The sequence below is a fragment of the Sarcophilus harrisii genome, chromosome 5 (genome assembly GCF_902635505.1).
Source record: "Sarcophilus harrisii chromosome 5, mSarHar1.11, whole genome shotgun sequence".
Classification (NCBI taxonomy): Eukaryota; Metazoa; Chordata; class Mammalia; order Dasyuromorphia; family Dasyuridae; genus Sarcophilus; species Sarcophilus harrisii.
Genome location: NC_045430.1, coordinates 103,514,431 through 103,658,609, shown reverse-complemented (window position 1 = coordinate 103,658,609; position 144,179 = coordinate 103,514,431). Strand labels below are relative to the sequence as shown.

At 36.5% G+C, this 144,179-nt stretch overlaps 1 protein-coding gene across 1 annotated transcript; it reads left to right on the top strand.

Annotated features, from left to right (window-relative positions):
- The first annotated feature begins 34,792 nt into the window (after positions 1-34,792).
- DUSP16 (dual specificity phosphatase 16) lies at positions 34,793-137,248 on the top strand. The gene is made up of 7 exons (XM_003771273.4): positions 34,793-35,683; positions 87,078-87,678; positions 89,020-89,158; positions 114,444-114,607; positions 122,549-122,708; positions 130,736-130,859; positions 133,526-137,248. Exons 2-7 carry the CDS (start codon positions 87,451-87,453, stop codon positions 134,691-134,693), a joined length of 1,983 nt encoding a protein of 660 aa, XP_003771321.1. The 5' UTR covers positions 34,793-35,683; positions 87,078-87,450; the 3' UTR covers positions 134,694-137,248.
- Positions 137,249-144,179: the final 6,931 nt, after the last annotated feature.

Below are 144,179 nucleotides of genomic sequence, written 5' to 3'. Positions count from 1 at the left end.
TTCAGTTTTTGTTGTTGTTTGCTTGCTTTTTGTTTTCTTTCCCATTTTTTTTTTATTTTTGATCTGCTTTCTCTTGTGTAGCATGTTAATTGTAAAAATATGTTTATAAGAATTGGACATATTTAACTTATACTGGATTGCTTGCTATTTAAAGGAGAAGAATGGGGGAAGGGAAGGAGAAGAATTTGGAACACAAGGTTTTGCAAAAGTGAATATTTAGAATTATCTTTGCATCTATTTTGAAAATAAAAAACTATTGTTAAAACATTTTGAATTATTTAAATAGAACAAAAGAAAATTTAAAGTGAAGCACAAATAAATACATTGTAAATATAGTTTGGAAAGTCACATAAAGAATTTATCACATACTTTTTTAGAAAAAGAGGTATGAAATTGAATTTCATGGATACAATCCTCTGTCATTAATTCTAAGATAAAATGTCCACTTCCCTTAAAGTTTCCCATCATTTCTACTTCAGAAACAAATTCCTTTTTGACAAAAATCAGAAACAGAATAGCAGCTCACTTCATTGCTCCCTCTAGCATTTGAAAAATGAAATTATCCTTAATTCAATCCAAGTATGCTTTCAGTTGTTCATTATCATCATCTGATCTGAGAAGGAGTGTTATCTTTTCTTTGATCTATTTTCACAACTCATCTAATTTTTCTTTCTGCCCAGGTGGACTGTAGTATACATTGGTGGCAATATTTCTTTCTTCTTTCTGCCTTAACTTAAGATCAATTTTCTTGTCATTTCATTTTGAACTTAAATGTAAAAAATAATATTTCCACAAACACAACAGAACACATGTTAAAAAAAATTCATCTATGGGATGGTAAAACTTCATTTCGTACTTCTTGCTTTAAAAAAAGTACATAATACCCAAAAGAATTATCAAACTGTTCATATCCTTTGATCCAGCAGTGCCACTACCGGGTCTGTATCCCAAGGAAATCATAAAAGAAGACCCATATATGCAAAAAATTTTGTAACAGCTCTTTTTGTGGTGACAAAGAATTGGAAAATGAGTGAATGCCCATCAGTTGGGGAGTTCCTGAATAAGTTATAGTATGTGAAAGTGATGGCATATTATTGTTCTATAAAACAAGCTTATTTTAGAAAGGCCTGTTAAGATTTGCTCAAACTGATGCTACAACTGATGCACTGTACACACTAATAGTAAGTCTGTGAAGTGATCAATTATAAAAGACTTGGCTTTCCTCAGCAGTTCAGTGACCTAAGACAATCCCAATAAACTTTGAATGGAAAACACCATTTACAGAGAGAACTATGGACACTAAATGTAAATAAATAAATGCTATGTTTACTTTTTTTTTCTTTTTCTTCTGCTTTCTTTTTCTCTTATGGTTTTTTCCTTTTATTCTGATTTTCCTCTCTCAATATGATTCATAAAGAAATGTGTTTTTTTAAAAATGTATGTATATATATATATATATATATACATATATATATATAACCAGAAAAAATAAAATTTTAAAAAGAAACCAAAATGTACATAATAAATGCTATGTGTTATTTTCAAAACTGAACTGCATATCTTTGCTTCCTTCTGAATTTTCCTGTTCTCATCTCTATATTTTTATTTTTTTTTTTTGAGGCAATCTGGGGTTAAGTGACTTGCCCAGGGTCACACAGCCAGGAAGTGTTAAGTGTGTGAAGCCACATTTGAACTTGGGTCCTCCTGACTTCAGGGCTGGTGATCTATCCACTGCATCACCTCACTGCCTCTTCATCTCTACATTTTAAAATGTTTCAATGGCTGTTTTTGTTTTGGCATCACTATCATTAAACTCTACTCCTCTTCCCCCAATTAAAAATCAAGAGGAAAAAAATATTATTTTTATTTTTATTTTTTAATAATTATAACTTTTTATTGACAGAACCCATGCCTGGGTAATTTTTTACAACATTATCCCTTGCACTCACTTCTGTTCCAACTTTTCCCCTCCCTCCCTCCACCCCCTTCCCCAGATGGCAAGCAGTCCTATACATGTTAAATATGTCACAGTATTTCCTAGATACAATTTATGTGTGCAGAACCAAACAGTTCTGTTATTGTACAGAAAGAGTTGGATTCAGAAGGTAAAAATAACCCGGGAAGAAAAACAAAAATGCAAACAGTTTACATTCATTTCCCAGTGTTCTTTCTTTGGGTGTAGCTGCTTCTGTCCATCATTGATCAATTGAAACTGAGTTAGATCTTCTCTTTGTCGAAGAAATCCACTTCCATCAGAATACATCCTCATACAGTATCGTTGTTGAAGTGTATAATGATCTCCTGGTTCTGCTCATTTCACTTAGCATCAGTTCATGTAAGTCTCTCCAAACCTCTCTGTATTCATCCTGTTGGTCATTTCTTATAGAACAATAATAGTCTATAATATTCATATACCACAATTTACCCAACCATTCTCCAATTGATGGGCATCCATTCATTTTCCAGTAAAAAATATTCTTTAAACACATAAACACACGCACAAAAAATGAATCCACATAATGGTCATGTCCAGAAATGTATATCCCTTTCTAGACTGTGTATTTATTACTCTCTGTCAAGTGGTGCTGATATATTTTTTTTCATCATAGGCCTTCTGGAAACATATGATTAATCACTGCTTTGATCAGAATTCTTAAGTCTTTCAAAGTTTGTTTTTTTTTTTTTTTTTTGTTTAACAGTGTTGCTGTTCTTGCACAATTTGGTTTCCTGGTTTTGCTTACTTCACTCTACATCAGTTCATATTTTCCAAGTTGAAATTATTCAGGTCTGGAATGATTTCTTTTGTCATTTCTTTTTTTATATAGCTTTTTATTTACAAGATATATGGATGGGTAATTTTTCAGCAATGACAATTGCAAAACATTTTGTTCCTGTTTTCCCCCTCCTTTCCCCCACCACCTCCCCCAGATGGCAAGTTGACTAATAATACAAATACATGTTAAATATGTTAAAGTATATGTTAAATACAATATATGTATACATGTCTATACAGTTATTTTGCTGTACAAAAAGAATCGGATTTTGAAATAGTGTACAATTAACCTGTGAAGGAAATAAAAAATGCAGGCAGACAAAAATAGAGGGATTGGGAATTCTATGTAGTGGTTCACACTCATTTCTCAGAGTTCTTTTGCTGGGTGTATGTAGCTGGTTCAATTCATTACTGCTCTATTGGAACTGATTTGGTTCATTTTATTGTTGAAGAGAGCCATATCCATCAGAATTGATCATCATATGGTATTATTGTTGAAGTATATAATGAACTCCTGGTCCTGCTCATTTCACTCAGCATCCATTCATGTAGGTCTCTCCAGGCCGTTCTGAAATCATCTTGATGGACATTTCTTACAGAACAATAATATTCCATAACATTCATATACCACAATTTATTCTGCCATTCTCTGCTTGATAGGCATGCACTCAGTTTCCAGTTTTTTGGCACTACAAAGAGGGCTTCCACAAACATTTTTTGCACATGTGAATCCCTTTCCCTCCTTTAAGATCTGTTTGAGATATAAGCCCATTAGTAACACTGCTAGATCAAAAGGTACACAGTTTGATAACTTTTTGAGCATAGTTCCAAATCGCTCCCCAGAATGGCTGGATATATTCACAATTCCACCAACAATGTATCAGTGTTCCTGTTTTCCCACATTCCGCATTATCTTTCCCTGTCATTCTAGCCAATCTGACAGGTGTATAGTGGTATCTCAGAGTTGTCTTAATTTATATTTCTCTACAGACAATTCTCAAATGAAGAAATTGAAACTATTTCTAGTCATATGAAAAGATGCTCCAAGTCATTATTAATCAGAGAAATGCAAATTAAGACAACTCTAAGATACTACTACACACCTGTCAGATTGGCTAAGATGACAGGAAAAAATAATGATGATTGTTGGAGGGGATGTGGGAAAACTGGGACATTGATTCATTGTTGGTGGAGTTGTGAACGAATCCAACCATTTTGGAGAGTAGTTTGGAACTATGCTCAAAAAGTTATCAAACTGTGCATACCCTTTGATCCAGCAGTGTTACTACTGGGATTATATCCCAAAGAGATTATAAAGAAGGGAAAGGGACCTGTATGTGCACGAATGTTTGTGGCAGCCCTTTTTGTAGTGGCTAGAAACTGGAAACTGAATGGATGTCCATCAGTTGGAGAATGGCTGAAGAAATTGTGGTATATGAATATTATGGAATATTATTGTTCTGTAAGAAATGACCAACAGGATGATTTCAGAAAGGCCTGGAGAGACTTACACGAACTGATGCTGAGTGAAATGAGCAGGACCAGGAGATCATTATATACTTCAACAACAATACTATATGATGACCAGTTCTGATGGACCTGGCCATCCTCAGCAACGAGATCAACCAAATCATTTCCAATGGAGCAGTAATGAAGTGAACCAGCTATGCCCAGAGAAAGAACTCTGGGTGATGACTAAAAACCATTACATTGAATTCCCAATCCCTATATTTATGCCCACCTGCATTTTTGATTTCCTTCACAAGCTAATTGTACAATATTTCAGAGTCTGATTCTTTTTGTACAGCAAAATAATGGTTTGGTCATGTATACTTATTGTGTATCTAATTTATATTTTAATGTATTTAACATCTACTGGTCATCCTGCCATCTGGGGGAGGGGGTGGGGAGGTAAGAGGTGAAAAATTGGAACAAGAGGTTTGGCAATTGTTAATGCTGTAAAATTACCCATGCATATAACCTGTAAATAAAAGGCTATTAAAAAATTTATATTTCTCTGATTAATAATGACTTGGAGCATCTTTTCATATGGCTAGAAATTGTTTCAATTTCTTCATCTGAGAATTGTTTGTTCATATCCTTTGACCATTTATCAGTTGGAGAATGGCTTGATTTCTTATAAATTAGAGTCAATTCTCTATCTATTTTGGAAATGAGGCCTTTATCAAAAGCTTTGACTGTAAAAATGTTTTCCTAGTTTATTGCTTCCCTTCTAATCTTGTCTGCATTAGTTTTGTTTGTACAAAACCTTTTCAATTTGATATAAACAAAATTTTCTATTTTGTAGTCAATAGTGATCTCTAGTTCTTCTTTGGTCATAAATTCCTTCCTCTTCCACAGGTCTGAGAGGTAAACTATCCTATGTTCTTCTAATTTATTCATAATCTCATTCTTTATGCCTAGGTCATGAATCCATTTTGACCTTATCTTGGTGTTTGGTGTAAAGTGTGGATCAATGCCTAGTTTCTGTCATACTAGTTTCCAATTTTCCCAGCAGTTTTTGTCAAATAGTGAATTCTTATCCCAAAATCTGGGGTTTTTAGGTTTGTCAAACACTAGTTTATTAAAGTTATTGATTATTTTGCCTTTTGAACCTAACCTATTCCACTGATCAACTAGTCTATTTCTTAGCCAATACCAAATGGTTTTGGTAACTGCTGCTTTATAATATAATTTTAGATCTGGTATAGCTAGGCCACCTTCATTTTTTTTTTTTTTTCATTAGTTCCCTTGAAATTCTTGACCTTTTGTTTTTCCATATGAACTTTGTTGTTATTTTTTCTAGGTCATTAAAATAGTTTTTTGGGAGTCTGACTGGTATAGCACTAAATAAATAGAAATCTCTTTCTCCACTTTTGGGCCAAAGCTAGCATTTCTAATACAATATTGAATAGTAATGGTGATAGTGGGTAACCTTGTTTCACTCCTGATCTTACTGGGAATGGTTCCAGTTTATCCCCATTACATATGATGCCTACTGATGGTTTTAGATGCTACTGATTAATTTAAGGAAAAGTCCATTTATTCCTATATTCTCAAGTGTTTTTAATAGGAATGGATGTTGGATTTTATCAAATGCTTTTTCTGCATCTATTGAGATGATCATATGGTTTTTGTTAGTTTGGTTATTGATATGGTCAATTATACTAATAGTTTTCCTAATATTGAACCAGTCCTGCCTTCTTGGTATAAATCGTACTTGGTCATGGTGTATTATCCTTGGGATGATTTTCTGTAGTCTTTTTGCTAATATTTTACTTAAGATTTTAGCATCAATATTTAGCATCAATTTAGCATCAATAGCAATCCCTACTCCATTAGGGAGATTGTTCTATAATTTTCCTTTTCTGTTTTTAACCTATCTGGTTTAGGTATCAGTACCATGTCTGTGTCATAAAAGGAATTTGGTAGGACTCCTTCATTCCCTATTTTTTCAAATAGTTTGTAAAGCATTGGGGTTAATTGTTCTTTAAATATTTGGTAGAATTCACATATAAATCCATCTGGTCCTGGGGATTTTTTCTTAGGGAGCTGTTTAATAGCTTGTTCTATTTCTTTTTCTCAAATGGGACTATTTAAGCACTTTATTTCCTTCTCTGTTAATCTGGGAAGCCTATATTTTTGGAGGTAATCATCCATTTCATATAGGTTATCAAATTTATTGGCATAAAGTTGGGCAAAGTAATTCCTTATTATTTCTCTAATTTCCTCTTCATTGGTGAAAAGTTCTCCCTTTTCATTTTTAAGACTACTAATTTGATTTTCCTCTCTCCTTTTTCTAATCAGATTTACCAAAGGCTTACCTATTTTATTGGTTTTTTCATAAAACCAACTCTTAGTTTTATTAGTTCAATAGTTTTTTTTTTACTTTCAATATTATTAATTTCTCCTTTTAATTTTAGAATTTCAAATTTAGTATTTGATTGGGGGTTTTTAATTTGGTCTTTTTCTAGTTTAAGTTGCAAGCCCAATTCATTGATCTTCTCTTTCTCTATTTTATTCAAGTAAGCCTCTAAAGATATAAAATTTCCCCTTATTACTGCTTTGGCTGCATCCCACAAATTTTGGTATGATGTCTCATCATCGTCATTTTCTTGGGTGAAATTATCAATTGTGTCTATAATTTGCTGTTTCACCAAATCATTCTTTAAGATGAGATTATTTAATTTCCAATTACTTTTTGGTCTATTTACCCCCTACCTTTTTGTTGAATGTAGTTTTTATTGCATCATGATCTGAAAAGAATGCATTTATTTCTGCCTTCCTACATTTAATTTCAAGGCCTTTATGTCCTAGCATGTGGTCAATTTTTGTATAGATTTCATGAACTGCTGAGAAGAAAGTATACTCCTTTCTACCTACATTTAGTTTTCTCAAAAGATCTATCATACCTAATTTTTCTAATATTCTATTTACCTCTTTAATTTCTTTCTTATTAGTTTTGTGGTTTGATTTATCTAATTCTGAGAGTGCAAGGTTGAGATCTCCCACTATTACTCTTTTAACTTCTCCTTTAGAAAGTTAGATGCTATATCACTTGGTGCATATATGTTTAGTGTTGATATTTTTTCATTGTCTATGCTTCCCTTTAACAAGATATAGTTTCTTTCCTTATATCTTTTAATTAGATCAATTTTTGCTTTTGCTTGATCTGAGATAAGGATGCCTTTTGTCTTTTCTTATGGGGCAATATTAATTCGTTTCCCAATTGTCTAAGATTTCTTGACTTGAACTGCTTCTTTTTGGATCTGGCAGTGTTATGATTCTTACAAGATACTAAGTCACTGGAATTGATAGGCACTCCAGGAGATTCATAAGTCAGGATTCACTCTGGGAGATTCACAAGTCAGAATTCGGTCCAGGAGATTCACAAGTCAAAAAAAACAAACCCACTAGAGGAGGAGCCCACTCTCGGAGGCAAGACAGATTCATTCCATTCTTCTACCTTTGTGCTGGCTGGAGGCTGAAGCTGGCAGAGCTAAAGGACTAGCAACAAGAGCTCTTGGAACCAAAGAGAGAGATAGGCCCCTAAGAAAGCTAACCAGGTTATTTTGGAAGAGACAATAAAGGACTGGACTTTAATCCCTGGCTGCATTTGAGGTGATTGTTACACTGAACTGAAAGGAAGGCTACTTCCAGAAGCTCCCCAAAAAACCTGCTCCCAGAGAACATTATAATTTTAGAGAAGAGAACATTACATGGCAGTACGTTTTTTTCTGACATGAGAACTCTAAATTTTGGCTATAAAATTACTGAGACTTTTCCTTTTAGAGTTCCCTTCAGGTAGTGATTGGTAGATTCTTTCTACAAGTTGCTCTTTGGTAATAATGGAAGTGGGCAGATTTGTTCCAGGGTTTTATTTTGATCAGAATTTTAAGAAAATTGAATGATTCTTCTATAATCTTGTCTTGAGCCTATGAGATAGATTTATAAAATATGACCTGATTTCATAGTCATTTTGCACTTAGATGGATAATTATGAACTATCCAATGCTTATGTCCTTAGAAAACACAACTCCCTAACAATGGGATAGAGGTAGAATCCAACCATTCTGGAGAGCAATTTGAAACTATGCCCAAAGGGCTTTGATCCAGCAGTATCACCACTGAGTCTGTAACCCAAAAAGATCATAAAAGAAAGAAAAAGATCTACATGTGCAAAAATGTTTGCAGCAGCTCTTTTTGTGGTGGCAAAGGATTGGAAAATGAATGAATAACCATCAATTGGGGAATGGCTAAACAAGTTATGTATATGAAAGTAATAGAATATTATTGTTCTATAAGAATTGATGAACAGACCCATTTTAGAAAAGCCTGGAAAGACTTACATGAACTGATGCTGAATGCAGGGAGCAGAACCAGAAGAACGCTATATGTGGTAACAACAAGAGAGTGTAATGATTAGCAATGACAAAATTAGCTCTTCTCAGCAATATAGTGATCCAAAACAATTCTAATAGAATTAGAATGGAAAATACCATCCACATTCAGAGAAATAATTGTGAAGACTAAATGTATATCAAAGAATACTATTTTCACTTTTTGTTGTTGTTTTTTTCTTGCAATTTGTCCCTTTTGTTTTGATTCTTCTTTCACAATATGACTAATATAGAAATATGTTTAAGATGATTGTATAATCTCTATTAGATTGCTTGCTGTCTTGGGGAGGGGGAAGAAGAAAAGAAGGGGGAAAATTGAAACTCAAAATCTTACAAAAATGAATCTTGAAAACTATTTTTACATGTAATTGGAAAAAATAAAACTACTAAGTGAAAAAAAAGAAAGATCCCTCTTCTCCTGCATGACTATTATTGCTCCCTCGTACCAGAAACAAAGGGACACCCAGTAATATAAGGATAGGATCACCACAAGCGTTCGTGAAAAATAAAATTAAATCTAGCAAATGAATTCTGTGACATAAAAATTTAAGATAACCCAGAAGGAAGTAAAACTAGAGCAAAGCTAGCCAATTCCTCTCTATGGGTTTATTTCTTTCTGACTTCCTGTTCTTGGGAAAGCACCCTCTGATCAGTCACACAATATATTTCCTAGCTAGTCTGTTTAGATAGAAATCATCTCTAATGTTATTTCTAAATAAAAAGCAAGTTGTAGATTATAGATCTGCAATTTCATATATACTTTCTCCAATCTCTCGGCTGATCACCAACTGCCTTTCAGATTTGTTGAACTAGATGTCCAGTAAACATTTTAAACTCAATATGTTCAAAGCAAAATTCATTCTCTTTTCAGCTAAATCTTGATTCCCATCATCACCCCAACCTTCCCTGTTTTTGTAGAGGACAACACCATCCACCCAATCCCATAGGCTCACAATTTAACTGTCATCCTTAACTTCTCCCTATCTCAGCTCCCACATCCAATTTATTGCCAAGACTAGTTGCCATTGCAACATCTCTGGAATATGTCCCCTTAGTGCAGATACTTTTCACCTCAAACCAGGGCTATAGCAACAATCTCAAGTCTTTCCTCATTCTAATCCATTCTCTCTTCATCCACTAAGTTATTTTCCTAAAGTATAGGTCTGATCATAGCACTCCACCCCTATACCACACACATACACACACACACACACACACACACACACACACACACACACATTTGATAAACTCCAGTGTCTCTTTCTTGGTTCTAGATCAAATATAAAATCTTCCATCCGGCATTCAAAGCCCTTCATAACCTAGTCTCCTCTTAGATTTTCAGCCTTTTTTATGCCTTATTCTAGGCCAGTGACACTGACCTTATGACTGTCCCATGGACAAAACATTCCATCTCCTGACTTCAGGCGTTTTCTCTGACTGTCCCTTTTACCCAGAATACTCTCCTTCCTCATCTCTATCTACCAGCTTCTCTGGTCTCCTTCAAATCCCAACTAAAAATCTTATCCTCTACAAGAGTATTTCTTGATACCGCTTAATTCTAGTATTTTCCTTTCTCATCTATTTTCTATTTAGTTGAATAGAACTTGTTTGTGCATATTTATCTGCTTGTCTCTCTCACTTGATTGTTAGTTCCATGGGAGGAGGGATTGATTTTTGCTTCCTTTAGTATTCCCAGTGCTTAGTATGCCAATAACTGGCACATTGTAGTGTTGTGCCACAGTTCTCTTTTATTGTCCTGACTCAGTTTCTCCAACTGTCCTGACTTGGTTTCCCTAAATTGTCCTACCTCAGTTTCCCTGAATTGTTCTGCCTCAGTTCCTAATTGGTCTGGTCAATCCTGCAAAACCACCCCTCCCTCCTAAATCATGATGATCCAGATAAGGATAAAGACCTTCTATCTTAGACATCATCAGAATGTCCAGTGCTTCTCCCCATTCTGTAATCCCAATTTATCAGAATGCCTCCCCCCCACCCTGTCAGAACCGGATTGTTAGTCCCTTCCTGCTCTCAGCACTCTGACTCCACCCCTGCCTCAGTCTACCCCTGTATCTGAGCTACTTGTATATATATATATATGTCATTGAGAACTCACATTGTTTGCTGGATTCTTGGAGATGATAGTCTCATTCAGCCCTGACCAAACCATGGATCCATTTGGTCCCAGTAAATTTCTCCCTTTCAAATAAAATCTCTAATCTCTATCTTGCCTCAGTTTCTCCAGCATTACAGTAGAAACCTAATAAATATTTATTGACTATTTTTATGATCTGTTGTGTTTATGGAGATGCATGTTTTATTTAGTATTTGTTAAATTAAGAATAAAAACAAAATTTTAAAGTCTGAAAATAGAGAAAAAGAGAGGAGAGAGAGAGAGAGAGAGAGAGAGAGAGAGAGAAGAAAAAGAGAGAGTCAGAGAGACAGAGACAGAGACAAAGATGAAAAGAGAGAGAGACAGAGAGACAGAAATAGTGAGTCAGAGATAATGAAACAAAGAGAGACAGAGAGAATCAGAGAGAGAGAATGCTTTTCCAGAAATATTTGTGCCAATGTCCTAGGTAGTTAACTGTATGGGATAAACTGAGTGAAGACTTCTGGGAATATGGTCTTGGGACTTTACAATAACAAATTGAGCTATAGCTAAAAAGCTGCAGGTGTTCAATTGTCTTAGATAAACATTTCCTTCCTGTTTCCCCACACCTCTTAATTAACCTATAAGTATTTTTTTTTTAAAGGCAATGATGGCTTTGGGAATTCAGGTAATAGAATTCTCTCATCCTAGAATATCTGCTTGTATAGCAATTCTCTGGGGAAATTTGAATTAAGAGTTTGTTATTTACTAATATTCTTTTGTTTCTGGGATAAACTTCTGGGTTTAGAGAGTAAGCCTGGGACTCCCCCAGACAATGGGAGAAAAGGTTGGGGGGGGGGCAGAGGGGTGTTTGAGGATTTCTGGTCTATTTAATCTTGTGTTTTGCAGTTTGTGCTTTGCACTTCTCTACTGACATCTTGTCTGTTAGAAGTTGCCCTTTCTCTCAAGATTCTGAATGGGACTGTTTGTTCTTTTTTTTTTTTTTTTTTTGAGTTTTTTACCTCAATTACATATTTTTTTTTTTATTTTTTTTATTTAATAGCCTTTAATTTACAGGATATATACATGGGTAACTTTACAGCATTAACAATTGCCAAACCTCTTGTTCCAATTTTTCACCTCTTACCCCCCCCCCCCCCCTCCCCTAAATGGCAGGATGACCAGTAGATGTTAAATATATTAAAATATAACTTAGATACACAATAAGTATACATGACCAAAACATTATTTTGCTGTACAAAAAGAATCAGACTCTGAATTATTGTACAATTAGCTTGTGAAGGAAATCAAAAATGCAGGTGTGCATAAATATAGGGATTGGGAATTCAATGTAATGGTTTTTAGTCATCTCCCAGAGTTCTTTTTCTGGGCATAGCTAGTTCAGTTCATTACTGCTCCATTAGAAATGATTTGGTTGATCTCGTTGCTGAGGATGGCCTGATCCATCAGAACTGGTCATCATCTAGTATTGTTGTTGAAGTATATAATGATCTCCTGGTCCTGCTCATTTCACTTAGCATCAGTTCGTGTAAGTCTCTCCAGGCCTTTCTGAAATCATCCTGTTGGTCATTTCTTACAGAACAGTAATATTCCATAATTTTCATATACCACAATTTATTCAGCCATTCTCCAACTGATGGACATCCTGAATGGGACTGTTTGGATGAAGTATTTCTCAGTATTATATAGTGTCCTCATCCCTTTTAGACCTTAGGAAGCAAGGATTGCTGACTCCTTTGGAGTTTGCAGTTCTAAGAGAGTGGGTGTTTCCTGAGTCTTGAAAGAAGCAGAGTAGGAAGAACCTTACCAGATGCTTCAGATGACTGAGACTGCAGTCTGGAAGCTAAAAATACCAGGCTTAAAGGACCTGTGGAAGAGGTCTAAAATTGACTTTGCAATTAGGAATGTTTTGATGGGAGGGGAGATTAATTGTGCTGAGAGGAATTTTTAATATTTATTTTGTACCTCTTATTTATATTTCTAGAAAAGTGTATAGGGACTCCTTCACTGGAGGAAGTTAAATTAACATTTTTTAAGGATGAAGAAATTATTAATGTTAATTCTGCTAGGGTTCATTAATGTGAAATTAGGATATTCTCTCTTCTGTGTGGTTGTATTGAGTCATTTTAAAGCTTTGAATTTAAATTTAAAGAATCTGAGAACAGTGGTCAATGTCTTTGTGCCTTTGAACATGGTTTGATATAAATTGGTTATTGAGCATCTTAAAGCAAAATGATTTGTGTAATATTGAATTTAAAACCCATCTACTTAGATATGAAGATAAGCTGTGAACTTTCTAAGATGAATCTCTTACTATTATCAGTGTAAGATTATAGTAATGTTTATTTAGGATATGTTTTCCTTGGAAGATAAATTTACCTGAAGCTTTAATTAATGAGATTCCTATTTGACCTAAAATCTCTTGGGACCGTAGCTGATATTATTTGGAGTTTTGAATTCAGGTACGATTGTCTGATGGATCATCAAGCCAGTAATCCACAATCTGAAAGGAATATGCCACAAGCTACTCAGAGGAATGTGATCCTGAATTGTTACAGGTGAAGATTAGTATCTGGGCAAGAGTTGGGAGGACAATATTGGTCTCTGCTTAAGGTGAGATCCTTCTGATTCAGTTTCCCATTAGAGTTCCTTTGAATAAGAACCCACTTGATTATTCCTGAGTCCACCCATAAAGTGGAATTGTTATTGCATGCAATTAGCTAAGGAGGCTTTATCCTGTCTTGTACATACTTAGGCTGGGGCCTGAAGGATCAGGTTTTGATCATAATCATGTCCCTGCTTTTACCTCTTATAGGAAATTATTACAATCAGGACAAATGTTCTGTAGAAGCTATGAGCACAATTCAAGTATATAAGATCTTGCAGTTTGTTTTTTTTTACTCATTTTCTTTCCTTTTTAATCTGATTGTTCTTGTACAATAAGAGAATTATATAAATATGTTTACACATTTTGGATTTAACATATATTTTAACATGTTTAACATATATTGGATTATTTGCCATCTAGGGGAGTGGGGTGAGGGGAAGGAGAGGAAAATCTGAAACACAAGGCTATGCAAGGGTTAATTTTGAAACATTATCTGTGCTTATGTTTTGAAAATAAAAAGCTTTTAAAAAAATATGTGATCATTATATCCTAAATAGGTGACTATTTGGCCTAGTAATCTATCGTTGCTAAATACATATATCTGTCTGTTTTAGCATTTTTGTTGTTGCTGATTTTATTGATAGGCATTTTTGTTTGTGAAAGGATATCTGCTCCAATTACTAGGGACACAAATGTTAGGGTGATAGATGGCCCAGATGGGAGTTGGGGGTACAGAACCCCAATTTGCAGGCTGAATAGACTCATTGGACTCCAGGCCATAGTTGAAATAATTATTAACCAGACAACAAAGGCACTGGATTTGTTAGCAAATCCGACCACTCAGACTAGAGAAACAGTACTGTAGCATAGATTAGTATTAGATTATTTGTTGGCAGAAGAAGGTAGAGTTTGTAGGAAATTAAATTTTTGCTGTGTGAAAACTGATAACAGTGAAGGAAATTGTCAAAGACATCAGAAAATTGGCCTATATCCCATTCTAGACCTGGTCCTCACTGATGTGATCTATGGTGTGAGGTTTATCACTAAATGATGGTAGACACCAAAAATCGGGGCTCGATCATGTGAAGAATTCAAATGACCATTTTTTGGGGCAAAAGATAGATTTATTTTGGGGAATAGGTTATAGGCAAAATGAAGGAATAGTAAATATGAAATAGAGTTGGGAGAGCATATGAAAGACAAGTTCCTCAGTGGAACTGTTATTTCCCAGTAGAAAGGGAGCACCCTATGAGGTTGAACATGCCCTTTGCTGGCAGGCTAAATCCTGAAAGGGACTTAATACCATAAAAGAGTTAGCTATAAGGAAGAGAAGTAGGGTTGGGAATCATAGTGGAGTTAGGGGATCTACCCATGGCATGGGGGAAGGAAAAAAAAACATCACAAGGCAGAATGCTGTTGTGGGCTGACCCAGCAGCCATGGGATGGCCCACAAAGTAGGTTTTTATAAGGAAAATTTAACCTCAGGGACATGACAGGAATTTCCACAGAGGAAAGACTGAACAACCTGGAAGGGAAAGTCCAGTTAGACTTGGACCTTTAGAGAGTGGTTCCAAGGAATCAAAATGAAAACAGATTCTTTGGTTCCTAATGAGGATGGACTCAGAGGGATTGGAGACAGAACAAAATGGTTGGGGAAATGTATCAAAAAATGTTGTTAAGAAGTCTTCAAAGGTTGATAAAAGACCCTCTCATGGGAATATGGCCTTGAGTTTTTGCAATAATAAGTTGAGCTACTGCTAAAAAGCTGGACATGTTTAATTGTATTGAATGAACATTCCTCTCTTGTTTCACACACACATACACCTCTTAATTACCATGTAAGTACTTCTTTTAAAGGTGATGATGGCTTTGGGAATTCAGGTTACAGAAATCTTTCATCCAAGAATAACTGCTTGTATAGCAGTTCTCTAAGAAAATGTGAATTGAGTTTATTATTTACTAATATTCTTTTGTTTCTGGAATAGGCTTCTGTATTTAGAGAGTAAGCCTGTATTCCCCCCAGAAAATGGGAGAAAAGGTCAGGGACTCCCCTGGAGGTTTCTGGTTTATTTAATCTTGTGTTTTGCAGTTTGTACTTTGTGCTTTGTGCACTCCTCAGCAGACACCTTGTCTATGAGGAATTGCCCTTTCTCTTGAGATCCTAACAAATCCCTTTTTGCTTTTTCTTGCTTCAAGTGTCTCTGATTGTTTTTGTGGTCACTAATGTCTCACACATTAACAGAATTCTGTATCGCTGCTATCAGATCCAGAAATATGTGACTTGATGCCTCTTGGCAGGGAAGGCTTTTGTCTTCAACAAAGAGCCACCATCAATACTTTTTTCTTCTTAAGACTAGATGATTTCTCACCTGAAAGGCACTTTGTTGTTCCAGTTACTGCTTCCTCCTCAGAGGGTCCTGCTCCCTCTTTTTAAGAGTCCTTTCATATCTATTACTGAGTTCCAATTGATCAGGGCTACCCTACAACTTCCTAACACAGGTTAGCACTGGTTTCGATCATTTTCTATTTTGTTTTTTTCCTTGAAAGCTGACTCTTTGAGTTTATTTTTTTTCTCTAAAGTAGCACTTTATTTTTCCCCAAAATGTGTGTAATGCCTGGAGAAACTGAGGCAAGATAAAGATTAGAGAGTATTCAATATTTTATTTGAAAGGGAGAGATTTACTGGGACCAAACAGATCCATGGTTTGGTCCCAGGGCTGAATGAAACTATCTTCTCCAAGAATCCAGCAAACAATGTGAGTTCTTCATGACATACATAAACGCGGTTCAGACATAGGGGGTAGACTGAGGCAGGGGCAGAGTCAGGGTGCTGAGAGTGGGAGCACAGAACTAACAATCCAGTTTTGAGAGGGTGGGGGGAGCCATCAGAGATAGGGATGACCTAATGGGGGGAGACATCTTGATAAGATGTATCTGACATTCCAATAGCTTGGGATGGGGAGAGGCATTCTGATATTCTAAAATATAAGATCTTTTATCCTTATCAAATATTCTAATGATTAAGAGGGAGGGGTGGTTTGCAGGACTGAGCAGAATAATTAGAAACTGAGAGCTGGACAATTTAGGGAGACTGAGTCAGGATAATTAGGGAAACTGAGTCAGGATAATAGAAGAGAGCTGTGGCACAACAGTTGAGAATATAGAACATTCCCTTTTTTACATTCTCTTCTCAAAGAAAGACCAGAAGTTATTCTGAGCATAGGCACAAATGCTCATTATCGGTAGTTGACTCTTGGAAGAATATGTTAAGCAGAAAAGGTGTGCTATTTTCAAAGACCATGAGACAGGTGTCCTATTATTACCTCAACTTGACATATTTGAAACTAAATCCCTCTTCAAATCACCTTTCCTTCTTAATCTACCCACCTCTCCTTTCTCCCTCAAAAGTGACCTTACTTTCCCATTCATGAAGACTTCCTTAAAACATTTCTGTCTCTCCACAATCTTTGAATCCAATAGTCCATGTAGGTTGTAAATTTTTTCCGAAGGGTCATACACTTGACCTTTTCTTGCCATTTTTGCTGTCATCCCGCATTTAGGCCCTTATCACTTTATTTTATGTTACGGCAACTGCACAACTAACTCAACAAAAAAAACCCTCCAAATTAATATTCTTTCTATTTTTGCAGTGGGGGGGGGATGTAAAGATGTGAATATAGAAAGTAAGGGACAGATAAAAAAGGAAAAGATCTGTTAATGTGTTAACAACTTTTTCCCTCTCAAGAATTTCACAGTTTCTTAAAGTCTTTCTTCAAAATTCTTTTAAATTTATTTGCCTGCCATCTCTATGCTATTCCTCCTCTTCTTAGGCCAATCATCTCCATTTTATCCCCAGTAGAAATCTAAACTGTCAAATTTTTGTCTAACCTTAGAAGGATGCAATCCTACACCTCCTTTCCCAGACATCTCTATATCCTTTCATACCATTTAGTACCTCTTTTATCTATTGCCTTTCTGCATATGAATGTAAGCTCCTTGAGGCCAGGAATGTATATTTATATATGTAACCCTACCCCTTAGAACAGGTCCTGCCACAGAGTAAGCCCATGATAAATTCTTGTGTGTGTTGCTCTCTCTCTGCCTCTGTCTCTGCCTCTCTTTCTCTGCCTCTCTCTCTCTCTCTGTCTCTTTGTCTGTCTGTCTGTCTCTCTCTCTCTGTCCCTGTGTCTCTGTCTTTGTCTGTCTGTCTGTCTGTATCTCTTTCTCTTTTTTCCCCCTTCTCCTCCCCCTCTCTCTCCACTCCCTTCCAGCTCCCCCATTTCCCTTACAATACTTGTTGAATATCCTTCTTTCAGAAGTACTCTAGCGAAGGCTGTTTTCTGCCTTCAGGGCTAGCAAGTTTATCTTTTTAAAAGCCATAAAAGACAAGGTAAATCGTCAGCAAGCCATTATAACAAGCTGTCCTTCCAATTGTCCGGGAAATTTTTTTGTGTATTTTTTTACATCTTGTACATCCTTTATATTTCATAAAAGGATAATAGGACATGGAGATTTCACTTAACACATTAACACCTTCTCAAAAAATCCTCCAGTGGTTCACAACTGCTTATAGAATAAAATGCAAATGTCTTAGTCCTCTATAATCTGACATCAAACATTTGTAATCTTATCTTCCTGAGCTCTTACATAAGAACCCTCTGCTTTTGTTAAACTGGTTTACTCACTATCTTCTTAATGTACTATGTTCATTTTTTACATTTTTTACTCATTTTGATTCCATCTCTTCTATTTATATCCTTTCCTCTCCTTTTCTTTCTCTCCGTCTTTCTGTCCCCATCTCTGGCTCTGTCCCTCTCTGTTTCTCTACTTCAATATGTCTCTATATACTGATTCCTTTCCTCTTGCATTATAAAAATGCCCAATCTCCTCCATATTTTTTTAAAAAAAAATCCTCATTTGATCATATGATCCCTTAAAGCTATCATCAAATAATCTTCATTCCTTTCAGAGCCAAACTCCTAGGAAAAGTTGTCTACTATAATCCCTTCTTTCACCCTCACTCACTTCTCAGCCCCTTGCAGTGAACCTTTCAACTAAAGCCACTGTCTTAAAAATTACTAATGATGTCTTTACTATCAAATCCAATGTCCTTTACTCAAAACTTATCCTTTTGGACCTCACTGAAATATCTCCTACTACTGTTTATCCTCTCTTCCTATATATTCTCTCTTCTCTGGGTTTTCAAATGAGGTATTATTTATTGTTTAGCACAATATCTAACACATCTATTTGCCTATATAGCAAGAATAGAACTATATAAATGCTTCTTCCCTTCTCTTCCTATTTTCATGATTCAGTTTTCTTTTCATTTTCTTCCTATCTATCTGACTGTTCCTTTTCAGTCTCTTTTTGCTGGATCATCACCCATGTCTGATCCATAGAACCCATAAGTGGGTTCTATCCTGTCTTGGACCCTCTTTTCTTTATCTTTTTGGTCATCAGCTCATCAATCCCCATGGATTCAATTAGTATCTCTCCTCAGATGACTTGCAAACTGCTGTATCCAACAATATCTCCCCTAATTTGTAGTCCTGCATCATCAATTGCCTATTGGACATTCCAGCCTAGATGTCTCAAAGATATACTTCATGTTACGACTATCACTACTCCAGTTCAAACTTGCATTACCTTTGACCTATGCTATAAAAACTTCCTGAGTCTCCCTCTCTTGTGTTTCCTCTTTCCATAGAGTTTTCACGTAGTCATCCAAGTGATATTTCTAAAGCACAGACCTGATAATGAAACTCCCCTGCTCAGTTATCTCTGGTAGTTATCTATTACCTCTAGAATCAAATAAAACTCCTCTATTTGTCATTTTAAAGCCCTTTACAAACTGGACCTAGTCAAACTTTCCATGTATATTTTATATATCATTTCTCTTGAGACATTATAACATACAATCTAGCCAACCCAGCTTTTTTTTTTTCCCATTCCACACATGCCATTCCATCTCCCATTGTCTTTTTGTAGTCTGTCCCCTAGGATTCATGCCCTTTCCACAATCTCTCAAAATCCTTATTTTCCTTTAAAGCTGTGTTGATGATAAATCCTAAATGAGAACTTTCCTGTCCTCCCCAACTATTAGTTTGTCAGGGAAAATTTGACCAATATGATAAATTGCTTTCATCCCCAATTAATTTGTTGAGATTTCAAGGTACACTTTTTTTTTTTCAAATTTATTTTATTAAATGAATAAACAAAAATTAAAACAGAAAAGCAATACAAAACAAAAGAGAATATTATTATGTGCCCATAAGAACATCAGGGAGGATTCAAAATATATGATAACAAAGACCAATTTAAGAAAAAATATATATGTATGTATGTATGTATATATATATACATATGTGTGTGTCTTGGTAGAAGAAATCATATTCATGATTGTCTGTCTTTCCTTGTAAATTATTCTTTTGTTCTCTGATGTGTACCTTATTTACTTAATTTTTACTTACTTTCACCCCCCTCCCCACTATCCCCAAGCAGGCTATAGTTAAGAAAGGATATATTTACTGATACATATGTAGATACACACACACATACACATACACATAGACATACACTTATCTCCCTTTTCATCCCTCCACCACCCCTAAGCAAGCTACAGTTAAGAAGGTACATTTTCTTCACGATGACTTTATGTTAGAAAGGGGAATCTTCCGTGGAGTCAGACATGAGCCCTTTCTCATTCAGAGAGCATACAATGAAATCTTTTGAATGGTCCCCAGATGATTGAACCTGAAAGAGGAATGAACTCCTTTCCAAGGCACTCCACACTAGTTCCTCACTCCATGGTCCGGCTCCATCCTTGTCTCCGTCATTTTCCCTTGGTTTTCAGAACAGATTTCTCCTTCCCTACCAGCTGCAATGGAGATGGTAAGCTTGCCTATACTTACCCAGGTGAATTTGATACTGGAATCCTTAGAGCTCGTTAGCTAACCATTTCCTTTTTGGAAGTAGCAGCACCAGCAGGGGCAGCTTCCAGAGGCCTGAGTCCATAGTAAGCCCTTGGTAAGAAGGATGAACAGCTGGTCAGAAGGAGGTTTCTTTACTAGCACTGAGACAGAACTTAGAGTGGAGTGGGGAATCTCTCTCACAGTTCCAAAGCAGGGAGGTTTGTGGTCACTCACAGATCAGGGAAGTAGTAAAGACACTTCTTGGATCCTGCCTCCTTGGAAGAACTGAAAACTTACAGGTCCCTTAGAAGGATCAACTTAGAAGAAAACAGCTGCACAAAACCCCTGAAGCTTGGAACATTGGACTCTCTACCTTGGAAACAGAGTCCTACTTTAACAAAGAGTTTAAAACCTAGTTAATAGATTGAGGAAATAAGTAAACAATACACATTCTGACCATAGAAAGATCAAAACACACACTCAAAAAAAGATAACAAAGTCAAAAATCTGACATTCGAAACCTCTAAGAGAAATAAGAATTGGTCTCAGGCCATGGAAGAGCTCAAAGGGATTTTGAAAATCAAATAAGAGTAGTAAAGGAAAAATTGAGAAGAGAAATGAGTGATGCAAAAGGAAGGACAAAAACAAAATGAGGATAAGAACGCCTTAAAAGTAAAACTGATCAAATGCAAAAAGAGGAACAAAAACTCATGGAGGAAAATAATTCCTTAAAATTAGATTTGAACAAATGGAAGTTGTGATGTTATAAAAATCAAGAAACAACAATAACAAAAAAACAAAAGAATGAAAAAATAGAAAATAATGTGAAATATCCCACTGGAAAAACAACTCACCTGAAAAGTAGATCCAGAGAGATAATTTAAAAGTCATTGGTCTAGCAGGATAATTTCAGAAAGACCTGAAGAGACTTACATGAACTGATGCTGAGTGAAAAGAGCAGGATCAGAAGATCATTATATACTTCAACAACAATTCTATATGATGATCAAGCCTGATGGAAGTGGCTCTCTTCAACAATGAGATGAGTCAGTTCCAATAGAGCAGTAATGAATTGAACCAGCTACACCCAGTGAAAGAACTCTGGGAAATGACTATGAACCATTACATAGAATTCCCAATCCCTCTATTTTTGTCTGCCTGCATTTTTGATTTCCTTCACAGGTTAATTGTACACTATTTCAAAGTCCAATGCTTTTTGTACAGCAAAATAACTGTATGGACATGTATACATATATTGTATTTAATTTATACTCTAACATATTTAACATGTATTGATCAACCTGCCATCTGGCGGAAGGGGTCGGGGGAAAGAGGGGAAAAATTGGAACAAAAGATTTGGCAACTGTCAATGCTGAAAAATTACCCATGCATATAACTTGTAAATAAAAAGCTACAATAAAAAAAATGTCACTAGTCTACCTGAAAACCATGATCAAAAAAAGAACCTAGACATCATCTTTAAAGAAATTATCAAGGAAAACTGTTCTGACCTTCTGGAGCCAGAGAGTAAAATAGAAATTGAAAGAATCCACCAATTACCTTCTGAAAGAAATTTTAAGATAACAATTCCCAGGAATATTATAGCCAAATTCCAGAACTCCCAAGTCAAGGAGAAAATATTGCAAGCATTGAAAAAGAAACAAAGTACAATAGAGTCACAGTCAGTATAATACAAGATTTAGCAGCTTCTAAGTTAAGGGACTGAAGGTCTTGAAATATGATAATATTGAAAGCAAAGAGGCTAGGTATACAGCCAAGAATCATCCAAACAGAAAAACTAAATTATAATCTTTCGGGGGAAAAGTGGGTTTTCAGTGAAATAGAGGACTTTCAAACATTTGTGATAAAAATACCAGAGCTGAATAAAAAGTTTCACATTCAAAGACATGTCTCAGAAGCATAACAGGGTAATCAAGAAAGAAAAATCATAATGGACTCAATAAGGTTAATCTGTTATATTTCTACATGGGAAAATAATACTTGTAATTCATACGAATTTCTCAATGTTAGGGCAGTAAGGAGTATATATAGAAAGGGACACAGGTATGAATTGAATATGAAGGGATAATATCTTTAAAAAAATAAAATTAAAGGGTGAGGAGAGGAAAGGAAAATAGGAAAGGGAAGGATGGAATGGCATAAATTATCTGCCATTAAAAAGGCAAGAATAAACTTTGAAAGTGGAAGGGAAGAGGGAGGAACAGGAGAATGGTATGAACTTTACTGTCACAAGAATTGGCTCAAAGAGGAAATAACATACACATTCAATATGGGTATAGAAATCTATCTTACCTTGCAAAAAAGTAGAAGGAAAAGGGAATATGAGAAGGCAGGAGGGGGATAGAAAGGAGGGCAGATTGGTCAGAAGCAAAATACTTTTGAGAAGGGATAGGGTGAAAGGAAAGAGAATAAATGGAGGGGATACAGTTAGCAATAGTAATTGTGAAAAGAATTTTGAAGCAAATTTCTATGATGAAAGCTTCATTTCTCAAATGTATGGGGAACTGAGTTAAATTTATAAAAAAATAAGAATTACTTCTCAATTGATAAATGAATAAAAGACATAAACAGTTTTCAGATGAACTGGTCAAGCTATTTATAGCTATATGGGGAAAAAAATCACTCCAACTCACTATTGATTGGAGAAATATAAATTAAAACAATTCTGAAGTACTACCTCAAACTTATTAGATTGGCTAATAGGCCAGAAAAGGAAAATGGCAAATGTTAGAAGAATGTGGGAAAAATGAGACATTAATGCATTGTTGGTAGAATTGTGAACTGATTCAATCATTCCATGCAACAATTTGAAGCTATTCCCAAAGGACTATAAAAACATGCTTACCCTTTGACCTAACAATACCACTACTAGTTATGTATCCTAAAAGATTAAAAACAAAGAAAAAGGACTTATATCTACAAAAATAGTTACACCAGCTCTGTTCTTAGGGTAAAGAATAAGAAATTGAGGGGATGCCCATCAGTTGGGAATGGTTGACTACATGGTGATAAATGATTGTGATAGAATGAATACTAGTTGTCCTATAAGAAATAATGAGCAGACTACTGGGCTTATATGCCAAAGAAATACTAAAGAAGGGAAAGGAACCTGTATGTGCCAAAATGTTTGTGGCAACCCTGTTTGTAGTGGCTAGAAACTGGAAAATGAATGGATGCCCATTAATTGGAGAAGGCTGAGTAAATTGTGGTATATGAATGTTATGGAATGTTATTGTTGTGTAAGAAATGACCAGCAGGATGAATACAGAGAGGTTTGGAGAGACTTACATGAACTGATGCTGAGGGAAATGAGCAGAACCAGGAGATCATTATATACTTCAACAGCGATACTGTATGAGGGTGTATTCTGATGGAAGTGGATTTCTTCGACAAAGAGAAGATCTAATTCAGTTCCAATTGAAAAACAATGGACAGAAGCAGCTACACCCAGAGAAGGAACACTGGGAAATGAGTGTAAACTGCTTGCATTTTTGTTTTTCTTCCCGGGTTATTTTTACCTTCTGAATCCAATTCTTCTTGTGCAACAAGAGAACTACACACATATATTGTATCTAGGATATACTATAACATATTTAACATGTATAGGACTGCTTGCCATCTAGGGAAGGGGGTGGAGGAAGGGAAGGGGAAAATTGGAACAGAAGTGAGTGCAAGGGATAATGTAAAATATTACTCATGCATATGTACTGTCAATAAAAAGTTATAATTATTAAAAAAAAAAGAAATAATGAGCAGGTCGATTTTAGAAAGATATGGAAAGATGGGAATGAATTAATGAAGAAGGAAATGAGCAGAACCAAGAAAATGTTGTATACAGTAACAACAATATTGTTCAAAGAAAATTCTGAGTACTAAAAATATTTGTCAACTATAAAGGACCTATGAAAGAAGATGTTCTCTACCTTTAGAGAAAGAACTGATAAAAAGAAGCATGCAAAGTATAGTTTTATTTATGTGTGTGTATGCATGTGCAAATGTACAGCTGGGGAAATGATGGCCTTCTCTAGTGTTGGGGGTGAGGGAGGAATAATTCAGAATTTAAAATATATCCCCAAAATAAATAAAATTTAATTAAAAAATTAATTGATGCTGGAATTGCCTTCTACCTTTTCTGTACCTACTAAAATTCTATCCTTTCCTTTAAGATTCAGCTCCTGTTCCACTTCTCTTCTAGCAACCTTTACAGATTCATCCCAGCAAAGTGAAGTGAGCAAAACCATGAGAACATTGTGTACAGTAACAACCATAAATGAATCAGCTATGAATGACTTAGCTTTTCTGGTCAGTACAATGATCTAAGACATCTGAAGGACTTATAGTAAAAAGCATTATCCATTTGTAGAGAAAGAGAACTGAAGGAGTCTGAGTGCAAACTGATGCTTTTTTCTGTTTTCTTTATTTTCCTTACCTTTTTTTTGCAAAATTATTAATATGAAAAAATGTTTTGTATGATTTAACATATATATTTGAGATCACACATTTTGCTTTCTCAATGGTTGGGGGGAGCTAAAAAGAGAATTTGGAATTCAAAATTTTTTAAAATTAAAGGAGAAAAAGACTATAGGTATATGTGTCTAGAAAGTTCAGGACCTAATCATAGAAAAGAGACTGATAATAAAGTGTTAAACCAACTGTAAAATTGTGGCCACAATAAGTAATCCCTTTATGAAGTGCAAATAACGTCCCCTGAATGAATCAGAAGAGAGAAAGTACAAATAATGATGCACCGCATCCCTAATGACTCTTAAATGACACAATCCAGTTAGTTTGTGGCCAGGCTTCATGTAGAACTCAATTCTTGAGGCACTAAGTAAGGTGCCCAGAAAATATATGCAGCTAGAGAAGGAGAATCTAAGGGAAAGTTATGTGGAGCTAAGGGAGTAAAAAGAGTGGACAGATGTGGCCATCACAAAGCAAACCAAGACTCTGGAACTGTCTAGTGAAAAGATGCTGGGACAGATGCCTTGTTTAAATCTCCTTTGGAATCAATCCCTTATTGCCTTTTCCCCCTTGAGCTCCCTTATAGAAACTTGGAATCTTTTCTTCTGGGCACTGGAGAGTCTATTTGCCTTTCTTTGTTTTGAATGTTTACTTTGTCTTTATAAGCAATGTTAATCACAGGCCTTTGCCAGACAAAGTGTTCTTATTGGAAATAAGAAGGCAAGGAGCCTTCTCAAAGAGAAGGGAGGATTAGATCTAACACTTAATGTATTTTGCTGGGTTACTGTCTCTGAATAGGGACTAAAAAAGAATTATATCTTTATATACAACAATGTCTTTAATACAATGAGCAATGAGAAATTTATATTCAGAAATCCATCTAGGTGTTAAGTCAATAGTAAGTTAAAGAGAACAAATAGGAATGTTTGAACAACCTTTCATACCTCTCCATATCATCACTGCTATTAGAACATAGATTTGAGCTAAAAAGGACTTCATAAATCATTTTATACAGTATCCTCATTTTTGCAAAGAAACCCAAAAAGGTAAGATGACCTACTCAAGTTACTTGACATCTCCAAGGTTTAGTTTCTTCATATAGGAAATGAAGATAGGACTAAGAAGAATGAAAATAGAAGAAAAAGTACCGAAAAGACCAAAATATTCATAATAGCATTAAGTGAAGTACATGTTGAGCAATTGGGGAATCAATCAACCAACAAAGTTATTAAGCAGGAACTGCAAGGAACAAGTTATACAAAAGGAGACAAAAAGCAGTGCCAGACCTAAAGGAGTTTACAATCTAATGGGAGAGACCACATGGAAATAAATATAAACAAAGGAAGCAATATACAGTAGAAATAGGAAATAATAAACAGAGGGAGATCCTAGAATTGAGAGGAGTTGAGGAAGACTTCCTGTAGAAGTAAGATTTTAACTGGGAGTTAAAAGGAGGTAAGTACTTGGAGAAGAAGAGGAGAGAAGAATAAAAAGAATTCAGAGAAGTATGAGAAGACTTATATGGACTAATGCTGAGGGAAAGAGTGAGAAATAAGAAAAAAATACATACACACTTACTATAATAATGTAAATAGTAAGAATGGTGACAAAAAACAAACTAAATAATGTATGAGCCAGATTTATCCTGGATGTACATCCCTTCATCCTCAACAGAGCAGGAGGACCATGGTTGTAGCACATTGCAAATACTGCCAAGAAGGAGTCAATATGTTGGTAAAATTTGCTTCATTGTTATAAGAGGAGTATGGCTTGAGGAGTAGGAAAGAATATGTAGTTCAGGTTTATTCTCCTAATCCCAGTTCAAACTAGTATATAGGGTCCTCGAAGGACAGCTGCTACTTGACCCCTCAAAACTGAGGGAAATTAATGTATTATATTTATTACCAGTATTTCTACAGGAACCTATCCATTTCTTGAGACCCTAATCTTTGAAGATTAAATAGGTTTTCTGGAGGACATAACAGAATAAGAGAATTACTCCCAACCCCAAGGCATCTGTTGAATATTTTGATTACCCAGTAAACAGAACATGGTTTGAGTTAAGGCCCTCTCCAGGGAATGTCCCCATACTGAAAATCCCAAAAAGGAAGCAATAAGGAGGAACTGAGAATTTAGCCTATCTCTTTATTAAAATGTCCACCAATCAGGTTTCCCAGGGGAGGTCCAGATTATGTACTGTCAGGCCAATAGAAGGAAGATGCACCTAGGTTTAAAAAATGTTGGCCCTCGCATAAAGTCTTTTGGCTCAAATTATTACAAGGCTGCTGCAGGCAGTTGCCAATAAAAGATATCTCAATGGGAGTATTGCCTCAGTCTGCCTTTATTAAATTTTAGCCTCTACAAAATTTAGGTGTTAGCCCTGAAGGGTTAGGGAGCATCTTTCTAAAGTCCTCATCAGTGTGTTCCCCCCCCCAAAAAAAAATTATCAATTTATATCAAATAATTAGATTTTTTTAACTTTTAGAACCAGATTCTACTGATAGAGGCAGCTAGGTGGTTCAGTACAGAGAGAATTATTTGGGCCTGGAGTCAGTAGGACCTCTGTCCAAATGTGGCTTTAGACACTTACTAGCTGTGTGATCCTGGGCAAGTCATTTAACCCTGTTTGCCTTAATCCTCTGGGGAAGGAAATAGCCAGCCAACTCCGGCCTCTTTGCCAAGAAAACCTTAGGGAGAATGTTGGTCTACTATGGTACACAAGGTCATGAAAAGTTGGACATAGCTGAATGACTAAATGCATTTTATTTGGATGGTGTAGTTGGTAGAAGACAATTTCCCAAAGTCTGTGACAACCAAAATACTCCTACAAATTCAGAATTCAGAAGAAAGTAGGCTCAAACTCATCACTCCCAGAAGTCCTTAATTAAGGAATTAATTCCTTAATTATTAATTAATCTTCAAGATGTCCTCTTAAGGTCCTTTGCAGTTCTTCTGATGGTCCCCTTGTAGAGTCTTGAATTTGTATTTTCTCATTTCATTCAGTTTGTCTTTGTTTCTTGATACCACTGTCACCTGCTGCTGTCCTAGTGTCATTGGTAGGATGCTGTTGAAAAAAGTCCAAAATTCATGAAGTGATCCTCAGGCCAAAGGGGGAGGACTGGGAAGGAAACAGATTGAGATCTAGGCAGAATCCAAGTCTGGGATTCTTCTTCTTCCCCCCAAGGGGAAAGTGACAAGTCTCAGTGACTTGGCTGGAAGACCACCCCAAGTGGGTGGAAGTGGGTGGGCTTTCCACCTAAGCTACCATATGCTCTAAGTCCTTAGCTCTAAAACTAGATCAATATTATATCTATAACTCATAAGGTGTGGCCAAATTTTCTCAACCATTCTGATCATACTTCCTGTGAAATTTCACTCCAGTTTATGCAATAGCTTTTAAATTGATCTGTACTTGGTTTAAAGAGAACAACTGAATGATTCATGGCGCTATCTAGGCCTTGTTCATAGCTAGTTCATACTTCAAACAGTTATTGATTCAACTGAGATATATTATCACCAAATAAAGATCTCAGTATGATTCAGTCCCCCATTCTCACAAATATATTTAAAATAAAAGTAATATAAAAACGAAAAGCATTCACGATTTTTAAATGAAAAAAAAAATGCACGTTTGATCTAATAGGATGCCAAGTTGTCTTCCTATGCTAAATTCTATCATGTTTTGCCTTCCTAAATAGATTATATCCTCTATGATGTCCTTGTACTTCTTTCTATGTATTCCTTGGTAGCTAGTACAGTATTTTGCTTATAATGGGCATCCGACATAATTAATTTGATTTAAGTGGATAATATTTGCTCAATATCCAGATGGCATTTAATCCAGATTCCTTATTGAGATTGTTAGTAATGTTTTAAAATTTTTACTTCATAATGGATTGAGATAATTGTGAAATTTAGGGATAAAATGGGCGATAGTTCTTTATCTTTGTCATTCCTTTTAAAAATCAATTTTACATAAATTTTTTTAAAAAATCAAACATATTTAAAGGTTCATTTGGAATGTTCTATCTACCAGTTTAAACAGAATTTTACAATAGGCTCAATTATTGTTACAGGACTGTCACTAGAGGGAAATGTTTACATTTATAAACATGAATGTTGTTATTGAATGTTACCATTGTTCATACTGAAAGTCACTGCAATTTTAAACTGGGGCATAGTTGAAACCCATGTTTACTTTTAAAAAAATGGAAGAACTAGTCCTTTTAAAACCATTGCCCTCTAAAGACAAACATTAATTATTTATAAATACCCCTTCAATCAGAAGTAGGACATCACTGTGTTCATTCCAACTTTGGGGTTTTACAAAAAGCCGGATTCCTTTCCTCTTAGTGATTTACAACTTTTTTGGTAGCTGTAGTACTACTAAACTGTCAATTAGTTTCTCAATTCTCATTTGCTTCTTTTTTACTGCTTTGGCATATTTGCTTTTTGAACAGAATTAAATTAAATTTTGCATTGTGACTTTTTTGAGAATTTCAGTTCTTGAGACCACTGGAAATACTCTGGGATATTTCAAAACTAGGATTGGAAAGGGATGTGTATTTTAAAATTAAGTTGGTATCAATTTTTTTTTAAGATTTTGTTTATCATTTTTGTTTTGTTTTGCTTTATTTTTAACTATAAAAACGGATTCAGTGACTTGTCTCCATCTACACTACCATTAGAGAGAACTGGTTCCCTAGAAATATTGATGTGTGATAAAGAGGATTGTATAAGATGAAATGAACAATTCTGATTATATAAAATTAAAAAGGTTTTATATGAATAAAACTTGGAGGGAAAATCTTTGTAACAAGTTTTTTTTTTTTTTTTTTTTTGTATAGCAGTTTCATTCTAAACAGCTATAAAGAACTGATTCAAATTTGTAAAGAATAAGATTCAATCTCCAATAGATAAATAGTTAAAAGACATGAGCAGGAAGTTTTTGAAGGAAGTATTTCAAGATATCAACAATCATATAAAAAAAATGTTCAAAATAATTAATTATTAGAAAAATGCAAATTTAAACAGCTTTGAGATTTTATCTCATACCTAATAAACTGGGCAAAGTTGACAAAAGAGGACAAAAACAAATAGTGAATGGACTATAGGAAAATAAGTACACTGGTGTATTGGTAGTGGAGCTGTGAATTTGCCCAGTAATCACTTAAAGCAATTTGGAATTATGCCCAGGTTACCAAACTGTAATCAGAAAAAGAGAAACAGGATCTAATATGCAAAAATATGTATAGTAATCTGTGGTTGCCAAATATTGAAACTAAAGGACCAAAAATTGGAAACTAACAGACTGCCATTGAGGAATAATCAAACTAATTATTCTATATGAATATTATATTCTATTACATTTTGCCTTAAGATATATAATTTTGCCTTAAGAAATATAAAATGGAGAATTTTAGAGGAAATTGGGAACAACTTTATGGATTAATATTGAGGAAGGTGAGCAGATCCAGGACAATAATTTGTATAAAAATAACAATATTACAGAGAAAAAATCAAAGACTTTAGGATTCTTATCAATGCAATAATAAACCATAAATCCAAAAGAATAAAGATAAAACACATCACTCCCCTCATGATAAAGAGGTAGTAAACGTAAAATGTAGAAAGAGATATATATTTTTGGACATGATTAACATATGAATTTATTTTGTCAGACTATGTGACTTTCTTGAAAGATTTATTTTTTGGCCTTGTTTGTTTTAAAATTTCTTCAGTTGGGGAAGGGGAAATTGGGAAAAAAGATTAAGTTTTTAAAAAACACTTGTTACTTGAAAAATAAAAAAAAGTTTTTAAAAGAGGAAAAAAAAAAAAACCCCTCTGATATCAAAAATAAAGGAAATGCTGACCTGCAGAGGGCAGTGGATAGAAGGAACTCTGAGGGACAAGGTGAGCGGAGCACAGCACCAGCAATGATGTGACAATTAACACCTGATGAAGGGAAGGAAAATTACAATAAAGATTTGAGAAAAGATGGCAATCAAAAATAGTATTGTCAACATTATCTACTGATAGCCAGAGTAAGCAAAAACTGCTAGAAACAAGTAACACTTTGAAGGCAGAGGGAGAAAGAAGATGAGCACTGAGACAGGAGAATAAAACTTTTTTTTAATAGCTTTTTATTTTTCCAAATACAAGCAAAGATAGTTTTTGCCTTTGCAAAACCCTGTGTTCCAAATTTTTCTTCCTTCCTCTCTTCCCCTCTCCTCCTCCAAGATAGCAAGCAATCCATTATAAGTTAAACATGTCCAGTTCTAAACATATTTCCATATTCATCATGCTGCACAAGAAAAATCAGAGAGAGAGAGAGAGAGAGAGAGAGAGAGAGAGAGAGAGAGAGAGAGCGAGAGAGCAAACAAACAACAAATGATGAAAACACTATACTTTGATCTACATTCAGTCTCCATTGTTCTCTCCCTGGATATGTAAGGCTCTCTCTATCACAAGTCTATTGGAGTTGCCCTGAATCACCTCACTGTTGAAAAGAACTAAGTCATCACAGGTGAATGACTGATGGATGGTATTTGTGGCAGAGAGTATTTCAGAGTTGTGAGTTCCATCTTTGAAGTGTTCTTCTCAGGATAAAAAGGTTCCTGGGGTATGGTGGAGAAGTTCAGAATTCAGACTAATGAAAAATGAAGAGATAGTTGGTCTGGGTTCCCTCCACAAGTGAGGAATGAAGTAGTATTTGCTAATTAGGTAAATAATATTCAATGGCTCTCCATTAACTATAGGATGAAGTACAAACTTCCTAGTTTGGTATTTTAAGTCCTTCATAACCTTCCTTTATAATCTTATCTATGGTGGTGACCTAATACAAATTTTCCACTCTACGCAGATCATCCTCCTATTGTCCATTAAACTGGCCATATTTGGGGTCACTTTAGTGGCTCTTATTCCCTTGTGTCAATTAATTTTGAAGATTGGGTTCTATATCTTTTAAGGAAAAATTAGCCTAGCTTGCAATGTTGTAAGCTAGCCTAACCTCTATGGCAGGATATTATGAGATGTTGTTTCTTCTACAACACTTAATTAGGTATTACTTAGTAGTGTTATTCAATTTTTAATGTGTAATTTTCTGAATTGATCAACTAGATTATAAGTCAACCTCTTTTAGCCTCAGTTTTCTTATTTGTAAAGTGGAGACAATGACACCTACCTAATAGAATTATTATCAAAAGAGAATCCATGTGTAATTTATTCATGTATGTATGTATATTTATATATACATATACATATTTTATGGCTCAATATTATTCCACTACATTTATAGACCTTTATGGTCTTTAGCCATTTCTTAATTTGTCTCCTTAGTTTCCTTCTGCAAGACCAGAAATCTTGGATATCTATATCTATCTATATACATATATATGTATATATTTATACAAATATATACACATACAATATGTGTATGCTTATATATTTATGTATACATACATATATAAATATATACTTTGCACATTTAGATCATGCTTTGCAAATCTTGAAGGCATTACATAAATATTGCCGATGAATAGGACCTGCTTTGCAACTTCTAAATAATCTCAGTGTGGCTGAAAGCACAGAATTTCAGGGATTTGCCTAGTTTCCTACAGCCAATATATACCAGAGAAGGGTCTTGATACCCATCTCTATACCTGAAATCCCCCATTCTTCATAGATCCTTCTTTAACCTTTTTTTTTGTGTGTGTGGCTATTCAGTTCTGCCTAACTCTTTGTTAACTTCGTTGGGGTTTTCTTGGCAAAAATACTGGAGTGGTTTACCATTTCTTTCTCTAGATCATTTGACAGATGAGGAAACTGAGGCAAACGGGGTTAAGTGATTTATCCAGGGTGACACAGCTAAGTGCCTGAGACCAGATTTGAACTCAGGGAGATGAGTCTTCTTGATTTCAGCCCCACACCCGATCCATTGTCCCCTTCCTCAATCTAATGGATTGGAAATGCATCTGCTTTCCAACTACTTTGTCCTGATGCTCAGAAATGAACAGTGCTGAAGAAATTCTGAGCCAGACTTTAGATCTGAGAGCACCACAGGGCTCTCTTTGCATATATATCCTTATCCTGGGTGAAGTGAGGTCAAAGAGGCTACAGTGACATCTTCTGGCCACCAGGGGCCGTGGACATGTCAGATCATCTTATAGATCATCTCCCTCCCTTTTTCCCCTGACCTGTGTCCCCTTTTGTTTTTCTTTTCTTTTCTTCCTACCTAAAAAAGGAGCACGGATTAAACCCAATCAGTCTGAATCTCGATGATTGGCCAACTATAGGCCCCAGCCCAATTCTCTCTTGATCTTTGTTTTCTGAAAGCTCAGAATGAGGGTAAATAGCAATTATTGTTTCTATTTTGGCCAAACCCTGGAGGGTTTTCCTCTCCCAGATTGATTTTTTTAAATTAAGGGAAAAAAAGTCTTTTTTTTTGGGGGGGAAGGGGGAAGTTCTCATTTCTTACCTCACTTTAACCATTGAATGGGCTCTTAGACAAACTGAGCTTAAAAGCACGATGGTCTCCCATTGAATCCAGGGCCACCTCCATTGTCCTGATCCACATTTTGCCACTGGATTTAAAGGCTGTGAAGGAGGGTCGTGAGACTGGTGACTTTGTCTCCAAATCACTCGCAAGTCCATTTCTTGACTTCCTGATATCATAGGTCAGAACACTTAGGAAAGAGCCTTGATGTTCCCCCAGGGACTGGCCTAGTTGTTATCAAACAAGAACTAATAAGAACCATTTTAGATGGTTTGTTTAAAAGTATAAAACCAAACATATCCTTATTCCATTGTTAAGTCTACAGAGCTTCTCAATCCTTTCTCCCATAAAAAAAAAAAAAAAAAAAATTCCTTCAGGGAGTACGCCTATGAATATCATGTAACAAAGATGTGATTAAGGCACGTTGTAAAGGCCAGTATAATGTTCTATGAGCCAGATTTTTCCAGTGTATGAATTCTTGGGGAATAAGTTTGGCTTGATTGGAATTCACCTTATGTCCTAGGGCACCACTTAAAACACTAAATGATACTCTGGTGGTCTGAAAGTATTACTGCACCTTGCAGAAAGTGCCTAATTTACTCTTCGGGATTACTTTAAATGCACAGAGAGAATCTGGCTCACAGAGCATTTCCACTCGCAGTGTGCTTTTCAGTCATTAATCACATCTTTGTTATTTGATATCCATGTGAATACTCCTAAGTAAAAGCAGTTCTTGGTCAAAGTACATTGAAATAAAGCACTGATTATCTGATTGAGTGATTCTCACTCCTGGGTCTGTGCCATTCCAGCCTGCCTCTAGTTACCCAAGCATCATCACAGAATTGTAAAAACAATAAAAAGTCAATACAAAATCATTTCTTTTTTTATTCTATTTTTTTTAACGAATGCTATCTCACACTTTTTTGGGAGGAGATGGTGAATACAGGGGACTCATGCTGTAGGTCCGGAAAAACTATAAACCACTGGTTAAATTTAAAAAGTACCCACCTTGTCAGGTGTATAATTATTGAATTATAATAATTTAAAATATATTATTTACCTTTCCTCCATAAAGCACAGTGACTTGGGAAATCTTGGCTTGGGGTTTTACATTACAAATAGTAGTGGTTAGAGAAGTTTGTCCAGGTTTGTCCTCATGTAAGGAAATTCGAACAGGAAACAGTAACATGTTTGTGTGTTGTTCGGGTGAGGGTTTTGTTTGTATTTTTTGGGGGGAGGGATTTATATTTCGGATTTAATTTGGCTACCAAATGGACGATACGTTTTCTTAAACTTCCTTTTCGTTAATGAATCAACTGAAAACGTCCTAGGAAAACGAGAATGGTTTTGAGTTGAACAGCCATCCTATAAAGATCTATTATGGGAAAAGAGCAGGGAGGGAAAGGAAAGCGCAGGGGACAAGAAAAGCACCAGGAAGGAAAGAAGGAAAGGAGAAAGGGAGTGAAGGAGGGAGGAAGAGAGGGAGGAGGGAAGGGGAAAAAAAAAAAGAAAGAGGCGGGAACTAGAGGGAGAAAGAAGGAAGGAGTGAGGAGCGACTTATTTGAATAGCGCCTCATTGTGCAGCCAGGCTCCTCCCAGCTGCCGCTTCGGAACCTACTTGTGAATCAGCCGAACGCAAGGAGGGAGAACGTAATTCTATGCCGGGCACAGATGACAGAGAGGCGAAGAAACACTGTTCTACTATTAAGCATGGAACATTAGACCTAATAAAAGCCGGGTTCGGGTCACCGGGATGGAGGAGCTGGAGCTGCTGTCTCCAAGCCTGGCTCCCGACTCTCCCACTTCGGTCTCTTCCTCCGCCTGTCTCCTCCTTTCCCCGGGGCTCTGCTGAGTTCATTCACTGGGATTGGTTTCAAATGACGCCATCGCTTTATTTTTAAACCAATGACCTCATCCTAGCTTGAAGTTTCCTGACCAGCGACTCTTTCTCTTTTTCCCCTTAACCCTCCCCCTCCCCCCTGCCTTTTCCCCCACTTCTGTGTATCCCTGCTTTTTTTTGGGGGGAGGGAGATTTAATTATTTGAGAGAAAAAACTATTATTGTTCATCTCCCCCCCTCCCCCTTTCACTTTCTCCTCAAGTGTCTTTTCCTCCCGAAGTTTTTCATCCTTTTAGACTTTTTTTTTTTAAAACTCTAGGCAGGTTGGGGGTGGGAGAAGAAGAGTTGCAAATTTCCTCTCCTCCTAACCCTCCCATCGCTAAGCCTCGGAGAAGGAGAAGATAATAGGGAGAAGAGGAGGAGGAGAGAAGCCGGGCCGGCGTTGGCGGCGGCGGCGGTGGCTGCTCCTCGGAAGGGGAAGAGCCCCCGGGAGACGGACGCGGGTGACAACTTTCGTTTCTTCCCGGGCGAGCGAGGGGAGCGCCAAAGAGAGGAGGGGGAAAGTAAGTGGGGCGCCGCGTTGGGTCGGTCTTTCCCTCGGTCAGGCGGCCGAGGGGTGAGCGGAGGCGCCGCAGGGGGGCCCCCGGCCGGGGACCCCGGGAGCGGCAGCGCGCCGCGGCTCCCCGCGCGGGCCCAGCCTGCGCGGCGCGGCGCGGCGCGGACACCTCGGGGCGCCCGGCGCGGCTGCTCCTCTCCCGGGGCTTCCATTCGCTGCTTCCCTGCCCCAGCCACCGCTTCTAGAGGGGAGGGGTGGTCTTGGGGCCGGGAGGAGTCCGTAGGCCTCTGCCGGGGGGTCCGGGAGCACTCCGGTGAAGAGGAGCCGCAGTTCCAGGAGCGAGGGCAGGGGTCGGCGCCCCTCGCCCGCGCTTCCCTCGGAGTCGCTGCTCGCGCCCAGCCGGGAGGCGCCGCTGCCCCCGGGGGGGGGGGGCGGCCCGGGCGGCGCTGCTCCTTTCCAGGCGCGCCGCTCTGCCCCGCGCCTCGCGCTCCGGCTGCCGGGGCTGGGGGCATCCAGGGCTCTCGCTAGCGCGCTCCGCTCCCCGGGGAGTCGCGCGCGGGCTTGGCGAGCGAGGGCGGTGACACGCCCCACTCCGGCCTGGGGTCGCGCTGCCCGGGACTGCGCCTCAGGTGGCGGGCTTCGGGCTCTGGCCGCGGTTTAGGCAACAATAACCGCGACTCGCTTTTCTGCTACCCTTTGAGGTCGGCCGCGCGCCCGCCTCCCCGCCCTCCGCGGGGCGATCGGCCCTTGCACCCGCCTGGGCCCCGGCTGGGCTCTGGGGGCGCCGGCGCGGAAAACGAGCCCAGCAGCCTCGTGCGCGTCGCGCCCGGCGGAGGGCGCGGAGGCAAAGGGGAAAACGCCAAGTATCCGCGACATAAACACAAAGTAATGGGGGGGGGGGCACTGGCTGCTGGGATCCAGGTGGGCGATGGGGGCGGGGGGCGCCGCCGTAGCAGCTCTGGGCACCGCATTGCAGGAGGCGGCGTTTACAGTGAAACTCCCAAGTGACCGGAGTTCTCCGGTGGAGACGGTGCGTGTCAGCCAGACCTCGTGTACAAAGGCGCGGAGGTGGGAGATGGGCTTGGAGCGAAGGCCGCCTGAAAGGGAGTCACGTTATGATTCCGGGAGAGCAACGCGGAGGAACTAGGTCTCCCGGAGCAGGCGGAGAAGTCTGTGTCCTAGAGGAGAGATGCTCGTGCTTAGAACCAATGAAGAAGCAAAGGAGTCTGGTTTTCATGTTATTCTTGATGGAAACTGTTAACTTTGGAAAAATTAAAAGCGAGTGTTTTTAAAAACAACAAACATTTTGCTGTGACAAGATCTTTCCAAAAAGTGTGTTGATAGCCGGCTCCTCGGAGCAATTTGTGGGTTAGGCGCTGTGTTATTTCATTAAAGTTATTCTAATTGCCAGGGGCTAACATCTCTGATTTTGTACTCAGCAGATGTGACTTCCTTTTTTTTTTTTTTTTTTTTTTTTTTTTTTTTTTTTTTTAAGAAATCTCAGTGGAGGAAAGATGGAGAACAGCCTGTTGTATAACCTGATTTGGGGAGTGTTCTGGGTCACCAGTTACAAGTGTACTCTCTTGAGCCTATAAGAAAATGCCGGACATAACCTTTGAAACCCTTTGCTTCTCCAAGATTCGTCCCCACTGCCACTTTGTGGTGATTTCTCAATTTGCCCATAAAAATGAAGAAAACTCATTCAGAAAATGGTCAGACATTTTGTCTTGCTGATTTTTTTTTTTTTTTAGTAGAACTTCATTTTCTAGAGGAGGACATGCTGGGAAAAGAATGCCTATTTGTATGTTGGGAATTTATAGGGCTGACTGTGTGTATCGTGGAAATTTAACTTTTTCTTGAAAGTATGAGGAAAACAACCATTTTTCCTATTTCAATCTAACTGAATTAACCATATTAACAAATTGACTCAAACCCAGATTTACATGGCAGTTGATCACTGTGGGTTTTTTTCCTTAATCCCCCCCCAAAAATCTGGGGGGTGTGAAATGTACGTAGTAATAATCAAGAAAAACCTGCTGGCTTTGTAAATGGCAAAAAGTGGCGGTGAGAAATCAATTAAATTTCTTTATCAAGAGACTGTTGGCAAAATATTGACCACACACTTTTATATTTGTCAAAAAAAACATTTTTCTTCAAACATGAAATTTATCAAGTAGTTTATATGGAATGTTAGTATTTAAAAATTTTTATTACATTGAGTTTGAGCTGCAGCAGGCTTAAAATACATCCCTCCCTAAATGAGGTTTATACAGAATCATTCTAACTGAATAGACCAAAAATACATAGAGCAAATAATAATAATTTGAAACCAGGGTTCTTGTTTCTGCTAATAAAATAAATAAAAACAAAAAGTGATGACTTTATGTTGACAAAGTCAGTCCAAATACCGGCAGTGTAAATTTGGAGCTTAACCTATCATTTTACTAATATGATATAGAAAATTTTTCAAACTGTGAGCAATGAGACAGTAACTAAAAGTTGAATATATGGTCTTTGGTCTTGGAGATACACATATTTTATTTGGGTGTTTCTATTCCAACTCTTGGAATATTGCTGTTCCAATAAAATATTGTGTTGGGAGAGGGGAGGGAAAACAGAAGGGTAGAGTTTCACAATTCTACCATCCTCTGGACTGAATGATGGTGGATTCTTGTTCTTTGGTGTAAAGATTCAATTTAATTTAATAATAATTTAGTAAGCATCTATTAAATCATTGTGCTAGGTGATAGGGATACAAGGACATAACCTAAATAGAACCTGGCCTCAGGGAGTTTGAATTCTGATTGGGGGATTGAACAGGTACAAATAAATAAAGATAATTTCAGATATTACCTATCCTGAGGCTTGAAGGAATTCTAGGAATTCTGGGAGCTGAAGTCAGGAGGGAATGCATTTTAGACAGGGGATCTAGATATAGAGGCTAACTGGTAAAAAAGGATGGAGTAATGTCTATTGAATTTATTTTATGTAAAACCAGTAATTTTGGATTTTGTCGTTTCAAAGCCTTCCTGGAATCATCTGGAAAGTCTTAAGATTTCTTTACCTTTTTTATCTTCTTCCTTTACCTCTTTACTTCCTTTTGACCCTCAGTTTTTTTTCTCTTTTAAATTCTAAAACTGTGTCTGACTATAGTTTTGGGTTTGAGTTGATGCCAAGGTCAGATTTAAGAACAGGACCCAGAGTGGCTGCTGGCCTTGGTCAGTGACTGGGAGCAGAGCCAGCATTGGTGTTTTGGGTTTGTTTTGCTGTTGTGATATCTTCCTCTTCTCATTTCCTCCAGTTTTTTTAAATTGCTTATGCTGAGAATTTAATGGAGCTGAGCAGGTGTGTAATATGGAATGGTCTTGATCAAATAAACTTGAAGAGATGTCTAGCATTCAATTTAGTCAACCAATAATAATTTCAATTCAGGATTACATAATTGATCCTTGATAAAGTGTAATTTCTGTTGGAAAAACTGTGTTTTCCTGGATTATCAGGTAAAGTTATTGTAGTTTTTGTCACTTAAGTTCTCTAAATTAACGACCCTGGAGACCATATGGCATACAGAAATAGACGTTTTAGTGTTTACATACTTGGGCTTGGAAGAAAGGTTTTTGACAATAAAACTATAAACCAGTTTAACAAAATGTTTGAGATAAAACACTGAGAAAAAAAGTCAAACACCAGAGAAAAATGACATTTTAAGAAAGATCTATATTGTCTTCCATTTCCCTTCTGCTCTGATTTCCTGTGATTAGACAGATGGAGGGAACTGGGCAAAAAGACTCATCATAATGTAAAGTCAGTTCTTATTTTCTACTTATTTGATTATGTATGTATGACAAACTCTTAATTCCATGTTACTTTCTTTGCACTAAGCAAGCATCCTTCTGGACAACCTCCTTCTCCTATTAATTTGAACACCTGTTAATGGTTTAATCAGAATATATGTAGGTAAATATGGTAAGGAGAAAAACACTAAACTTAAAACCTATTACATTATATAAGCAAGGATATCGTAAGATAGCCCCTAGCTGCATTTTATGAATTCAAGACACCAGGCCCAGATGAATCTTGCTTCACACAAGTGGACTGGACCTCTGTGTAAATGGATTCCTTATGTAATTCGAATTTGCCCTGGATGTGGGAAAGGGAGGGAGAAAGGCAGGAAGGGAGGCCGGCACACCATTCAAGGACATGTGGGGGCCAGGGACTGAGAAGGGACAACATTGTCTGGTGGCCAGCCACGTGGGGGGCCTGACCTCAGAGGAAGAAGGGGGAGGAGGGAAAGCAGAGAAGGGCCAGACAGGGACATAGACAGGTGGGGGTTGGGGAACAATACTGGGTACCACAGCAATGATGGGGGAAACCACTCAGTGGCCAGCAGGTAGTAGGATGGTCGGATTATTAAGAGTACTGTGATTGAATGAATATAGAAGGAAAACCATCACTGTTCTCAAGAAGCTTACATTCTAATAGAGGAGACCACAAGTGGATGATGGCAAGGAAAGGCGTTTTGGTTTGGGAAAGCACAGGGACAAAGTGAGTAGAATAACTGGGCAGTTAGGTTACCTTTTCCTTCCAGAAACCACGGTAGGGTTGGTTAGATTACAGTTCCCAGATCTTGTAGATGAGTTGGAAAATGACTAGAGGTTTTATCTGGGTCTTTGCCCAGCTAAATAGTGAGAAGTTACCAATCAGCATAGCCCAGCACCAGGACAGGATTTCCATAACACAGTCTCTGGAAGTCCAGTGGGAAGATGTCAGAGCGGGGGTGACAGATTGGGAAACGCCTGCCATGGAGGAGTATTGTCACATCTGGGACTTAACAGAGAAGTTAATGTTTACAAGCCATCTAAAACCGGTGTAATTTTTAACAGCAATTGTCCCTTCTCTGCTACTGCATCACTGCAGAAACGGAGACTTCTTTTTCTTTTCTTTTTTTGTTTCTTTTGTTTTATTTCATGAGTTTCCATGTTCAAAGAATTCTTCACTAAGTGACCAGTCTAATTGGGGATGAGTTGCTGGATACTTAGCCAGACTGGTCCTTGGAAAGCAGACCAAATCTGTTGCCAGGACCACATTTGAAATTTTTTCTTTGAAGGTTATTGCAGTAGCCTCCTAATTGACTGCTGCTTTAAATCTGTCCTCATTCTCTCTGATCAGGCTATTATAGAGATTTTCCTAAAGATTAAGTTAGCCATTTCACTTCCCCGAATGTGTCATGCTACCTCTAAGATCAAATATAGATCTTATTTTGGCCTCTTAGGCACTTTACAACTCGATCCTTTCCTTAACTTTGGTCTTCTTGCATCTTTATCGCCTTCTTGCATATAGTTCATTCATAGTGGCTTATTGATGTTCCTCATAGAGAGTTCTCCATTCACCATTTCTGTGCCTTTGCATTTTCCCATGCCTGTAATTCTTTCTTCCTTTACCTCTCTCTCTCTCTCTCTCTCTCTCTCTCTCTCTCTCTCTCTCTCTCTCTCTCTTTATCTCCCTTCTCTGATTTCCTTCAAAAAACAATTCAAATGCCATTTCTACAAAAGGCCTTTGCTGGTCCCCCATCCCCAACCCCCAGTGTTTTCATCTATAAGGTTACCATATATCTACTTTATATGTCTCTTGTAGTTATTTATATAGTAATTATCTTTTTCCTTAGAATATAAGCTTTACTTATTCTTTTGTATCTTCAGAGCTTATCTTAGTGCCTGACACATAGAAATGACACTCCTGAATGTTCCTGTGTTTGATTGAGAACCCAAGGCCAAATGTTTGATGTAATGAAGCCCTTGAGAGTAAGACTTTGTGGAGAATCTGTAGCTAAATGAAAGGGTGGGTTACTTCCTCTTGGAAAGGGGAGTTGGTTTTATCATACATCCAAATGCAACAAGAAATATTTTCTGGAACACTTGGTTATCTCATACATAACACAGTGATCATTATACCCTTTTTCAAAGGGATCACCACAAAGATAATTTCAGCTGGGACATCAATATAGATGGTGAAGGATGATGAAAGAGAAATTTTAGGAAAAACTTCATATAAGACTTTAAAAATTAAATCAACTCATGCTTTTGTACTTAGTATACTTGTGTGGGCATAGGGAAGGATGATAAAAATATGTTGTGAAAGCATGGTTAAGGAATAAGAAACAAGAGATTCTTTGATCTTGTATCATGTGATACAAGAGACCAGAGGCTTAGAGACTGACTACATACAGAAGCCTCTTCCATGTATATATGTGTGTATATATGTGTGTGTATATGGGTATATGTGCATATATGATTTCTTCAAGAAGGATCATGAGTACCCAATAACATCACCAAAATTATTGATTACTAATGAATTAATTTCTGAATTAGCTATTTGTACAGGTATTCCTTCCACATTTTAGGAGAAGAACAGGATGTTAGGAGTGAGCCCTGAGATGTAGAGAATTCCTGTAAAAGCTTTTGACCCTGCCCTTTGTATCAGAAAAGTCTGAATTATTATGGTGTAAAAAAAAAATGTGTTGTGATTACACAATACTCTACATGTGTTTTATACATTTCTCAGTTTCTCAGCTTTTTTTGTGTTGTCTGCTGGCCAGTGTCATCTCTGGCTTCCACAAAACTCCCCCCAAATTCCCATTTAATTTCTTATGCTTACTTGTAATATATTAAAACTGGGATGCGGAAAGTTGTGGAAGAGATAACCATATAGTAAAGACGTTGTACATACTAAAGAGAAAAGAAGAAAAAATATTAATTTAGGAGGAAGAATAAAAATGATAAACTATGGTATTATGCAAATGATGTATCTCCAACCTGACCTATTTAAATAAGTGATTGTTACTGAAGAATGGAGAAATGAATAAATGAAAAGGCATTGACAGATTTTCACTTTTTCATAAGGAAATTTAGTTTGTGTAAATGAAATGCTATAGTAAGGAGAACAAAAAAGCCCAGAAACTATGTTAATTAGCAAAAGTTTGGGTCTCCTTGTTAAGCAGAGACTTACCAACCAAGGGCAAGAATAGTTTAAAATATAAATTTAGTGGTAAAATATTATAAATAAGGAAGCATAGAAGATGATGAGTAGTGTTGCCTCATAAAAAAGTGGAAGGTAATAGTTAACTGACAACTTGACAGGAGACCCCAATTAATCCAGGTCATCCCTAAGACAAAAAATGAAAAAGTCTTAATAATAATTTTTTATAAATAATTACTTTCTCCATGAATCATATTAGAACCATATTTGGAATCTTAATATCCCCTGCATGAGAAAGCAAAGAAAAAGATGGAAATTAAATTTGGACTAGATTAATATACATACTGGTCTATATGGAGGGTATTGAAAAATATATCCTTGAAGTATCTGAAAGAGGAGTGAGAGCTAAGAGTGGGGAAAAATATTAGGCATTATTATTACTGAAAAAAAATACAGCAAACAAAATATCTTTGACTAATGAACCATGACCACTTTGCTGTCTCTGTAAAATTTTTTATTAGAATAATCAAGCAATCAAATGACAAATTTTTATTATGCCTATGAGTGTGCTGAATCTGGGACATTTAAGTCAATTCATGTCAACAAGCTTTTGTTAAGAACCTGCTATGTGGTAGGCATTGAGAATTTTTTTTAAGAAGGGAAAAAAAGAAATAGACCTACAAGATATAGATAGGATTAATTGGAGATCATCTTAAAAGGAAGATACTAATATCAAGGACAATTGGGATTTTTGTAGAAGGTGGTACTTTAGCTAGTACTTTAAGGAAATCATGGGAGGCCAAGAGACAGTGATAAAGAAGAAGACAATCTAGGGTGAGGGTGAGGGAACATTCTGTGAAAATGCTCCAACAGGAGGGAGATGGAATATCTTATACAATGAACAGCTGGAAGGCTTGTGATAGAATATGAGAAAGGTAGTAAAGTGTAAGATTAGAAAGTAGAAAGAGATCATATAATGAAAGACTTTAAACACCTAATAGAGGTTTTTACAGAGACATTGGAATTTAGACAAAGAGAGAAAAATCACACCTGTGCATTATTATTTTTTCTATCTAATAATGTTTTATTTTTTCCAATTACATGTAAAGACAGTTTTTCAACATTCACTTTTCCTTTTAATTTTAAATTTTACTTTTTTAGGTTATATATGTAAATTAGTTTTTTATCTATTTCCACATGAATCACGATGGGGAGAAAAATCAGAACAAAAGGGGAAAATCATGAAAAAAAAAAGGTGAAAATAGTATATTTTGGTCTGTATTCAGTCTCCATAGTTCTCTCTGGATGCAGATGGAATTTTCCATCCAAAATTTATTGGAATTGCCTTGGATCACTGAATTGCTGAGAAGAGCTAAGTCTGTCATAGTTGATCATCTTACTATTGCTGTGTACAATGTTTTTCTGGTTCTGTTTGTTTTACTCGCCATCAGTTCATGGAAGTCTTTCCAGACTTTTCTGATATGGGCCTGTTCATCATTTCTTATAGAAAAATAATCCATTACTTTCATAAACCATATCTTATTCAGTCATTTCCCAATTGATGGGCATCCACTCATTTTTCTACTCTTTGCCACTGCAAAAAGAGCCACTATCAATATTTGCATCCTAGTAGGTACTTTTTTTTTTTTTTTTTTTTTTTTTGCATAAATGGGTCCTTTTCCTTCTTTTTTGATCTCTTTGGAATACAGACCTAGTAGTGACACTGCTGGATCAAAGGGTATGCACAATTTTATTGCTCTTTGGGAAAAATTCCAAATTGCTCTCCAGAATCAATATTCACTTTTATAAGATTTTGAGCTCTACATTTTTTCTCCCTCCCTCCTCCCTAAGATGGCAAGCAAGCGGATAAAGGTTGTTCTTATACAATCATAGCAAACATATTTCCACATTAGTCATGTTGTGAAAGAATCAGAACAAGAGGGGGAAAACCATAAGAAAGAAAAAAAGTGAAATTAGTCAGCCTTCATAGTTCTTTCTCAGGATGTTGATAGCATTTTCCATCATGAGTTTTTGGAATTGTTTTAGACCATTGTATTGCTGAGGAGAGCTAATTCTATCAAAGTTGATCATTCACTTCAGACCCATGCTTTAGGAAGATCACTTTGACAGTATAATGGCACATGGATTGGAGTAAGGAGGGACTTGAAGCAGGTAGACCAACCTGAAGACTACTGCATTTTATAGTCCAGGTGTGAGGTGATGGAAACTGTGCCAGAGTTGAAGCTGTGTCAGAGGAGAGAAGGGGGGTACGCTTATAAGAGAAGTGGCTGAGATGGAATCCACAGGGCTTGGCAAATCTCCGGTATGGGTTGAGTGATCTTGATAAGTAGAGGATAACATCTAGATTGTGAAAGGTTTATACCGGGGGTATGCAATGATAGTAATGGGGAAATTTGGAAGAGAACAGAATTGGAGGAGAGAGAAAGATAATGAGCTCAGTTTGGAATATGTTCCAAATATGTTCGAATATGTTCGGTTTAAGATGTCTGAGAGATAGCCAGTTCAAGATGTCCAGTGGGCAGTTTTTAGAAGACTTGAAATCAGTAGGAAGAACAGCTACGAGAATCACCTGCACAGCAACAATAATTGAATCCTTGGGAGCTGATGGATTGCCAAGCTAGATCACTGATAATTTAGAAGGAGTAAACAAGAGGGTCCATCACAGAACCATAGAGGACATACACAGTAAGTCAGTGTGAACAGGAGGAAGATCCAGCAAAGGAGACTGAAAAAGAAGAGATCAGACAGGCAGGAGGAGAACCAGGAAAACTTAGAGAGAAGAAAGTCTCAAAAAGAGGGTTATTGATAGTGGCAAAGATGGCCAAGAAGTCAGGAAGGACTGAGAAGAGGCTCTGAGGAGTGGAAATTTAGAGATCATTATGGCTTTGAAGGGAACAGTTTCAGGTGAATGAGATTGGAAAACAAACCACAAGGGAGTTTTTGGTTTCTTACTTTACCATTTAATGCCTCCTCCATCCTGAGGATCTGAGCTAGGTTTCTGCCTAGAGGAAATACTAAGGGGAAGGGACTGGTGCCATCTGGGTTACCGATTCTATTGGACATAATCTTTCCTCCCAGAGAGTTTTTATTATTATTTTATTAGTTATTTATTATTCTAATTTAGTTGTTCTCTTTTTAAATTTCCACATGGATCAGCGGATTTGGTATCTGCTTCTTCCTGTGGGATGTGGTAGCATCCAGCCTGTTACTGCTGTGGGAATACCAGAAGGGGGTCCCCCTAGACCTGTGAGGTTGCTGGCACTGGCCAAGCCCACCATTGCTGCTTGGTTTGGAGGGTAGGAATGCTAGGTGCGAGATGGAAATAGTACAGTTGTGTTTTGTGAGGTTTTTACCTTGTGTGGCACTTCTGTCTTACAAATTATTGCCATCTGCTTATCTTGTGGTTATAGTTTTAGTTATTCTGTATTTGGGGCCTAATGGCCTTTTCTGAGGTTTCTGCATTGAAAATATTTGCAGAAAGCAACTTGACACTCAGATGATTCCTAATTCCTCATTTTATAAGGAATGGTACCTGTAAACCCATAATAGAAATGAACCCACTGTTAAATTATTTACAGATATTATGCTTCTTCATGTATTTAGACTTCAACAAATGTTTAACTACTCACTATGTTCAAGGCACCCTGCTAGACTATAGGAAAACAAATAAAAGAATAGTAATCCCTTCTTTCAGATAGATGGGGGTGCAGTAGATACAGTGCTGGTCCTGGAGTTAGGAAAAACTGAATTCAAATCCAGGCTTAGATACTTATCTATCTATCTATCTATCTATGGTAATTTTTTTTGCTTTTGTTTTTAATTTTTTTAATTAAAGCTTTTTCTTAAAAAAAAAAAAAAATCTGGGCAGCTAGGTGGTGCAGTGGATAGAACACCAGCCCTGAAGTCAGGAGGACCTGAGTTCAAATGTGGTCTCAAACACTTAACAATTCCTAGCTGTGTGACCCTGGACAAATCACTTAACTCCAATTGCCTCAGTGGGGAAAAAAAGCTTTTTTTATTTTCAAAATATATACATAGATAACTGTTAACATTCACCCTTGCAAAACCTTGTGTCCCAAATTATTTTTTCCTCCCTTTCTCCCACCCCTTCCCTTAGAGACAATATATGTTAAACACGTACAAATCTTCTATACATATTTCCACAATTGTCATGCTGCACAAAAAAAAAAAAAAAATCAGATCAAAAACAGAAAAAATGAGAAAGAAAACAAAATGCAAGTAAACTACAACAAAAAAAGTGAAAATACCACATTGTGATCCATACTTGGTCCCTAGAATCCACTCTTAGAGTGCAGATGGCTCTCTTCATCACAAGACCATTGGAAGTGGCCTGAATCACCTCACAGTCGAAAAGAGCCACATCCATCAGAATTGATCATTGTATAAACTTCATGTTTATGTGTACATTATTTAGCTTTGTGACCCTGAGCAGGGCATATAACTTCTAGAGATCTGCCTCATCTGCAAAAAGGGATAATAATAGCACCTCCCTTTCCAGAGTTGTTATGAGGATCAAGTGAGGTAATAAATAACATAAATGTTACTGATAATTAAAATGAGAAATAAATAATAAATGAGATAATAAATTGCAAAGCCCTTAGCTCAGTGTCTGGCAAAAGGGGTTTATTAATAAATGCTTATTTCCTCTTCCTTCAGGGAGCATAGTTTCTTTCTACTAATCAGATTCTACCTCTACATAGCTAAGTAAATGCAAGGTAATTTGAGGAGAAACATGGAGGAGTTCTGGGCAGGCTTCACAGTGGAGGTGGCATCTGAAAAGAGCCCTGAAGGAAGATAAGAATTCTGAGAAATAGATAGAGGAGGGGGAGGGAGACAGATGAGGAGAAAGGAGGTGGGAGAAGAAAGAGAGAGACAGAGAAGAAAAAGACAAGGAAATAGAAAGAGAGAGACAGGGAAGAGAGACAAAAAGACAGGGACAAAGAGAGAACAGAGACAGAGAGACAGAAAAACAGGACAGAAGAGAGAAAGAGATAGAGACAGAAGAGAGACAGAGACAAAAGAGACCCACAGAGAAAGACAGAAGACAGAGAGGAGAAAGAGGAATAGAGAAAGAAACAAGAGAATGGAGGGGAAAAGCTCCCGTTCTGGGCATTCTAAGACTTGAGTGAATCCACAGACAGGAGATGACATGTTCGGTTTGGAGAACAGTTCCTTGTCTGTTTGACTGCACTGCCGAGCTCTTGTGAAATAAGGCTGGAAAGGTAGATTGAAGCCAGATTTGTGTAGGGCCTTAAATGCCAGGCCGAGGAATCTGTATTTTATCTCAGAGGCAGTCCAAAGCCACTGAAAGCTTTGACGGGGGAAATGACCTGATTAATCTTGTACATTAGGAATATGTTGTTTGGGGAGTTCTGTGGAGGATGATTGAGGCGGGACTCGTGCTGAAAGGAGGGAGCCTGGGAAGCTGTTGGAGTACTTCAGGCAGGGGTTCATTAAAACTTGAATTATATTGATCTGTGCCAGTGAAGAGAACAGGACTGAGATTGTAGCGAGAAACTGATGGGACTTGGCAGCCTGACGACTCTCTCTGTGGGGTGAGAAAGAGAGAGAAAGGAAGACTTGGAAATGATTCTTGGGTTTTGAACCTGGATGATTGAAGAGGATGCAATGGTACCTTGATAAGAAATAGGAAACTCAGGGGTTGGGCAGGTTTAGAGACAAAAAAGGTGAATCCCTATTGGATATGTTGAGTATGAAGTAAAAAGAGCAATAGATGAATTAGAGGAGATGGGTTCAAATCCAGTCTCAGTCATGATATTTGTAATATTGAGCAAGTTATTTAATCTCTTAGGTCCCTGGTTTTCTAATCTACAAAATGAGGGTGGGAAGAGTTAAACTGATATATATATATATATATATATATATATATATATATATATATACACACCTAATGTACCTTTTGGCTCTAAATCCTGTTCTGTAAACCTCTGACTTATTTCATATTAATCCTCTTCACCATGTCCTTTGAGGCAGCATTTATTAATCACCTATATTATGTGCCAGCTACTTCTAGGTATTGGCAATACAAATATAAAAACCAAATTACCTTTGACCTCAGTAATCTTATATTTTGCAGGAAGAAATAACCCTAAGTAAGTGCAAAATTATTTTAAAAAGTGGGAAATATTTATATCATGGCAGAGTGTAGTAGTAGGTAGAGAGTTAGCCTCGAAATTGATGAAAAGCAAAAAGTCAAACCAACAATATATTCACAATGATTTCCACAATGTAAATGGAAAGAACAACAAAAAATGGAATGCTGTGTAATTATAAGCTCTTGACCTCAGAAAGAGAAAGAAAGAATTTATCTCATTTATTTTGGGTATATATATAAAATAAGTAATCATTATTAGCATATAATATAATAACTTAATGCATTTTAATATTATATACATATATACACACATATTTTTTGTTGTGCTTAGTTATATCTGATTTTTTATTACTTCACTTAGGGTTTTCTTGGCAAAGATTCTGGAGTAGCTTGTCATTTCCTTTTGTAGCTCATTTTTACAGATGAAACTAAGGTAAACAGGGTAAAGTGACTTGTCAAGGTCACGCAGCTATTTAAGTGTTCAAGACCAGATTTGAACTCATGAAGATGATTCCAAGACAAGACCAGCACTCACCACATAGTATATACTGTACTACCTAAATACTTAAATAAATAAATATATATGCACACATACATGTGTGTGACTGTGTATAGAGACATATATAGTGTTTTGTAAATATATACATGTATATGAAATATATGTATATATAAATACATACCTATAAATATACATGTGTGTGTGTGTGTGTGTGTGTGTGTGTGTGTATCTGACTGAGGCTGGCTGACTTTCTTCACTGTGACAGTGTTTTTATGTGCTTGTGGATTTATTAATTTGTATGTCCAACACCTGGCACATTATCCATTTTTTATTGAATGGAATATGACTTTAATTGTTTTTTATGGATGGGAGGCTCCTTTAAAACAGCTAATGAGTTACCATTTGATTTTACTGCCACAAAAGGTTCAAACTATCACTGTCAGTGAAACTATTTTTCTTTTAGCAAATCCTTTGAAGTGATTAGCAATTCCTTTCATTTTTGATTTTGTGAATGAGTACAAATCATCAGTAATGTAAATATTTGATTTGATAATTTCTTTATTATCCTCATTAAAGAACTTGTACAGGAAAACCTTCAACCCTTCTCTCCCATACACCACCAAAAATCTTAAAATGAAAAGAACTAAAGCACTGTTGATTCAGTTGAAGGATTTGAGCTTCAAGGTGGCTATTAGTGGCAGTCCTAACAGAAGTCTAATTGTAATGTGGAAAATGCATTAGTTTAAAGAGATATATGTTTGGGGAATTTCTATGTACTAAGTGTTTAGGAAGAATGATATCCATTTGCCAGAAGAAAAAAAAATAAACAAACAGCTTTTATAGTCCTCTTTAGTCAAAAGGATTATGAATGGAATTAATGGAAACTTTTGTTTCAGAAAGGACCTTTAATTCTTTCATTAGAACAAGTTGACTTCTGAAATTGTCAGGGATCTATTTCCCATATTTTTTTGAACAAATTACCATTTCTTTTTTTGAAAAGAAGTTATCAAAATCAAGAAATAAGGGACTATGAGGGGAATCATAAGCATCTACAAGCCCTGTAGTATTTTACTCATCAGCATTGTGCTAATATTGATCTTCGTGTTGAATTTAAACCCCCACTCAGATATTTGCTACCTCTATACCATCTTAAAATAGGAGTAATAAAAGTTGTCTGTTGGACTCCAAGAGCGGGTTATAAAGAAGCAAATTTGGCCTTGAGGTTAGGAAAAACTCACTAATACATAGATCTACTAAAAATGAATGAGCTGTCTCAGAAACAAGAGCTCTTTCTCATCGGTCTTTAAGCAGAAGCAACTTGACTGTTTATAGGTATGTTGTAGAGGGGAAGCGATTGTTTTGGGGCTGAGTTCATGTTGTTGTCATGGGTTGTGTCTTACTCTTTGTGGTGCTGTGGACCATAGGTGCATAGGATTTTCTTGGCAAAAATCCTAGAATGGTTTGCCATTTTCTTCTCCAGTAGGTTAAGGCAGAGGCTGCTGGAACCAGTTCAGTCGTCCCATTTATTAAATTTTCATTTATAAATAGTTACACCTAAGAAATCACCAAACTCATCAAATCAGTACTTGCTTTTTAGTTTGTTGATTGTCTAGATTTAAGAAAGTGATGGGGAAAATGTTGATAATGCCGACTAAATTTGAAAGTGTGTCATGAATACTTAATCCACCCAGAGCCCATTGTTAGACATTTACCCTGTTATTATCATTTCTGTTCTGACCAGAAACTCTGAGGATTTATTCTTTTATGAAGGCAAAATAGGTAATCTTTTACTTCAGTTGTTATCCAGTCTTTTTTTTTTTTCCTCCTTTATTTATTTATTTATTATTTTTTAATAATTATAACTTTTTTATTGACAGAACCCATGCCAGGGTAATTTTTTACAACATTATCCCTTGCCCTCACTTCTGTTCCGACTTTTCCCCTTTCTCCCTCCACCCCCTCCCCCAGATGGCAAGCAGTCCTATACATGTTAAATATGTCACAGTATTTCCTAGATATAATATATGTGTGCAGAATCTTATCTAGTCTTTAATTATTGAATGGGTATTGCCTCAGACAAACTTGAATCTTGGGGAAACATTAGAAAAACCAAGGTCTCCCAATGCCTCTGGGGCCATAACCAATCATCTTGATCTATGTCTTCCCTTTGGACTCTGATGAGAAGAATGAGGCTGATGATTTTGCACAGCTCTCCCTCACTTCAATTCACTTACAAGCTAAGACTATATCCTTCTGAGGTCATTGGTCATCTTCAATAATGAGGATTAAAAACAACAGCTTGATAGGTATGAATTATTTTTTCAGAAGTGTTTTAATTTTCATTATTCTGATAATTAGCAATTTAGGAAACTTTTCTCAGTATCCTCATTTTACTGATGAAGAAATGGAAAGCCCATACAGGTTGTAACTTTCCCAGTGTCCTGCAGGTATCAGTGGCTGAATCAGGATTTGAACTCAGTCCACTCTCTCCAAATCTGGCAGGGGGTGGGTATTGAGGTTTAGAGCTGGCTTTCTTTCCATTTTAAACATTTTATCATGTGAATGTGTCTTTTCAACATTGAGGTGATACAAGGCAATTCTAATAGACTTGTGATGGAGAGAGTCATCTACATCCAGAAAAAGACTCAATGTGGCTCATAATATAGTATTTTCAACTTTTTTTTTGTTGTTTGCTTCCTTTTTTTTCCTTCTCATTTTTTCCCCTTTTTGATCTGATTTTTTTCTTGTGCAGCATGATAAATATAGAAATATATATAAAAGGATTACATATATTTAACATATATTGGATTACTTGCTGTCTAGGGGAGAGAGGTGGGGAAAAGGGAGGGAGCAAAATTTGGAACACAAGTTTTGCAAGGGTGAATATTGAAAACTATCTTTGCATATATTTTGAAAATAAAAAGCTTTTCAAAAAAATGAAAATAATGCAAATGAAATTATATTCCAAATTGGTTTTGCCCTTGAGTTTCAGTTTTTTCTACTTGAGAAATAACATTTAAAAAAATTTATCATGATTGTTATTTTTTACTTAATCTTCATAGTAAAATAGGAGGCACTGGGTCTGACTCTGTTCTCAGTCTCAGGTATTGTCAAGCTGAAAATCTTGCCTGTTAGTCTCTACCTTCCTGAAGTGAACTCCTAGGAATATATCTGTTACCCAATGGGTCCCAAGACATTGCAGCAAGAAGTGGTGGTGGCCTTTGAGATGTTCCCAGAGAACATAACTTTTTCTACATCCAAGAGATTACAACTATGAAGAAGGGAACCATGTTGTAAAGGGGTAGGAATCTTGTTTTGAGGCAGCTAGGGTTAAGTGGCTTGGACAGGGTCACACAGATAGTAAGTGTTAAGTGCCTGAGTTCAAATTTGAATTCAAGTCCTTGAATTCAGGTCCTCCTGACTTCAAGGCCAGTGGAGTAGAAGTTTTTGAAGTCTAGCTTTCTAGAGGAGTTTTTTAGGAAAGTATAGCAAGGGATTTCTTGGATAATGCTGCATTGTTATACAGGTTTAGCTCTTTAAATTTTAGATCTCTTGAACCCAGTCTTCCCAAGAGAGAAAAGACTGTTCCCAGATAGCAGTTCATAAGTCTTGGAGAGAAGGGAAGACTCAATTCACCTTTGACTATTGGGGGGAGTAATTTGGATGGTGTCCATCCATAGGAAAGTGAGTTGCTTCTCTTACAATCCCAAGTTCATTTTCTTTTTTGAGGACTGTAAACCATTGGGCAATGGCATGAATCCCAAAGTTTGAATGTCTTGGGTTCGCCTTCCCCTTAGCCCAAATGTTGTTTCTCTTCTGAGACAAGTCCAAACCACAGGGTGGCACTATGAGTCTGGATAATTATCTAGATCCCTGGGGGGAAGGTGGGGTTTATAGGAGAGGGAAGAGACTTGTATCGATTATTTATGGACTCTTCTAACCCTTGAGTTTTCTTCTTTCTCTCTGGAGGGATAAAATAAAGGCTGCCCTCTGCTTGATGGCTTATACTGGTAACTCCTTTATCTGTGTCTTTGTTCTAGGATCAAAATGAGCTAGAAAAACTCTGATATTGAGCCGGTTGTATAAAGCTTGAGGGATAGGTAGGAAAAATGTTGCAGAATTAGTGATTGAAGGTTGGATAACACCTTATGGCTAATTTAGGCTAATGTCTTATTTACAGATGAGGAAATGACACAGAGAGTTAAAGGGACATGCCCAACATCACCTGAGTAGCAACAAGTCTCAGAATTGGGCTTCTAAATCCAGTGTAATATTGCCTGTTATATATAAGATGATATGTTTGCTGTAAGGCATCCAGGCTTGTCTAGTACAATGCTATGCACAGAATTCAGCTTATTAATGATGCTGATTTGTATTTACCGCAAACTCTTTTGGTTCCTTTTCAAACAATTGATTCTTTCCAATTTAACGTGATTCAATTCAACAAATATTTATTAATTACTTGCTATGTTTCAGGTGGTATAGGATACAAAGATGAAATCAGATCCAGAACATAAGTTGAAGCAGTTTTTAATATAGTAAATGTGCTTGATGGTAGAAGGCCCACCATCCTTGTAAGGAAGACCTGTGTTGAAATACTACTTCTGCTTATAATATATGTTTCCACGGACAAGTCACATAAAGATGATCAGGCAGCTCTATAAGATGAAGTCACTGAAAAGCTAATGATCACTACTGGTAGAGGGGATTCCTAAAACAAGTGATATTCTTGTTAGTAAGTGCAAAGGAGAGGTCCATAAAAAATACTATGAGACATCCAGAGAAAGTTCACTTCTAGCTGGGATAGAAGTTTTTTTCTGAGAAGATGAGAGGTTTTTTTCTTTCTTTGCATGCTTGTTCCCAATGCTTAAGGACTTTATTTAATAAACGCTTGTTGATTGGCCTAGGAAGACTGAATGAAATGGACTTGCCAGTTTCAGTCAAACTGGCCTACTTCTCACTGGTATTCCCATTACTTATTTTTTTAACTTTGCCCAGATCGTCTCGTATGTTTAGAATGAACTCTTTTATGTCTTCCTTTTGGAATTTCTGACTTTTTTCAAGCTTTGGGTCAAGTACTACCTCCTCTAAAGAACCCATCCTGATCCCCTTCCTTCTCAATGCTTTCTCCCTTACATGCTTTATATATTCCATCCTCATTTGTTCCTTAATCTTTGTTATACCTTTGAGGGTAAGAAATTTATCTTGTTTTAGCTTTGTACCTCTAGAATTTATGCAAATTTATACAAATAGTAGCTTCTTGTTGAGTTGCATTGGACTGAATGAAATCCATTCTCACTTACAAGGGCAGCTAAATGGTCCCATGGATAGAACACCAGGCCTGGTAGGCAGAAGGACTTGAGTTCAGATTTGTCTTCAACCACTTATTTACTTTGTGACCCTGGACAAGTCACTGTTTGCCTCAGTTTCCTCATCTGTAAAATGCACTGGAGAATAAAATGGCAAACCACCCAATATCTTTGCAAAAAAAAAAAAAAACCTAGGTGGGGTTTACAAAAGATTTAGACACTGAAATAATTCAACAACAAAAAACTCCACCTCTTTGAACTTTGAAGGAAAAGAAAACTTGCATCTGGCAGAGATTGCAGGGTAGAATTTTATGTTTTAGGCATAGAGGATAATCTGAAGAAAGAGTTGGAAATGAGAGAGGATGGGAGGGTGGAACAAAATTGAGTTATTTTGGGAGCTTTTTGGGGGGGTGAAGGAAGATTGTCTTCATATCCTCGCATTTACATACACAAGAAGGAAATCTTTGAGCTGTCCTATTCTTCATACACCTCTAGCTAAAAGTTTGGTCCTATAAATGAGGAATAAATATAGCATATGCTATCAGGTTCTTTTGTTCAGTTTGACTTAACTGTTTTTCTTTGTTGTAAGTTGGGGTTTGATGGGGTGTTTATCTGGAAATGAGTATGATGTACAAAACAAAAGGCATCAATAAAAAACTTATTTTAAGTGGTTCAGGAAGCAACCACTGCTTTGGAGACAGGAAGACCAAGCAGAGTTGCTGTTGCTGAAAGACTCCTGGGAAATGGAATCAGCCATGCTATCTCTGAATTTCCCACAGCTGCAAGAAGAGATAGGCAGGTGAATGGGGGAGGAATGGGGGACAGGTGTCGGGGGTTGGGGAGTGTGATTGCATTTTGGGGAGAATAAGAGATTATGTAGGCAGAATGGTGAAAGGGAAGGGTGGTGGTACACTGGATTTGAAATCAAAGGACTTATGGTACATTCTAGCCAGTCTGCAATTTATTAGATGAATGATCTTGGACAAATAATTTAACCTTTCTGAGCCTCAGTTTCCTTACCTCTAAAACCAAAGAGGTTGGACTAAACGATCTTTAAGGTTCCCTCATACTATAAATTCTGCATTGAATACTATAAATTCTGTTAGGTCTTTTACAGATCTTAAATTATGATTTTTTTCTTTTTCTTTTTTCTTTTTTGGTAAACCATCAGGTTTAAGTTACTTCCTCAGCCAGGATCACGCAGCTAGTATATAAAATGATGATATTTGGAAGACCTGTTGTCTTTATCATTGTCTGGGTCTAGAGAAGAACAGAGTCTCTAGATCTCGAGTCACTTTGGTAATCTCTTGATTCAGAATTTGGAATAAGGTGTTATTTTAATTATCCTTTGAGTTTTCTAATTTCTCCTGCATTGCTATAAACACACACACACACACACACACAAAAGGCCAAGGTCTCCCACTGAGTTGTCCCGGTCTATATTTTACCACTGGACCCAGATGAGAAAGTGAGGCAGGTGACCTTTAAATTCAATTCACTTGCAAGTTATGACATTGTCACCTTCCTGATGACATGATCCACTTCGAGAAAGCAGGACAAACAAACAATAACCTTGAGCACACAGTTCATTTGTTTTAACTTTTGCTAGAGATGAGTCACTTAGGAAGGTGCGCTATAGCCAAAGAGCCCTGTACTTTACCCTGGAGATGAAGCACAGATTGATTTTTTTTTTTTTTTTTTTTTTTTTTTGGCTTACTTACAGATTAATGAAGTAAGAACCAAAGTCCATTATGTTGTTAGACAGCTTGACATGTTGGTTTTCCTTGGATTTTTTAAAAAGAGATTTAGACCAGTTGGTTTTTACTTAAACTTAGCTATGTTCCTAATTCTTAAAATAAATTTCTCAAAAGCAATTTAAAATTTTTGTTAATTTTTTTTAATGATTTCACCAGTGCCTGATATAGCTCCTTCCCTATTCCCTATCCCTAAGTGATCAGACCTGGATACAGAGTGAACAAGAAAGGAAAAAATAGGTGATATATACAGTGTCTTACATCCATTTTCCTCCACCTCTACAAAGAAGGGAAGAAAGACATTTCTCATCTCTTGTTTAGGACTAGTTTTGGTTATTATAATTACGTATCATGTTGCTTTGGTTTTTTTTGTCTGTTCTTTCTGTTGATATTCTTTAGTCATAGTATTTATTGTTTCTTGATAATTGTTGACTTCACTGTGTATTGTTCCATATAGTAATATTTGCCATACTTCTCTGAATTCTTCATATAATTCATCTTGTTTCCTTATGATGCAATAATATTTCATTACATTCATATATCATAATGTGTTTAGTTATTCTCCAGTCAATGAACATATACTTAATTTCTAGTTTTTTGTTACCACAAAAATTTTTCTATGAATATTCAAATCTACATGGTACTTTTCTGTATTTGAACTTCTTGGGGTATATACCTAGCAGTTTCTAGATCAAAGAATATGAACATCTTAATCTTATTTTTAACACAATTCTGAATTGCTTTTGAGATTTGTTAGACTAATTCACAGCTGGATCAATAATATGTTACTTTAAAAAACTTGGTTTTTATTCGTATTTTTAATATTTATTTTATTTAGGTTTTTGTTTCTGTGATATTTTCCACATAGTGCCTGGAGAAAATGCTGAATCCTCTACAATGATACACTCACTATGATTTTTAATTGTTAAGACTTAGAATTTAACTTTATTTGTTTATTTTTTTTTGCTGAGGCAGTTAGGATTAAGTGACTTGCCTAGGTTTAAGTGTTTATGTCTGAAGTGTTAAATGTCTGAAATCACATTTGAACTCAACTCCTCCTGACTTCAGGAGTGGTGCTCTATCCACTGCCCCATTTTTTTTTTTTTTAAATGGAATTTGTCCCTAGCTACCACCAAGAAACCTGGAATAATATGGACTAGAGTCCAATCCTGGTAGTTCCATTTTTGTTCATTTGAGTCATTCTTAGTTCAGGGAAATCTAATAGATTTCCAATAACTCCTCTCTAGATTTCCGTAAATGTGAACTTTGTTCCTAGGCTAGCATTCAAGGTATAGTATAGATATTAGGTCTGCGACAGTTTTTATTTCACTGATACAGAAAATGTGCATAAGGTACAGAAACTTACAGGAACTCTTACCCAAGAAACAGAAAATAAAGCTCATCAGTTCTCTCCTCCATTTCAGGAGCTGAACTTAGAGTTGCTATCAGGTAACCCTTTTGAGATACTAGTGAGTCTCTCTTTCCCACAGAGTGCTACATAGTCTCCCTAAGACTTATAGTATCACTGTGTGGTTTAGCCTCCTCCTGGAAGGTAAATATAGTTTGAGGGCTGCTAAATAAGCAATTCCCTTCCCATCAGACCCACATTCTGAGTAACTCTGGTTCTCATCCCCAAGTAGGATGCTGTATAGTTACTTTGGGAACTGCCCTTATTTCTCCAAGGAACATGCTACGTCAGGAAATTCCCTTCTTTCCCTAGAAGGTGCAATTCCTGAACTCTTGACCTTGGGCTAAGTGGACGTGTGCCTATCTGTCTCGGCAATAAGCTCTGCCATTGCCCCAGCTGCCATCATGGCTTAGGCTTGGGAAGTCTGCTCTCAGTTCTCCTTTCTCTGACTTGTATTCTTGGAAGGATGTGACCTTTCTGAATTTGAAGGTTCAACTCTTGTCATTTTTGAATGACCCTAAACAATTTCATGGAGAGTTAACAGATCTTTATGGGGTATCTATTAGTATATGTTACTGTGCACATATCCAAAAAGTCTCTAATGCTCATAATATCTAGCAAATCCACACCGAGGAGGAAGAGGGGGAAATCATGGACTGCATCCCCTCATTGTCAATTACTGGTTAATTTAAGGTCCAGAAAATGCTTAAATAACAGATTTCTCACTGAGAGAACAGAACTATTTAATTTGACTAAGAACTATGGTTATGAAACTAAGAAGCCTAAATCCAAAAGCCAAAGAAAATCAGTGTTAGCTAGAAAGGAATTAAGCAGTAGGTGTGTGTGTATTAGTGATTCTAACTTTGAGTTTCATTTGTGGTCAAGTTAACTCAGATTGTTGTCTTTCTTTCGTATTTGAGTCTGAGGTTACCAGTTTCTTCATAATATATGTGGGTATGTCATCATTAATCAACACTTTTTAAAATCCTATAACCTATGGAAATATCCTTGAGTTTGTGGTTGTAAGCTACTGTTTGCAGAACCTAATGCTATTTTTTGTTTGTAGCAGCTCTTTTGTAGTGGCAAGGAATTGGAAATTGAATGGATGCCCATCAGTTGGGGAATGGCTAAATAAGTTATGGCATATGTAATGAGATATTGTTATAAGCCTGGGAAGACTTACATGAACTGATAAGCAAAATGGAATGAGTAGAACCAGGAGAACATTGTACATATTAAAAGCAAGATTATGTGATGATCGACTATGATAAACTTAACTCTTCTCAGCAATGTGGTGATTCAAGATAATTCCAATAAGATTTGGGATGGAAAATGACATTTGCATCCAGAGAAAGAACTGTGGAGACTGAATGTGATTTGAAAACATAGTATTATTACTTCTTTTGCTTGCTTGCTTTTTCTTTCTTGTGTTTTTTTCCCTTTTGATCTGATTTTTCTTTCACAGTTTGACAAATATAGAAATATGTTGAAAAGTATTATACATGTATAACCTATATCAGCTTGTTTGCTGTCTTGAGGGGGAAGATAAGAAGGGAAGAAGAAAAAATTTGGAACATAAAATCTTACAAAAATGAAGGTTAAAAACTATCTTTATGGGGCAGCTAGGTAGCTACCTACCTATATTGAATAAAGCACCAATCCTGAAGTCAAGAGGACCTGAGTTCCAATCTGGCCTTAACACTTAACATTTCCTAGCTGTGTGATCCGGGGCAAACCACTTAACCCCAATTGCCTCAGCAAAAAACAAACCAACAAATCCCTCCCCCCAAAAAACTCTATCTTTACATGTATTTGGAAAAATAAGAATACTGTTGAGGATAAAAAAGAGAGAGGACAGAAGCTAATGCTATTTTTGATTCAAGAATTGATTTTAATTTAAATTTCAGACAGATGAGCAGACCTAAATCATTGCTCATCACATAGAATATATTTAGCACCAAGCTGGGAATTAGGAATCAGTTCAAAAGATCTGAATGTTACTTCTGACTTTATCATTGGCTTCCATTTCCATTAAGTTGCTGTGTGACCTGAACCTTATTTCTTCATCTGTAGGGATTTTAAAAAGGATTTGCATTCATTGGCCTCCAAGATTTATCCAGCTCTTTCATTCTTTGACTCTGTGCACCAATGAAGTAGTAAGGACTAGAGTATGATTGAAAAACAGACAGAACATATTGCTGAGACTCATTGTGAATTGGTAGGTATCTTAGATTCCTGAGTACATATGTGTGCACTTTCTGCTATCCATCTGAGCAGTTATGTTTTGGTCAGGTACTAGGCCTTGATATTACTTTCCATTTCTTTTCCATACATGCCCAGATACAGTTGTTTGTGGAAATAGGGAAGTTAATGAAGGGATAGGAGAATGGTTCAAAAAATCTTTTGGGGAATTGCCAACATTAGCTGCCATTTTAAATTCTCCATTTTGACCTTGGATATTACAGTCAGGTTAGGGAATGACACTCTATTTGGACAACTTTTTAATGTCTTAGTAAGAGATTCTACAGGCAAAGGATTATCTAAATCATTTGTATCACTTCTTCATTCTCTTGACTATTGGTTCTTGCCATTTTGACAGTTTAAAAGCATCTCTTGTTCTTTACTTTTATTGGAAATAAAAAGATAAAATTCTAGCTAATAGTGGCTTCTGTGGTTATGGATAGATAATAAAATTAATCAGTCATAATTTTTTGTCTTCTAAAGTATGATTTATTAATTATATAAAATTATATTGACAAATTCTTATTTGCCCAATAAAAAATTCATATGTTCATTTGTATAGAAAATCTATTGGTTCTATGGCATAATATTTTAGGGTTTTCAAAGAATTTGATAATTACTTTTAATTATAATACCATTACAATAATTTTAGTTTATTTTGCTTCATACTTGTGGCAAAGATATATAAAATTATGAAGAATAAGTAAGAAGAATAGAACTGGAAGGGGATGGTAAAGGTTATATAACTTCATAAAATGGGGATGATGATAATTAACATCTGCCTCATAGGTAGGATAAAATAGTTGTGAAGATAAAATGAGTTCACATATATGAAGCTCTTTGCAAATCTTAAAGCATCACATAAATGCTAATTATCATCATTTACAGACATTTACTTAGTAGCTCTACATTTTTCTTTGATGAATTTTTTTGACATTAAATTGTCTCAGTGATCATTCTATTAAGTATTGTCTTTTGGCACACAGAGATAGTGTGACATAGTGGATAAAAAATTGCCTTAGAGTTGGCAAGAGCTGTCTCTAGGATTTACTAGCAGTGTAAACCTGGACCTTCTTGAACCCCAAAAGCCAGTACACTTTTATGTAACTTCCTAGGATTTATCTTCTAGGTCAGATATTATTTGTCTTAGTACAGGAAATATCAGAAATCACATCTTCTTTGTCTGCTCATCTCTTAAGCATGTCTCTTTTTCTTTTTTAAGCTTTTTATTTTCAAAACATATGCATAAATAGTTTTCAACATTCACCCTACAAAACCTTGTGTTGCAATTTTTTTTCTCCTTCCCTTCTCCCCCCTTGTTCCTTAGATGGCAGTAAATGTCAAGACACATTGTATGTGGATTGCAATATAATATTTTCACTTATTTTTTGTTGTTGTTTGCTTGCATTTTATTTTGATCTGATTTTTCTTGTACAGCATGAAAAAATTCTTCTGTACATATTTCCATAGTTATCACTTTGACCAAAAAAATTATGAAGTTGGTTTCCCTCCTTTACTCCCCCCGCCCCAATCTGTTTCCCTTCTCCTACTAGTGGGCCTGGTAGTTAAGACTGTTGTAGATCAAAACTTTGACCTGAAAGGAGTTAGGAGAGATGTTTTGTTCTAATGAACTGACTAGTTACCAAGAAGCTTAGAAAACCATGAAGATATGAAAGATGGCCATCTTCCCCACTTATCTGTAATTTCTTCATTCTTGAAGAGGACCATGACATCAGGGAGATGATACAATGACATGCTAGTGATTTGGATTTAAGGAGGGAGGGCTGTGCAAGGTCACCTGGCTCACTTCCCCTCCAGAGCCATCTGGAATGGCCTCTTTCACCTAGTCCAGAAAAAACCCTAACCCCATCTAAATAGTTTTAAGACTTGAATCTAGGTTCTCTGACTCCAAATTTAGTACTCTCATAGCTTTAATGTTCTGTGCTCTATAACTGTTCCCACCTCAGACCTCAGTTCTATGCTGTATCCCAATATAGATGTTTTATACTCCAAGTCCTTTCTGGCTCTGCCAACCTATGGTTGAAAATATGGTTATATTTCAAATATTCACCATCCTCCCAATTTCTCCAACTCATTACTTAGGAGTCATTCTCCACTTCTAACACTGCTTGGTGAAGACCTTCATCATTTCACACCTGGATTATAACATTGTCTTGTTGTGGGTCTGCTTTCCTCATGTCTCTTCCTACTCCAGTCCTCTATTCAGTATCCAAAATGATATTTCTAAAGTGCAAGTGAGTCCTCTCCTTAATAATAGCTCCCTATAGTCTCCAAGATCAAATACAAAATCCTCTATTTGACATTCAAAGCCTGTCATAAAGGCTAACTTGTTCCTTCCTTCCCAGTCTTCTTCTCATACCTTATTCCTTACCATGTCTTTGGGGGATGTCTTTCAATTTATGCATAAATTGGATTTCAGTGATTGTCAGATACTTGCTGTTATTCTTTCTGATGTTGTTTTACACATAAGTACTCAATTTTTGAATGAGTGAGTCACAAGTGTTACACACTTATGTGTGGGGAGAAGTGAACTTAATAAATATTTTCTACTTTGAGGCTTGTAAATAAATCTTCAACATGAGAAACTACTTGGCTCTTAGAATGCTATCTTTTATATTTTTAGTCTCAGGATTGGCATGGGGCCCAGTTTATTTTCCATTACTACCTATCTTTGTTGAAATTTTAGACAATTGGTTTTGAGGGAGAGTTTCTAAAGGAACTGTTTGCCTTTTGAATGGTAATTCATCCTTAAAAACACACACACACACACACACACACACATTAAATTAAATCCCTGGGCAATGGCATTACTATAATCTTCTTTCTAAAATAAAGTGAATGCCTTCTTCCAACATTTTCCTTCCTGAACAATTTCCAAGATTTTCTTTTTGGCAACAATAGACTTGAATTGGTGTAGAATCTTAAGGAATCTTAAAATAAATACTTTCAAGGGGTTGGCTCAGGGAGAAGAGACATGAAAAGCGTGATCTTGGGTTTTTGAGAAAGGAAGAAAGTTCTTGATATTTTAAGTTTTTCTTTCTTTTTAAGTCTTTGGTGGTTCTTGAATTATTATAAGACTAAGATTCATAGGTTTATACTTACATTTTTTTAGGAGCTAGAGGTTGTGGGGGGAAGGAATAAAAATTCAGATGTTTTTGTATCCACTAAAGTAAAAAGATTTCTCAAGAATTCTCCTGTTTTGTTAAACAGTAATTTAAAAAAAAACACTACAAATTAATCGCTATTATTATATGCTCTTGTTGTGAGCAGTTATCCAAAGAATTTTCTAATACTTTCTACTTAGAACAAAAATTTTGAATTTTTCTTTCAACCACTCTTTTGAAAATGTTATACTGTTGGCTGACAGATAACAGAGCAACAGATTTGTGACTAAATCCAAATGCTACAGTGCATGAATTTGATCTGTAAGGTGCTTTAGATCTGGAGTCTCTTTTGTATTTTGGACTTCTTTTGGCAGAATGGTGAAGCATATGAACCCCTTTTCAAAATAATGGTTTTTGGCCTACATCCATAATTGAAGAAAAAGAGAAACTTCAGTTGGAGGTCAGTGAAAATGAGTATGTAATTCCTTCTCCCACCCCCCCAAATTTATAGATCCTCTTCCTGAAATCTGCCCATTGACTCCTTGGTGATTTGTGAATCTCAGGTAAGGAATTCATTTTAGAATTTTATTATAGTGGGTCCTTGATATGCTAGTATATGCTGATGATACAGAATAGGTACATCCTTGCTATTTTCAGAAGTTCTGGGAATATGTTTTCAGGAAGGAATGACATAGGCATTTATTAAGCACTTCCTATGTTCCAGGCATGTGTCAAGTACTGGGAATATTGTTGTTGTTCAATCATGTCCTTCTTCATGACCTTATGGACCATACATAACATGCTGGCCCCTTCCATCCTCCATTATTTCTCCATATCAGAATCTCAAAATCAAAATTTATACTGAGGAGACAGATACAAGTTTACAAAAAGACATCTCCTGCTTTCAGGAAGAACACACATAATAGGAAGCTGAAAAGGGATGGAAGGGCCAGGAGGAAGTCACTAATGGGAGAAGGGACAAGTTTTGCACCCCAAGCTGAGAAGACTTCTGGAGGCAGTGGTTGAACATTCCTGGCCAAGGAGGCCTCACCTCAGGTCCTAAAGGAAGTTCCCGAATGAATCAGTAACTAGAAACTTGGTTTTCAAGTTGAAATTAGACCTGAATTAGGGATTAAAGTGATGATTTCCTGTAGCTTTTATTATCAGCTTCATATTTATTCAGAAAAAGAATCAAGGAACTACTAGAGGAAATATGCCTCTAGAGAGTAGGTGAGGAAGGTCTGGAAAACTCAGTTGCTTTAACATTAAGTATATTTATAAAACTATAACACAGATCTGTACCTTAGCATGCACACCCATTAGTTTAATCTATTAGAATACTAGATATTCTTATTTCCTTATTAAGGGAATTTCACACTTAGTTGTAGTACTAAGTATCAAATGTATGGCCAGGGAGATAATTAATTCTATTTATCCAGTTATGTCTAATCCAGTTAATAGATATGACCTAATCATATTTACATGACTGTGCATCCAGGATTTGAAATGCCTAAAAAAGATAATAAGCTACTCCTCCCAGTAAAACTTTAAAACAATAAAATGAATTGAATCACTGTTCTCTGTAAACCATACATGCTCTTAAACCTTACAGTGCTTGAAATCAGTGTGTTTGGACTCAGACTTCTAGCTTTTTCCTTCATACTTTGCCAATGAAAGTGACCTGGACTTTGTAACTTCTTGCTACAGAGGATGGGAAAAACCTCAACAAACTTCCTTCTGAACACTCCTTAAGTCATTACCAATTCCCTCTAACTCCCAGGGAACACATCCCTAAGCTGATGACCAACTATTTGTTTATTGATATATTGAAACAAAAAAATAGTTTTTAAGGATTGGGAGATCCTGGGTAAAAAAGGCCCTTCCAAAACTTTTTAGGAAAAGTTTCTGGCTTAAGAGATAAGAAAAAGGAAATGCACATTTATATGGTACCTACAGGCATTGAGTTTAGTCCTGGGAATGCAAAGAAAGGTTAAAAAAAAAAAAATCCCTGCCCTTAAGAAGCTCCCAATCTAATGGGAGACACAATATGCAAGCAACAGCTATGTACCCAGAAGCTATATATAGAATAAATTGGAAATAACCACCAGAGGGATGGTACTAGAATAAAAGGAACGTGCCAGATGTAGGACTTGAAACTAATATTGTTGCCAGTACGTCATGTTACCTCTATAGTCTTCAGGAATAAAAAGGCATAAATAAAATAACTTGCCCTCAGAAAGCTTATTTTCTTCTAAAAGGGACAGAGGGATTCTTGGGAAATAATTTTAAGTGGTGGGGACCTTGAAGACAACGAACCACGGAGTAATCAACAGAGGTCTGATGTAGGCAATGGAACCTTGAGCAGGAGCTGGGAATTCCAAAAAGCTGAAAGAGAGAACATTCCAAGTCGGGGTGACAGTGCCATGGGCTAGGTAAGGTGGGATGTTTTTGTGCAGAGCATCAGGGAGACCAGCCTGGCCGTGGTATAATGTGTAGGATGGAAGGTAATATGCACCTAATCTGGAAAGACAGCTTAGAGAATATTGAGAAAGACTGTAAAAGCTGAAGAAAGATTGCCTTTTATCCCAGAGACAAGAGGGAGACAGCAGCTTTTTGAGCAGGTTAGTGACATGATCAGATTGATGCTTGAGAAATAATAGAAATTTGATAATTGTGTGGTAGAGAGAGGAAAGATTGAAGTTTGAAAAGCCAAATAGGAGACTATTTAATTGTCCCAAAGAGATATTAAAGGTTTGAATTAGAGTTAGGGAGATATAAAGGGGTAGGCATGTGATTACAGAGGTGGGGACAAATATGAGAGAGGTGGGAAGATATTAGAGTGGGAGTGGAAGCTTCTTAGCAAGTGATCATTCTTTCCTGTCATTTTTCCCCACCACTTAGATGCAAATGGATGGCTTTTATTGGAAGTCAGTAGTCATCTCAGAAAGATGAAAGACAATTCATGTATGTAACTTATAGATTTGAAGTCAGAAAATGAAACTTTGGATTTTTTTATTAGAAATATGTCAGAGATTCGGATGTGCTTGGCTCTGAGTGGCAAGCAAGTGTGAGAGGAGAATGACGTCCTCAATCTTTGTCTAGTCTGTGTTCCTAAATACCTTTAAATTTTTGTAAATTTTTTTTTGAATTTTGGATCTCTTTTTAAAAGTACAATTTAATTGTTAAATTTTGGGATTTAGTTTTTTTTAGTTTGATGAATAATAACAATATCCTTAATGATTATATGTTCAAATATATATTTTCACCTTAAAGTAAATAAATGCATTTGTCCAGTTATGTACCCTAGTAAAATGTGCTACACACATCTATGACCATCCATTGCCTTCTTTTTACATGATGTATATATCTGGTGTTTAATTATGATCAGAATTTATTTCTAGAATTTGTTCAATTATTTTTCAGTCATGTCCAACACTTCATGACGCATTTGGGATTTTCTTGCCAAAGATACTGAAATGGTTTGCCATTTCCTTCTTCACTTCATTTCACAGATGAGAACACAGCTAGTTAGTAAGGAGTCTGAGACCACATTTAAACTTAGGAAGTTGAATTTTCCTGGCAGGCCTGGCACTCTATCCACTATGCCATCTAGCTTCCCCAGGCTACCAACGTGTAAAGCAAGTGATTTACACTCAAGTCTTCTTAACATTTTACAGGTAAAACTTGTTTGCCTGTTTTTTGTTGCGTATGAATGGAAATTTTTTCTTTTGGGTTTGTGTTTTGATATTAGTTTTCTCCTTGTATTCTTTATTCTATCTAATAACAAAATTGCCTTTTCTACTACATTCTAAGTGTTCTTTTGGCCTTTTTTTCTTATGTCATTATAGTTTTATCATCAGGAATCTGCCTTCTCCCACTCTCAGAGAACCATCCCTTATAACTAAGAGTATTTTTTTCAAAGACATCACAACTGACCAATATAGTGCAAGAGACCTCTCACCTGCACAAAGAAATGGGTTGGGAATGTCCTTGCATCTCTCTTGATTTGAGTCAGCTTGTTCTTTATAATTTTGTTAAATTCATTTTTGATTTTTTTGGTATATAATTTTTCATTTTGTAATAATCATGGTGTACACTGTTTCTTGTCTCTGCTTACTTTATTCTTCATCAGTTCATGTATTCATCACATACATCATTTCTTACAGCATAGTAATATTCCATTATATTCCTTATATTCCTATACCATAATTTGTTTAGCCATTCCCAGATCAATGTGCATCTACTTTAATTCCCTATTCCATGTTCTTAAAAAAAAAAAAATCTCTTATCTCTAAATGTGGGTTTCTCTGTGCTTATCTCAAATATCATTTTTCAAGTTCAGTGTGACAGTTATTGCCATAGTCTAATATGTCAGAATTTCTTTCACTTTGTTTTCATTTCATAGAACTGAAATTGAGATAATTTTCAGCTTTTTTTTTTTTTTTTGGTCAGCTTTTTTCTTTAATTAGCTTTTTTTCACTATGACTTCACCAAGTCATAGTAGCTATGTGAAACATAGCTGTTGTGAAACATCTGTGACATTTTATAACCTCAAATTTTTCCTCTGCTCCTTTGCTTTTTTTTGGGGGGTACTCAGAATTCCCCATACATTCACTGAGTTATACTTCAAGAAACTTTTTTTTTAATGTTGTACTAGTCATTGGGGGGGGGGGGGAAATAAAATACTGAATTAAAAATGCTTCTGAAGGCATTTTGTTGGCCAAACACCTGCATCAGTTAATTAAAATTATGGGGCAAAATTAAGCTAATTGGGAATAGGATACTTTTTTTCTAAAATCATAGAAAGACATAGTCAAAGAAAATAAATATGTATTTTTTAAATGCCAATTATATCATCAGCAATTTTGAATGGCCTGTGTTATTACTTCAATCATTATACATATATTAATGGCTATGTAACATTTTCTTCAAATTTTATTTCTTTGGGACACTTCTGAAGGCCTCCTTCCTTCATTCCTTCCTGCCTTGTCCTTTCCTGGCTTAAGTACATTAAATACACTGACTTGTTATTTTTTCATTTGGATTGTAAATATTATCAATCTCTTCATCCATCTAAATATCCTCAAAAGAGAGAGCTGAAATTCTCCTTGCTCTTTTTGTTTTTGTCCTTTAAATTACTTTTCAAAATTCTTTTTGAGTATTCAGAATTTTTAATCTCTCTATGCTTTCATTTATCTACTAATTCATTCATTATTTGTTTATGATTTGCAACTTCAGCATCATACTCAATATTTCATTTACACTCACCCCACAAATCTAATCTATTGACAAATATTTTCATTTCTACCTTCACAGTATCTATCCACTTACAGAGCCAGTTTCATAGTCTGTCTACATCACCTCTCACATAGACAAAGAAGCCTTTTTTTAAAATTCCGACCATACAACTCCTCATTCTTATACAGTCTACTTTTTTTAGTCTCCTTCAGTGAACACACATAAAAGTCATTTTTTGACACCCTTGCCCTTTCCATGACAAATACCTTCTCTCCTCAGAACCTGACGGAGGCAATCCAGGACCCTGAACCTTGCAAATAGAATAATTATGTCCAATGTCCTCAGCTGTCATCCTGAGAGGTATCCTTTATTAAACTGTTCCCATCATAGGCACAAATACTAAAGAAGTTCTTACCATCAAAGAAACTTGGCACTGTCCAATGGCTTAACATCATAAAAATGATATTTTTTCCCAGTGGAAATGACATTTAAAAACAAGCATCAACATCTGTTTTGCTAATGCACCCTAAGGACCATGGGCCCTTTCCATTTCACTTGCAGCTGAAACCTCCCATCTCTGTTGTCTCCCCCATAATAATGTGAGTAACTGGAGAGCAGAAGCTCTTTTATCTTTCTATCTATATCCCTAGCACTTTCCAGCTTTATAGTAAGAGGTTAATAAATGTTTCATTCATTCATTTGCTGACAATTTTAGGTACTGCTCCAGCCAGGAACACATCTCACCCTTCAGTCAGCAAAAAACAAATCTGAATCAATTTTTGTTTCAACCGAGAGAAGATTTCTAGGACAGCAAACTGCAGACCATTCTATGATCCAAAAAAATGATAAAATTAGGGTTGGTGGGGGGGCAAAGAATTGGTTTACTTCTGTGTTTCCCTTCCTTATATTTGGAGACAATTCCAAGTCTGTCCTCTTGATTCCTGACCTAAGAATCTTCTTCTACTTCTATTAGACTATAACTACCGGTCCTACTATTCTTAAAGATTATTCATTCTACAACTAGGTTTGGTTACCAAGGAATAGAATAATTCTAGGTTCTGAAATAATATTGTGTCATGAAGTTTTCTTAACTATTTCAGCTAAACAAAAATTGGAGAAAGAGTTCCCCTTGCATCTGTACATTGCACAAATGCAAAGAGCTATTCCTGTTTCCTACCCTGACTTCCTTCCTGCAAATCCTTATTATTCTGTAATATCAGAATGCTTGAATTTCATGATATCTATAGTAGCTAGTAATTCCGAAGTCTAACCCTGAAAACAAGTCTTATTGCTATGTATCAATTACACTGTTAATTTGTATGACTGCTGCACCAATCAGCATGTCAACCTTCAAAATGTATTTGCAAGAGAGTTTAAATGAGTTAGCTAAGTTTTTAAAGCTGGTCTAGAATTCAGATATTCCTGCATTTAAGTTTACCATTCTATCTACTGTACAACCTACCTATCTATTATCATTATTATAGTCATAATGAAGGTTATTATTTTTATTTAAAATATATATGTATACTTATCCATAATTGCAAGATCAAACTATAGAAAGGCATATTTGACTAATTTGAACATTTCTATAGTCCTTGGAATGTCTGTTGGAAACTCAGCTGATAAGCTACTTCTTCTATAAGATATGCTAATGTTCTTGCAGACAATGAGTTGGATTATTATATTTGTAAATTTTGGCATTGGTATACCAAATTGAGAATAACCTTTTTTGGGGGGTTGAAAAATACAAAGTCCAGAAATAGCTTTTACCACTGTTGACTTTCCATGTGCTACCTGGCCATTTGCACATATTTTGTTGTTGGCTCATTTGCTGATAACTTTATGTGAAATCAGAATCAACTAGATATCATTAAAGATGATCAGATTTTATGGAGACAGATTTGGCTGCCTCAGAGCTGCTCCCCCTTCAGTAGTTTTTATTTCCAACCCCCATCCAATTCAAGCTTCAGCATTCATTTCATCATGGTTTTCATTTCCCTTTTTCTTTCACTTGTTCCTCTTTTCAACCTCTTCCCAGATTTACATTTTTAAAGCTATTGCCTATGCTTTGAACACTTGTACTTTATATGTTTTGTTTCTTTTCCCATGTTAGGCTTCCTCTCCTTTTCACCCTTTCATGTATATTTTATTCATGACATGTATTCTTTAAACATCTATCTTTTGAATGGGAGAGCCAATGAATACCACTTTCAACTTAGCAGCTTAATTTTATTTTTCTTGTTATGTAAGTTAGTAAGGGTCTGTATTTCTAGGACTTGAGAGAATAAACAAACCCAGCTTTTAAAAACAGCCCCCCATAAAATGAATTTTGTGGATACTTATCATGCTTTACTATATTTGAATCTGTGCTGTTTTGCTAGAGAATTTTGCTACAACGGTATTAGTTATTGAAGGAATCATCTTTCTATTTATCCAAGTTGACTGCCTTTGAATCATCTTCAGCTCTCTGAGCCTCATCCCCATTCTCTAGTCAATTGTCTCATCTTATTGTTTCTGCTTCCTCATTATCTCGTATCCATCCCCTTCTTTATACTTATATGGTTATGACAACAGTTCAGGGCCTCCTCCCTTCTCACTATTGTAGTAGGCCCCTAATTTGTTTCCCTAAATCAAATCTCTCACTTCTTTTCTTTTTTTTTTTTATTTAATAGCCTTTTATTTACAGGATATATACATGGGTAACTTTACAGCTCTCACTTCTTTTCAATTTGTCCTTCACAAAGATACCAAATAGCTTCTTTTTAAAAATAGCTTTTTCTTTTTTCAAATACATGCAAAGATAGTTTTCAACATTCATTTTTGCAAAACCTTATGTTCCAAATTTTTCTCCCTCCTCTCTCCCACCCCCTCTCATAGGCAGCAAGCAAGTCAATATAGGTTAAACATGTGCAATTCTTCTAAACTATTTCCATTCATCATGCTATACAAGAAAAATCAGATCAAAAGAGGAAAAAATGAGAAAGGAAAAAAAAACCAAGCAAACAACAACAAAGATGAAAATACTGCGTTTTGATCTACATTCAATCTCCACAGTTCTCTCTTTAGATGCGGATGGCACTTTCAATCACATCTATCAGAACTATCTTGAATTACCTCATTGTTGTAAAGAGTTGATCACAATTGATCATCACATAATCTTGTTGCTGTGTATAATGTCCTCTTAGTTCTGCTTACTTCACTTAGCATCAGTTCATGTAAGTCTTTTCAGCCTGGAGCTTCTGTTTTCAAGCACCCATCTGAGCTTCTTATTCTTATATTAAAGAAACTCAGACAAGACTCCTTATTGTCTCTGGAATAAAATACAAACTGTTCTCTTTGTCCTCAGCTTACATTTTCAGTTTTATTGAACATTACTCTTCTCCTTGGGATATTCTCTTTACTTCTGCTTCATATAATCCCTAGCATCCTTCAAAACACAATGCAAGGGCTTACCTCTATAGGAAGCCTGTCCTGATTCACCTAGAAGCTAGTTGCTATTTCCCTACTTTTATGTTTTATCTGCTTTGTATGTGTTTTTGTTTTTTCTAAATGCATATTATTTCTCAAATAAAAAGCTCCTCAAGGGAAGGGTGTTTTGCTTCTGGTTTGTCAGGGTTTGTTTGTTTCAGTATCCCCAGTGCCTGAGAGGCCGTGTGGTACAGTGGAATAGGAGCCCTTAGAGCCAGGAAGTCTTGTTTCCAAGTCCTGCCCCTGACACATACATAGCTCTATGTGCTGCAGACAGGTTTATAAGACCATTGTTGAGAAGGTGCCAATACTATAGAGTAAGCATTGTTTCTTAATTCAACAAATACTTATTAAGTAACTACTGTTTACAAAATGCAGAGGCTAGAGACTCAGCCTTCAAGTCAGAAATACTTGTATTGAAATGATGCCTCAGACACAATGCTAGTTGTGTGATTGAATATGAGTAGCTCATCCAGTATTTCTTTGCCCAATTTTATAAGCATTTATAAGCAACCCAGGAATTGTAGATTTGTAAAGGGTGTTTCCCCACTAGGAGTTCTCCATGTTATTGAAATCAGATCTGGAGTAAAAAACAAAATAATCAAACATCTTCAGAGCACTGTGACTTTTCTGGGTATATCCAAACCCAAACTGAATGGTCCCTGCCTTCAGGAAGGTACATAGAAGTAATGGGTAGAGGCAAAGGGGGAGAGAAAGAGAGAGAGAGAGAGAGAGAGAGAGAGAGAGAGAGAGAGAGAGAGAGACAGACAAAGAGAAAAAGCAAGAAAAAGACAGAGTGACAAAGAGAAAGAGACAGAAACAGAGAGGGACAAAAGGGGGGGGCACAGACAGAGAAAGAGACAGGGACAAAAAATGACAAAGAGAGAGAGAAAAAACAAACAGAGAGGGACAAAAAAAGCAGAGGAACAGACAAAGAGAAAGAGATAGGGACAAAGACAGAGGAACAGGCAAAGAGAAAGAGACAGGGACAGACAAAGGGACAAATAGAGACAGAGAGGGGCAAAGAAAGGTAGAGAGAGTAACAGACAAAGAGAAAGAGATAGAGGGATAGACAAAGAGAAAGAGATGATACAAAATAAATTCACATAAATCATCAGCATTTTATATATTACCAACAAAGTTCAACAGTAAGAGATACAAAAAGAAATTCCATTTAAAATAACTGTCAATAATATAAAATATTTGGGAATCTATTGCCAAGGCAAAAGCAGGAATTATATGAACACAACTACAAAACCCTTTCCACACAAATAAAGTCAGATATAATCATTTGGAAGTGCTCATGGGTAGACTGAGTAAATACAATAAAAATGACAATACTACCTAAATTAATCTACTTATTCAGTTTCATCAAGCTCCCCAAAAATTATTTTACATATCTAGAAAAATAATAACAAAGTTCATCTAGAAGAACAAAAATTCAAGAATTTCAAGGGAATTAATGAAAAAAATGCCAATGAAGGTAGCCTAGCTGTGCCAGACCTAAAACTATATTACAAAGCAGCAGTCATCAAAACCATTCGGTAATGGCTAAGAAACAGTAAGATCAGTGTTATGGTTCACAGGACAAAATAGTCAATGACTATAGCAATCTAGTGTTTGATAAGCCCAAAGACCCCAGCTTTTAGATTAAGAACTCACTATTTGATTAAAAAGTGCTGGGAAAATTGGAAACTAGCATGGCACAAACTAGGCATTAACCCACACCTATCACTGTATACCAAGATGAGGTCCAAATGGGTTCATGATTTAGACAAAGAGTGATACTATAAGTAAATTAGAAGAACACAGGATAGTTTACCTCTCAGATCTGTAAAAAGAGGAAGGAATTTGTGACCAAAGAAGAAATGGAGATCATTATTGAACACAAAATAGATAATTTTGATTATATTGTTAAGAAGTTTTTGTACAAACAAAACTAATGCAGACAAGATTAGAAAAGAAAACAATAAACTGGGAAAACATTTTTACATCCAAAGGATCTGATAAAGGCCTCATTCTAAAATATATAGAGAATTGACTCAATTTATGAACAATTTTCAAATGAAGAAATAAAAAATATTTCTTGTCATATGAAAAGGTGTTCTAAATCACTATTGATCTGTGAAATGCAAATTAAGAAAATTCTGAGGTACTTCTACACACCTCTCAGATTGACTAAAATGACAGGAAAAGATAATGAAGAATGTTGGAGGGGATGTGGGAAAACTGGGACACTAATATATTGTTGAATTGTGAAGTGATCCAACCATTCTGGAGAGTAATTTGGAATTATGCCTAAAGGGCTATCAAAATGTACATGCCCTTTAATCCAGCAGTATCTCTACTGGGATTATATCCCAAAGAAATCTTAAAGGAGGGAAAGGGACCCACATGTGCACAAATGTTTGTGCCAGCCCTTTTTGTAGTGGCAAGAAGCTGAAAACTGAGTGGATACCCATCAATTGGAGAATGGCTGAATAATTTATGGTATATGAATGTTATGGAATATTATTGTTCTATGAGAAATGATAGGAGGATGATTTTAGAGAGGTCTGGAGAGACTTAGGTGAACTGATCCTGAGTGAAATGAGCAGAATCAGGAGATCATTGTACATGGCAACAAGACTATACAATGATCGATTCTGTTAGAGACAGACAAAGACGAGACAGATAAATAGGGACAAAGAGAGAAACAGAGAGGGACAAAGAAACAGAATGATAAAGACAAACAAGAGATAGATAGGGACAAAGAGAGGGAGACAGAGAGGGAGAGAGAGAGAACAGGATACTTACGGGACCCAGTTACAGCAAAATTGTGGTATGTTTTGAGTATAATCATTTTATTTATATCATAGCACATGATTCTGCTTGAGTCAGGTAAACTATATTATTAACAGATATTGGGCAAAAACAAAAGGATCATAGAAGAGTGTTAGTTTCAAGATGATGCTTAAAAACAGTGAATTAAATTTTTGATCTTCTGTGTAATACTAAATTATAATCCAGTTGATACAACAATAATTTCCATCTGTCTTGTTAAGACACCAGGTTTAATTAAACCTCAACCCTCCTTTTCTCCACAGTGACATTAGTGGTCAGTCCACATGAGCTTGGTTGTTCTGTTTTTAAACAGTAACCTGACTACAAGTCTTGTCAACTGTATAGCATGTATTTTCTGCAGCTGCAGTGTGAGCTGACAGTAATTAGACAGTTTGCTTAATTTAGCCTCCTCTGAGAGGAGTGGCTATAAGGTGTTGACACAATTTTAAGGGCTATCACACAGGGATAATTTAAATAGCCTAGTAAGGAATGTCCTGTGTGGTAACATCATTTGGAGCTTTTAAAGCACCCACATCCATGGGCACTTTGTCAGTAACCAAATCTCTGGTTTTATGAATTCTTTTTAGGTTTCACAGTTACCCTTAGACAATAGTAGTCATTTGGGACCCGAAGCTGTTGTTTTGGTTTTTTTTAATTCCATTATTCTAATTCATTTTCTATAGAACCAAGAATGCATTTCTTCCTCAATCATGGTTTTATCATCATCTTTCTGATCAAGTACTTGTAGGAACTCTCTGAGTTTCACTTGCAAGATTGATTTGATTATCCCACTCTCATCCTGCTTTTACCTTATCAATCTAATTTATCCTAATTCTTCTCATAAGTCACATCAGATAAGCAATTCCAGCATTATCTGCATATAGATTATTTGCTTCTACTTCCATATATGTAATTCCTCTCTTCTGGAATTCCCTCTTTATCTCGGCTGACTGATCAATCAGCAAGCACTCATTAAGCATTAGCTATTTGCTAGTTACTGTGCTTGATGCTACAGATAGAAAAATAAAGATGAAACAATCTCAGCACTTGAAGAAATATAGATTCTCTCAAAGTTTTAGGGGAAAGGTATGGGATTCTGTGTGTGTGTGTGTGTGTACAATGTACATATATATGCAAATTCTTTTTTAAAAAACTCAAACTCATTTTAAAGGAAATCTTCCAACTTAACTTGCTGTATAATCCTTTTTTATTCATTTTTATGATAATTTTATGTAATATATAATATAAAATAAATAAGTACATATTATAAATGTATTTATATTATATGTAATAGAAATGTTATTTATATTATGTCACATAATATAAATATGTATATATCTACTTTGTAGTATGTAATATAAATATATATCTATCCTGAAAGTATGCTTCCTTCCTAATTAATTCTTTAATCTATTTTCCATAATATTTGAAATGTTTTTTTTAAATCGTTGGATCTAATGGTTCAATGCACTATTGACCAGAAATAAGAAACTTACTTCTTTATTTGATAAATTTCTCTTCAGTTTTTGATTTTTAAAAAAGTAACCCTTTATAACCTTTTTTTCCCCACAACTACTCTTCATTCTCCTTCTCTCCTTACTCCTCTTAAAGCCCTCACAACTTCTTATGATAGAGGAAGTGGCTTTGGGGGAATGATAATTTCCACCTACCTTACCTGTATATAAATTAAGCAGTGGATTAACTTTAAAAGATTTTTTCCGTTGCCCTGCCTTTCTTTCATTTCCTTTTGATGTTTCTGGTTTGATCTCATTTTCAATTGAAGAGGTAAATAATAACTAAGTGGAGCCCCGAGGGTGAAAGGATGAATAAGGTAAAAGCTGTTGAGCCTCTTGCTTCCCTCCCTTGGCATAGGTTGCATTTTCAACTCTCCAAAACTGTAGAGGAAGGAAATCAGATTCTTGATGAAGGCAGCTTTCCCCACCTCCATACTTTCTGTTTCAAAAAAAAAAATAAATCTGAACATTGAAATGTTAACTTTTTAGCAAATGGTTGTAATATGAACAGCATGATATTCTTTTCCCAGTGTAGAAGGAGGAGCTTGGTAAGATGGCTCCAGAATCTTTCAAGTATCTCCTTAATCAGGTTAATTACTTGGTTTTAAGTTTGTCCTGATCTTAATGATTTCTCTGTGATTAAAATTTCCAAGGGATGGGAAGGGGAAACAATTTTCCCACTACAAAGGCTGCCCCAAGTTATCAAAAGTCATCATGGTGCTTAGGAGAGTCATTCATTGGTTTAGGACCAACTAGATTCTCTTCTGCAAAAGCATGTAGGCTTTGAAGGTTGGGAGATACTACAAGGTACTACTGCTTGAACACAATTTGGTTTCTACAATTCTGCCTTTGATGGTTAAAATCCCCTAACCCTAAAATGTTATGTAGAGTGATAACCAAATGTTGGGAAATTTATTTTACAACCTGTATTTCATAGTTGTATATCTGGAGTTTCTCTTTATCTAAGAGCAAAAATGTATGTATTGCTTTCATTTGGGGACCACTTTGCAAAATTCCACCCGTTCAGTTTTGAGGCAATGAGAGACTTTTATTGATAAGAGAAACCTTAGAGATTGTATAATGAAACCTGTTACTTTATAGATGAGTAGTTCAGGCTGCTGGATGAGGGCCAGTTCAAGTCAACAAACTTTTTTTTCATAAATATATATATATATATATATATATATATATGTATATATACACACACACACATACACACACATAATTTTTACATAAATTTTTAAAACTTTGAGTTCCAGATTCTTTCCCTTCCTTCTCTCCTCCCATATTGAAAAGGCACATGTAAAATTATGTAAAACATTTCTATAAAAATCATTCAACAAATATATATTAAATGTTTACTTTGTGCTGGATCCTGCAAATAGGTAAATGAGCAAGAAAAAAAGATCATTCCTGCCCTCAAAGAGCTTACCATATTTATAGAGTTAATCAGTAAATAAAAGGGAGCAGAAAAGTTAGAGGGGGGACATACAAACATGAGAGGCTTGGAGTAGATTGAGGAGTGAATGATCTCTTTTCACAACTCACCAGTTAAGGGGATGGGACAGAGGATATGGACAGAGGAAGAAAGCTGGGAGAGAAAAGATCCAAGCTGTGAAGAGTTCTCTGAGTGATAAGTGGGGCAAGAGCCAAACTTTCCTAATTTCTATTCCATCATTCTTTTCAATAAAGAAAGACACCACCTTGAAAGTTTAGGACTTTTTTTTAGCCATCAGGACCTCAGAGTTTGGAAACGGAATGAAGGCTGGGAGTTGGGAGTGGAGATGAGATCTGCAATCAGTTGTAGTTTCCTGTAATTTTTGTTTAGAAGCATAAAGACTTGTTTAATGGAAGGGAAAAGCCTGTTGTCACCTTCTGGTCTGGCCAATGTCCCACTTTTAAAACCCCAAAGCTATTTTTGGCTCAATGGCCTTGGAAGCAGGTGTGGTCTTCACATTTAGGTCATGAATGGATTGTATTCAGGTCTTGGTGCACACATCTGAGTGGAAACCTAATGTAATGAGTCCCCTGTAAATATGCTTGAAGCAGCTTGGTCTCTGGCTATTTGAACTGGGCCCAAGTGTTTTAATTTTATTTACTGAATGCTTTGTTGTTGTTTATTCATTTTCAGATTCTCTGTGACCCCATTTTGAGATATTCTTGGCAAAGATATAGAGTAGTTTGCCATTTTCTTCTCCAGCTCATTTCACAGATGAGGAAACTGAGGCAAACAGGGTTAACTGACTTGCTTAAGGTCTCATGCAGCTAGTAAATATCTAAGGCCAGATTGGATGAGTCATCCTAATTCCAAACCCCGTGCTCTATCCTCTTCTCCACCTAGTTGGCCACATTTACTTTTGCATTATGTAGCTGATGTATTCCTGAAAAGTTCTAACTTGAATTTTTAAAAAATTATTTTAAATGCACTAGTAAATTCATTCTAAAAAAAAATGAAGCAATTTAACAAGACCTTTTTTTTCTTAAAGGATTCCTTTGCAGTAGGAATAGTCAGAATAGTCAGTCACACCTTCATTTATCTGTTTTCTAACCTTACATTTAAACATCCAGGTGTGCCTTTATATAGCAGGACACACCCTATGGCACCTTTATATAGTAGAAAACACATAGTGAACATTGTACTATAGAGAACACTACTATTTGCAAAAATAATCAAACTTCACATTCACTAGGATAGGCTATATTTAAAGGGGTACTAGTTAAGACTGGTTATATTTAAAGGGGTACTAGTTAAGACAGGCTATATTTAAAGGGATACTAGTGTGAACCTGTGTGTGATGACTAGAATTTATGTAATACTTTAAGACTTTCCAAGCACTTTCCATAGATTATTTTGACCCTTTTCCAAACCTTATGAAATAGGGGCTATTGTTATCCCCATAGATAAGGAAACTAGAGGCTGAGAGCTTAAAACTGTTGCTCAGGGTCACATAATCAGTTAAGTGTCTGAGGCAGAATTTGAACTTGGATCCAGACTTCTTTACTGCCTCTGAACCTTGAAGCCAAAATGTTCTATATAGCTTCCACATAAATTCAGATTTTTTTAGCCGACATGAATTTGCTTAAAGCGAAGTATACGTGTTCTAGATTTTCGGTTATACTTAGTGTAGACCCATCTTCCTTGTCAGGGAATTTCTGTCAGTGCTTAAAACTAAAAAAACGAAGTCAGTTCTCCTAGTTTTTGTTCAGTGGTAGCCTTAGTGGTTTGCTGTGGGACATTTCAGGTCCCTTCCCCATCCTCCCACACTCACCAGCCTCAGGTGGAAAATGTTCTGCTACTCTCAGTCCCTTTACCCTGGCCCCTAGGAACTGTGACAACCACCCACATTCCATATCTGCTTACTAAGGTTTTTTTTTTTTTTTGTTTTGTTCTAAATGTGGTGCTGGTAGGGGAGGGCATGGAAAAAAATACCAGGCCTGGAGTAAGAGCGTTAGCAGCCTATTTCATGAATGGTGAGAATTTTAAATTGCCCTTTATTTCCTTTCCTGGGCCCTGCTGTTGCCCCTATGAGAAAGTGATATTATGCCCTTTTCATATAATTCTGAAGGCGCCAAGAGGAGACATGCTGAAGTTGTCCAAAGAGTGATGTGGCAGCAGAGCATGGCAAGGGGGATGGAGAGGTGGTGTCGGGTCAGGAAGGCCTGAGTTGATGTTCTGCTCCATGCTGGCTTGGATTTCCTAAGTGATAAGTCACTTAGCTCCTCAAATCCCCCAGAAAACTCTAAGCTAGGAAGAACTGAATTAAAACCTCAAGGACCTGGAATGCCATATCCCTATTGTATTCTTTCCTGATCAAGTATGGCTCAAGTTTTGTTTTCAGTTTTCTGGGCGCCACAGTTTGGTATCCAGAGGATGGTATCTGGAGTATGGAAAGTGCTTCAAGATCATGTTAGATGAAGATCTATTGAAGGAATTGGAAATGTTTAGCATGGGGGGAAAAAAAAGACTTGGAATACTGTCCTGTGAAAAAGATTAGAGTTGTTTACTTGACTTTAGAGTGCAGAACTAAGAAACCACAGGTAGGAAAAGATCTCAAAGAGTCTTCCTAAAAGTAAACCTGGTAGGTCTGAAATAGTGGTGCTCTCCTTAAACTTTTTTAATTTTAAAACATTTTAATTTAAATTATTTACTAAAAATGACAAAATTGTGGGATTGGGTGGGTGGAAGAGCATGGTTCTTCCCATTACCATGTCTGGAATTACAGGAGGAACCATGTCTGGATGAAGTTTTCATAAGCATGTTAATAATTAATTATTTATTAGTGTTTTAGAGGAGATTCCTATTGAGGTTAGGTTAAATGATTTGTGTGCTTCTTCTCTAAAACCTCCCTTTTGAAAATACATTTTTATTTTATTGTTAAATATTTCCTGATTATATGTAGAAAAAACTTTTATCATTCACTTTGTAAAATTTTTATTTCCAAATTATATATTCTCTTTTAAGGAGATTCTATTATTCTTTAAGTTAGGTCACAACAGGATTAGAAAGGGGTCTTTTGAGTGAATTTTCTAGTCTTGGGTCTTATGCCATAAAATATTACTGAGGTCTATGGAGTCAATTTGCTTCTATCTTCAAGAATACTTAATTCATCCTCATATTAACCATACTTTATATGTAAGAGCACAAAACTTACTTGGGTCCAGTGGCAAAGTAAATCCAGGCATCCACTTCTTTTTTCAACACTTCTAATACCAAAATTCAGTCATTTGACAAACATAGGTGCTTCTGTAATGAACATACATAATCTTCATCATTATTGAATTTCAGACTGAATTAAAATAAGCATAGAAACTGAATGTGTGGAACACAGTGGTGAAAAATAATAGGCAATGTAGTCAGTCTCCAACTTTCTCTCCAAGATTACTCTAATTCTGAAATGCTGTGGGACTCAGAATCAGTTTTGTATAGTTAGCAGTACAGCTAGACGATGCAATACACTGGGCCTGGAATCAAATCTTGCTTAAGATACTAGCTTTGTGAACCCTGCCTCAGTTTTCTTATCTGTGAAATGAGCTGGAGGAGGAAAAGGAAAACAAGTCATGGGGACCCTACGGTTGTCTTCTAGGTACTATGTGACCACTGGCCATTTGTATTTCTTATGGATTTTGACCTCTTACAAGGAACATATTTTCATTAATGTACCGTTTAAAAGAATAGTCACATCCTTACTCACTACTCAATCTGGAAGGCCAATTCCTAAAACTTAATCTCTTGTAATATCTCTGGTTGGCAGGGAATATATTAGGGATGAGATACCAGTTAGGCTAGCACAAACTACAAGTACATTTTACTTGTTTCTTTTCTCTTCTTTTTTCCTCTTCTTTTCTCTTTTTTTCTTTTCTTTCTTTTCCTTTTCCTTCCTTCCTTCCTTCCTTCCTTCCTTCCTTCCTTCCTTCCTTCCTTCCTTCCTTCCTTCCTTCCTTCCTTCCTATGGTATCCAGTGTCACTATGACATAGGTGCTAATATCATGCCAAAATTTGGGGAAATTGGGAAGGTGAATTTATATGTCCTCTGAGAAACAAATGAGAATATATGACATAAATATTTTAATATAATTGTTATAAATGCCTTGCTTACAAGCTTGGAAAGCTTAGATAGAAGAAAGTTTTGGGTTTTTTTAGGATGAAGCAGCAAAATGTGGAACAATGGCTTTGGGCTCAGAGATCTTGACCCCTGACCCTAGCTCCTTATATAATTTTAGGCAAGTCACTTGAATGACTCAGTTTCCTTAGATTTAAATCGAGAATAGGACTTGATGTTTAAGGTTTCTGACAGCTCTAGCACTGTGATACTATAATCCTTTGATAATTGTATTTCTCATTTGATAGAAATAACAAGTTCCTTGGATCCTTTGTTGCTTTTCAGGGAAGCAGGAAGGATGACAATCAGTTACCGATATTAAGTTTCAAGTTTGGAAAAAAAGCTAAAAATGAACTCTTTGTATAAATGATGCTCTCTCTTCCTTGCACTTTTAAACTACAGAGTATGCATGGGCTACACACACACACACACACACACACACACACACACATACACATATACACACACAGAGTTCAAGTGCTAAAATGAGAAAACTGGTTTTTCTTCTTACTGTCAATGAGACTGATAATAGCATTATCTCCAAGTAGAAATGTATTCGGAATATATTTACCTCATTCTGAGTCACCACACATTTTGAATTTGGTGGTTTGGCTTTATTTATTGATTTAAATAACTTGACCTAGGACAATTACATAATTTGTATTGTTAGAAATTCAGAAATTTGACTTGGCTTTTTTTTCTAAAATAGTAAAATTTACTTTTAAAATATAGGTTAAGTTCTTTCTTCATCCCATTCTTATAGTAAAGACTATTTTTTTTTCCCTTTGTAATGTTTTGTGGGTTGATAGACAGATACAAATAAGCCTTTTAAAAAAACATACACATCACATATGTATGTACCTCACTTGATCAAATAGATTCATTACTAAAAGTTTACTATAAACTAAATTTCAGTAAATCAAATCATACTGTCCTAGGTGTTTTTCCATGGAACAGGGGAAAGATATGTGACCCCAAATACAAAAGTCATACTTTATAGGATGGTAAACATTTTATAATTTCACAATTAAAGGAGAAAATGGAAGCTTTCTCATAAATATGATGATATATGAAAGACCTGTGATTTCATTAATTTGGGAACTCCTCCTGATGGCATAGTGTAGAGAAAGTACTAGCCCCAGAGTCAGGAAAACCTGAGTTCAAATCCTGCATTTGACACTTATTACCAGTATGACTTTAGGCAAGTCATTTATAACCTGTGTTTGTCTACCTTTTCTTGTATGTAAAATGGGATAATAATAGCACATACCTCCCAGGCTTGTGGTAAGAATCAAATGAGATAATATTAGTAAATCACTTAGCACAGTGGCACATTGCAGTTGCTTAATAAATCCCTTCCTCTCTCCTGCTTTTCTTCCTTCGTGCCTTCCTTCCTTCTTTCCTTCCTTCCTTCCTTCCTTCCTTCCTTCCTTCCTTCCTTCCTTCCTTCCTTCCTTCCTTCCTTCTTTCCTTCCTTCCCTCCTTCCTTCTTTCCCTCCTTCCTTCCTTCCCTCCTTCCCTCCTTCCTTTCCTCCTTCTCTCCTTCCCTCCTTCCTTCCTTCTCTCCTTCCTTTCTTCCCTCCTCTCCTTCTCTCCTTCCCTTCTTAACTTCTTCCTTCCTTCCCATCTCCTCATGGAAATCCCCCAATTGTATCTAAGTTAGAGAGTTGAATGAGGCTCTAAGATGTGAAGTTTTTTTAAGATGGTAAGTATTGATAGATATAATGCATTGAAATGAAAGTTCTTTGTTCGGGCTAAGTGATTTTTTAGAGCGTAAAGGGGTCCTGAGAGCCACTGATCTGCCGCGTTGTGCAATGCTCCCTCATAAATCTTACAGTATTAATAATACTATCATTTAGATTTCAATGATTTCATCTAGATGGGAAGTCTTCACTCATATACATTTCAGTCCCTTTCATGTCTTTATAATAGATGATCTTCACAAATGTTGTGACCTACTTTAGTCATGAGCTTTTTAGGATGATCTTAATCAGGTCTTGGCAGAGGGTTCATACAGTAGATAGGGTGCTGAGTTTGGAGTCAGGAAGACCTGATTTCAAATGATCTTAGATACTTCCAAGCTGCGTGACTCTGGGCTAGTCACTTAACTATGTTTGCCCCAATTTCCTCATCTGTCAGATGAACTGGAGAAGGAAATGACTAACTACTCCAGTATATTTGTCAAAGAAAACCCCAAATGGGGTCAGGAAGAGTTGGACATTACTGAAACAACTCAACAACAACAATTAGGTTTTAATGCTGAGTTGGTTACAAGATGACTAGGAATCTGACTCTTTATGTTCATTTTATTACTAAATCTCTGTCTAAACAGTAAATTAAATTTTAAAAAAATTTAGCTATTATTAATAATCAATCAGTAGTAATCAATCAGTAAATATTTATTCAATGCCTGCTATATGCTGTTCACTGTTAAATGCTGGATATGAATTGTGTTTACAGTTTCTTCTCTCCTTCTCAATTCCCTGATTTCTGTGCCCCAAGTATCTGTTTTAGAGTTTCAGATTTGTGAGTTTAGCCAACCAGGTGGATTCAACAGTTTTATAATTCATTTGTTATAGATTTGATTTTCTTCTTCCTGCCTTGTATTTCCTCCATCTGCTAACTCAAAGGAGGATATTGACTTATCCTGATTCTCAGCATCAGTCATTTTAGACTATAGGGAATCGCCAACTTGTTTTTGTTCTCAGATTCCTCCCATCTTTGCCACCTGGAAGCTAATGGACTAAATGTCACCACCTGTAACAGCTGCAGAAGCAGCATTTATTTAGTGCCTTAAAGTTTGCAAAACATTTTACAAATATCTTGTTTCACCCTCACAACAACCCTGCAAGGTAGGGTTTAGTTATTATTCCCACTTAAAGATGAGGACACTGAGGTAAAAATGAGATGGCCAGTATCACACGTTTAGTAAGTGTCTGAGACCAAAACTGAACTCAAGTTTTCCAGATTTTCAGTCCAGTGCTTCAATCCCTTCACTATCTGGTCATGTGAGATATGTTCAGTCTGATTTCTTTCCCGGGTAAATTACTCAGGGAATGACCAAGAAAGAGCGTTGGTTTGGGAGTAAGGAGATCCTCCTAGTCCTAGTTATTATCCCCAGGACCTAATACATAATACAGCAATACAACCACTATTGGAAGCCATCCATTTTGATTGACTGGTTAGGAAACAACTGTTTTGCTTTCTCCCCTCCCCATTTCACCGTTTTCCCCTTCCTGCTCCACTGAGATTCTAAAAACACGAGATAACATAGGTTTAGTATCCCAGAAGTCCAGAAACATGTCAGTAATGAATTGTTTATTAAGCTCTATCTGAGAAAAGCTCAGCTATTAGAGTACTAGGGGATTTAAGCGCTTTTGTGTAGGTGCATTCAGATGTCTTAGAGACTGTATACATCTGCCAATTTTCATGCCTGTGTTCAGTTTTAACATCTTAAAAGGATTTTCCCTTTTTGAGATGAGTCCGGACCTGTAAGTTCCTCAGTATGGGAAACATTAGGTGTGGAAACTCCATCCACGAATGCACATCCAAACCACTTTTTTATTTTATTGTGTTAGAGGTGCTGCCAGTCTGGATGACTTCTTGTTCATAGAGCGAGCATATGAAGATTCACAATCTTACTTCTGACACTGTATAAATGTAAAATGTGGGGGGAATCAGGTCATTTTTCTCAGCCTCAGTATCCTTATCTGTAAAGTGGGCATAATAGCACCCATCACCCAGTTATTTTAAGAATCAAATAGACAATATATATAAAATGGTTGTCAACCTGCAAGTGTTGTGTAAATATTAGTAATTATTGCATGTCAGAATGAGAGGCTTATCTCCAGTGATCCACCTCTCTCCTCACCATCATGTTACGCTGTTTTTCTTATATTTTCTTACAAGATTGTATTATAAAAATGTTGTGTTTCCCCTTTTCCTCTGTATGAAGTATAGCATAGCATAGTATAGTCTCATTGTCTCATACTGGGGCTAATGCATCATGGCAAAAATTAGCTTACATTTATATAATACTTAATATTTATAAAGCCTCTGTGCATATAAGTGCATACAGAAGATAAGAGAAATTCCTGGCTTGATGGCTGGAATGGAAAAACTGCTGGTCTTGAAATCAGGAAGACTTCATTTGAATCCTGCTTCAAAAATGACTGTGATTTCATGCAAATCTCTTAGTTTATCTTACTCTCAGTACCCTCATTGGTAAAATGGGAATAATATTAGACCTGCTTCACATGGTTAGTTTGAGGATAAAATAGTTATTTGCATAAAGTTATTTGCAGACTTCTGATAGTTTCGTTTAATTTTCACAGCAATCACATGAGGTAGAGAGGGTAGGAATCATCCAAATTTAAAACTGAGAAAATAAGGCCTATTTCACTGAATCAAAATCAGCTTGTTCCTCCAGAAAGTGACTCAAGAAAAATTCATAAGCTTACGCTCCTAATTTGTAGTTATTCAGTCATTTTTCAGCCCTGGGTGACTCTGTAACCCCATTTGGGTTTTTCTTGGCCAAGATACTGGAGTAGTTTGGCATTTCCTGCGGCTTATTTTACAGATGAGGAAACTGAGGCAAGCAGAATTAAGTGATTTGCCCAGGATCACACAGCTACTAAGTGTCCAAGGCCAGATTTGAAGTCAGAGACTCCAGGCTGGGCACTCTATCCTAGCTGCCTGGTCCTCCTGATAGCTAATGGTAGAGGTAATTTAAAATCCTAGGTTCTTACTTGTCTACCTGCCTCTCCCTTCATGCTCCCCCCATTTAATGAGACTGCTGCTGCTCGATCTTTCTTGTTCTCTCTTGTGTGTACTGTCTGCCTTATTATGTCTCTGACTTTTTGTTTCTCTTTCTGCCTTTTTGTGTTTCTCTGTCTCATCTCTGTCTCTTTTCTCTGCAGATATAGAATATTTCTTATTCCTTCTTTAGAGGGTTCTCTACTCTGGAATCTTGGGATATTGCCAAATATTAAGCAAATGTGGTGGAATTGGTTACCCTTTCCAGTGTGACTTGGTAACTCCCCATCCATAAGGTCACACATTCATGGAGATCCCTCATTTGGCCCCCACTGCCATTTTACGTTCCCAGTTGGGCGTTAATCTGCCGCTCCCACCTGAGCTTTCTATGGGTATAAACCCATTGCTTTCTTTTTGTTTAAATGAAACAAGCGCCAGATGTAATTATGTAAATATTATTAATTGCCCAGACAGTAATTTAATGTTCTTTCTGTCTTTGTTTTTTTTCTCTCCCATGTTTTTGCTCTTCATATAGGTTTTCATTCCTTCGCAAAGCTCTTGGCGAGAGGGTGCCAAGGTAAAAGATGATGTAATGCCGGGGCAGCCCTGAAGCATCTTTTGTTGGAATTGTGAAATGGTTACTCCAGTCATTTCTTTATGAATCAAATGTGAGGGGCCGCTTTGTGGAATGAGCCTTTTGTAACAGCGAATCAACAGGAAAGAGAAAGAGACATTCACTTGGAGGACTCTTGCTGCAAATGGGTTTAAGTTTCATTTTGCCAGTCGCTACCAGGCTGACCTCATACATCTTGGGTACAATGGAGTGGCTAAGCCTTTGAGTACACAACCATTACATCATCGGTGCAAATTTTAAAAAAGGAGGTAATAAAAGGGGACTTATTGTTGACATGGCTGATGAGATGACTGGGACTCAAATTGTTACTGAGAGGTTGGTGGCTCTGCTAGAAAGTGGAACAGAGAAAGTACTCCTAATTGATAGCCGGCCCTTTGTGGAATACAATACATCCCACATTTTGGAAGCCATTAATATCAACTGCTCCAAGCTTATGAAGAGAAGGCTGCAACAGGACAAAGTGTTCATTACAGAGCTGATCCAGCACTCTGCAAAACATAAGGTAACTTCTCTCTCTTTTTCTCATAAATGGATACATTGAATGAGGAATCATTTAAATAAAACATTTCTCCTTTCAGTTGGAAAAAGTAAACGTATGAAAGCTTGAAAAGTACATTAAGTACTTATAATTTGTGAGGCGGTATTGTTAGATTCAAGACTATTTCTCAATTACACAGATTTACATTTTTAAAAATGAATTATTTTTTATTTTCTTTTCACTGATATGCCCTTTGAATAACTTTTGCTAATTAAATTAAAGCATCATTTACTATATTTTACAAATGAACCCAAAAGTTCAATGGTCGATAAACTTAGAGCTGAAAGAAACCATAGGAGTCACCTAATGATCTCCATCCTCAATTTACAAATAAGGAAACTGAGACTGGCTCAAGATCATACACATAGTAAATGGATTTGGAGTCAAACCCAGTAGCTTTCTGCTCTCCTTAAACACCATTTTTTCAAAGCACTATGGGGAAAAGTAGACCAATATACATTTGAGAGGGACAAATAAAGATAGACTTATTACTGATTTTGTAGAAAGAAACATAAAACTTTGCCCTGTTTTAGCCTTAGGGTTAAAAGTTCATCCTTTTTTTTTCTTATATTTTTTTTAATTAAATCAAGTTTAAAAGTTTTCCTGAAATATTTTAAAAATAGTTTCCTACCAATAACTGGCTTCTTATATTGTAGGAAACATTTTTTAAAAAGATGCTTTAGTAGTTCAAGGTTAGTTTTATTTTCTGACCCTGGTTTCTCTCTGTAGTAGTTTTACAAGAAGATTTACAATTGTCATGCTAAGCTGAACTCAGGTGGAAATGGCATCATTGTTTTTCCCTTCTAAATTGGTCTTAATATATAGAATGAATATTTGTGAGATCCTATATCCAGTTATCCAGCCTCACCATCTTTTTATTCTAACTACAAACAAAAAATAGGAGACATCAAATATCATGAAAAAATTAAATTGAATATGGACTACAGATGCAAACAGTAATAATAATAGTGGCTAACATTTATATAGTGCCTACTCCATGCCAGGCACTGTGCTAAGTGCTTTACAGTTATTATTATTTTGCTTCATCTTCACAATAACCCTGGGAGGTAAATACCATTAGAATACCCATTTTACAGATGAGGAAGCTGAGACAAAGCCTACACAACTAGTGAGTGTCTTGGGCCAGATGTGAATTCAAGTTTTCCTAATTTCAGGTCTGGCACTTTATCCATTGTACAACTAGTCTAGTTGCCTAGACAACTGCTTTAAGATAATTACCAACTGGTGGAGTTGAGGTGATCTCTTGTTTTGTTCTTCCAAATATCCCACTTATTTGCATTTCAGGTTGACATTGATTGCAATCCAAAGGTGGTGGTATATGATCAAAGCTCTCAAGATGTCGCCTCTCTAGCTTCAGACTCTTTTCTGACTGTACTTCTGGGTAAACTGGAGAAGAGCTTCACCTCTGTGCACTTACTTGCAGGTAAGAATTGGAATAGATGCCAAGAAGATACCAAGTCTTCTTTCATGAGGGATGTGCACACCTATAGTGTTCTTCTGCAAGCTATGGAACAATTTTATTTTAGTCATAGATTTTCTGTTAAAAAAAAAAAAGTTATTCACTTGCAATGACCAAATTTGGATCTGGAGAAAAACTGAGATAATATACCTCTCTCCCTTCTTTGCAGAGAGTTGGGACTATATATAGTTATGGAGTATTGCATATCTTGTCAGACATGTTTAATGTATGAATTGTTTATGGTGAACCACTTTTTAGAAAACCTTTGTTTACTAGAGATGGTTCATTGGGTTCATTCATGTGTGTGATATAGCCAGAAATCAATACGGTAAAAACAAGCTATTTTAAAAATGATTTACTTATGACTTTGAAGTGCACTTTAAGCCTATATGATTGCTTTGTGTAAACTGAATATTGTCATTCTTCCAAATGGGTTCTTTTTTAACTCATTAGTTGTGTGCTAAAATACATGATTGCCACATTGATCAAACTGAAGACTCCATCTTAATCCAATTTATGTTCCTTTCCTCCTGAATTAACTTTTTCTACTAGGACCTCATGCCTATCCCTATCCTTCAGTCCCTCAGTTATAATACCTCACCAATGGTCTCCCACCGGTGGATCTGTACAGGTCCAAGAATAGAATAAGAACTAGAAAATATTTTATATATTTGTAGTTGAGAATAGATCCAAGGTAATTTTAGCACCAGTTGTAGAAATTTTTTAAAAAGGGGAATATATCCAAAAGGAGTGTGAAGGGATGTATGTCTGTGTATTTTTTATGTCTGTGTGTCTGTTTCCCCTATATAATTTTGAGTACTGATTTTCACATTACTCTAGGGACTGATTGTGTATGTGTGTTTCCTCTATATATTTTGGGGGATTTTTTTGCTTTATTATTATGGCTGATTTTGTGTGTGTGTGTGTGTACTAACTACTCTCCAGTTTCATGGAAGACACTTCCTTGAGAAGGAAGACTTATTTAAGAATCTCTTTTCACCTACCTCAAACAAATTTCTACCCCTTTATATAGAAGCACTGTCATTTTCACAGACATATAACCATAACTCTTACTGATCCTCAGATGGAGAATAGGAGAATTATAAGATACTTAGAGTTCTGATGAGAGGTCTGACTGGTTGAGGTCATTCCTTGTTGAATATGCAGTCACTCAGTTGAGTCACCTGGAGTTTTGATTCCTCGGAGACTGAGGCTCCTGGGTGACATTGTGGAGCAAGGGCTAGAGTTGCAACCAAGAAGACTTGAGTTTAAATTCTGTCTCAGCAATTTATTAGCTGTGTGAACCTGGGCAGTCACATAACTACTCTCTATCTCAGTTTTTTCATCTGGGAAAAAAAGCATGCATTGTGGTAAGAATCAAATGAGGTGATATATGTAAATTATTTTGCAAACCTCAAAGTGGTACATAACTGTTATCCACCATAGTTTTTTGAAGTATTTCATAATTTATGATTACTTAGAACCAGGTCACCAACCAAGAAGAAGGATGTTGGTATTTAAAACAAGTTTTTTTTGGTTGGTTGTTTCACAAAACATCTTGGGATGGTTGTAAACAAAAACTGTACAATTTCCCAGATGCAATCCACACACTCTCTTGTTTTTTAAACTTAACTAACTTATAAAGTGCTTTGCAAACCTTAACTTGCCATATACTAAAGCTAGCTATTCTAAGGCCAGCATATTGACTGGCCATCTGTCGAATCTGTCCAAGTTGGTTGTTCTACTCAGATTTATGTCATAATGTAGACATTCTCCAAAGTCAGGACTCCGACGGGTGTAGTTGGATCCTAAGGGCACTTCAAGTCCAACTTTGATCAGGCACTTACCCCAGCAGCTGTTCAGGGCCATTAAAATCTTCCCTGCCTGGAATCTACTCATTCCCTTGTGGCTATGGCAGAGATTAGGCTCTATGCTATGGGGGATTACTAATCATTAAGGGTCCTGTTGTTTGTTGTTGTTCAATCATTTGTTCATTTTTCAGTTGTATCAGACTCTCTGTGACCCTACTTGGGATTTTCTTGGCAAAGATACTGAAGTGGTTTACCATGTCCTTCTCCAGCTCATTTTACAGCTGAGGAAGTTGAGGCAAGCAAGGTTAAATGACTTGTTCAGGGTCATACATAAATATTTAAGGAAAGATTCGAATTTAGGAAGATGAGTCTTCTTCCTGATTCTGGGCCCTGACATACTCTATTCACTATAGTACCTAGCTATCAGTAAGAGTCCTATTCCATTCCTTTTTTCCCCCCCAAGGGGACAATTATCTATAGTATGAGAATTCACAGGTATGTTATTACAAATCCCAGATTTTGTTTCGTTGTCCATGCTCTGTCCTCCAACCTACCCTTTTCCCAAACTTTTTCATTACTGTCAAGGGGACTGTTCTATCTTCCAGTTACCCAAGTTGATAACTTCTGTCATCCTCAATTCTTCATTCTTCTTTATCTCAGATATTTAGTCAGTTGGTGAATCTTGTTGTTTCTCTCTACAACTCCTCTCACAAATATCCCTTCTGGCTGTTTACCTGACCATCATTCTAGCAAAAGTTATCGTTACCTCTCATTTGAACAATTACAGTAGCTTCCTGTTGGGTCTCAAATCTCTCTCCCTTCTACCCAGCTGTCTAAGTGATTTTCCTAAAGTATAAATCATATTAAGTCAGCCCCCTACTCAATAAATTCCAGTATTTCTCTATTGAATCGGTGATCAAATATTGTTTAATCTTTTTTTTGAATCCTTTAACAATGTATATTACACATAAATATTAGTATATGTATCTAATTTATAATTAGTAGGTAAATATTGGGAATTATGCTGAGAATATTTTTACTAATGGGAGTGCAGAAAAGTTTGGAAATAAATGGTTTAAACAAGAAACATTTCTTATCTACTTGGTTTTCCCTATGTGGATTATTGTTACTAGTCAAGTTCTTTTGATGATTATAAACCTCATTTAGGAGCCTCTGCAACATTCTAGGACTTGACATAATCAGCTCAGTGCTGGGTACCATCCAAAGCACCTGGCAGGCTTCAGAATCTATAGAAATCCTTGTCTTTGGACTTTGTGCTGGGCTTCCTTCCTGACACTTTTTAGAGTATTGTCGTTTCAATTGTTTTCTGATGCTTTTCTTGGCAGAGATAACTGGAGTGTTTGCCATTTCCTTCTCAAGCTCATTTTAGAGATGAGGAAACTGAGGCAAACAGCATTAACTGACATGCCCAGGATTACATCACTAATAACTGACTGAACCTGGATTTGAATTCATGAAGATGAGTCTTTTTAAGCCCAAGCCCAGGACTTATCCACTTTATCCACTGTGCCACCTAGCTGCCCATTTTTAGAATATATATTATTTCCTATTTTGGACCTTGTCAATAATGCCAAAGGCAATAGAAATACATAGGCTACAAACAGGCATCAATGTTAATGCAAACAAAAAAAAATGACATCCAAAAAATGAAAGTGGGTCATGAATGAGAGAACAGGATAAACAGATAAAGAATAGACTGGGTCCTTCACTGGTATCCATGGAAGGATAAGGAAGATAAAGGAAGAAAGGCTGGATGGGGTAGATCTCCAGCAGAGGATGTGTGAGAGTAATTTGAAATAGGAAGAGGAATGGATTATTGTCAGCATGTTGAGAGAGAGCTCAAATTGGTGATAATAATAATAGCAAGCATTTACTTAGGGCTTAAGGTTTACAAAATGGTTTTCACTGGTTATCTTACTTGATCCTTGAGAACCCTGTGAGGTAGGTGCTATTGTTATCCCTGTTGTACAGATGAGGAAACTGAGGCTGAAAGAGACTACATTATAGCTAGTAAGTGTATAGAAGATTTGATAGAATCTTTGATTTGATAGAAGATTTGAATTCAGGTTTTTCTGATTCTATCAATAGTACCACCTAACTGTCTCATCCATGTTGTAATGTATAATTGATTTTAATTGTGTTGTTGGGAGAATCTTAAACTTTTTATTTTACTTCTTTAGAGGCAGCCATAACAAACTGGATAAAGAGCTAGTCTTTATCCTGAATTCATGTTGCATATTTGACAGTATTGACCTGAGCACATCTCTTTATCTCTGATTGCTCTACGCAAATGTTTAAGACTATTAGTCACAGAAAAGGTACTTTTGCATTAATAGAGGGACTTTCCTTATATAGGACCACTCTGTATTAATGAAATCACAAGTTTAATCCCATTCCCTATCCTATTAGAGGGTGAGAATTTAAAGCCAGTTCTGTTATTTGATTCCTAAATATTCAAGTCTTCAGTTTTCAAAAAAAGGAGGATTAATCATAAACATTTGTGTAAAAACTGTTAAATTGATAGCGAGTAAGCTTGAATAATGTCTCTGTTCTCAAGTTCTCTGAAAAACAACTTTAAAAAAAAATAATCATATTCAGTGAGTCCCCTGTCTCTTCCTTCCTTGTTGTCAAAGAAAGAAAAGTTTTGTTTCATTTTGTTTTCTGTTTGGGACTATGCTCATGCCTGCTGCTTGTGCTATGATCTCATCTTGTTTCTGTATCAGTCTAGAAAACTTCAAAATTCAGAGCTGAGAAATTATTACAGCATTCAAATTTTTTCTGCACTGATGGTGAGGCATTAAATCACTAGGATGCAGAGGGCCACTGTGTTGCCAGAAGAACTTTCTGAGATAATAAAGGACTAGATATTAAAAATTGATATACCCTCTTTGGTAGGTATGATTAAAACTGGCTAACATTCAACATTATGCTGAGTAAGGATGGTTCTACATTCTGCAGCATCTCCGGATACCCGATTTGTAAGAATCATTCCTGTAAGTGAGCAGACATTATCCTAAATGTACTCTGGTTTTTGTCTGAAATATTTTCACATGCATCTGTGATGGATTTAACAGCTTATCAAGCAGTAATTTACCTCTTCATAGAGGAAGCATCTTCAGTAATTCCCTGTATATAAGTTTATTTACAATATCTCCATCTCAGCATCTGTTAATGATTCCTCTCCCCTTTGGGAGCAGTTGCAGCATCCATAAGCAGACAGAAACTTTCATCTGTTCACAGTTACCAAGAATATATCTTTAGCTAGCTGTGCTTCTAACCTGTCAAAGATGACCTTTTTTTCCTTCAAAGGCAGCATAGTGGATACAGCAATGGTCTTGGCAAAAGGGAGAGTCATCTTCATGAATTCAAATCTAGCTTCAGACATTAGCTGTATGACTCTGGGCAAGTCACTTAACTGCCTCAGTTTCCTCATTCTGTCAAATTAGCTGGTGAAGAAAATAGCAAACCATTCTAGTATTTATGTCAAGAATACCCCAAACAGGGTTACAAAGAGTCAGACAGGCTTGAAAAATGACTGAACATACATCTTTCCTACAAACAGAGAACTGGGATAGATGGGAAGGAAAGATGTCTGTGATAACTGTGGACAATCTATTCATGTGCTGAGATTAGACCAGTTAAATCATATGGTAAGGAATTAGGGCATAAGAACAAGTGTGATCCTATCCTATTTGGGTAGAGGAGAAAATGGATCAGCATGGAAAAAATATCTACATCAATAGTTAGAGGAAATAGCAAAGTTGCTGGAAATGATCCATTATTTAAGCCATCAGTTTTAAATAGAATTCTTTGCTCTTGTTTTTATTTTTAATTTTTACATTAAAAATTTATCTTTTCATAAGAAATTTTGTTGTTGTTCAGTCATTTTCAGTCGTGTCCAATTTTGTGATCCCATTTAGGATTTTCTTGGCAAAGACACTGGCGTGATTTGACATTTACTTCTCCAGATCATTTTACAGATGAGAAAACTGAGGAACACAGGATAAAGTATCTAATCCAGAGTTACACAGCTACCAAGTGTTTGAGGCTATATTGTGAACTCAAACAGATGAGTCTTCCTAATTCCAGGTCCTGCCCTCTATCTGCTGCATTACAATGTGGTTTTTTTTAAACAGTTAAAAAAGACCATCCACTAGTATGACTGTATTTTTTCATTGCTTTTAGTAACATAGGTAACCCTTTGTGTAATTTGCTCTTTAATTTATATTGCAAGATACTTTGAGATTTTTCAGGACAAAAAGTACTAGATATGTGAGATAGTCATTATCTACACATGTAAAAAGTATGATGAATTATAAAAATACAGAGAAAAAAGTCACAAATGAAGAGAAGTTTATTACACAAGAGAATAATGTACCTCATAGAATGAAAATATAATTGTTTTATTTAGTAGGATATTGCATTTGATTCATAGTGCCATGGTCAAAAAAAAAAAAAACATTTCTAGATGGTAATCCTCTTGGTGATAGACTTCTCTCAATGATTAATCATTGGCTCAGTTTGAAACCAAGATCGTCCTGAAAGTATTTCCAGTATGGTAGCACCTACTAAAGCTTCTTCTCTGCTGCCATAACCTAGAATCAACTCCACACCATCATGAGGTTTTATATTAGTACTTTGTGAAAGTCTATTTTCTTTCTTTTTTTGCCATGGCAACTCGTGAAATAAAACTTTAAAGATGATCCTGATTTCTATGTGTCCTCCTTCTATGTGTCTCTTCTGCAATGATGGGGTTTTATCCTATGCCCCAAAGCAATGTGATTTCATGGGACATCTGAACTTTATGTATACAGTATTAATGATTAGTATTTGCAAGGATATCAGCATATTGCAGTTTATTCGATAATTCTAGTTTCTGAGGACAAAGGGATAAAGAAATTCTATGAAAAAGCTGAAAACATTCTCCAAACCAAATTGGCATATACTGTAATACTTGATAACTTCAGTGTAAAGGTGGGGAAAGGTGAGAATCAGGAGAAATGTATAGGAAAGTATATCTCAGGAGAAGACCCATAAATTTAGATTATGCAGAAGCTTTATGCCTCTTGATCATGAGTATTTAAAAAAAATTAGTAGAGATAAGACATGGTTTCTTTTTCTATATTGAAATTATATTTGGTGGAGGGGACAGGGGGGTAAAAAGATACTTTGTGAGAAGGATAGCAGACCTGGCAGAAAACTGTCTTTCATAATTAATGTATTAGAGCTGACCTGTTTGAAAGCAGCCCAGGAGCAAGAGTATTGTTCTTACTGAGCATAAATATAGCCACAGGGCAGTCTGCTGGGTCTATTTGCATTAAATCTTTCCCCATTTCAATCCCACGTCCTTTCAGCCATCAAAGTGATTTTTTTAGAATATAGGTCTGATCATGTCAAATACCCTCCCCATCCCCAGTTCAATAAACTCCAGAGACTTCCTGTTGCCTCCAGGATCCAATACAAATGCTCTGTTTGACATTCAAAGCCCTTCATAACCTAACCGCTTCCTACCTTTCCAGTCACTCCTGGCTGTTCCACAAATAATACACTGCATCTCTCAGCTGTTTTCTCTGTCAGTTATACCTGGAAGGCCCTATGTGAATTGCCTGATTTCCTTTTTTTCCCCTAAGGCAGTTGGGGTTAAGTGACTTTCCCAGGGTCACACCGCTAGTTAAGTCCCAACTAGAATCCCACCTGCATCTGGAAGCCTTACCTAATCCCTCTTAATTCCAGTGCTTTCCCTCTTTTCATTATTTCCTGTTTTCCCTGTGTATAGTTTGTTCCTGCACACTAGTTTGCTTGTTTCCTCTCCCTATTAGAATATAAGCTCCTTGAGGACAGGGATGGCCTTTTGCTTCTTTTTGTGGCACATTGTAGGCTTTTAATAAATGTGTACTGCATTGAACTGGTCCATCTGTTCCTTTCCATATATTTCAGAGTTTTGAAGGATAGAGCTAGGAAACTATAAGGCAAAGACATTTTTTGTGGACTATGGGAAACCTTGTGAGATGTCTGCCTGTCCATAATTGATAAAATTGAGAGTTTTTCATCTCGTGGTAGGGATCCAGTTACCCAGCCGAGATTACAATAAGATAGACCAGCACTGGCTTCGACCCCTTTGCTTAGGAGCTATGCTGATTGGAAGAGGTATTGCTTTGCTTCAAGATCATTCTCTGAAGAAAGGTTATATTGTTCATTATCACTATTCATAGCTTGAAAAGGGAGTAATCTTGCTCTTTCAAACTTGTTGCATGTCTTTAAAAAGAAGGGGAAAGAGGTTTTGCAGCTGTTTGCTGGGAGCTATGCTGATGAGAAGCATTGTTGCTGGGAGCTGGTTGGAGACAGCAGAATCCTGCTGTGTGAGGATCTGGGTGGGTTAATCTTGATTGCATTTCAGTACTGGGCAAGAGACAGACCCAGAACTCTGCAGGCCCCAGACGCAGGATTGCTATATTACTGGAAAGTTGTAGTAGTGATATATTTTTGCTGAGAGAGGTTAACACTTCCCCAGCGCCCTGCCAGGGGTGGCTGTGTTCCAAAAGAACTTGACAGTGCTTGAGCAGCCCAGGAGTAGCAGAAAAGAACTTTGCCTATCAAGTGAAACGTGTTCCAAACTACATTTACCGCCTTAACTCCTGCTGCTCCCTTATTGATCATCCATTCCAGCCTTCCTAGATCTTTGATTTTATTCTTACCATTTGATATCAGGGATGACCTCGCTTTTATCCATGAATAAATATCTTCACCGTCTCTAAATCTTGATGGTCCTAAAGTTCACATTCTACCTTTTCTATCAAACCTTACCAGACCAGTGCTCTTTGAACTTTTTATGGTAATTATTGCATATCTAATTTATTTGGCAAATATTCATGTACCAACTTGTAATATCTGGGACATTGTTTTCCTAAACTATTATCTAAATCTTAGGTCATTGTTTATCTGTGACTTGTTTCTACCTTGTTTCCTTGATTAAATTTTAAACTCCTTGAGGCCAGGAACCTTGTTGCAGACATCTCCAGGACACCCCAGGACAGTGTCTTACACATAATAGGGGCTCAAATAACTATTTCATATTTTTGCAGTACTTTTCATTTGTAAGTTAAGACAATTCTGTTTTATAGTAATATCATTGTGTAATTGCAAAAATATGGATCTGACTATTTAATTCTCCTGTTTAATGCATTTCAGTATTTGTCTCTTATCTCTGGGATTAAATTCCTCTGTCTTTCAAAGTACTTCAAAACATTACCTTCAACCCACCTTTCCAGGCTTTTGAGATATTGCTTCTTTTAAACTCTAAGCTTCACTAACACAGGCCTTCTAATTCTTCTTCATACACTCCATTTTATCTCCTTTTCCAGCAAATTATATACCTAGAACTCAATCCATCTTTATCTCTGTCTTTTAGAGTCATCTTTCAAAGCTCCCTCCCATTTGAGATTTTTCCCAATTCTTAGCTCCACCATCAATGGCAGTGTCTCCTCCCCAAATTATTTTTGTTTAAATCTCTCTTTCTTTCTCTCTCGTATTCAATGCCCTTTTTCCTTCTCAATAGTATTTTATTTTTCCAATCACATGTAAAGATAGTTTTCAACCTTCATTTTTGTAAGGCTTAAAATTTTTTCTCCCTCCTTCACCTCCCTGTTCAAGCAAGCAAGCTTATATGTTAAACATGTGCAATCCTTTTAAAAACACTTCCATATTAAAATGGTTGGCTGATTAATTGGTGAATTGGCTACCTCCTACTTCTGGATATCCTCCTGACTAGCTTTTCCTGTCACATTTTTGTTTTTATTTGTCTGACAAGTAGAATCTCTATGCAGATAACTTCCAGATCGGTATATGTGGCCTTAATTCCCATCTCTCATCACCACATCTTCACCTGGATATGCCACAGACATCCAAAATGCAATGTATCTGAAAGTGAACCCATTATATTTTCTCCTTAATTTACACACCTCTCCCCAATTATACTGTCCATATGTTTTCAGTTATGTAACTTTCTTACCTAAAAGATGTTCTCAACTCCTCACTTATTCTCTCTCTCCTTCCATAAATCAGTTGCCAAATCTTATAAATTCTATCAATAAATCAGTTGCCAAATTTTAAAGATTCTATCTCTTCCATATCTCACATCTGCCGCTTTCTCTTATGATTCAAATCCAAACAACCCCACTTCAGGCCCTCAGCATTTACAATAACCTCCTAACTAGTCTTTCTGCATCCTGTTTCTCCCCTTTCTAATCTTCTATACAACTATCAGAATGATATTAATCCTTAAACCTTCATTAAGTACCTACTCTGAAGACATAGATATGCAAAAAAAAAGACAATCCCTGGTTTCAGTTGGTTTATAGTCGAATGGGGAGGACAAAACACAAAATGAAATAGGAAAATGGGGATGGGAAGGAGGAGTCTTGGAGAAGATACCATCATTTTTGGAATTCATGGCCCCAACATCCAATCAGAGAGGCTGAGGATAGATGATGAGATAGTTGATGAGACTGATGCAGGGTTTTTATGGGATGATGAAGTTATCCCAATAATGAGCTTCCTTGGGCATGGTGGAAAAGTCCCAAACTAGTGCATCCAGATGAGACATGAGTAAATGGTATTTCTAGAGTACAATTCTCACCACATCACTCTCCTGTTTGAGATGTTCCAGTGGCTTCCTGTTGCTTCTGTCAGGAAATAGACTCATCTGCTTGGCAATTAAGCTTTTCATAATTTGGTTCTGGCATTTCTAGGAGGATTATAATTATTCCTCTAAGCCAAATTGGCTTAATTGCAGTTCTCTGTACACTTGCCTTCCTCATGCCTAGAAGGCCTTCCCTCTTCCCCTTTGTTTTTCAGAAAACTTATTCAAGTATCAGAAAATGCTACTTGGTTCAAGAAATAATTCCTGATTTCCCTACTTGATACTCCCCTGTCCTTCACCCTTCTCTCACCCACAAAAGTACTCTGCATTTATTTGGTATTTTCTGTTGTATCATTGTAGTCTACTACTATATAAGCCCCATGATAACAAGAACTATCTCATTTTTATATTTTTATCTCCAGTACTTTGCAGGGTACCTGATGCATAATAGGCATTTATTGCTTATTTTATTTATTATTATTTATTGTTCTTCCAACAAAATTAACAAGTCTAGTCTTATGAAAAATTAAAAAATATGAGAAAGTGGAATTGTGTTAGTGATTAAGGATTGGAAGTTTCCTTTGTATAAACAGAGCGAACATAATGGCTTATGGGAAAGTGCTCAATATCAAAATGCGCTTTTCTGTTTATTTGAGCTAAATTACAGCAAAATTAAAATACAAATGAAGTAAATGCCCTGAAGACATTTAATATTAGTTCATTTTGGTCTTAAAATAGTTGTTTTTTGCAAAAATGAGGGTTGATAAACCATCTATAAATTAATAACTTCGTATTCAAGGGATGATAAGGATTTGAACATGTACATGTTGTATGAAGTCCAAATAAATTGTACCAAGAAGAACTTGTTTTACTCTGGCATGGAAAAAAGAATTCCATTTAGTCATCAGTTTACCATGTAAGCAAAGAATTCCATTATAGTAAATAGCCTATATTTCTTCCCAAGGGATACTTGCTGTAATTATTTATACAATGCCATCTTGATGAGGAAGAATAAATTTAGTTGAGTTTGGAATCTTTTCTTTAACACTAGTGTCTTACCAAACTTTTCTTAAAATTGAAATTAATTAACAATCCATGAGGTAAATTCCTATCCCACTTTTATTGTGCCCCGAGAACATAAAGAACAGTAATTTGGTGACATTAGTGTTTTCAACTTCAATATAAAACTTTTATAACAGAAAACTGGCAAAGATCCCTGTTTTGTCCAAGAGGAATGTATGAATTGTAATGATCTTAGAACTGTTGTTCACCTAATCAGGTAGTTTATAATGGAATTGTTGTGAGCTTGATTCAGAAATATTTATATACTTATGTTAGCAGAAAGACACAGTGTAAGTGAGCTGGAGTAGGGAATATAAATTTCTTGAGAATAGGGATTATTTCATTCTGTTTTTGTATCACCCAATGCTTAGCACATGATAGAGCTGTTAATAATGTTTATTTATTGATTCATTATCACTGAAACATCTAAGACAGGGAGAAAGGAAGAAATGAAAGGAATAAAAAGAAGAGAACAATATCAACAATAGCATAAATGTAGTGATTTAAGGTTTTCAAAGTACTTTATAGATATCTCATTTTATTCTCACAACCCTGGGAGGTTGGTATTACTAGTAGGTTGTTGCTGTTGTTATTTCCATTTCACAGATGAGGAGACTGAGGCATGTAGTGGTAAAGTGGCTTACAAGGGTCACACAACCAGCAAATGCCAGCAACTGCATCTGGGCTCAGGTTTTTCTGACTCCAAGCCCAGAACTTTGTCCATTGTACCATCTAACTGTCATTATGGGAAAAAAAAATAGGAAAGTACCAAAGAGTGGGAATTATAGATTATCAATAGTATGTTAAATAGGTAATGTAATCCTAGTAAACTTCAAGACCCAAGACACCACGTAATTTGTTTTTTTAAAAAAGACAAAAAATAGCTAAAGAAAATGAAATAAAAACCACAGATCTAATTAGCTATTCTACTTACTCCTCTCTCCCCTAAACAATTCCCTGACTTCTTTAAATAGGAGTAGTAAAATGGATCATGAATATTTATGCCTAATCTGTGGCTCAGAACCACAACTTTAGACCAACTTAAGTCTTAAAGGCATCTTAACAACTCCTCTGGCTAAATAATTAGCCTATGTGGGAAACCCTGGAAACATCTGATTTTACCCTATTTTTATTTAAAGACCACTAAAGTCTTTAGTTCCCCTTCAAGTATTGGTAGGTTGTTGTTGAGTCATTTGAGTTGAGTCCAACTCTTCCTGACCCCTTTTGGGTTTTTTGTGGCAAAGATATTGGAGTGGTTTGCCATGTCCTTCTCCAGCTTATTTTACAGATGAGAATACTGAGGTAAACAGGGTTGAATGACTTGCCCAGAGTCAACACAGCTAAGAAGTGTCTGACGCAAGATTTGAACACAAGGAAAGGAGTCTTTCTGCTTCCAAGCTGCATTCTGTATCCATTATACCACCTGGCTGAATTTAAATATAAGACAATTTTAATCAAAAGTCTTGTAAAGAATAAGAAAAAAAGATTTACATCAGAATCTAGTCAGCAGAGAAATAGTTAGAAGCTCTCTTTTTGATGAGTGACATCCCTTGCTTCTCCCCTTAGGAACCCAGTCACAATCCCTATAAAAACCTTATGACACCTGTACTGCCATCTTGGTGACTGTCAGTCAGGTACTGCTTAGCAACCTGCATCTGTCTCTCCTCCTGCCAGTGTTGTGATGTTATAGAAAAAGCACTGGATTTGGAGACAGAGAACTCTGGGTTTGCATCCCAGGTTTGCTACTTATCTCCTGTGTGACCTTGAATAATACACATACCCACTTTCCCTTAGCTCGAAAATAAAGGGAGTGGACTACATGGTCTCCCATGTACTTTCCAAATCTGATTCCCTTATTTCTTTATCCCAGCTCCTTCCTCTGCAGATTTAGGCTTGGCCCACATCACTAAAACCTGTAAAATCTGTAAAATGGGAATAATAACTACCTCCCAGGGTTGTTGTGAGGATGAAATGAGTTCGTAATTGTAAGCATTTAGCGTAGTGCCTGGTACATAATAGGCACTTTATAAACATTATCTATTATTATTATTCATTTCCCTTAACAAACAACAGTAGCAAGCAAGATCCTTAAAAAAAAAAACACATGGAGTTGGGGGCCTGGTTATTAGTATATATTTACAATAATACATATTTATATATATAAATATTTCTATATTTATAATATAAAAATATTCTATTGTAAATTCTGAACAAATTGCTTCTATCTGCTTGTTAGAGGAGCTAGATGTTATTTGGAAAATAGTGGGGATGGGGAGTATTTCTGAAAGCAGATAAAATTCAGCTGCAACTACTTTTTAAGGTTTTGAGGGAAATAGGCAACCTTATTGGCATGTAATCGACAGATCTTCAAGCTCTCTTTTAGTTCTAAATTTTGTGGTCCAGATGACACTGTTTTAGAATGAAGATGAAAAGTTATGTTAATGCTTATAGATCTCTTTTGGGAAAGCACATGGGAAAACATTACCTAGCTATTTGGGCTATGGGTTTAAGCTGTTACCAAACCTAAATATGTAAGGAGAATTTAAGGCATATGAGTGGAAAGTTAAATCCAGAGCAGGGGGAGCTTTGGTAAGCAGATTTTCAGTACCATGGCACAGTAAACAATAGATTATAAAACATGACTGATAATATTGAAATTATCCGATTGTAGATTTAAAGAAAGATTTAAGAAATCATTTCTTATCCAATTCTCTCATTTTAGAGATAAGATTTTTTGAGGACGAGGGAGTCCCAGTACTTTGTCCAAGGTCACAGAGATATGCACATTTAAATTTAAACGTGCAAATAATTTATAAAGCAGAACCAAGATTCAAACAAATGGACCTTCTGACCACTACTGTCTGACTTCGTGAGTCTCCATTTCTCATCTGTGACATAGGGGATTTGGACTACATTTCTCATTTCCTCTCCAGCTCTAAGTGATTTATGATTTCTGGGGTTCTGTATCTGTTATTTTTCTACAGATTCACACTGTAGAATCCAATTACTCCAACTCCAATGTTGTTTCAACTTCAAGAATGCTAGGGATGAGTTCTTTCTGGAATAGAAACTAATTTGGGCTTCTTAGGACAGAGAATTATAGTCTGATCCAAGAAAATTATTCTTTATTCTAAATTGTAATTTTTATGTAAGTGAATATATATTCACTTAAAAAGCTTCTATTGTAAGTTTTGAACAAATTGCCCTAATCTGCTTGTTAGAGAAGCTAGATACTATTTGACTAGTAGTGGGGATGAAGAGCTTATCTTAAAGGCAGATAAAAATTCCGTGAGGTTGCAACTACTTTTTAAAGTTTCAGGGAAAATAGCCAACCTCACTGGCAGATAATTAACAGAATGCACCACGAAGTACACATAGCAATGAATGAAAGGTCAGTGAGTGGAAAAAAATTGTCAGTGAAGGAGGATGTCAGCAGAATGGAACATTGTCATAGATAAGGATCAGGGAAAATGTAGTTAATTAATACTGAGATAGTGTCTTTCCTAGGAAGTTACATCAGTCCATTGCTAGGGGCATTTAAAGGTAGACTTTGACTCAAAGAGGCTTAGTATAGAAAACAGTGGTACCCTGACTCCTTCAGAATGTTAGGTTACCTAAAATTACCTGTATTTTTATTCCAAATATTATACCATTGCTTAGCTAAGTTCTTGTAAAACTTTTCATAAAACCTTTTAAATGAAGATTTGGGGAAAATGACATTCATTTATTCATCTTGTCTCTGTAAACCAATATAAATTTCATCTCTTCTAGAGATCATGTTTTCTGATAGAGGATGGTCTGAGAATAATTTTTAGAAAAAATTTCTTTTGGGGCAGGTAAATGGTACAATGGGTAGAGCACTGGCCCTGGATTCAGGAGGTCCTGAGTTCAAATGTGGCCTCTGACACTTAATATACTTAGTAGTTGTGTGATCCTGGGTACAATTGTCTTGCCAAAAAACAAACAAACAAACAAATAAATAAAAGTCCCAAGATTTAAAAAAAGGAAGAAAGAAAGAAAAAAGAAAAAATTCCTTTTGGACCTGATACTTACTTAAAGCTAGGTAGTATAGCAGATTTATCGCTGTTCTTAGAGTCAGGACCTGAATTCAAATTTTATCTCAGATACCTTTTAGTTGTGTTATCCTGGCTAAGTAATTTAATCTCTGTTTATCTTAGTTTCTTCCATAAAATGGGAATAACAATAACACCTGTTTCCCAGGGTTGTTATTAGGATCAAATGAGAAAAATTCTAAAACTCTTAGCACAGTGCCCGGCACAAAGCACTTTATAAATGTTAGCTGTCATTATAATTATTGTTGTAATTATATTTTGGGAAGGCACCTTGCAAACCTTCAAGCACTATCTATCATCTATCTATGTCCATCTATCTATCTGTCTATACACACTAGCTATTGCTATGAATATGCTAGGCAACAAATTACCTACAAAAAAGTCATTATCTGTAAACCTCAGTTCACTAATAAATCTTCTTTGTCATTAATTTTAAGTACTCTAGAGCAGAATTCCCATGTCCTCTCCTCATGTATTTAATATTTACAGACCCAGATAGTCAAAGCCTTTGGGAGGATGACACGTTAGCTTCTCAAGTCTTCCAAAGAGGGGAAGAAGTTTTTAGGAATTTCTCCATCCTACACACAAGCAGGGAATCCCAAAATCTTGAGAACTGAAAGAGACCATCTCATCCAAATAGCAGCGAATGAGATTGACTTTTACATCTTCCCCAAGGTTGTGCTTGAAGGCCTTCAATGAGGAGGAATCTGAGGCTCTCTCAGGCAGCTCTTTCAGCTTTGGGATAGGGAGATCAGATTATTAAATTCTGCTTCTTCTAATCCTGCTCCCTTGGGCCAAAGCAGAAAATGTCCCATCTCTATTGCTCATGACATCCTTCCTTCGTGGTTCTCATCTTGATATTTTCTTCTTCATATAGCTATGACCATTCTTTTATTTATTTTTATTTTTAATAGCTTTTTATTTACAAGGTATATGCATGGGTAATTTTACAGCATTGACAATTGCCAAACCTTTTGTTCCAATTTTTCCCCTCCTTCCCCCGACCCCCTCCCCCAGATGGCAGGATGACCAGTAGATGTTAAATATATTAAAATATAAATTAGATACACAATAAGTATACATGACCAAACCGTTATTTTGCTGTACAAAAAGAATCGAATTCTGAAATATTGTACAATTGACCTGTGAAGGAAATCAAAAATTCAGGTGGGCAAAAATATAGGGATTGGGAATTCTATGTAATGGTTCTTAGTCATCTCCCAGAGTTCTTTCGCTGGGTGTAGCTGGTTCAATTCATTATTGGAACTGATTTGGTTCATCTCATTGCTGAGGATGGCCAGCTCCATCAGAATTGGTCATCATATAGTGTTGTTGTTGAAGTGTATAATGATCTCCTGGTCCTGCTCATTTCACTCAGCATCAGTTCGTGTAAGTCTCTCCAGGCCTTTCTGAAATCATCCTGTTGGTCATTTCTTACAGAACAAAAATATTCCATAATATTCATATACCACAATTTATTCAGCCATTCTCCAACTGATGGACATCCATTCAGTTTCCAGTTTCTGGCCACTACAAACAGGGCTACCGCAAACACTCATGCACATACAGGTCCCTTTCCCTTCTTTATAATCTCTTTGGGATATAAGCCCAGTAGTAACACTGCTGGATCAAAAGGTATGCACAGTTTGATAACTTTTTGAGTATGACCATTCTTTTAAAAAGAAATCATAAGATTTATTTTTTAGGTGTATATTAAATTTAACATGATGGTTCCCAGAGTGGCTTGTTTGTCTGTGTCCCCATCTACACTTTGTTCTTGTGCTGTTCTGTATTAATATTTCATTCACAGGCAGAATAAGAAGGTCTATTGAAAAGTGGCCAGGGTGAATATGCAAGCTACATTTTGTGTGGTCACAACAGATTTTCCCCATCAAAACCCAAACAACACCTGCCTCCCCTGAAAACCACCAAGTTCATTCTCTGAATTCCCTACCACCACCCCCCCCCCCCCCCCACGCAGTTGGGGTTAAGTGACTTGCCAGGGTCCTACAGCTAGGAAGTGTTAAGTGTCTGAGGTCAAATTTGAACTCAGGTCCTTCTGACTTCAGGGATGGTGCTCTATTCGCTGCGCCACCTAGTGCCCCTCTGAAATTTGTTTTAACAAAATTACTTAACAGAATGGATGATGTCACATGTCATTTTCCATTTTACTATTTACTGATTTATCAACAGATAGGAAGGATATGTGCTTTAACTTTGATAGTATCATATAATAATTGACCTTTGCACTAGACCTGAATTGTTGGCTTTCCTGGAGCTATTTCATAAAAGTTATTTGCTTCTTTCTTTTCTTTCCTCCTTCCTTCCTCTTCCCCTTCCCTCCTTCCTCCCCTTCTCTCCCTACCTTCCTCCTTTCCTTTTTTCTTTCCTTCCTTCTTTTCCCTTCTCTCCCTCCTTCCCGTCCTTTTCTTTTCTCCTTCCCCTCTTCCTTCCTTCCTTTCTTTCCTTTCCCTTTCCCCTTGCCCTCCTGTCTTCCCTTCTTCCTTTCTTTTGAAATCAACAAACTTTATTGTTACTTGAAAGCTGTTATCAGAGGCAATCTTGGTGACCTCCAAGTCCACCATAAGAAATACACAATGAGAATGGGTATTCTCAGCCTAAAAGTCTGATGTCCCCAATATACCATATATTGTTTGGGGGGGGAAATAAACTGTCCTATTATCTATAGGACTAATAAAGTAAGGAGATTTTCTCAATTGTTATAGGAGTTACTTTCAATCCCTGTCTCCTATGTTGTATTTCTGAAATTGAAATTTGAAACCACATGTAGAACTTTACATTTACCCATATTAGAAGATTTAGATAAACTGATAAAAAGTGAAGTAAACAGACCAAGAAAAAATAGTAAACATAATTTCTACAATCATGCCAATGGGGAAGATAAAAGTAACAAAATAATTGAAATGGAATCCATTAAAACTATCAGGATTAGTCTTGGGCCCAAAAAAGGAGAGGAAATGATGCATCTTCCATTAACACTGCATAGAATGTCAGAGCTCTTTGATATGTTGCTTGGTTTTTTGTTTTTTTTTTTTAACTTTTTTTTCTCTCTCTCTTTTTATAATAGATAGTTCTCTCTGGGTAAGGGAGGGATACATTGGGAGCTGCAGGGGTTGGAAAATAGAGGTTTTTTTTAACTTGTTAATATGGCAATTTGAAAGGTTAGAGAGAAGCCCATTTCTCCCATATCAGCCTTGGTAAATAGGGACAAGACTTTTCAACTTCTATGGCAAAGACAAAGAAAATCTACAAGATTGGAAATGCCTAACTCCAGACCACAAAGAGATAGCCAGATGCTTTTTAAATCCGTAGGCAAGTAGAGAGGTCTTGCTGGGAAACCAGTATGAGTGAGCCTAGATGTGCCTGGAAGCTTGCAGAGGGTGGGAGGAAGGTGATGAAAGCAGCCTGAACTCCTGTAACTGGGGAGGAACCACACTAAGGAAATTATCATGAGCACTGGTAGCTGTCAGAGGCAGGTGTCCCAGAAGAGCCAAAACAGACTTTCACAAATGGCCCTGACACTAGTCGGTGCTTTAAACCAAAGCTTCTTTAAGTGTGGGTCGTGAGCCCACACGTATATGGTTATGTGACTGCAGTCACATAACTGAACATGGGGGTAATGAAATTATGATTTATTTTTAGTAAATATTTGATTTGTATACTTATTGTGTATACCTATGTACTTGGGGTTGCATAAAAATTTCTTAGGGGGATAGAGTCACAAGAAGCCCTGTTTTAAACAGAGGAAATGCAGGACAACATCAGCTTGAAAAATGTGGTGCCTGAAACCAAATTCTAACCCTGGCCTGTGAGAATGTAAACCAAAAACAGGATCACTCGTGATGGATCAGTGCCCAGGGAGATTGGACAAAAATAGAAGTCAAAAGAAATCTAGAAAGGTTTGAACAATGGGAACGAGATAAATGAAATGTTTACATCTTAATAGAAGGAAAGAGACAAGTTTTCCTTTAGAGTCCTGTTCTAAAAAGTTAGAAAGGGAGTGAATAAGACTAACATTTGCTTATTATGAGAGGAAAGAAAAATAATATAGCAGGGAGGAAGTGAGGAAGAAGGAAAAACAACTTATTTCATATACATGGGACAGAACCCTCCTAGTATACGCTAAGTGTTTTTTTTTTCCTTATTAGTTCAAAAACATGCAAATAAAGTTGCTTGCAACCGTCAAGTTGAACCTATTTGGGTTTGTAACTTGTCTTCTTTTTCATTTGTAACTTTCTTCTGCCTTTCCTTTTACTGAATTTTTAAAAGAGATTGTCTTGTTAAATTTTTTGGAGTAGTTAGGAAATAATGAAGAAATGTGGTGAGAGAAGACATCAAAGCCATAGAGTTTGAAAAGTTAAATACCAAAGAAATTAAAGTTATAATTGAAAGAGCTGAGATCTGACTGTGGGGTTTATTAAAAGGGCCAAGCAAAAACTGGGAAAGTTTGCTTGCATAATTGATTCTAAGAGTCAGTGCTTAGGGAAGAAAACTTAGTGCTTCAGTTCAAAAAACCCAAGTTCATAAATGCAGGATAGAGTAGGGATGATTAACTAGCCATTTTTCTGAAAAAAGATTTGGGGATTTTAGAGTGTATCAAAAGTTCAGGTTAAATTAACATTGTGATATAGTTAGCTTTTATAGAATAATAGCATCTATACAGCACATTAAGGTTTGTCCCTATGTCATCATATATGATCCCCACAACAACCCTATGAAGTAAGTGTTATTATCTCCATTGTACAGAAGAGGAACTGAGATTAAGAAAGGTAATTTGCCTATTGCTATTGCTATTAAGTGAATGACTCCCAAGCCCAGTATGCTATTCACTCTACCACCCAGCTGCCCATAAATATGGCAGCCAGAAAAGCCTGTGCAAACTTGTGCATCATTAAGACAGGAGTCAGGACTTAATAGTCCCGCTGTGCTCTGCCCTTGTCAGAACACATCTGGGTACTGCAATTTAAAAGAAAATGGAGAAGCCTCAGAATATTCATAATGGGGTAGTCAAGGTGGATGGTGAAGGGTTTGGAGTGAATTTCATTGTAGGATCCTTTGAAGGAACTGGTCCTGTGCAGTTGGAAGAATAGAAAACTCTAGGGGAACATAACAGCTGTCTGGGTATTTAAAGGCCTATAATGTAAAGGAGATATTGCTTTGTTTGACTTTACAGAGAATACTGGAACAAAGAGGCTAGTTTATATATAAAACAAGGATGAATAGGAAATAATTAACAGAGGGAAGGAACTAGATTTAAGAAGGGTTTGTGGGAGAAGTCTTTCTGTAGGTGATATTTTAGTTAGGACTTAAAGGGAGCCAGCGAGGTCAGTAATTGAAGTGAAGGAGAGAAAGTATCCCAGGCACAGGTGGACAGCGAAAGTTGAGGCTCAGATCTAGCCAATGGGATGTCATGTCACATGAGAGACCTAGCAAGCAGAAGAGCCATTTTGACTGGATTAGAATAAATACAAAGGGGAATACTAATATATGGAAGATGGAAACAGAGGTGGAGCCAGGTTGTAAGGAGTTTTAAAATCTAAACAGAGGAATTTTAAATTTAAACCTACAGTAAAAAGATCCACTGGGATTTATTGAATGGGGATATGGTCAGGCCTGCTCTTGAAGAAAATCACATTGACAATGTATATAGGGAATGGATTGGGGAGGATCTCAAGGCAGTGCTTATGTTAATACCCTTTACAAATTGATGAGCTATCTGAAGATGAGACAATTTGTCAGCAAGATAGTCTAGTCTGTAGTTTTTCACATAATAAAAATTCACATTTATATAGTATTTTAAGATCTGCCAAACACTTTCATAACAGCCCTCTGAGGTCATAGGATAAAATGGTATTCCTATTTAAAACATAGGGAAACTAAGACTTTAATAGGTGAAGTGGCTTGCCCAGCTAATAAATATACAAAGCAGGGTTTCTAACAAATTTAGAGCTATAGCCATCGTATAATATTGCCCTTCAAGAGGAAAATAAAACTCATTTCTATGTCTCATTTCCAGAAGAGTATTCTTGGAGTAATTTAGATTAAAAGGTCAAAATTAACTGCTAGCTTCTTATTTGGTTGTACAGACAGGGTGTGGATTTATACATATATATTAATAATTCAGCTAGTGCTATCCCAATTTTTTTTTCTGAAGCAGTTGGGGTTAAGTGACTTGCCCAGGGTCACACAGCTAGGAAGCGTTAAGGGTCTGAGATCAGCTTTGACTTCAGGGCTGGTGCTCTGTCTATTGCATCATTTAGCTGCCCCTTGCTGTCCCTTTTTTTTTTTTTTTTTTTAACACCATTACTTGTCACCATTTTCCAGGAATGTGAATTGAATGTTGTGTTATTTAGGACATCAAGCATATTAAGCATAGGGTCTTAGAAAAGAAAAAATCCAAGCTTTTGTGAAACAAACAAACAAGCACCTTAGAGCTACTTCTGAGGAATGCTGTAGAAAACCAGTGAAAAGGCATTGCTTTTCTGATCAGTCCCCAATTAATATTTATATATTTACACATTTGTAATATGTAAATATTAGATATTTACATATTTAAGGTTCAGACTTTTCAGAATATAACATAATTACCAGAAACTCAATGAAAATCTTGCCCACCTCCTTTATCATTTGATTTAGCTGAGAATGCTTCTGAAATATAGTTTATTTTTATAGCAATCCGATATAGTACTTAGTGGACAAATATTGCTAGCTATTCTTGGTAGAGGAGTGAAAAACAAGCCCCAGAACAGTTCCTAAGTAAGGTCACATAGCATTATCACTTCGGAACTAGAATTAGAAAGAATTCAGTTTTCTTGATTTCTAGTCCACAAACCTTCCCACAAAGCTACAGTGTACTTTAAGTAATTAGGATCTGTCAACACTCTTCTGAAGTATCTTGCAATGTGAACACAAGAGCCCAGGTATCAGCAGTGATTATGGTAATCTTGACTGACTGCCAGGGGAATCCCAAATACTTCACTTTCTATTTTCTTCCCTCCCAACCTCCCTTCCCCTACACGCACACACACACACACACACACACACACACACACACACATACACACTCTAGATTTGAGGATGGAAACAAATTTATGAAAGTAGGACTGAAATATATCTGCCTGCATCTTTGAAATAAGAAATGTAACATTATGGTAGGAAATGTTTTGTTTTCATTTTAGACCTAGATTTAATTCACATTTTTCTAATGTAGCAATAGAATTGGCAATAAATTAGATTAGATCGCATTATAGCTACATTTTGTGTATCACACATTATTTGCTATTGATTTTTAACTTTACTTTGGGTTTCTACTTGATCCTAGAAACAAATGCAGATTGAAGGGGATGCAGGTGAGAGTAATGAATATAAATCTAGAGTATTATAGAGAGACTTTGTACCAAGGTGGTACCCTGAACTGGAGGCAGGCTGAGTAGTTCCCCTATACCTACTCTAGTAAAACCTTAAAAGTTCTCAACCTACCAAATAACCAACCAGTGCTCCATTGAGAATTTCAGCAAGTGCCATTTTCCACCCTAACACCACACAAAAAGTCAGGAATAATAGAAGAGCCCCTATTTCCTTGTACCCTCTCTCCCTTCTTCCTCAGCTCATTTTCTCCCAGCAACTAGTAGTAGGACCAGCCCACGAAGTCAATGCAGAACTGCCGGATGACACAGTACTCAGACCTGGACATCCCAGACCCTAGAGCTTTGGGGTCCCTGATATTCTGTCCTAAAGTACCAGAGACTGCCCTGAAATTAAAGCCTAATCCCAGGAGGAGGAAGTCAGCACAGGAATTTAAGAGACCCAGAGTGAGATCAGGTAGGGCCAGCCACCCCATCTGAAAGTGCTACAGTGTGTAAAGCATTACCTGGGCACAAAGTCCCAATTCAAAATCTGAATAAGAGTAGACACCAATCATATTAAAAATTATTTAAAATTTAACTCTGTAACAGCTTCCCCAGCCCCATCCCCCAAAAAAAATCCAATATATTTTTCCTACAAGGACTATGAATACCAAGAATAAATGTAGCCAGACCTTTTTTATTTTTTAATGAAATAAAAACTTTCAGGAAAGAATTAGGAGAATAGATAACTAAGAATGATATTGGTAAATGAACTCTCTGAACCAAACTGCAATCATTGACTCCATGAGACAAACAAAAAATATTAGAACAAATTTTTTAAAACATCTGAAGAAAATGTAAGCTATCTGATATTTTTAAAAAAATAAACCTGAAAAAATGAATCAAGGAGAGATTATTTAGGAATCACTGAACTCCCTGAAAACCGTTATTTAATACCTTCACTCTTACCCCAAAAAAGCCTATTTATTTTATTTTGAGCTACCATAATTGCAAACTATCCAGGAAAACTAATACTAGGAAGATTCCAGAGCTATAATATTAGATAAAAAAGTACTTCAAATATTTTTTCTGGGTATCTGGGGATAATATAGGGGAAATCACAAAGGAAATAAACTTCCTAATTCTGAAGGGGTGAAGAGGAAGAACTAAGATCTAAGACATAACTTTGGGTAGCCTCAAACAACTGCGGAATAGCTAAATAAATTGTAGTATATGAAAATAATAGAATATTTAAAAATGACCAAAGATTTTAGGGAATCTTGGGTAAAGTGAAAAGAGCAGAACTAGGATAACAATTTAAATAGAGAATAACATTGAAAAAAAGCAACTTTGAAAAATTTAATTATTCTGATAAAAGCAATAACTAACCATGTCTTCAGAGGACCTATGAAAAATCATGTTGCTCATCTCCTGATAGAGAGGAGACATGCACAGAATGCAGAGACATAAATTTTGTATATGGTCACTAGGTAGGAGATTAGGAAGAAGGTCCGTAGAAGCATTTTTTAACACTAGAAGAACTGGAATTTAAAATCATCTCAAAGAACCAAGATGTGTCAATTGAAAAAAAAATAGAGATAGCAAGATAAAAGTTTTACTTCAAATTAAAAAAGTTCTCATCAAATAATACACCTGGCCTTTCTAGTGTTTTCTGGTTTTTGTTTTTTTGGGTTGTTTTTTTTTTTTTTAAACCACAGGGAAAAAAACACAAGGAGATTCAGAAAGAAAGCAAGACAATCAGGATAATTTTGAAAGAATGGGTACACTATACTTGATTGCTCACTGTATCAGGGAGGGTAGAATAGAATTTGGAATGCAAAACGTTTTTTAAAATGCTAAAAATTGTTTTAACATAAAATTGAGGGAAATATTTTCAATTAAATTTTTAAAAATTGTAGAAATTACTGGTAGAATGTATTATATAAAAAATTGAATAGTATGAAATTGAATTAATTTCACATAAAATCCTCCCTTTTTTGTATTCTGCTCTGTGTATGGAAATGCTTTTTTGTGGGGATTGAAGTTCAGAATAAAAAATAGTGTGATATGTTTAGTTTTTTTTAACATACACATTATAATCATGCTAGACCTGGTTCTGGGACCCAGGAAATCAATTCAACAAATTAACTTGTATCTGTGTGATTTTTTTTTTCCCTCCTTTTCAAAACAGTCTTAGTGTAATAATTTCCAGAATGTAGACTTCCTCTTTGCACATGGCATAACCGTTGTATGACAAAACAAAATGTTTGTTTCCAGGTGGGTTTGATGAATTCTCACGTTGTTTCCCTGACCTCTGTGAAGGAAAATCTGCTTTAGTTCCTACCTGCATTTCCCAGCCCTGCCTACCTGTCACCAACACTGGGCCGACCCGAATTCTTCCAAATCTTTATCTGGGCTGCCAGCGAGATGTCCTCAACAAGGTGGGTACTACAAGAGCATCCTTTGCTAGCTGGGGATGATAATAGCATCGACCTCCTACTGTTGCTGTGGGGATCAAATTGAGATAATTGTAAAGCAATTAGCACAACGCCTGGCATATAGTCAGCTCTGCAGAAATGTTAGTGAAGTGATTATTATTACTGACTAAAAATTTCATGGAGTTTCAAAAGACATACCTGAAACCCAAAGAGGAAATGCAGTCACTCGTGATTATTTTTCATAATCTTGTTGGGAAAAGCTTTTGATGTCATAATGTCATGATCAAGTTTAGTCATGTTCTTATGCTGCATTTTTTTTTTTCTGGGAAGTAAATTGTAAGCTCTTGATTGCTCTTTTAAGAGAAGGAGGAGGACAAAGGGAAAACCAGCATTTAGATGTTCTGTTGGTAGTTAGGCTGTTGTCGTTTTCCTAAGTCTGACACTTTCTCTGTACAATTTGGTGCTGCTTCAGACATGAGTACTTAAGAGCTGTGAGGACCAGAACGGGAGCAGCTACAGCAGTTTTGCCCAGTGGTTAGTGTGTGATACAGAATGATTTCTGAAAAGATCAGGGATATCGAAGCCTACTGTCCAGAGCAGCCAGTGGCTCTGGGGACACGGTTTTCCTGACACATAAGTATGTATGAACCTCGGTTTATGAGTGCACTCTATGGGCTCTGTGCTTAGTAAATATTTTATGTTTAAGAGTCAGTGGTGTCATTGTGACTGATTTTTGTGTAAATGGGAAGCACACCAGTGGGAGTAAAATATCTTTAATAGAGAGGAGTATATTACCCCCACCCCAGGGTTATCTCCTTGGAACCTGAAAGTTGAATAGTAGCCACATAGACATTCCTTTTGAGAACACTGTCCTAATCTATCAGAAATGAAGTTATAGGTGGGCTACATAAGCCAGCCCTAGCCTAGAGAGAGACTCTAGGGGGAGCTGGTGCCATGCTAGGGCTCCATATCTTTTCTCTCATTTGGCCATCTCCAGCTATAACACTCCACTAGTATACATTTACCCCCATTCTGAAGCCTTTAGGTGTCTGTATAAATAGACCAATTTTCCTCCTACCAAAATTAAGATTGATAATTTTTTTAATCCTATTGGTTTGCTTGGATTCAGATTCAGAGAGATAAAATAGAAATTTTGTTGCAGAACATTAAAATGGTACTCACAGAGATAATTCTTCTTAATGAATGCTCAGGGCTCAGTCCACTATAGATTCAAGTTATCTTAACTTGAACTAGGCCCTTGCTGCTGTACTTGAGTACTCATAATTATCTGTGATTAACTCATGGAATCTGAAAATTCACTGGTCAACCCATCCTGCCACAATCTTCATTAAGGAGGAACTAATTGAGGCAGTCTCTTCCACTCTTGCACAGCTCTCATTGTTGGGTTATTTTTTCTTAACATCAAGCTGGAAGTTAGGCTGTTGTATTGTTTTGCAACTTTTAAAGATAAATACTATATTAATTCTTCTTTTTGTTTTTAATAATAGCTTTTTCTTTTCAAAATATATGCAAAGATAATTTTCATCATTTACCGTTGCAAAACCTTGTGTTCCAAATTTTTCTCCCTCCTTCCCCCTCTTCCCCTCCCAACTTTATCAATATAAGTTAAACATACCTATATATTTGCACAATAATTGTTTCTCTTTTTCCCTTCTTTTTTTCTTTCTTTGCAATACTATTCCCTGCTCTTTATTCTGCTGGCTAGTATACCTTGTCATACTTCTCCTGGCATCTCTCCTAAATGTTCTTGTTTTTCCTTTAGTCCTCAAATCCACCCTCCATCTCCTTTCTCTGCTAGCAGATGACTTCACCTCTTATTTTCCTGAGATGTGTGAGGCCATCTATTATCCACTCTCCCTCATATATCAAACCACACCTTCTCTTTTGTTCCAGTCTCATGCTGTGGCACAGCCCTTCTCTTTGCTAAAATGAAGAAACTTGACTCTGCCTTTGAGTCTAGCCTCTCCCCTTAAAGCTTGCCCTTTTGATTATTACCTCGTTTATTTTCAGCCTCTCCCTTCTTACTACTACTGACTCCTTGCTTTCTTTACATTTCCAGCCTCCTACTATTAGAGCCCTGATGATTCCCCTAAGATCATGGCTGTTGTTTTTTTCCTTAGCTTCATACAAGAGATGCTGATGTAAATATCAGATCATCAGATATGTTTGTGAATTAAATTTCCCCTTTTATAGTTACTCTCCATCCCCAAAAAGGACCTAAGAAAAGCATTGTGGAGTAATGAATGGAGTATCGCTCTTGAAATCAAGAGGACTCAAGTTGACTTCTTGCAGCTGACACATTACTAGCTTTGTGACCACAGGCAAATTCATTAATCAAATTAAATTAAGCGTCAGTTTTTTAACATTATAACTTATAGATACTTTTTTGTTTGCTTTTTACTTGTTTTATTTTATTTTTTACTTTGACAGCATTTTACTTTTCCAAATACATGTAAAGATAGTTTTCAACATTCACCTTTGCAAAACCTTGTTAGACATATTGTTGATAAGTATCCATAAAAAGAGTTAACAGTGGGAATTTCCAACGTGGATGAAATCCTCCCTAGCTCAGTACCAAAAAATAATAAATAAATAGGAAGAAGGAGAAGGGAAAAATAAGCATTTATATAATACTTTTTAAAAATTATCTCATTTATCCTCATTATGACCCTGGAAGATAGATGCTGCTATTATTATCTGCATTTTACAGATGAGAAAAATTAAGGCGAGCAGAGGATAAATGATTTGCCTAGGGTTATATAGCTAGTAAATGTTTGGATCTGAATTTGAACTCAAATTTTTCTGACTCCAGATCCCATACTCTTTCAATAGTCACAAAAAGTAAATTATATCAAATTTTTTCCTTGTTCTTATCCTGCTGAAGAATTATAAACTACTAATATACATATATCCATACACCTCCCTATTTACATGCATGGAAATATATGCATACAGACAGCAGCACAGGTAAATGAACTAAGATGCAGCCAAAAGAGTGGATAAGAAGACTTAGAAGGAACTTGCCAGACCTGTGGAAGTTTCCTCTGCCCATATAGGTCAGCATCTTCTCTGTGATTTACAGTCTTAGAAAATTTCCTAGGACACTGAGAGGATAAGTGACTCAGTAACATGGTTACACAGATTTAACTTTAGAAATTCCAACTGCAAAGTCAGCCCTCTCACTATGTCACTGTCTTGGGAGGAGTGGAAAGATAACTGCCATTTTAGATAGATCCTTAAAGCTTAGGAAAAGCCTTATTTAGAAAAACCTCATGGTATAGGTAGTGTAAACATTACTATCCTCTGAGAAGTTAAATAATGGTGATATAATTAATAAGTGTTGAGCCAGGATTATTTTCTCAAAAATCAATTCTTTCCACTGTGCTGCTGAGATCACATTGAAACCAAACCATGTTTAATTATAAGTAGTGATTTTTTGAATTTGGTGTATAAGTTGATTTTATATGACAGATATAAAATGAATCATTTTGTAAATCAGAAACTACCTCTTGAATTGCATTGTGATTTCAGAGGTGCTTTATCATGTTTAATCTCTAATCTAGCCCTGCTGCTGCTGAGTGCTTAGTGATTCAAGGACATGAGCATTAAGTATACCTGAAGTGTACTTATTTAAAGTATATTTAAAGGTGAATGTTTTTGTAAAGCAAAGAGTTATTTTATGAAGCAAAGGACCTCCTCATTGATCTGTTTTGTAAATTGAGATTTTTGTTTATTGGATTTTCTTCATTCAGAATGTGCCTTCATACTTTTAAAATTTCTTTCATATAAAGAGTGGTGTTATCATGGAAAGGGTTAACAACAATGTTAATTAAGAGTTTAAGTCTGGGTAGGGTTCCAAACACTAAGATCCTTCAAATTGGTATAAACAGTCCACAATATCAGTGAATTGCAATTTTTGTCTTTGGGTCCCCATTCATTGCTTAGAACCTTGTTTTGCCTTTAGTAGCTGAGTGGTAAATGTTAGTTGATTAATGAATCTATCTCATTGCTTACAACATTTATATCATGCCTCACAATAGGTCACCTAGACTATTTTGATTTCCTAATCACAAATAAAAGTAAAAACAAATAGTTTGACTTCTATCACAAATTTGTTAAAGAAAAGGTGTAAAAAATATTGGCATCAATGTAAGTCTCCCTTGATAATTTTTCAGAAAGCTATCAAGTTGTTTTATCTCCCCATCTTCTAAAAGATGTCTGCTAAAATATCCTCAGAGTACTTGTAAATTTTATGATCCAGAGGCTTTTGTCTTTTGGCTTATTTGGAGTAAAAATATGAAAAGTTTTACAAAGAACTTATAAAGAGATCTCCATTGCTTTTTGAGAGTAGAATTTTCTGAAATAAATGTCTGTTCATAAAAATTGATATTTTAAAGTGTTAGAAATTGTTCTATTCTAAGATTCAGTTATTTGGTACTGTTAGGAGAATATTTGTATTAAGAATATCCAGGAATGGAAGTTGGTCAGCAATGCTGAAGATAGAAGAATGGAATTGAAAAAAAGAGCATAAGATTTGGCAATTCAGAGATCATTAGTTTGAACATGGTTAGTGAGTGAATTTATTTCATTTGACTATATGTATATTTGTTACAAGGGTCTTATTTTTCTCTTTTTAGTCCAAGGCCAGGGGAGGGAGAGAATATATTTCATTAATTGAAAAATTAAATGAAAAAGAAAAGGATCATTGATAACTTTGAAAATATCATTTATAAAGTCAGAATCAGACTGCAAAGGGATAAAGGGTTAGAACAGAGAAAGTGGAGATAACATCCATGAATCATGTTTTTTAGGAGTTTGGAAAGGAAGTGAAACAAAATAATGGAGGGGAAGGTTGGGTTTATTAAAAATAATTTTTTAAGGAAGGGAGAGATTTGGCATCTCTAAAGTAGAAAAGAGACTAGCAGAAAAGAAGTTGAAGATTAGAGTGAAAAGAAGATGGTAGTAGAAATAGTCTTTTAGAGAAAATAGGAGGGGATATGCAAAAGTAGCTAACCTTGACAAGAAGATAAGGAGGGAGTTGAGATTATGTCAAAGGATTTTGAGATGAAGAGATGGGGAGAAGAGGAGCTCGTATTTAATGGCCCCAATTTTCTCAGAAAAGAGAAGTTTAAAAGCTTATTCTGTTTTAAACAACAGTGAAAGAAGCATTGTGACCAGGACCAGAGAGATTTATCCTATGTATATCCTGACCTTAGACCACATTGGGAGTATTGGGTTCACCATTTTGGAAGGGCACTGACTGATTGATTTTTCATTTGAGTGCTTACATACATGTCAGAGATCATGAATGCTACAAATCAGGGCTTAATTAGTTGTTTTGTTTATTGTTTAAACTTAAAATGATAGAGAAAAAGTTAAATAATATGAATTAAACACCTGATAAAAGTATTTTGGGAAGGGAATTGGGAGGAGAGGGATGATAGCTGTTTTCAAGTATTTGAAGATCTACATGGAGAAGAGGGTTTAAGATTTGTTCTGCTTTGTACTAGAAAATAGGAACTAAGAGCATTGGCTAGAAGTTGGAAAAGTGTTTTTAGACTTGATGTAAATAATAATTTCCTAGACTGACATGAACTGATGTGAGTGAAGTGAGCAGAACCAGGAGAACATTTTGTATACTTTAATAGCAAGATTATGTGATGATCAGCTATGATAAACTTAGCTGTTCTTAGCAATAGTGATCCAAGACAATTCCAATAGACATAGGATAGAAAATGACATCTACTTCCAGAGAGAAAACTATGGAGACTAAATGCAAATCAAAGCATACTATTTTCACCTTTTTTAAAGTTTGTTTTTTTTCCATGTAGTTTTTCCCTTTTGTCCTGATTTTTCTTTCATGGCATGACTAATATGGAAAAAATGTTTAAAATGATTGCACATGTATAACCTTTGTCAGATTGCTTGCTGTCCTGGGAGAGGGGGAAGGGAAGAGAAGGAGGATGGGAGGGAAAAAAATTTAAACTCAAAATTTTACAAAAACATCTTTACATGTAATTGGAGAAATAAAATATTATTGAAATTTTTAAAAAAGGACATTGAATGTAAATCAACACATGCTATATTCATTTCTTTTTCTTCTGCTTTTCTTTTCTCTCGTAGTTTTTCCCTTTTGTTCTGATTTTTCTCTCCCAATGTGATTCATAATGAAATGTTTTCCAAAAAATGAATGTACATGTATTACCAGAAAACAAGAACAATATCCCATCAGAGATATGTAAAGATAGATGAGGCTGCCTTAGAAAAAGTGGGAATTTCTTATTTTGTTGTTCAAGATGACTTGTTTGTTACAATGGATAAGTTGTGATCTGCACTAGTGTGTGAATGGATTATCTACACTAATGAGATCACACAACTATCAAAATATTAAAGTGCTAAAAAAAATGTCCTCACTGTTCCCCTTTCCTTTCCTTATATATTATATACGCTAAACAGTTGCCACCCTTCAATATTGCTCCATATGTCTCTGATCAGGTAACACATCAATAATATAAGATCCTATTATATTAACATGTTTATGGTAAAATCAGATTCAATTTTTATATCATTTCAACTCAATTAGGAAAGTATTAATAATAATGGACCATTGGTGTGTCAGTTTTCAAAGCATTTTATATCCATTGCCTCATTGTTTTTCAGTTGTTTTCAGTCATGTTCAAATACTCATGATCCCTTTGGAGTTTTCTTGGCTAAGATGCTGGAATGTTTTGCAATGCATTCCCTTCTCTGGATCATTTTGACAGAGGAGGAAACAGAGGCAAACAAGGTTAAGTGCCTTGCCCAGGGTCACACAGCGTAAATACCTGACGATAAATTTGAACTGAAATACTCCTGACTCCAGGGCCCATGCTCTATTCACTGTGCCACCTAGATGCCTTTCTATTGCCTCATAATGTGTTTTAAATGCAAAAGATACTTCAAGTTTATTGATGAGATGACAGTTATTAACTGAATAAACTGATTATTAGGTTTCTTTCTCTCATAGACCCATTTAAATACTTTATACATCAGTTGACTGTTTTCAGATATCTATGCAAGTTCCTGTTATATGGGGTCCTTATAGTATTGTGAAAACAGGAGCCAAGAGTTTAATTTATCCTGGGCAGGTATATACTTTGGCTTAACCTCCAGGAGCTGTTTGGCATTTCTCTTCATTTTTTTCTCTGCATTTAATTTCCCCTATAGTTCTGAGTTATTCATTTCAGCCTAAGGATTTTTGTGTTAATCTTAGAGAAAATAGGAAGCAACTACAAGTTTTGAGTAAGGCAAATTACATGGTCAGATTTATGCTTTGGTGAGGATCAATTTGGCAGTTTTGTAGAAGGTGGATTGAGGAACTCAGAATATGTTTGAAATAATCTCTATCATGATTATGAGATTTTATTATTAATCCAAGCCAGCAGTTTTGTGAAGAACACTCTGAGCTGGAAGGTTACATGGAAACTGAGGATGGAAGTTTCTATCCTTATTTGGTTTGCACCTTTCCACCTTTGGACGCATCTACCCAGCCTCTCCCCAGTATGGTCAGACTGAGAGCAGGAGATAGAATTCAAAGTATATGGGTATACCTGTCTTAGTATAACTTAATAATCTGAGGACACACTTAAAGAATTTTTTTCCCCTTTACTTCTGTGTGTCTTCAGTGAAAATAATAGACATAATAATGTTTAATCTTAAAAAACACCATTTCAACCTATCTTCATTTTTGTGCCATTTTTAAAGTCTTTTAAGTGCCATTTCAGGTTTGAGATTTCACGAATTGAACAAACTTAATTCAATTATAGAATATAGATAATTATAATTTTAAAAATTTTCTAAGGATAGTTGTGATCATTGCTTTAAACAGCCTACTTTTAAATTAATCACGTCAGTGAATATCTCTAAATTGACGTTCTTGTGTAGGAGCTGATGCAACAGAATGGGATTGGTTATGTATTAAATGCCAGCAATACCTGTCCAAAGCCTGACTTCATCCCTGAATCTCACTTCCTGCGAGTGCCTGTGAATGACAGCTTTTGTGAGAAAATTTTGCCATGGCTAGACAAATCGGTCGATTTCATTGGTAAGTAGCTCAGCTAATATCAACAGACTCTCTGGCATAGATTTTAAATGGTGGTTGTCTTTCAAAGGGAAAACAAGAAGGAAAAGCAGTCTATTCTAAGGATTTACAAAGCTTAAAAACCACATGATGCTGCTTACCTCATTATTGGTCAAAGGTTAAACGTGTGAGTGCCACATAAATCCTAGGGGATTGTTCTTGTGATGTGATAGCTAGCTTGATGCTTTCATCAGAGAGAACACTGTGATAATACTTTTCCAAGTACTGGGAAGTCAGACTTTGGGGACTAGGTTGATTTGGGGGGGGGGGGGTTTCTTTGTATTATTCTAAAAAATCATCTTTGGGAACTTGAAAAAGAAACTAATGGTTGATAAAAGGAATTTATACATTCACTGAAGTAGCTTTAAAATTTAACTTAATATATTTAATATATAATTTGATTATTATTAAATTAAAATATGTTAATTTTAAAATTTATTTTAGCTTTTTTTCCCTCCAAGATGAGTTCAGATTCAAATAAATTATGTTACAACAAAAATCACTGCATAACAAGATTTCCAGATTTTTAGAAACAATAAAACTCCAATTCAATCAAAGAATGTAATTGGTCCCTTTTAGAGATTTTTTTAAGGGATTTTTTTTTTTTTTTACCTGTACCATAGTGTTTTCCACTGAGACCAGTGTAGTTTCAAAGCTTTATTGTCTGTGAACCTTACTTGCTGACATGACATTTCTAGAATTGTACTTAGCCTATGGGGTCTAGTTGTTAATAGGCCTGGTGAGTCATGTCTGGAACATGGTCTAGTTCTTAACCTCTAAGTCATCACAAATCAGTTAGAATTAGTTTCTGTAGAATGAAAATTCTTTTCTTTCTTCATATACATCCATACACACAGACACACACACCTACTGATAGAGAGATAGATAAATAGATAGATAGATAGTTTGGAGTTCTAAATTCTGCTCTTCCCTGTATCTTCTAAGATGGTAAACAGTCAGAAATACAATTAGGTAAAACATTTCCAAAAGCACAATACACTTTTAAAAACTACAAACCAAAGTTAATATCCTTTTATGTTTTCCTTGAGGAAATGAGACATCCCTTCAACCCTCCACCCCCCCCAGCCCCTCCTTTTGGAGAATATGACTGTCTTTCAAGCTTTTAAGTTGTAAAATCACCATGAGTCTTAATTTTTGTTTAGGGCAGGGGTTCTTAACCTTTTTTTGATGTTGTTTAATGTTATAATTTATAATATTAATAGAGCAGTCTGGTGAAGCCTATGGACCCCTCTCAGAATAATGTTTTTAAATGCTTAAAATAAAATTTATAGGATTGCAAAAGAACCCAAATATATTAAATTTTCATTTTGTCAAAATATTTTTAATATGCGTCCCAAAAAATAAAATAAAATTAATCTAAAGACCTCATGTTAAGAATCTCTGATTAGTAAAAAGAAGCGAACTAAATTTAACATAGACTTAATGTACCTAAGCAGCATACAGCATGGTGTTGTACTTTCTTTGTTACTTTTTTAAAAGTAACTACCTGGCGGGATTGCGGAGCCTATTTCCAAACCATTGCTTCAAGAGAATTTGGATTCTTAATTTCAGTTTCAACTCTGGTTTTAGAACCCATCTTTGAAGCAGTATAAAGTCAGTCCATGTAAATCCTAGTATCTTTTAAGCTTTTGAGTGGCTGTTAAAATAGAAACAGTACTATACAAAATGTTCTTCCCCAACCTTTTATTTTCCTTCCAAACTTTTATTCTGTTCTCCTTTATATTCACTCCTACAAAGAAAAAAATGTTTTGTTGTTACAAGGAAAGTTGTTTTTGTTTTTTTTCCCCAGTTCTGGGCCAAAAATTTCCATCTATCAATTAAAAAGGATTTATTAAACACCTACTATGTTATACAGTGCTATACCCTAAGGATTCAAATAAAGAAACAATCCCTACTGTTTGTTGATATATTTTCATTGTTTTATGTGACACTAATCTTATTCTCATATGTAATTTACAACAACAACAACAACAAAAAAAAAAAAAAAAAACAAGCCTACTTTTAAAATCCAGCCTGAATTCATTGAATAATTGCTCACCCTTCTCTTTAATTTATGGTGGTTGGTCATGTCCACAGAATGAATATATCTTCAGGGTGGGAACATATAGCCAAAGTCTTATAATAATAATAATAAGCCCCATTGCTCTTTTTCACTTTATGAAATTTAAATGTTTGTTGAGGGAAACTTGGGATCTGGCTTATATTAACTGATATTATAATATAGAAGGACTTTCAAAATCTAATATAATTTCTAGTATTCAAATGTCAGGTATCATGATTACTTTTCATTATGCATCATTGGGAGACTGAGTATACCACATGTAACGGAAAGAACATTGGGAATTAGGTGACCCAGATTTCAGGCCTATTTCAACCACTAACTAGGTACGTTATTTAATCTTCTGTATGCAGCTTTTTCATCTATGAAATAATAGGGTTGAGCTAAATGGTCTCTGAGCTAACTGTAACTTGCGGCTGGAATTCTGTGATTATAGAACATAGAACATTAATATATGTGTATCTAAGTTCATATGTATGTTTATATGCATGTAAATACATAGTGACATGTTTCTATATGTAAATGTATATAGGAAAAGTATGATTTAATTATATTTATAATTAAGTTTATAATTTTATAATTTCATAATTAAGTATTATAAAGTATAATTTTATAAAATTATACCTTATGAAGTATAATTTTATAATTATTTCACTGAGAAAATTGAGATCTAGCACTTGCCCCCTCCCCTTTTCACTTCAGACATTCACTGCAGTCTCTGCAGTCTTAAATTTTTTTTTACCTGATCCTGCTCTCCCCTTCTAATTCCTTTATCCTTTTTAGCTTCTTTTTTATGCCTCAATTCTCCAGTGATTTTTCTCTTCTGTTTTCATTTCTTATTTGTTTTCATCAAGAAAGGAGAGAACTCAAGAACATCAAGTGGATCCCTACTACTTATCATAAAAGCTAAAGTTCTCAAGTTAATGTTCAAGACCTTTCAAAAGCTACTTAGAACTTTTGCAAATTATTTCTTCCCAACATGGCCTTTTTGCCCCAGCCAAACTTATATTTCCTCTCGAGTTCTGCCTATTCCTCCATTACTATGCCTTTGCACCAAGCACTTTCTTCTCTGCTAGTCAATATTGACCTCTTTTTTTCAGTAGCCTTTCTCAGATAACCCCATTTTACTCTGATGATTAATTTTCAATAATTATCAACCAGTTAATACTGTATACCTTAACTAACACCTGCAGCTTCAATTAGGCTCTTTATCACTTCAAGAGAAGTATAAAAGATAGCCTCTAATCCACAAGGAATTTATAATTTGGACATGGAATCACAGAGAGCAAGGCTAAAAAGGGACCTTAGAGACTTCCCTGAAGGGAACAAAGGACAAGCAACAACAACAAATGTTGTGTTGAATAATGAATAAATTAATTTTAGTGCTTACAGATAAGCAGCCAAAATAGATATGTTTGTTAATTTATTTTTTAGCCTTGTAAACTCACTCTTTGTCATCTCTTTGGGTCATTCAGTGTTATATAGATCTGGTCTATGGGACTTTTAAAATTTAAGATGGCAGGAGGGAGGGGAGATTTTGAAGGGCTCAATAGGTTGGTAAATTTCAAGCTCTCCAGATTTCCCCTTCAAACAGAACAAATTTGCACTTCAGGGTGAACACACAAAGACTTGAGATCTAACAGGGGTCCTCCTGGTACAATGTGAGAAGACCTGAAGAAAGACCCAGGCTGGTGATGGGAACCTCGACTCATTAGGAAGGACAGGCCCGGCTGTGCTGCAGGGATGCAGCCCTGGGCAAGAAGGAAGCAGCCCACCTTTGAGCAAAGAAGCAGTGGGGGCAGGGATGCTGCTGGTTTCGGGCATTTGCTGGAGGGGGGAGCTCTTGGTTTGGGGTGCCAGGTCAGAGGGGAGAGTTGAAATAAAGCTAGAGGCACCATCCTCTCACCCCACAATTAGAGGTGCTTATAGCAATACTTCTCATTAAAAAAAAATAAAAAATAAGAAATGAACAGGCAAAGAAGAAAAAACCCCACCATAGAAACTTACTTTGGGAATAGGGAAAGCGGATTCATCTTCAGGGGACACTGAAGTAAAAAAAGCTTTTAACCAAAGAGTCACATGAAATGGCTCCCTGCCCAGAGAAAATTTATAGAAGAACTCAAAAGAGAATTTTTAAAACCTAAAATACACTAAAAACCATCCAAGAAATACAAGATGGGGGAAAAAATGTTAACGAACTAGAAAAGGAGATACAGAGTCTTAAAGACAAAAATAATTCTTTGAAAATTAGAGTTGGGCAAGGGGAAGTCAGTGAAGCTATAAGAATCAAGAAATAACAAAACAGAATATAAATAATGAAAAAAATAGAACAGAATGTGCAACATAAAAACAATTCATTTGGAGAACAGATCAGGAATGGAAAATATAAGAATAACTGGACTACCTGAAAGCTGTGGTCAAAAAAAAGAACCTTGACACAATAATGCAAGAAATAATCCAAGAAAATTATCCTAGAGTGATAAAACATGAAAGTAGAAATAGAAAAAGTCTACCAATCACCACCTCAAAGAGATTCTTTGTGGATAACACATAGGAATATTGCCAAATTTTGAAACCCCCAGAATAAAGAGAATATTTTGCAAGAAACAAGAAAAAAAAAATTCAAATACACTGGAGCTACAATTAGAATTGTACAGGACTTATCAGCCACTACAATAAAAGATGGCAGGTCCTGGAGTCATATCTACTGGCAATCAAAAGAACTTGACCTGTAGCCAAAAATATTATATCCAGCAAAATTATCCCTTAATGTTAAATTAAAAAAAAAAAGGACATTCCATTTGAAAAGGTGCTCTAAATCACTATTGGTCAGAGAAATGCAAATTAAGACAACTCTGAGATACCACTACACACCTCTCAGATTGGCTAAGATGACAGGAAAAGATAATGATAAATGTTGGAGGGGGTGTGGGAAAACTGGGACATCAATCCATTGTTGGTGGAATTGTGAACAAATGCAACCATTATTTGGAGCAATTTGGAATTATGCTCAATAAAGTTAACAAACTGTGCGTAACCTTTGATCCAACAATGTTACTACTGGGCTCATATCCCAGAGAGATCTTAAAAGAGGGAAAGGGACTCACTTGTGCAAAAATGTTTGTGGCAGCCATTTTTATAGTGGCAAAAAACTGGAAACTGAGTGGATGCCCATCAATTGGAGAATGGATGAATAAGTTATGGTGTATGAATATAATGGAATATTATTGTTCTGTAAGAAACAATCATTAGGATAATTTTAGAAAGGCCTGGAGAGACTTGTATGAAGTGATGCTAAGTGACCTGAGCAGAAGTAGAAGACCCTTATACTTGGCAATTCCAAAATTATACAACAATCAATTCTGATGGACACAGCTCTTTTCAACAGCAAGGTGATTTAGGCCAGTTCCAAAGGTCTTATCTGCCATCTGGCCATAGAGCCATCTGCATCCAGAGAGAGAACTATGGGGACTGAGTGTAAGTCACTCAGTGAAGGGAGGGAAAAAATTTGGAACACAAGTTTTGCAAGGGTGAATGTTGAAAATTATCCATGCGTATGTTTTGAAAATAAAAAGCTTTATTTTTTTTTTAAAATGGACATTTAATGATCTTGAAGATTTTTTGAGACTTTCAACCAAACCTGAACTCAATAGAAAATTTAACATATAAAAACCAATATCCAAGATCAATTTCAAGGAATTTAACATGGACAAATTCTTTTTTTTTTTTTTAAGATGGAAATGTATGCCATATGTTCAAGATTGACATCAACAATTGGATAGCTGAAAATAAAGATTGGGACAGAGTTAAAATAGTAATTATGTTATACAAATGAGGTGCAGAGGAAGAATAGATGCAGAGTCATTAGGGAGGGAAGAGGGTTCATAACTGTGAAAACCTGCTCACATGGGTTAAATAGGCATATATATATATATATATATATATACACACCACATATATATATGAAGGTATAGCACCTTCCAACATTTATAAAGAAATAAGGGGGGAAGGAAGGAGAGGAAGGGAAGCGAAGAGTGGGGGGATGAAGACAAGGGAGGGATCCATATGTAGGGGGAGGTTAAGCAATAACAAGGCAAGTTAAGGAGCAGAATCAAAACAAAGAATGAACAGGGATAGGAAAAACATGTATGGGAGTAAGGAGGGGAAGTGTATATATGTAAACATAAATATATCCTTCTTAACTATAGCCTGCTTGGCGGAGGTGGGGAGGATGAAAGGGGAAAAAAAGAATAAAGTAAAAAAAAAAGTGTGCAGCAGAGAACAAAAGAATAACCTACAAGGAAGCAAAGATGGATATTTGTGAATAATTTCTTCTGTTATTATCCTTTCTTGAATTGGCAATTTATTAATATATTTTTTTGAAACCTCCCTGATATTCTGCTGGGCACATGACAGTGTTTTGTTTTGCTTTCCTTTTACTCTTTTTTTTAAATAAAATAAATTTAAAATAATTTTTTTTTAAATCGAGGTGATCACCCATTAAGTATAATATCCACTAAAACCTAAATAAATACTGGGCTTATATCCCAAAAAGATACTAAAGAAGGGAAAGGGACCTGTATGTGCACGAATGTTTGTGGCAGCCCTCTTTGTAGTGGCTAGAAACTGGAAACTGAATAGATGCCCATCAGTTGGAGAATGGCTGAATAAATTGTGGTATATGAATATTATGGAATATTATTGTTCTGTAAGAAATTACCAACAGGAGGATTTCAGAAAGGCCTGGAGAGACTTGCACGAACTGATGCTGAGTGAAATGAGCAGGACCAGGAGATCATTATATACTTCAACAATAATACTAGATGATGCACCAGTTCTGATGGACCTGGCCATCCTCAGCAATGAGATCAACCAAATCATTTCCAATGGAGCATTAGTGAACTGAACCAGCTATGTCCAGAGAAAGAACTCTGGGAGATGACTAAAAACCATTACATTGAATTCCCAATCCCTATATTTTTGCCCACCTGCATTTTTTATTTCCTTCACAAGCTAATTGTACAATATTTCAGAGTCTGATTCTTTCTGTACAGCAAAATAACGGTTTGGTCATGTATTTAAAAAAAAAAAAAAACCTAAGTAAAGAGGGTGACAGTTTTATTCCTTGGCAGTCAATACTGGAAATGAAACCATTTTGCTGATTTAGGATTGTGTCTAGTACTTTACATAAAATGTAAATTGCTTTAAGTCTGAACAGCATGACTGAATCATTCATAATGCCTTCCTCATGAAAATATGGTTTAATATCAATCATTTACATACAAAAATGCTTTAAGCCTTAGATATTCCAGCAATAGAATTCAAAGTTCTTGCTCCCGATACTGCAGTGCAAATAGAAGACTGTTGTGATGAGATAGTAATTTTACTTTTCTACTAAACTCCCAAAGCAGGGGTGGGGGGTTGTCTCCCACTTATTGTTACCAGTGACAAATACCATATTTTTTTTGGTTGAAATTGTTAAACAGAGCAAAACTACTTAAAAACACTAGGAAAAGTAGATAAACTGACTTAAAGATGAATTTTTTTAAAGTTTTCAAGCATTTACTACATAATGAAGTGATTCTCAAACTAATCTTTTCAGGTTTGTGTCAACATATTCAAGTCGATGACCTTAATTTCGTGACATAAACATGATAAAATTATAGGATATATAAATGGATTTGGGGACTATTACATAATCATCCTCTGAGATTAAGGAGGGTAGGACAGCATGGGGACAAAAACAATAGAGTTGGGAACCATTAGGCAAAAACACTGAAATAGGGAAGTAGGTAAGCTGGATTATAAATCAAATCACTTAACTCTTCTGAAGTCTTCTGTTTTCTTTTTAAAATGATGCTTATTGCAAAGCCTTTGTGAGTGACATTTCTTGAATGTGATTCTTGTTTAGAGAAAGCAAAAGCCTCTAACGGATGTGTGCTGGTACACTGCTTGGCTGGAATTTCTCGCTCTGCCACAATTGCTATTGCCTACATCATGAAGAGGATGGATATGTCCTTAGATGAAGCCTACAGGTAAGGATAAAGAACTGACTTCATCTTGGGGGAGAAGGGAGAGAATAAACATTTTAAGTGCCTAATATGTACTAGGTACCATGCTAAGCACTTTTTGCATATATTATCTCATTTGATTCTCACAACAACACTGGGATTTAGGGGCTATTAGCATCCTTATTTAACAGGTGAAGAAATTCAGGCAAACTGGTTTAAGTGATTTATCCAGGGTTCCACAAATACTAAGTGTCTCAGCCTGGATTTAAATGCAGATCTTCCTGATTCCAGATCTGGAACTGTATCCATGGTGCCATCAGCTGCCTTGCTTATGGATTCTTGTATTGGTAGTCTATGGAAAAATAAAAGAGTGAAGTAGAAAGGTCAGAAATTTTCAAGTCAAAGGCCTAAGGTACCCTTCAGTAACTGACCTTCATCACAAACCAATCTACTACCTCAGAGCCTGATTGTAAACATAAAAGCCCCATACAAAGGGGAGCGATGACTAAATGAAGTGAAATACAAATGTTTTTCCATCAATAGTACTTAATTGGATCTATAATCTCAATGTTATGAGTATTTTCTCTATTAATACAGAGCATCCACAACTTGTGAACATTTATACTGTTCTTGTCCATGTGATTTGATTGAGCTTCCCTGGGTGACTGTCCAACATGGCGGGACCTTCCTTAAGATCACTTTATGTTATATGACTACCATTGAATGGACTTTTACTAACTAGAATAATAGGAGCTGTGATCCTTTGAACAATGCTCTTTACTAGTTGCTTTGGATTTAAATATGAGCTTTCAAAAACTGGGAAAGATGCCATTTTTGTTACTAAGTATTAAGTCAACATTAACTCATTTCCAGTGAAATTTAATAAATTTCAGACATATTAAATCATCCACTGTTAATCCAGTTTATTTCTAACTCAAATCAAGGGAAGATATAATTTTTTCACCCATTAAAATCAACATTGGCATGTATGTGATCGACGGCTCACGATATGCCCTTTTCTTGACATCCGATATGACTCCCTTTGTACAAGAGATGAGAAATCATCTTTTGAGCAGTTTTCAGAGTAGAAAGATTGAATGATACACCTAAATGCTGAACCCTGTAGGGTTCATTGAGGGGTATGCACTCTACTTTTTGCCAGCAACACAATAGTTGTGCAGAGTTTGATCTGCTCTCTACTGTTTTATTCCAAATGTAGGGCAAGGAAATGAAGGTACCACCAGTTTCCTAGCAGGGAGTGAGTAGTGGGCAAAGTTGGAAGCTCTGATCTCATAGGGACTGCGGTTGGATTTTGATAGATAAGGACTTTCTAGGAGAAAAGTTTGTGACAAGTGACAATTATATAGGATTCTAGACAGCATAGGTTGTTGGCAGTTCAGTTCTTTCTTGTCACACTGATAAACATATTTAAATAACTACTAAAGGAGAAAACACAGTGTCAACGTCCCCCTGTTTCTTTCTGTAACCTATTTTGAGCCATTTATGAAAGCCAACAAAATAAATTCTGTTATCTCAACTTGAGTTGCTAAATTATTTGGATTTCTCTCTTTATACTCAAATTAATGTTCAACCAATTGCTTGAATCTCTTCTTTTGTTTTGAACTATTTTATTTCAGAGGGATTGTTTTTCCTTAGTTTTCTCCATTCAAAAAGCAAATTGTCACCATAATTCTATATATTAAGTTTTGAAGAAACTGCACCTTTTCTGACATAAAAAAGCCATGGAGAGATTTTGATAGCTTCTCTGAGTCTTTTACTGCTGTGGATGCTTCTCTTGCCTTCCCTTGTTCCCCTTTTGACCAACTTGGTGTTAGTGAGGATTTTCTGTGGAAAGGCTTAAACTTGAGCACTCATTCACAAGCTTTCTCATCTAGTCACCTTGAGCACCAAAATGTGTTGGAAATGAGCCTTTCAATGTCTTGGACATTTAATGCCTTTTTCTCTAATTAAAATCTTGAACTTTGTTGAAAGGCCTTGAAGACATGATTATAGCATCCTGATGAGTCACACAGTGAAATGGAAGCATTAGTGAACCTCTGCCACAACCAAATGTGTCAATGGTGTATAAGCTCTCTGAACCTTCTGGTGCTCCTAATCCGAACCTTGATGGTGAGACCAATTTCAGCACCTCTAACATCAGTTCCAGTTTTAATTACCATTCCTTGAAAATAATTCTTCTGGAATTGCACATGTTTAACATATGTTGGATTACTTGTCATCTAGGGAAGGGGGTGAAGGGAAGGGAGGGAAAAAAATTGGAACACAAGGGTTTTCAAGGGTGAATATTGAAAATCATCCATGCATATGTTTTGAAAATAAAAAGCTTTAATTAAAAGAAAGAAAGAAAAGAAAATAATTCTTCTGGCACAATAGCTTAAAGGCACTGGGTACTAGTCTTCCTATTACATGGAAAGGCACCATGATGTCTAGTATCACCCATTTTTATCACTCTACTCTTGCCTGTTAATGTGTTGGAGATTTTCCTGTGAAGAAAAATGTTCTTTAGGCTGAAGTTTCTCCATTAATGTTTAATCTGTTTTAGCTTCCAAAGTTGTCACCCACAGAGTATCATGTTGATTTGGCTGAAGTGTTTCCCAAGATTTTAATTCCTGATACTATGTTTAAAAGGAAAAAAAAAAAAGTTTAACGTTTTTCCTTCTATCCATCAGATTTGTGAAAGAAAAAAGGCCAACGATTTCTCCAAATTTCAATTTTTTGGGCCAACTGCTAGACTATGAGAAAAAGATTAAGAACCAGACTGGCGCATTGGGTACAAAAGGCAAGCTTAAACTTCTGCACTTGGAGAAAGCCAGTGAATTTGTCGCCACCGCTTCAGAAGGAGCACAAAACAGTGAACCCGCCCTTAGTACCCAATCTGCTACCTCAGACACAATGGGGCAGAGGTCCGTGCACCCTGTGGGTCTTCCAGGCATGCAGCTAGCGTCCTTTGAGGACAGTCCACTGGTACAGGGAATCAACGGACTCCACATGTCTTCAGACACGCTAGAAGACAGCAACAAACTCAAGCGTTCTTTCTCTCTAGACATCAAATCGGTTTCCTACTCCTCCAGTATGGCGGCGTCTTTACATAGCTTTCCCTCCTCTGAGGACACTCTGGAATACTACAAACCCTCTAGTGCTTTGGAGGGAAGCAGTAAACTGTGCCAGTTCTCTCCAGTTCAGGAAGTGTCTGAACAGACTCCAGAGACCAGTCCGGACAAGGAGGAAGCTTCCATCCCCAAGAAGACCCAGCCTACTTGGCAGTCAGAAAGCCAGACCAAGAGGTTGCACCCCGGAAGAACCAACAGTGGGAATGGCGCCCAAAGGCCCCTCCTGTCCCCGCTGCACCGAAGCGGGAGCGTGGAGGACAACTACCGCACCAATTTCCTGTTTGGCCTTTCTACAAGCCAACAGCATCTGGCCAAGTCCGCTGCCGGGCTGGGTCTCAAGGGCTGGCACTCAGACATCTTGGCTCCCCAAGCTTCCACCCCTTCCTTGACCAATAGCTGGTACTTTGCCACCGAGTCCTCTCACTTCTACTCGACTTCTGCCATCTACGGGGGCAGCTCCAGGTACTCCGCCTATAGCTGTAGCCAGCTGCCTACTTGCAGTGACCAGGCCTTTTCCGTACGCAGGCGGCAGAAGCCGAGTGACCGGGCTGACTCGCGGCGGAGCTGGCACGAGGAGAGCCCTTTTGAAAAGCAGCTGAAACGCAGAAGCTGCCAGATGGAATTTGGAGAGAGCATAATGTCAGAGAACAGGTCACGGGAAGAATTAGGAAAAGTAGGCAGCCAGTCAAGCTTTTCAGGTAGTATGGAAATCATTGAAGTATCCTGAGACAACAAGGACATGTGGACTTTGGAGATTTTTATCTTCCTGTTTAATGAAAAAAAAAAAAAAAATTCCCTGTAAATCTGAAATATATGTATGGACATAGATATTTTTGGAAAGTGGGGCTTTGGTGTAAAAGCTGTTTTCTCTTACTCTAATGTCTACATGTGGGAGAGCAGCTAATTTTTCTCCCAGTTAAAAGTGGAAGGGCAGATGTTTAAGATTTTTTTCCCCCTGGACAGATGAAGCAGTTGTATGCGATAAATTGCACATCCTCTTGTTCTTATAAAAGAAAGCTTTATTGGTAATAGAGGACAGCACCATTTCCAAGTTGTGCTACTAATAATTCTCAAAAGTTAGTCCTTACCCAATTCTTTTACAGTGCACCTTAGCCCTGAAACTGAGCCAGCTTTTGGGTCAGGCGGGTAGACCCTATTAGGGACAGAAACATAGTCGTGAATCCAAAAGAAAGAACTCACTCAAGCAGAGGCCCATCTGAACATTCAGTAAACCCAGTGACATAAAATATCATTCTAATGGACAGGCCATTAGATGATTTCCAAGAGCTGCTTTATAAAGAGCAAAAACCAAGTACCTCAGATAATACAATTAGGGCTTTTATGGCTACCCATTTCTGGTAGCTGATTTTGTAAGCATTGTGAATAAGTAGTTAGCTAGTCATAATTTTAAGGGCAATTTAAGCTGTCTATGCACAAATTTCCAGTTGGGCCTAGATGAAAGTGGGTTTAAAAAAAAAAAAAAAGGTTTTATTCTCTGGCTTGGGAAGGAAAAGACTGAAAACCATTTTGTAGTTCATTTAAATAGCTAGGAATCAGGCACTCTACTGATTTAAACAACAGTTGGGTGGTTAGCCAAGTCAACATCCATCCAGCAGATCAAAATGGAATTTTAAAAAATGAGATCACTAACCATTGTGTTTTCTGTAAAACCAAAAGTATGTTTGGTGGCAACAGCAACGGCTCAGGTGTTCTAGGCCTAGCAGCATGTTTTCCACTGCTCTTAATATGAGTTTAATCACTGTGCAACCCGAAGACATTTTTTTTTAAACAGGAAAGCCAGACAAAAGAGGGAGAAAATCTATGGAAGAATTTAATGGAAAGGAAAAGGAGAATGTATTTGTTTCCCTGGCAGCACTTCTTTTTTTTGGTATATGTTCCATCTGGGAAAATGTAGTATTCGCCTAACAGTGGTACCATAGCTGATGGCCATCCCCAAGCAATTCTCAAAAGCAAATACCCTTGTTATTTTGGTAGCTTGGGGCAAGAAAAAAAGAGTACTCAGTCCTGAGCCGTAATCACTGTATGGCCAATCACTCGAGGCAGCTGAAAATTTAAAGTGATTATGGCAGGTATGAAAGGGATATCACTTATTTACTTTTAAACTTTTTAAGCTTGAGTCTTGTCAACTACAATGTGGTCCTCATTTGAAGCCTTAATTCATGTCAGCAACTTGGGGTTTTTTTTTTTGTTTTGTTTTCTTTTGTTTCTTCTTTTTATCCTCTTCAAGGGTAGCTAGTTGCTGACTCAAATCTCAGGTTTTTTATATGTTGAGAAATGGACAGGTCTTTTTTGACCAGGATGTGACTTACATTTCCTGTGGTGATTGCAAAAATCCAGCACAGAACGGAATGATTCGAAGATGACTGAACTTGATCATGATGAGTGTGAGGGTTTCATAAGTGCAAGTAGTGACCCAGTTGTTGCATATGAATGAAATGCAGGTAGAGAGGGAATAAACTGCTCAGTGTGCCACTTGGTTTCTGTTATGCAGAGTTCGAATGTTTGACATAGACCCATTCTCAAGGTTTTACACAGACAGACGTTCTGAATGTGTACTGTTACTGTTCTCTTGATACATATCAACTATTAAACTGCTCATTATTCAAGTTGATGAATGGACACAAATCATTCATTGATATGAATAATATGTACATGTGGACAATCAGGTGTCCAAATCTCAGTCTCAACTGTCAGACTTAAATGTTAATAGTTTCAACCTTACGGACTTTTCAGGAAGGTTTGTACGACTTTATATCTTAACAACAACAAAAATGTATCAGCAGAAACCCAAATCACAGACCTCTCCCTGGGGTTTCTCTTCATGCAGCTCTGAAATGGTGTCACAACATAACCAACAGGCCTAATAGCTAATATCACATCATCAGCTCTTCAGCATTGAAAGTATGGCCTTCTGGACCACTCAGACAACTCTGGGTGGCGTGGTTGGTACTCGCACTCAAGAATCCATTCTTAGGGTAAGCTTTAGAGCCTATTTAGTGCTACACAGGATGGTGATTAAAAACAAAACAAAATCGAAACAACAAAAAAAGACCAACTAGAATTCTATGAGAAATGCTGGAAATGGTTTTAGGACATTTGTAAAAGGTGGATCAAATGTGTACATTGTGTACATGAATCTGAATATAATATTCTTTGGGTGTAAGGCAAGCTACATGGTTAAAAATTGTGCATTTCTCACTTTGTGTCATGAACATTATTGTATGTTAATATGATGAATAAAATCAGAATTGGTACCTGTTTATATGTAAAGTCAAAGAAGAGAGTTCTTTTCATAGCAATCTTTTCTGTGTGTTGTACTACAAGGACTGAGTCACATCATGTGGCTTCAAAGCCTTCCAATAGCTTCAAGGTCAGTGTCTTCAAGAATCATTTCCAACTAGCTGCTATCTACATAAAAATCAATGTGAATTAGAATAAGCTCTCTTCACGTGTAAAGGGACAATAGTTTAAAAAAAATGATGATGTCATTAAATATGTTTAGTTCATTGATGTATTACATTTCTCACTAGTAACAATAAGTAGATCTTTGATCTAATAATAGTAATCTCTACCTTTAACTAATAGATTCGATTGTAAACTTGGTGATGGGGATCCTGGTCAATTTTCAGTGTGTAAAATATATACCATGTAGGCACTGAATAAATATTTACTGATACCCCTCATTACATAGAGGAAGGGTAGGAAGTTTAAAAGATCAAATTAAACGATCAGCTAGCATTTATTAAACATTTACTGTGGGTCAGGCACTGTGCTAAGTACTGAAAATAACAAAGTAAGACAAAAAATAGCCTCTGCTGTCAAGGAGGGTATGCAAAGAACTACATATACAGGTAGGCTGTGTGCTGGGTAAGTCACAGATAATCTCAGAGGGACAGCCCAGAGATAAAGGAAGAATTGGAAAAGCTTTTTTTTTCTTAAAGAAGGGGAATTTTAGTTGAATTTGAAGGAAACCAAGAAAGCTAGCAGGTGCAAATGACGAGGGACAGATTAGAACTGTCAATGGAGTTGGGAGATGGTGAGTCATGAGTAAGGAACAGCAAAGAGGGTGGTGTAAGTTATAAGACTAGTATAAGGCTGTGGAGTCGTCCTTTGCATTAACATCTGTTTCTCCATTTGTTTAAAAAGTCTTATGATGAACAGGAACAGTCTGGGTAAGGAGCCAGAGGCAGACATGGATGAACAGATGAAAGATGATTTATCTAACTTGAGAGCTGAGAAATGGCCTTTTCATCATGCAGTGCAGAGATCTAATTTCATGGATAAGGAAACTGAGGTTTGGAGAAATTAAGTGGACTTATCCAAGGTCCATTCCCCAAACTAATATTCAGATTTCCTAACTCCTGGTACTCTTCCCAGTATGCCATGTTAGGTTAAGAATTAATAATTAAATAATAATAGCTAGCATTTGTAAAGAAGTTTACAAACTCTGAGGGGTAGGTGTCATCCCCATTTTGCAGATGAGTAAATTGAGCCTGGAAAAGAAATGAGCCTTGGGATGTATTTGAACTCTGGATCCAGCGCTCCTATCCACTGCTGCCAATAATAAAAATTTAAAGAATATTGAATAGAAGAGAGAAGCAAAAATAGGTATAATAATAAGAGGTTTCATGTGCTCAAAGCTAGCACATTAGCTAGCTCATGTGTACTTTTCTTTTGTATAAAAAAACACAAGAAAGCAGAAGCCAGACATGGAGTCGGGTCACCCAGATTCACAAATCATTTCCAACACCTACTAACTGTAAGTCACTTAGTGTTGCAGACTCAGTATTCTCCTGTAGCCAGGGATGATAGAACCTAGAGTTACAATCTCATTGGGGGCTTTTTTGAAGATCAGATGAAAATGTGTAAGTAAAGCACTGTATAAGCCTTAAAAAAACTAAGAAAATGTTACCTATTTACTACCATGATAGAAAAAAGGCAGAGGTAAGAAACAACAACTCACAATGGATAGATAGATAGGGCATCACAGAATATCAGTTTTGGAAGGAGCTTCAGAGCTGGGTTTCTTATATTTTTTCTACCTGTGACCTCCTTTTGCCTGAGAAATTTTTATCTGATCTTGGGTATGTGGGTATATAAATCAAACATTTACTGATAATAAATCATGATTTTGTGACCTCCACATTCAGATCCCACACAGATCTGTTTAAGAAGCTGGGGTTTAGCACTCATTTGGACCAACCCCTTTGTCTCACAAATGAGTGAAGGTTCAATCTAATATAATTGTAAGCTTCAATTTGAACCTGCTTATAGAAGCAAAGATCTCGGAGATCATCTGATCCAACCTGTACCTGAACAAGAATCATCCAGCCTTTGTTAGAAGCCCTCTAGTGAAGGGGAGCCTCTCAAGGCAGCAGCCCATTTCTTCTCTGGAGATGGTTCTAATTAGTAGGAGGTTTTTCCTTAACATGGAAACAAACTTGCCTCTACCATTTCCACCCATTGCTTCTAGGACTACTCTCTGGGACCAAAGCAGAAAAGGCTAAATCCCTTTTCACCCTGTCTGGCCTTCATTCAAGTCCCCATTTCTTTAAAAATACCCCCAGTTTAGTCAGCCAATTCTCATAGAGAATTCTCAAAGCCCTTCACCTTTGCCTTCCAGCTCAACACTGCTCTTCCTACAATGGGATGCCCCCCACAGAGAACAACATGCTCCAGATGAGGTCTGATCAGGGCAGAGGGCAGAGTAAAGTTGCTGGTCTTGTGCTTTATGCTTTATCTTTATGCTGCCTAAGATTGCCTTAGCTCTCTTATAAATCAAATTACTGATTCATGTTAAACAGCATTTATGCAGTACCTACCTACTGTGTGTGAGGCATCGTGCTAAGTACTTTACAAATAATTGATTGAGGTAGATGTTATTATCTCCATTTTAAGGTTGAGGAAACTGAGGTGGGGATTAAGTGACAGCTAGCTAGTGTCTGAGGCTGGATTTGAATTGAGGGATCCTTATCTCCGGGCCTAGCATTTACTATACCACCTAGTCCAGGGGAGTTAGGCTTGCATTGCATTAAAACCTATGGATCTTTTCCAGATGAACTGAAGTCTAAATCAGTTTTCACCATCTTGTACTTAGGAAATTGGTTTTAATACTGAGGGTTAACTTGACATTAATTAATATATTTTTTGAAAGGCAGAATGGCGTACTAGGGAGAGCTGAGCTTGGAGTCTGATTGATGAAGTCTCCTCTGACATGTTGGCTGTGTGAGCTTGGACAAGTCACCTTCTCAGTGACCCAGACAGCTCTGGAAGACTAAACTGCAGAGCAAGGACTGATCTGTATGGACAGAAAATGTTCTTCCTCCACACCAATGAAATCACAAAAAAATGTATTTGTGGGACCCAGTAATCTAGTCTGTTAGCATCTTTCTACACCCTGTCTGCCATCCAGTAGGAAAAATGTTATCTAGGGCACACCACTGAAGACCTTTGACCAATATTCCAATATTCTTTCCACTGTTACCAAATTGCCTCTAGGATAGAGGCACGAGGGAGAAATTAAATTAAAGCTAGATTGTTAGTGACAAACATATTGATCAACATTTTAACCTGCCCATCTCCACTGTGAAGTGGCTTTTGACTCTTGCAGACCTTTCTAGAGTTAAACTGTGCTAAGTACTGAGGATAGTCAGTCCTGCAGGGAGTTAATCAATTCAGTTCTGGAACAGTTGCACTGGGGCCCATGATTGGTTGGTGCTAGTGGGAAGGGCAAACTCTGGTAACCCACTGGACCTGGTTGACTCCAGACAAAGCTTCATATTTTAATCATTTGCCAACCCTGGCAATCTTGCCATTCAACCTTGCCATTCTTCTCTTCTCAGCCCCTTCTGACTTTGTGATTTTGGCACAGTAATCAAATCAATAATTTTGTTTTTGTTGAGCCATTTCAGTCATATCTAACTTTTTACAACTCAATTCAGATTTTTTTTTTAGCAAAGATACTTAAGTGATCTGCCATTTCTTTCTACAGATCATTTGAAAGATTGGGAACTGAGGCAAACAGGGTGAAGTGACTTGCCCAGAGTCACACAGCTAGCAAAGAGCCTGAAGCCAAATTTGAATTCGGGAAGATATCCTGATTATCTACTGTGCAATTTAGCAAATCAATACTACCATACCACCATTGTTTCTGGGAAAGATATAACTCCATTCCCTATCCCTGTAATACCCTAAAGACATTCACTAGCAATGTAATCCTGGACAAGTAATTTAACCTTGCTTGCTTTAGTTCCTCAACTGTAAAATGAGCAGGAGAAGGAAATGTCAAACCACTCTTTGCCAAGAAAACCCCAGATGAGGTCATAAAAAGTCATATATGACTTACTTCTCTGGCCACCCTTTCCATATATATCTTCCATAGGTAAGGTCTTTGAGAGCTGCTGTTTCATTTGTATATTTATAATCCCCAGTACAGAGTAAATTTTTATTAAATGTTTTTCATTTGTTAGCAGAAGAAAAATATTTTTCAGGTACTTTTTACCTGTTGATAAGCTTATTGCTACTTCTACCATTTAAAGAATTCTATGAATCCCATCTATCTGCCTTTGTTTTAAATGTGTGTGCAGAATAATTATATTTAGTTTATATGGTTAAAGGGATACAAAAAGACAAATTACAGAGCTGATCTAGAAGATTAAGTTGTTAAGTGATTTTGATATAGATAATTATAAATTATGTGTACACACACACACAACACACACTGTAGGACTTTTGATTTTGTTGTTCAGTCATTCATATTGGAGTGGTTTGCCGTTTTCTTCTCCAGCGTGTCCCCATTTTATAGATGAGAAATAGAAGTAAATAGAGATTAAGTAAGTTACCCATCCAGTGAATGTCTGAAGCCAAACCTGAATTCAGATCTTCTGAATTACAGGCCCAGTGCTCTATGCACTGTACCTACCACCTAGCTGGCTGAGTTTACAGAAAAAGAACTTTTCTCACCTCTAGTTCTAAGAGGGATCTCCGGCAAAAGATGTGATATTTTGTTAAGAGAATGCTTCATTTATTGTTACAGGTTCCACAGGCAACATAGAATGGGACCCTGTACAAGTTGGTACCACAGAGATCAATGAAGACAAATAAACTCACATGAGATCACAGGCTTAGAGCTAGAAGGGTGGTCACAGATTAGAGCCCTAAAAATTAAATGGGTTGGCCATGGTCACACAGCCAGTAGATATTAGACGTGGGTTTGAACCAAAGTTGCTATTCTATCCACTACACCACACTAGCATTGGTATTGTGTTCAAAACTTCTAAGATTAAAAAATCTTAAAATTAAAACCCTATGAAGCAGGGAGGGCAGTACCCTCATGAAGAGGCAGATATGACAGAAATAACTCACCTTTCACAAAACAAGCCCAGGAAATAATAACTGATATATGCCTGAAGGGTTGAGTTCACATGACAACCAGAATTTGAACATGAGTCTAACATCTAAGAGCAAGATCTTTTTTAAAATCCCACCCTTGCTGTCTGGGAAACAGCACAGCTCTGGTCTAGATTCTATCTGGTCAGTGACGATCATTTTTGTCTGGTCAGAGGGTGGAGAAAATTCCCTTGGCAGGATCAGAATCAGTGGGACCACAAAGCTTTTGTATACAGATCACATCTCATTCACTGACTCTTAATTATCATTACAAAGCCCTTAAGTGGAGAAAAATAACTGAGTAATAAATGTTTTCCTTTGAATTTCTGACATTGAAGATGGGAGAGCATTTGCTGACCAAAAGTAATATCTATATGCTATTTTAAAAGGCTGGCCAGGTTCAGGGATAGACATTGAATATACTATTGGCAAGGTGAATTTACAAATCAAATTTTGCATTTCCAACATGTAGTTAGTTGAAGGGTTGGGTTACAAGTTCTTTGTGACCATGAAATGTGAATGGAAGACACCATATATGTCAGAAGCTATGAGACATTCAACCCTATTATAAAATGTAAATGAACCTTTTACACTATCTGGACAAGGCTGAAGGACCTGGCCCAAACAACCACTGACCTAATTTCTCTTTCTTTGCATTATCTTGGGAGAATGTCACAAAAGGGAGACTTATTGTCTGAATGGGGCAGTAAAATATACCAGGCAAGAGAGTAGAGAGAAAATGGTTGGGAAGTTCCATTGAGAAAGGAGCAACAAGTAAGCTCAGAAAGCTGAACTTTTCTAAGTTGAATGTGCCTGAAGAATAGGAGAAAGAGAAACCCACTAAATGCAGACAGACGCCAGAGTATTCCATTTCTCCCGTCAGCCATGGTAGAGGCAAGCAGCCAGTCATTCATGCCTTACTGCAAACTCTTGGTGCAAAGATGGCGTGTTGGGAGCAGAGGAAGCTGGGTGGATAGAGGGCCAGCTCTGAATCTCCACTGACCCAGGTTCAACTCCCCCCACCCCACCCCCGCCGTTGGCTATGTGATCCTGAGCAGCCACCCAAACACTGTCTACCTCAATTTCCTCCTCTACCAAATGAGGAGAATAATAGCACCTCCCTCTCCCAGGTTTTGAGGAGCCACTGAGTGAAAACTCCTAGCTCTGGGGCATCCAAAGATAGAGGGCTGGGGCTGAAGTCAGAAAAACCTGAGTCAAATCCAGTCTCAGATACTTACTAGCCAGGTGAGCTGAGCAAGTCACAGCAAGTTATTATGAGCACAGTGCCTGACATAGAGTAAATGCTATATAAATGCTCATTGTCATTATTATTGTTATTACCACTGAATTCTTTCAGCTTTTAGAAGGATACAAGTGCTGTTGCACTTCCAAAAGGAAAGAAGCAAGCATTTATTAAAGTCATTGCACTAAGCACTTTACAAATCTCATTTGATCTTCACAACAAACCGGTTAGATGGTTGTCCCTACTTTACAGATGAGGAAACTGAGGCAGAGGTTAAGTGACAACACAGCTTTGTAAGTGTCTAAGCCTGGATTTAAACTCAGGTCTTTCCAATTCCAGAACCTACTACTCTATCGACTCTTCACTCCTCTGAATTGGAGTCCTTAAAATGAAAGGAAATGGAAACCAATATTTCTTCCCACCCTGCTCCATGTCCTCCCTGCTTTACCCCTCTCTCTAACATGAGTACAGGATGGGAGGGGGCAGGCTGCCTGAGGAACTTCCCTATGCCCTAGAGTCAGGGCATTTATAAGTGGGTAACCACCAGGTCCATTATGTTTG

Bases quoted from the DNA above. Each gene is read 5' to 3' on its own strand.
- DUSP16 (XM_003771273.4), top strand. From the start codon at position 87,451: ATGGCTGATGAGATGACTGGGACTCAAATTGTTACTGAGAGGTTGGTG. The intron at 89,159-114,443 runs GTAAGAATTGGA...GTTTGTTTCCAG, and splicing joins CTCTGTGCACTTACTTGCAG to GTGGGTTTGATGAATTCTCA. The intron at 114,608-122,548 runs GTGGGTACTACA...GTTCTTGTGTAG, and splicing joins AGCGAGATGTCCTCAACAAG to GAGCTGATGCAACAGAATGG.